Source organism: Amblyomma americanum, chromosome 1 (assembly GCF_052857255.1).
Source record: "Amblyomma americanum isolate KBUSLIRL-KWMA chromosome 1, ASM5285725v1, whole genome shotgun sequence".
NCBI classification, from domain to species: Eukaryota; Metazoa; Arthropoda; class Arachnida; order Ixodida; family Ixodidae; genus Amblyomma; species Amblyomma americanum.
In genome coordinates, this window is record NC_135497.1 from 14,074,978 (window position 1) to 14,200,332 (window position 125,355).

Here is a 125,355-nt window from a genome sequence, read left to right on the forward strand (position 1 = left end):
GGCCAAGCATGGCGATATTAAACAGGGTCGGGGACAACACCGATCCCTGCGGTGTGCCCTTGTTGCCCAGTCGAATACCCGTCAGTGTGTTACCCCCCATGCTTATAGATGGCGTTCTGTTTGTAAGGAAATCGCGTATGCAGTTGTAGGTACGAACACCCACGTCTAACGCAGCCAGACCCTCCAGAATGGCCGAGTGCTTTACGTTGTCGAAAGCTTTCGACACGTCTAGACCAACGATCACCCTGGTGTCTAGCGTTGAATTTTCTATTTGTTCTTTTAGCTGCAGCTTGACATCACATGCCGACAAATGCGGTCTAAATCCAATCATGGTATTTGGATATAAACTCTTGTCCTCAAAAAATCGGTTCAGCCGGGTCTGAATCACATGTTCCATCAGTTTACCCACGCACGACGTGAGCGAAATGGGACGCAGGTGCTCGAAACCCGGCTGTTTTCCCGACTTCGGGAGGAACACAAGGTTCGCGTCCTTCCATGCTGTCGGCAGTCGACCGGCTTCCCAACACTCCTGCATGAAGGCAGCGAGATGTCGGATCGACATGTCGTCCAAATTTCATAGAATTCAGTTGCTGACCTTGTCCGGACCCTCGGCAGTCCTGGTTCTCAATCTGTTTATTTCTGCCCGGACTTCGGCAACCGTTATCGGTTTATCTAAGTCCGGGTTTTCCTGCCCCCCGTAATCTGGTAGCGGTTCGGCTGTACCCGTCGCGCAGCTCAAGAACCGGTCCCGGACTTGGGATATGAGCGCATCCGTGGTCCCGTCAAATGTATGTACTAGCCGGTGAAGTTGTTGCCTGGCCTCCAGATTGGACCTGTCCGGATCTAGAAGATGCCGAAGCAAGTGCCACGTACCTGCCTTCCCTATGTTCCGGTCCAGTTTGTCGCAAATGTTCCAGTTTTGCCTTGTTAAAACGAGCGCGTACTCTTCGATTTCCTTGTTGAGCACGGCCAAATGTCTTCGCAAGTTCCTGTTTCCACTCTTGTGCGCGATTCGAGTTTCAAGATCCTTCTTCTTGCGCCAGACACGGACCATGTGACGATCTACTCCCTCGACTTCTTCATCAACCTCTACCTCCTCTGTTGCCTCGAGGACCGACTGAAGGACATTTTTACTCCATTCATAAATGCTGCTTATGCCTTCCTCCTGCCCCGTGCGGCCATTTCGGAAAGCCTCCCAGTTCACCGAAGCCACCTTCTTGGTGCGGGAAACCGGTGGTCCGTTGTCGACTACAATTTCGATAATTTTATGGTCGCTACCCAAGTTTTCGTCCGTGTTGCACCAGGTGGCAGAGATGCCGCCTCCGGTTAGAGTTAAGTCCGGGGACGTCTCTGTCGAAACACTGTTGCCCTGCCGGGTAGGTCTTAGGGGATCCGTCAGAAGCACTAGGCCATTCTGCTGAATACTAGTCCATAGTTCGCGTCCTTTTATTTGCGAGTACTTATACCCCCATGCCGGGTGATGCGCGTTAAAGTCCCCGACAATCAAAAGGGGCCCTCCCTTCGAGATCACGCGCGCTTCCGCGAAGAGCTCATCGAAGCCGCAAGGACTTTGTTGGCGTGGCGGGCTATACACATTTAGAATGAACAGATTATTGAGTTTCCTCTTTTGCGGGATTATCTCAATCAGAATATGGTCTAGATTTGTAGTCCCGGTATCATGCTGCAACACCGTTATATTCTTTTTGACGAGAGTGACTACTCGCGTGTTGTCACCTCGTCCTACGTACGATTTGTAACTCGCCAGCTTGGCGTGCTTACCGCACTCCTGCAACGCGATTACTTCGGGTTTGTCACTGCTCATCAAAAAAGTCTGGAGTACCGGGCGTTTGCGACCGAAGCCCCTACAGTTCCACTGCCAAACGGTATGTCTACGGTGGCGCAGAGCCATTTTGAAGGTTAATAACTTCCTGATATACCCATTGAATTCTCTAGTCTCTGCTTGCCATATCGGCGCGCATCTGTTCCATAGCAGCCCTCAGGTGCCCCAAAGCGCCCATAACTTGCTGTTGAAAAATCTGATCAACCTGTTCCTTTTTATTGAGTCGTCTTTCTAATCCTTGTATACCGGTTTCAAGATCCTCCTCTGAACCTCTCTTCTTTTTTGTTGCTAGAGGACTTTGCCGAGGGAGCTCTGCCTGCTCCTTCCGCGGCAGCTCCACCGGCTTCGTTACATCATTCATCGGCTGCGAAGTCCTGCCTATCGCCATAACCTGTTCCTGCAGCGCCTTAACTTGCGCTTGTAATAATCGGTTCTGGTCTTTGAGAGCCTTGACTTCATCTGAGTCCTGAGAGCCTTGACTTCATCTGAGTCCTGAGAGACGCTACTTACACAATCCACTTTTGACGCTTGCTGCTGCTGCTGCTGCTGCTGCTGCTGCTGCTGCTGCTGCCGCCGCCGCTGCCGCCGCCGCCGCCGCCCCGCTGCTGCCGCCGCCACCCCGCTGCCGCCGCCGCCGCCGCTGCTGCCGCTGCTGCCGCCGCCACCACCGCCGCCCCGCTGCCGCTGCCGCTGCTGCTGCCGCCGCTGCTGCCGCTGCCGCCGCTGCTGCCGCCGCTGCCGCCGCCGCCGCCGGTGCCGCTGCTGCTGCCGCTGCTGCCGCCGCTGCCGCCGCCGCCGCCGCCGCCGCTGCTGGTGCTGCTGCTGGTGCTGCTGCTTCCGCTGCTGCTGTTGTTGCTGCTGCCGCTGCTGCTGTTGTTCCTGCTGCGCTTGCTGCTGTTGCTTCAATCGAGAGCCCTCCGTCGTGGTCTTCGACGAAGGCGGCTGCAGGCGAGGAAACGAAGCGGAACAGTACCTCGGATTGCTCGAGGGTCGCTCATGGGGCGCACTGCGGCTATCTCTGCGACTGAAACAGACTTGCTGCTGCTTCTTGGCCTCCTCCTCGGCAGCTAACTTTGCTTCCCACTGTTTCTTATTGATTACGTATGGCGTACGGAAGAGTTCCTTGCAATTCTTGTCACCCCTCAGATGGCACTTTCCACATAGGCGACACTTGGGAACGCACTGATGATCTTCGGGCGGCGACACCGCCGCACAGCCACGACACTGGGTTTTCACTATCGCACACATCGGAAGAAAAATTTTAGAAAGGGCTGGTAGTAGAAGCTCTAAAGGTCGGGTAACCACCGAGGCTCCTAACTCCGATAAAGGCCTCAACCTTCTTCTCAGGAGTGAGAAAGTGGCTGAAGTGTATCACTGCAGTATGTAGCGAAGCACAGGGTCAGAAAACTGCCTTCTCTTAAAAAGCGAAAAACATGTGACATATCAACAACTGTATCTTCACCTAAAATCAAAGCTGAATGAAAATGAACGTGTTCTTTGTAAAATGCAGCAAAATATTTTTTTCTCACTGATTAAAGTTTCGCGCTTGAGAATAAATTTGTCTCCGCATTTTCTCACAAAAAGATTTTTTTCTTCTTTTGCGAGTAGGAAATGATGCTTAAGGTGTGTGAGTGTCCAATACGGAGATGGCGTAAAATAACTTCTCTGAAACGTTCTTGGTGTGAGCGTGACTTTCAATCTTCTATTATGGGTTTTACTAGGTGTAGCTTATTTCCTTCAATATTCCATTCAGACTTCCATTTATCTTCGAGCGCCCACTGTAATAACTTCATGTCATCTTTGAAGGGAATGTTCACTTAATTTCTTTGTTCCGATCTTTTGCAGCACATGCATCCACCTTCTCATTGCCAGTGATTCCGATGTGGCTTGCATCCCAGCAAAATTTTTATCTTGTCACTGTGCTGTGTATGATGTCGCGAATCAGTGGTGTAACTGCATTTCTATGGTGAACCGAGGTGAGTATGCTCAGAGAATCAGTGTAAATGATACTGTTCTTAATGTCCTCACTTAATACTTTCTACAGCCACAGAGACTGCGTAACACTCGGTAGAGAAAATGGATCCGCACTCAGGTAGCCACACTGCTTTCCCCAATTATTTTGAACCACAGCCCTTCCGACGCTGCGTGCTGATTTTGATCCATTGGTATAAAATGCTGTGTATTCTCCGTACTTTTCGTTTTGTGCTAAATATTCTTGTAATATATGTTTGTCTCGAGTTCGTTTTTTCTGAAATTGTGTTAATGTGTAGTCGCACAGAGACGACCGACACTACTAAGGCGGGATTGGATCAGGCTTGTGGCAATATTAGACAATCTGCCCATTAGGTCTAGTTCTTGGTATTTTACTTCAAAGCGGAGAAGTGGTCTGATTGCCTGAGGTTTGTCGGTAAACAGTGTTCGAGATTAGGGCATTGGTATTATAAGGTGAAGTGGTCTGATAGCCTCAGGCCTGTTGGTTAACAATGTTCGACATGAGCACTTTGGTATTATAAGGTAGGCGCCCGTTTGCTGTGCGATGTCAGTGCGCGTTAAAGATCCCCAGGTGGTTGAAATTATTCCGGAGCCCTTTACTACGGCACGTCTTTCTTCCTTTCTTCTTTCACTCCCTCCTTTATACCTTCCCTTACGGCGCGGTTTAGGTGTCCGCTGATATGTGAGACAGATACTATGTCATTTCCTTTCCCCAAAAACCAATTTTGAAACTTTTTTTATAAGGTAATAGAGGTTTTTGGCGGGCAACGAATTTATGCAATGTATGAGCATGTGAGCATAGTACTTCTGTTTGCAAGTGGTGGTTCTTTGGTTCCCACGTACAGACTGTAATGGGTGACGTCGTGGAAGCACCAGTTTAAAACCGCGAACATAAATTGTCTACTGTGTCCTGCCCTTTCAAATATGGCGGCCTTGCTGAACCATACACTATACAACTATAGTCTGAAATTGAAAGTGCTACAGAACAATGATTTGCAGAAGGCATGCCTGCATATTTAAAGACTGGGACGCTTTATTTTCCAGCATATCTATGTGAGGCAGGAAAGTGAGTTTTTTTCTCAAAATGTATGCCTAGAAATATGTGTTCATGTTTTAAAGGTAGCTCGGCTTCGTCTAGGTGCAATGTGAGCTCTGTCTGTAAAACTCGTTTGACTGAAAAAGTAAGGCCGCTCTTTTCCGTGGAGGGAACCGGAAACCGTTTCTGTCTGGCAATGTTGAAAATTTATTTATTGTTAGCTGTACTTGTTATTCGCGTTAGATATATTGAAGGGCATGCAAGCTATCTGAAGATCGTCAACATAGACTGAATAAATAATCAACATTGGAATTATTTTCTAATAGGATTAATTTTTGCAACAAATAGTGTTGTGCTTAAAATGCATCCTTGATGTACTCTATTCTCCTGAGTAAAATTCCTCGAAAGGTTTCAGCCTAGATGTACATGGAACAAACGGTTAGACAAGGAGCCTTTTAGGCAGTTTAACATCCTGCCGCGGATGCTAAGCCCGACAAAGTCCTGAAAAATCCCGGAGCTCCAGGTTGTGTCATATGCCTTCACTAAGTCGAAAAAGGCAGGGAGACAGTGTGGTTTGCGTAGAAAAGTTTATCGCGCTGTGTTTTCAAGACGGACCAGATGGTCATTTGAGGAGTACGCCTTTTTGAAGCCATATTGATGGATGTCACGGAAGTCGCGGGCTTCAAGTACAAACCATTGTGGAGCATGCTTTTTTCGAAACAACGTTGATGGATGTCAAGGAGCTCGCGGGTTTGAAGTGCAGAAGTTAGTCCTAATTTCAAGACACTTTCAAAAAATTTGGCGAGGAAGCTGGTAAGGCCTATGGGACTAAAGCTACTCGGTGAGGATGGTGGCTTCCCGGATCTATGAAATGGTTCGATATTTTTTTCAGGCCTCGGGTATTTTCCCCGATACCCAAACTTTGTTAAACAACCTTGAAAAAGGTGGGCTAGCATTTGGCAATGTATTTCCTCTGCACCGGGTGCAGTTTGTTTACCGGCGGAAAGTACTGTTTGGATTTCTTCAAGTGCACTAAATTACTGTAGGGCTCATTTGAACAACAACTTGTTCGCAGTCTTTGCTTCTTTAAAGTGTTTGTTTTTTGTATGATAGAAAAGATTCTGTGTACTGGGATGAAGGTGCGGACTCGGTGAAGGTTAGGAATTGGGTCTTTAGAAATTTTGACCCAAAATAAGGAAAGAGGGCCCTAGGCCCTTCGAATATACAGACTGGCTCCCCGAGCAGCTGCTCTCTTCCGCTGCCGGAGGAAGACTCCCGTTGTCCGTTGACGGTTGCGTTTTCGAACAGCGTGGTCACGTGACCAGATGCGGGTTCTAGGAAGGAAGCGTCCTTGGTGACCGAATCCAGAACACCCCGAGTTCCGACGCGAGAGGCGTGAGGAGCAGCCACGCTTCGCGACCCTCATAAACACGTCAATTCCTAGAGGGGTGCGTATTCAGCTGAACATGAACCCCGCGTCTGCGACGAGGCCGGCAACCTGCGGCGCCAAGGGTACGCCGGAGCGTTCGCGGCCCAAGCAGTTTCCGGAGCTCGCGGGCCCACAGGCCAGCAGTGTCTTGCAACGCACCAGACTCCTCCCCCTGGTGAAGTCCTTCGCCGAGGCTGCATCCCTAGATGCAGGGTTGAGAGAAGGCGCTCCGGACGGCCACAGGGCAAGCGCTCACTTTGCACACACACACATCCACACACACACAAATTTTGGAAACCCCTGGCCGAGGGTGCCCCAGCGACGAAGACTGCCAGACGCCTTTTTCCAGAAAACCTCTCTCTGTCTGTTTTCGCTGACCAAGTATTCAGCTCCCGTCAACACAGGGAAAAACCCACTACAACGCGACGCAGAGAGCTATGGCGGTGATTTAACGGCGTCGCATATTCCCATATCTTAGAACCCTCTACTCGGACCGTCTGCGTTTGTTGTTCTCGCTTCCCTTTTTGTACTTCACGTCGAAGTTGTACTCTTGCAATATGAGGCTCCATCTCAGGAGCCTGCCATTCCTGCCCGACATGTGCTTATGCCATGACCGAGGGCAAAGGTCGGTCTCGACCATGAATTTTGTACCTTGGATGTAGAAAGACATCTTTTGAATGGCCCATACTATGCACAGACATGTACTCTTTCTCAGGGGCGCTGTATGATTCCTCTCGCGGCGTCAATTTTCGAATGAAGTACAGCACGGGGTGTTCTTTCTTTTCGTTTATCTGAGAAAGCACGACACCTAGGCCACGGTTATTAGCAACGCACTGGAGAATAAACTCTCGAGGAAAATCTGGTGAAGCCAGCACTGGTTGCGATGACAGAGCTTCTTTCAAATTTTGAAAGGCTTTGTTTAGCGCGTGTCCAGTTGACCACATCAGCCTCGTGCTTTCGTAGGCTCTCAGTGTGCGGACTCGCCCCTTTCTGTGCTCTCTCCAAATTTGACCTGACAATTTATTTCGTCTCCCTTAACATCTGCAGTAGTTCGCGCACATACTCGATCACACTTCTGTCCACACAATTGTCCCCCAGAACTCATGAACTAGTCTTACCTGACCGCGAAGATTTCTCCCGCATACCAGCTCTGCGGGAGCAAATCCAGTCCCTTCATGCGGCACTGTGCGTAGGGCGAAAGGCGCTCCCTGAATACAGCAGTCCTAGTCCAATTTCCGCTGTGAGCACATCGCTCTCAACACTTTCTTGAGCACTGCATGCCATCTTTGCACGCTATTACTCTGTGGATGATAAACAGAGCTGTGTAGGATTCTTATCCCACATTTTTCTTGAAAAGTGGTGGTTCGCGCACTAGTTAAAGTCGTTACTTGGGCAGTTTGTATTTCCGCAGAGAATCCGGCACGCGAAAGTACAGCTAACAGACAAGCCACTACCTCAACACAAGTTGCTTCCTTTAGTGGTATGGCATCAGGGAATTTAGACTTGGGACACAACAACGTCCACATATACTTGTGCCCTGATTTTGTTTGGAGTAACGGCCCCATAATGTCAACAACAACTCGGTGGAAAGGCTCGGAAATTATAGGTACGCTTACCATGAGATCTTTCCACTTGTCGGTGGATTTGCCGACTTTCTGGAAAATCTCATAGGCTCGGTCAAAATCCTGAACATCCCTGAAACATCTCGGTCAGTAAAAATCATGAAGCAGCCTTGCTTTCGTTTTGTTTACGCCAAGGTGCCCAGCTCATGAATTGTCATGACAGAGCTGTTGCGATTCATTTCGATATGGAGCAGGCGCTAATAGCTAATCAAATTTCCTTTCCCGTTTATCCTCGTAGTGGCGGTACAAAATAACGTTTTCCTCCCGGAAGGAAATCTATGCACGGTGACACGCCTTCTGTTACGTCATTTCTAAACACCTTAAGAGTCGGGTCGCTTTTCTGTTCAGACCTCAGCTTCTCTTTGTTAACCTCAAGCAGCTGATCAAGGCTGCGCGCAGTAGGAGAGACAAACGAAGACTTAGCTCACTTCCATACCTTTCGAGCGCTGACTTCTCTGAGCCTTGTGCGCTACGCTAGCCTCGTCTTCCCTAGGTACATCCATTTCAACAGGGCACATTTCCTCCTCCTCCCCGACTACCCTGGCTTTAATTAGTTCACTGGCATCAGTTGCTGTCTCCTGATCTTGGTAAATAAGCTTCTGCGAAAGTTGCCGCGCTTCCTGAGTTAGAGCTATTACTTGTGCTTCGGCGTCAGCGAAAGTTCGAAAAGAGATAAGGGTAGCCTTGGGCAGACCCTTCGATACAGCCGCTACTGGGCTTAGGATGCCAAATGGCCCCTCAATTTCAACCTTAGCCATCGGCAAACACACTGAGTCTTCACTGACTGCCTGACGAACTCATGCGCACTCCGATACATAGTTTTCTTTGCGGATATATTTCGGATGGACTACATCCATGGTGGCTTCCGAATCCCTGAGTACCCTGCATTTCTGTCAATTTATGATGAAATCTCTAGCGTACTATTTCATAATATCATTGTTTCTTGGGTGATCACTCAACGAGGCCAACACTGGCCTTTCTTTCGTGCAGTTACGGGCACAATGACCTGGCTCTTTACAAATATAGCACGCTAAGAGCCTTATTTTTGCCATCTCTGAGCAATGAGCACCACTTTCTTTACTCCGACACACTTGACGCAATGTCTTATGACCTCGACTGTACCAGAAGCTTGGAAGAATGCAAACATTATCTTAATTCTTAAGAAGGGAGACGCCAAGGACTTGAAATATTACAGGCCGATCAGCTTACTATCCGTTGCCTACAAAGTATTTACTAAAGTAATCGCTAATAGAGTCAGGGCAACGTTAGACTTTCATCAACCAAATGATCAGGCAGGCTTTCGTAAAGGATATTCCACAATAGATCATATTCACACTATCAATCAGGTGATAGAGAAATGCGCAGAATATAACCAACCTCTATATATAGCTTTCATTGATTACGAGAAAGCATTCGACTCAGTGGAAACCTCAGCAGTCATACAGGCATTGCGTAATCAGGGGGTAGAAGAGCCTTATGTCAAAATACTGGAAGATATATATAGCAACTGCACAGCTACTATAGTCCTCCATAAAGTCAGCAATAAAATTTCAATAAGGAAGGGCGTCAGGCAAGGAGACACGATCTCGCCAATGCTGTTCACCGCATGTTTACAGGAGGTATTTCGAGGCCTGAATTGGGAACAGTTGGGAATAAGAATAAATGGAGAATACCTAAATAATCTGCGATTTGCTGATGACATTGCCTTGCTGAGTCACTCAGGAGGTTAAATGCAAATCATGATCAATGAGTTAGACAGGCAGAGCAGATCGATGGGTCTAAAAATTAACATGCAGAAAACCAAGGTAATGTTCAACAGCCTAGCAAGGGAACAACAGTTCACAATTGGCAGCGAGAGCCTAGAAATTGTGACGGAATACGTCTACTTAGGGCAGGTAGTGACAGCTGATCAGGATCATGAGAGGGAGATAACTAGAAGGATAAGAATAGGGTGAAGTGCATTTGGCAGCGAGGTGCTCGAAATCGTAAAGGAGTACGTCTACTTGGAGCAGGCAGTGACAGCTGATCCGGATCATCAATGGGAGATAACTAGAAGGATAAGAATAGGGTGGAGCGCATATGGCAAATTCTCGCAGATCATGAGTGGCAGTTAACCAATTTCCCTCAAGAGGAAAGTGTACAACAGCATAATCTTACCGGTACTCACCTACGGGGCAGAAACGTGGAGGCTAACGAAAAGAGTTCAGCTTAAGTTAGGGACAACGCAGCGAGCTATGGAAAGAAAAATGAAAGGTGTAACGTTAAGAGATCGGAAGCGGGCAGAGTGGGTGAGGGAATAAACACGGGTTAATGACATCCTAGTCGAAATCAAGAGAAAGAAATGGGCTTGGGCAGGGCATGTAATGCGAAGGCAAAATAACCGCTGGTCCTTAAGGGTAACGGAGTGGATTCCAAGAGAAAGTAAGCGTAGCAGGGGGCGGCAGAAGGTTAGGTGGGCGGATGAGATTAAGAAGTTTGCAGGCAAAGGGTGTATGCAGCTGGCAAAGGATAGGGTTAATTGGAGAGACATGGGAGAGACATTTGCCCTGCAGTGGGTGTAGTAAGGCTGATGATGATGATGATGATGATGATGATGACTTGAGCCTTACGTGAGGTATCAGGGCGCAGCGAACCACGTTCTTTGTCAGTTTCTCCACGAGCCCTCTGCTGCTCTCTGGAATACTATTTCTGGCCCTGGTACCCGTTCCTGAAGTCTTGACCCGCCTTAGGCTGCTTAAAGCTGCGGCTTGCCACGTACTCCTCCGCAAGCTGCGCCGCTTTTTCCATGGACAGTCCGTCTTGCCGGTCCCTGACCCACAACCGGATGTTTTCCGGAAAGGTCTCATAGAACTGCTCCAGGCCAACTAAACCCTTTAGTTTTTTTTAAATTGTCCCCTGCCTCTGAGCCTTTCATCCACTGCATCAGGTTGTCGTTCAATGTACAGGCAAACTTTCGTTTTGTTTTTTCTTGATGTCCGAAATCTCCTCCTGAACTCTTCAGTGGAAATCCTGTAATTCGCCAGCAGGCTTTATCTCACCAGATCATAGTTACCCGCTTCACTAGAACTCAAGCGAGCCACAACCTGTTAACGTTCTTCTGGGAGCAACGCCAGCAACTTTCCTGGACATATGTCGCGACTAATTGACTGTCTCTCGCATATCCTTTCGAAATTGACGAGGTAGAGAGCGATGTCAGCGCCTTCTTTCAACGGCTGAAGCAAGTTCGTTATCTTAACATTACCTCCCTGAGGTGTGACGGCACTTTCACTCCGTTCTAACCTAGCCCGCTCGATCCTTGCCTTCTCGATTTCGAGCTCAAATTCTTTGTTCTCTCTCTCAGCTTCCAACTGAGCTTCTTTTTTCTTTTTCGTTCTGCTTTTCTCGCTCGTCTGCCTTCTCTTTCTCCACTCGGCGTACCTTTTTCCAAGCGTCCGTTATCTCGTCCTCTTCAAACTTCACTTCTTCAATTGCGTGGCGAATTTCTGGTTTCCTCATACTTTGGTTTACCTCTAAACCAAGTTCAGCTGCCAACAGCAGCAATTCGCCTTTACTTAATTTCTTTGTATCCATGGTTGGCGAGAGCCGACTGCAAAGTCTCCAAACTAGTCACACACCCAGTGGCGATTAAGCGAAGTCTACTCCTCAGCTAGAACCTAGTTCTAGATCACCTGGCAATACGTAGTCGCTTCAGCACTCATGCACACCAGGAGCTCGCGATGGCCATTGTGGCTTCCGAAGTGACGAACTTCCAAGTCCGGCGATCCCAGATCGTCGAGCTTGCCTCTGAGCGGTTGTCTTCACGCCTAGCCTTCACGCTGCCCTGCGACGCTGAGCCACGTTGCGGAGCACAGTTGATCCCGGATCCTCGAAGGCGCTCCCTCGTCAGCAGTTGTCCGCCAGCCTTGTCCTTATTCTGCAGCTGCCAAATAGTTTGTTGCGAGGTACGGGATGCGGATTCGGTGAAGGTAAGGAATTGGGTCTTTATTTGGAGATTTTGACCCAAAAGAAGAAAAGAGGGCCCCAGGCCCTTGAAGGTACAGACTGGCTCCCCGAGCAGCTGCTCTTTTTCGTTGCCGGAGGAAGACTCCCGCTGTCCGTTGACGGTTGCGTTTTCGAACGGCGTGGTCACGTGACCAGCTGTGGGTTCTAGGAAGGAAGCGTCCTTGGTGGCCGAATCCAGACCAACCCGAGTTCCGACGCGAGAGGAGTGGGGGACAGCCGCGCTTCGCGACCCTCATAAACATGTCAACTCCGAGAGGGGTGCGTCTTCGGCAGAACATGAGCCCCGCCTCTGCGACGAGGCCGGCACCCTGCGGCGCCGAGCGTAGGCCGGAGCGTTCGCGGCACAAGCAGTTTCCGGAGCTCGCGGGCCCACAGGCCAGCATTGTCTTGCAACGCAACAGGAGACACATTGAGGATACATGGGTATGTTGACAAGAGAGAGGACCGTGCTCTCGGAGCGCGCGCGGCTGCTCGGATCTCTGGCGGTGGGTCTTGCATTGCCGAAACCGAAACCCGCGCACCACACTGGAAAACGAAACTCACGAACACCACACATCCCTCCCAACTCAGAGTGAGTTACCACCGATCTTCGTAACGGTCCGGCCGCCTCTGTGGTGGCCTTGCGCCTGATATACTATCCGTGGCTGAAGGATAGAGCGCACAAGCTGGCGGGCCGTATGAGCACGTGCGCCAACAGAGCGCGTAGCTATGCGACGGATCAGACCTAGAGTAGCGTGAGCCGATTTACGGGTGGCTGCCAGCCACGGCGTGCCAGTCCCAGATGTATGGAGGAGAAGACCAAGAATACGAACAGTTTCTACCTGAGGAATCAGAGAATTATGTACCGTAAAATTTAAAGGGGGAGCTTTCCGTAAGCCGGCTTTCTTTCCAATTCGAATGAAACCTGATTTAGTAGGAGAGAGTGTTAGACCCAGAGGTGGGAGGCGAGATGTCAATACATCCAGCGCGTGTTGAAGGACCGACTGATGAACAGACGCATCTGGATGACAGCACCACAAGGTTATATCATCGGCATACGCAAGCACGCGGATAGAAGGAATGGGCTCTAAGGCTCAAACAAGAGGAATTAAAGCCACATTGAATAATGTGGTGGCGAGAACGGAGCCCTGCGGCACTCCTCTATTGGAAGAGAAGTAACCAAAGGGCTTTCCGTGGACACGCACGCTGAAGGTTCGATTTGCTAAAAAGGCGTGAATAGAGAGGAGGAACCGATGAGGGAGACCAAGAGTTTGAAGGGAGGCAAGAATGGCAGAGTGAAGGATGTTATCATATGCCTTTGTTATGTCTGTAGCGATTACGGTTCGTACAAGGTGACTCTGCGAAGAGTGGTCAAGCACGTCCGAAGCCAAAGTAGCAAGGCCGTCCTCCGTTCCAATTTGTGGGCGGAAACCAATTTGGGAATCTGGGTAACAATCATGAGATTCCAGCCACCACGACAAGTGTGCGGCTAGAATGTTTTAATAAAGCTTGCAGATGGTAGGCGTAAGGGAAATTGGACGAAGGGCCGAGAGAGATACTGGAGGCTGACCTGACTTGGGCATTGGAACCACAATAGAATGCTTCCAGTCTCCCGGCATGACGCCAGAAAGCCACACTTCGCTAAAAGTATCAAGTAGGGTTTGCAAAGCCCTCCCTTCCAAGTTACGGAATAAGGAGTTAGGTATGCCGTCGTGCCCGGGAGTAGTAGTAGTTTTTAAACGTTCAATGGAGGCCAGCAGCTCTGCCATGGTGAGGTCAGAAGTAATCCCATCGGAGGGCTCTGTAACCGATAATACAGGTGGAGACGTAGAGGTGCAGTCATGGTTTGGAAAAAATTGACGGGCCGCTTGTTGTGCAAATGTGTCCTCATCCACATTTAGCGCGTGGCCAATGCTCTCTGTGTAATCTGCAACCTGAGAAGGGCGCTCCATGGCGTGAAACACTCTCCAAAGATGTCGATTGCCCTGCGTAGAAGAGGACAGGCGGGCACACCATGCAGCCCAGCGTTGCCTGCCTAGCCGCTTTGCATAGCGCCGCGCCCATGCAGTTGCGCGGTGAAGAGTAGGAAGAGCCGATGGGTCATCGGGGTGACGAGTAGCGTAAAGATCCGCCTGGCGACGAAGAGCCCACAGATTCAAGAGATGTATGTCCGGGTTGGGTCGTCTTCATTTACAGTAGTGGTAATAGTGTGAGTAGCGAGAACAGCAGAGAGAGTAGACAGTGCTGACGAGGGGCTGAATGTAGATAAATGATTGTCTGCGCGTACAGAGTCCCATGCCGTTATTCATACAGTGCGGCGTATTTTCCGTAGACGCGTAGGCGTGAGGGAGATAAAAATAGGGCTGTGATCGCTACCTTAAGTATCAGAATCAACAGCCTAACCAGGATTACCGGGGCCTAACCACCAAGTCAAATCAGGTGAATACGGGCCACCTCGTGGGCGGGTAGAAGTATTCGGGTGGTTTAAAAGTTGAAAGAAATGATCCGAAAAGCTCCCTTGGATGTGTGAACCCCTTGAGGAATCCGATGGGTAACCCCACGCAGTGTGTGCGCCGTTGAAGTCACCACCAACTAGAATAGATATACCCGAGTTGGTAGAACGTAGAAAACGAACCCATCCCAGATTGGGAGATGCGGAGCCAGGACGACTATAAAAAGAAACTAGGACAAGCGGTGTGCGTGCAGGTTTTACGAGAAGGGCGACAACCTCTTGACGTGTGTTGCACCACCGTGAAAGGTCGAGCGGTGTGTGCGGAACTGAACTGTGAATATAAATTGCCGATTTACCTGGGCTGAGGGAAGAGGCGGTGCAACGGCGATCAGGGATAGAGGGTGAATGATATGCGCAGAAACCTGAAAGGCGTGGGAGTGCATTATGCTCTTGCAGTAGGAACGCCCATGCCCTCAGCTTTCCGTCGCGAAGGCGGATGTTCACTTCAGAGGCCTTATTAGCGAATCCTCGACAGTTACACTGCACCACCACCGATGATGATGCGCTATCCATGACGAGGCCGAAGAGCTTCCACGATGAGGGATGTCATCTGCTTCATCAGCGCTAATATCTTATCCACTGTCGGGGTAGTCACGGCTAACAGGTGGTCGGCACCTGATTGTGGTCCAGTGCTTACCCTAGGTGATTCCTCTGATGATTGCTCCCGAGTTATCAGAATTCTTCGAGAGGATTGAGAACGACGCTGTTCCCGGCGCTGGGTGAGTTCGTCTAGTCGGCGGCGAGCCTCCGCGATTGCATTGTCTAAAGCTGTGTCTTCATCTGTGGTATCCACATGTGATGGATGCACTGGACGTTTTGGCGTACCATTTGATCCGGGAAGGTGAGCCGCTTGTGCATATGTACGCTGGTGAGGAGACGTATGGTGAGCAGCGGGATCAGATAAAGGAAGTTCAAGGTAGTCGTTGTCGTCACATGCTATAGCTGCAGAGCGATTACTTGTAGAAACATCCATTTTTGGAGGCGACTTGTGAAACTTCTTCGCTTGCTTCTTTGGACAAGCGGGGGAGCGAATGTCATGGTCCGGCGATTTGCACAGGGCACAAAGAACTGTTGGTTCATTCATGTCGGCCACAGCTGCTGGATTAGGGCAGGTACTTTGCATATGTCCTTCTTTGTGGCAGTGATAACAAAAAATACGACGAGGTCGGCAGGGCTGTGGTTTGACGATCGCACCGTAGTAGGTAAGGTACTTCGGGAGAGTCAACGGGCCTTGCAGGATGAGCAGGCATGAGCCACGGCGACCCATAGGCCGTGCTTGCAGTACAACGTGAGTTGAGCAGCGAATATTTGCGCGCACCTCCTCGGGAGGGCTCGTGCTGTCGGCATGATAAACCATGCAGCGGAGTGTATCAGGACCAGATGCAAAATATATTTGCACCGGGGCATGCTTGCTGTCATCCAGGGGGATCCGCGTAATTGCGCAAAGTTTCTGGGCGTCCATCAAGGATGACAAGTTTACCGTGATGATGTTCGATGGGCGATGGACGACAAACCCGCAGTAGTTCGAAGAGCGAAGAGCGTGGTCAATTGGGCTTGAACATTCCGGGCAGGGATGGAAGTCATATCAAAGCGCAATGTAGGCTTGATGGTAACGCGGAACGAGTTCGCAGCAGGCGGAAGAGAGCCTTGACTCACGGGAGGCATCTGTGGAGGAGGCTCAGACGCTGGTGACGGCCCTTGGTGGGAATACTGAACTGGCGCGACGGGCACAGTTTCTTGAGGGAGTGCCACGGGCACGGAGGCGGTGGAGCAGTCCATGTCACAGGCCAAACTCGTAGCATCGGAAGACGGCGCAGGCTGGAGGCCCAGAGGCGCTGACGATTGCGTGGACGTGGAGGCTGCGTCAGGTGGCAACACAGCGGGCATCCGCGTAGCTGTCGTCTACAACGCAGAATCCATGCAGACACGTAGCGCGGCCTCGCTCGGCAGCGCCGAGCTAAGCCTAGCTTGCCCCTGAGGGTTCCGGTTGGGTTTTCTCACTTGAGAATGCGCCCACCTTGCCGGGAATTTCTCCGCAGGGGCGTCGTCAGCATTCGGTCTCACGGAGGGCACTGTCCAGCCCACTTGTGCCACTTGGTGACCCACTTGGTGACACTTGTGCCAATGCGAGTGGTTACGGTGGGATTTGTGATCAGGCCAAGGTTTTAATTAGCCATTACGGTATAAATGAGGTTACCTTTGGGGGTATCCGAGTTGTATACTCAGTGCGTGTGACGTGTATTAAAATCACCCACAAGGAGCTTTGAGCAACGAAAGGAGCCCAGGATGCCCGGAATAACTCTGCCTTTATCTTTGGGATTGCTGTATATGTTAAGAATAGTGAGGCCATACGTGTGCCCGGGTGAGCTGAGCTCTATCGCGGTATATTGAGTGATCTTGCTGTCGGCAGTGTTTGTCGGTGTGCGCTCTAGCACCGAAAGGAAATGGCGCAGTATCTGTCTCATATATCGTTGGACACCTGAACCGCACCGTAAGAGAAGAGATAAAGGAGGGACTGAAAGAACAAAGGAAGAGAGAGGTGCCCATAGTGTAGGACTCCGGAATAATTTCGACCACCTGGGGATCTTTAACGTGCACTGACATCGCACAGCACACGGGCGCCCGCGCGCTTTCTCACCGGGCATTCCCCTCCCACCCCGACGATCAGGAGCTCGAATTCACTCCGGCTTACTCTTTCCAAGACATTGTTTTACTATATCAATCTGGCAACAGCCTTTATCCGCGCCCGTGTAAAGGCCTCTCAAAGGCGGAAGAGCGGCTTCTGCTCCGCCTTTATACTAATACTTTGCTGTGCCCGGCAGCTCTCAAACATTTTGACCCTTCTTTCTCGGGCAGCTGCCCGCACTGTGCGGAGAAGTCTTCGGACATCTACCACATGGTGTGGGCCTGTCCCTCCAACCCTGCTATCCCCCCTCATCCCAACCCCACCCGGGAGGACTGGGAGGCGACCCTGCTCGGCTGCTCTGACCTACAGGCGCAAAAGGCCTTGGTTGAGCGTGATCGGGCAGCGTCTGACGTCACTGGGGTCCCGTACTAGGGACCCCACCTAGTGTTTGTGAGGGCCGGCCCCTTAAGGGTCGGTCCAATCATACCTCCCTATAAATACTCTTTTCTAGCCAATAAAAGTCTTTCACCACCACCACCACCTATGCATTTCGCCTCCACCGAAACGCTGCCGCCGCGGTCGGGTTCGGCGTCGTTCTGATTCTGTTTCCTTTTTTCTTGTGCAGCTTTTGTATTCTGAATCCTAGCTCATTTCCACGATTTCTTCTAATTTTGTGTCATTTTGGTGTTGTCCGAACTTTGATCTTATTTGCGATATTGGTGTCCACGTATTTTGTCATGTTTTCTTTTTTTCTTCCATTCTCACATATTGTTACTACAGTGTGTTTTGTGTGCCCCCCCCCCCATATAATACCCTCCGCCAGAGGGCGTTTAGGGGTGCTCGATAAAAAATAATATAAGCACGATCAACAGCAATCATAGATTTCCTATATAAATGTTTAAGCATCCCCTAGAAATGTATTTCGACTTATTCGGAACTAAAGTTGGCAAAAACGGTAGTGCACCTAAGTTCGGGACTCCGCCTGTTCGTGATGAATTGTGTTGTGCTTCGAAATATTTTTTCTCGTATACAATAATTGCAGGTACCTTCAAGGCAGTGACATATGAAGTATTGCGTAAATCCGAGATGTCCACAATTCACCCACTGCATTATCTTAGATAACCCTGTGCAGGTGCGTATTCCCAACGACTGCACACCTCCTGTTTGCACATTATGCCGCATGCAGTGCAATGGTGTAGACGTTGCACCGCTGCCAAGCGCTGCAAAGGGTTATCCACAGATACTCATGCATTGAGATTTGGTTTTATTTTTTGCAACTGAGTTCCAAGAAAGAAAAGTGACTCTGCTGAAACTACGTCGACGATATCCATCGGCGCACTGGAAACACAAATACAAATAGGTATACAAAATATGGCAACCGAACAATCAAGCTTACATTAATTAAATAACAAGTTATCATATTTATCCTTTTCAGTGCATCATAAAATTACAACTTCTAGCGATCATGTCTCGCTTGGTCGAGCATTAGTGCACGCTGACCTGTAACTTCTTTGAGGCGGTGCAGTTTTTCCGCAAACTCGTGCGGAATTATTCGGCGTGGTCGCGGAAGCGGTGCTGTTACTGTCCACAGCTGGCAAGACTCATTCAACGCACTTGAGAGCGATTTGAGCTTATCACCGCCCTCGATAAATTGTATACTCTGTCTCAAGCATCGCGGTAGTGCCTCGTCTGTCACCTCCATCGATTTATTGTCCTTCGTTGATGAGCTCTGCAGTGCAGACGTAGAAGAATTGTCGGGCACGTCCCTCATAAAAATGAGCCTTGAGTTTCTGGTGTCATGTTCATGCATTCCTTGTGACACATTAGAGAGTCATTAGGAAATCAGGTATGATGTCTTTCAACAATAAAAACTCAGCACAGCCTCTTTTGCAATGATGTAGAAGACTTCCTTATGTCATTGACGATCAGCCACTCAAGCGACTCTTCTCGCCGATAACATGGTGCCCCGAAAACCTGGCGCGCAACACCCAGAAATGATTCTGCGCCAAAAACTCCTCCATGCCATAGCCCAGAGAGGCATTCGAAATAGCGCCGGCGTTTCTCAGACCCCTCAGTCATTGCCACAGCTTCTCTTTTCTTTTCAGCATTACTTTGTTGAAATGACATATGCACAACTCTGAGGGTAAACCAGGACACATACCAGAACACAATGGCAAGGCTCAGCAGGCAGTCAAAATGGGACACAGGTCTCGTTTCTAATTAGTTTATCATTGACATCTCTGACGTGCGAAATCTTCTATCAAAAGCGTAATTTTTATCAGCCAACAGACTCACAAAGACGCTCCAGCGTGCAAATTTCCCATGGGCTGTAGAGTCCAGGAAGAAAAAAACATGTCTAGGGGTGCATCAGTAAAGTGTAGTGCAGTAAGGTAGCGCACCATATGCGAATTCAAACTGAACCGTTTGTGCAAATTTCTCTATACGATTATGGTGGATTTTCATAACGCGAAGGCAGCTTTAGCCTAATAGCGCCATAGCACACGGTACTCAAGGAGGAAATAGAGACCCACAAAGTCTTATAGAGAACGGTTTGGTTTTTCACAACGACTAGATAATGTTATCAGATTACTAATAGCCTTCCGCCGCAATATTCCAGCTTTTGTTAGTTTCCCGCCTGAGAGTGACAACGAATACGCGTGCGTCGTAACAGTGACTGACAGGCAAGAGTGCACTCTCAATGGAGTATATCTGGAGCCGGGCAGGCCATTCGACAGTTGAAGGCTTGAGAACTTGATAGTCACGACGCCTTCGCCGCATATAATTTGTGGAGACTTCAATGCTCGTAATGAACTTTGGGGAAGCTCGCACACATGTGCGCGAGGAGCAAAACTTGCAGACCTTCTTTCAAAACATTCAACTGAACCGCTGAATGACGGAAGCATTACCTACCTCCTAAGCCCGACGACTGCGAACTGCATCAACGTCACCCTTGTAACAAGTTCATTTGCGCATTATTACTTTGCATGGTGTACTGACTTCGAATCACTTGGAAGTGACCATTACCCAGATCTTGTATCTGCTATCCGTGCGCAGATGTCCCAAAGGAATTCCTTATAAAATCTACGGATTGGGGCGCATACAAGGAGGCAGCGAGCAGGGGAATCACTGCGGCGGCCCAGAACGAGTAATTAGTCCCGACAATAGCTCACTGCCCGGAAACAAGTACACGAATGTCAGCTAAAAAATGGTAGTTTACCACCAAATGACGAGACATTTGAGATGCTGTGTGCTAGTCGCAGGCGAGCAGAAAGGAAAGCTTTGCGCGCACAGCCTTAAAGACCTTCGCGCTTGCCGGCGGGAGCAGCGACACATTCGGCGATACCTGGATAAACTAAGTTGACGAAGGTGGCGGGACTTTTGTTCTACGTTGAATGTGCGCCAACCAGTAGCCAAAATTTGGCGAACCTTTCCAGGCATGCGGAAACCGCCCCAACAGCTGCACCCCTTCACCGCACTGTCTCGACATGAAAGAAAATCTTTAAGAACAGTTTCCGATGAATAATGCAGACTACTGTCAGCGGGATCGAGGCCATCAACAATCGCTAGAGATGGCCAACCGGGGTCCCACGGGCGGCGACGCTCGCATTGGACCTACCCTTCACGATATAAGAACTGACTACCGTTATCGAACAAGCGCACATCTCCAGGCCATGACAAAGTGAGTTATGAAGCTTTCTCAACACTCGCCTACGCACCCTCGAATATTACCATGCTTCTGAGATGACTGGTGAGGTCCCTACGGAATGGAACCTGGCGAAAATTCTGCCCATCTTGAAACCTGAAAAGCAGCCAACAAGCTACGCATCTTTCCGGCCCATCACCCTACTGAGTTGCGAAGGTAAGCTTATGGAAAAAATGATCTACAAGGGCACTAAATGGTATCTTGAAAGCCAACAACTATATCACCAAAAACGAACGGCTTCCGCCAAAGCACGTCAGCGACTTATAATGTCGATCATCGCCCACATTTCGTCATTTCAAGAGGACCGGCACGCTGGGCGCATCGCGACAGCTGTCCGTGTTGACATCAAGGCTGCTTTTCACTGTTTTTCATCATGCTATACTGCAGGCTTGGCCAGTAATAATCTCGGAGGGAAATTCCACAAGTGTATTGAAAACTGTTCAACAGAACGGCAAATTTTTATCAGTACTCCAAACTGTCCAACGTAGTTTCATACAGTAGAGAAAAGCGTACCTCAGGGGGCCGTATTCAAGCCTCTCCTGTTCAACATCACCCCGATACACATAACAACAAACGATTATGCCGATTCAATTCGCGCCACGGCGCCCAGCAGTGCCGTTATCGAACATCTACATGTATTTAGCTCACCGAGGTCTGCAACTCTCGCCTAAAAAAGTGTTGTCATGGTTTCACAAGAAAAAAAAATGACGAGGTACCCGCTTCTCTTAGGTGGACGGGAATTAAATCACGTGCGATACCAACGTTTCCTTGGCATTGTTATAGACAGGAACCACTCTTGGACTCATCGAATTAAAATGCTCCGTGAGAAGGTTGCTACAGCATCTCAAATTTTCAGATTCATGGCGGGAACACGATTAGGCTGCAACTGCCGCTCCATGGTTATTCTTCAAAGAGCCTATGTTGAAGGAATATTCCGTTAATTCTTGCCAGTGTTTGCAGACTATCGCCATAAAGTAAAAGGTCACTAGACGCCGCGTGGAACTGCCTGCGAATCGTTCTTGGCCTCCCATCGGCTTCGGGAACAGGAGCGGAACAGGATGCCTTCCGCTTGACGTCGCCGCCTCTCAGTAAACTCTGCCGGTCCCATTTTAAGCATTTGCTGCAAGAAAAAATACACATCCTGCACCAAGTACACATGACCCACAGTAACGCTGGCTTCGGCCAAGCTGCGCAACTGCTCAACATCCCTAATATTACAAAGCCAAAGAAATTCCTGTCTCCAACCTTTCCACCCTGGACACGCCTCTCAAGTACATACCAGGTGCAAATACGAAGAGACACATGCCACCAGCTGCACTACTGAAAGCTGCTCTGACTTTCTTCGCTGAGAAATACTCTGCGCACATTTACATCTTCACAGATGGCTCGACTTCCCAGGAGTCTTATTCTTGTGTTTTTATGTGTCCTCGACACATCAAGCGTTCTCCCATCTCCTGCCGCGGAAGACATCATCGACGGCAGCAGAGCTCCACAGGGTTAAAGAAGCTGTCTCCTATATCTAGCGCGAATCCCTGGCCGTTGAGTTGTATTACATTTAGTGGTTTCCAGCTCACTGCGGAAACAGCCAACGAAAAAGCGGTTGAAGCACCCCACAGTGGTCATCAACTCCAGAATTACGAGCTTTTTTAGTTGACGACGTCTGAGGCATCCCAACTATCTAAAAAAAGCGATTACGAAGAAAAAAACCGGCTGTAGAGTTTGCCGAAAAATCATCACCAATTTCTGCACTCCATCGACACACACCTCAGATCAAGACTGTCACTCAGACTTCCTCGCCCTCTGGAAGCTCTTTATCAGCGAATTCGTCTAAACACATGCATTTACAAACGTCTTACAGCTCCGTTTAGGTAAAGCAAACAATCCGTGTTGCGATAACTGCGGCTTAGTAAAAATAGTGGAGCATATTTTGTTAGAATGCCCAGCGTATGCTGAGAACCATGCACATTACTGAAATCTTATGGAATCACTCACTCAAGCGGGTCTAACACTCGACTGTATATTAGGACCCCTAGCCTGCCATAAGCAGCAGAGACGCGCTACGAACTTTTATTTGATGATTTAGATTACATTGATTCTAGGATAACCGTATTGCCTCTGTTCAGCACTCTCACTGCGCATTCTCAATGTAGTGATCTTTATTACCCCATTTCCTACACCTCTCTCATCCCACCTTTATCTCCCCGAATCTCTTCGCCACGCAGAGTAGCAAGTCAGCGAATTTTAACGCCAGCCAAATTCTGTTTTTCAATTAAACAGCTTCTCTTTCTCTCTCTCTATTTGGTTATATGGGGTTTAACACCACAAAATGACTGAGGCTATTAGGGACGCCGCCGTGGATAAATTCGACCAGCTGTGACTCTTCAACATCCATTGAAATCGCACAGGACACGGGCTTAAACATCTCGTCCCCATCGAAATGCGACCGCCGCACCCGGGATATAATCGGCGTCATTCGGGTCAGCAACCGAACACCATGCGTAAGGACTGAGCCACTGCGTCGGCCGGATTGATGCAGAGGACCACAAACTTGTAAGCCCGAGCTATATTTCTAGAGATCCGTCAAAAGTGGTCTAGTCGAGCGGAAGATTTCATAATCGTTGAAAAATAAGAAACAGAGAGAGAGAAAAAAGTTTAATGCATAGAATGTTTTCGTGGGCTCTCATTACAGGAGCCCATTGGCTTTTGCCGCCGCACTTGCCAGGTTCACCAGCTAAAGCTAGTCGTCCGAATTAATGTGATGTGGACAGCGCCGCCTCCCGGTCCTCAGTTGTTGGGATATCGATTCTTGTTATAGATGGGTTTTTCTGGCAAGCCCATACCATACGGTATAAAGTCAGCCACTTCCCCGCAGAAGGCGCAGTGCGGATCGTACGAATTTGGAAACATATACCTGAATTCGACAAGATTTATATAAGTATTCGATTGCACTTTCCTTAAAATGACCCCCTGCTCCCTAGCTGTTTAGATTTTTGTGCGGTCCGGCATATGCTTTCCTCGTTCATCTCAAATGTTGTAATAAATGCCTGTAGCTTAATAGTGGTTCAGAATAATTATGTTCCAGCGAATATTGGGGGGACGAGGGGTAAAAGCGCGCGTTAAGCGGCGTGAGCGCCTTCGTTTTCAACATTCCAAGAATGTCCTGGAGTCCATATTACTGCGTATTTAAAGTCTGTATCTTCTTTAGTTCTGAGCATTCTGTTTCCATGTTTACCAATCCTTCCTCTTCTAAGCGGTTGGGTTCCCAAAGTAACAAGGAGCACATCGATATCAGCGGCTCAGCTGTAAGTCTATTTTTCTATTAATGAGAAGAGTTTGAAGATTTCAGAACTGCTGCGAAAAGGCGTAAGATATATTGTAAGCACAGTGTGCCACCTTCGTCTCCATCTCTACATATTCATAATCATCATGCGTCCTTCGTCTTCATCTGTACGTATTGATCATCATCGCTCATCTTCGTCTTCGGAGAAGTGTCTGCCATGCTTGCGAGTGGGACTAAACCTCGCTCCGTCCTCAGTCTCAAAATATCAGACTTTTAGGCGAAACGCACGGTCAGTCTCAACGTAGGCAAAACCAAAGCAGAACCCATAAAAATGGGCGACAGGGGGACCCCACAAGGTGCAGCATTATCTCCAATGCTGTTTAATATACCCATGCTGGAGCTCCCGCACAAACTCCAAGCTATACAGGGCATAACACATGCCTTCTGGGGCATACAATAAATATGGACGACCAGCGGCAACTAAGCATAAATAACACAACTGCAGGAGGCTGCAAAAACAGTATAAGCGCAGACAGAGGAATGCGGCCTTAAATAAGCATCGAGCAAATTAGAACTCGTAATATTCAAGAAACAGAAACGGCAACCCAACCCCGTCGATGGGGGGGGGGGGGGGGGGGGGAGGGGGGGGGGATAACGGTACCAGAATTTAGAATAGCACATGAATACTCAGAAATCCTACAACACTATAGGCCAGACAGAAGGGAACACGCCCCATCGGATGAGAAACTAGAGAAGGAACAGGAAATAACAATGAGAAGAATACAAGCACATACTAAAGCCCAAAAGGATTTCATGCAATCTACCCAGAACACTATACGCCACAATGCACACATTGTGCATAGAGACTGGCCTATAAAATAATGTATGGACCTTCCAAAACAACACAATAATTGAAATGATATAAGAACCCACGATTGAGCAGTGGGAGGAAATGCTGTCCAGTTCCGACCCTAAAGTTTAGCAGGAGCTAACCGAAAGGACGAGAGCGGCTCCTGGGTCCAATTGACTACGGCATCCCACATAGCCTCGAGTCGCTTTGGGACGTTAAATCCCCATAAACCAAACCAAAATATTTTCGTCAGCAACCTCTAGAGATCGTGTTTTAAACCCTCGACATCGTCACCTTTCATCCTTTAGCTCCGTGCATCCAAAACACCCTGATGCCGTAGTGCTCCCGCAGTCAAGCCAGATAAGTTAGGATATGAAAAAAAATCCCGTATAAATCGCAATTTCACCGATAGCGGGCGTGGCGCAAAATTCGGATGCTAGTCGGAGAGACTCCGCATAGGAGTATAGGATGTTGCGTTTACGCCGCTAGATGGACTTCATTAGAGCACAAGTTTCGTTGGAATTGCAGTTACGTTTCACTGAGATAATCACAAACTTGAGGATCAGCGCTGTCTGTCCCTTTAGTGCCCCATATTTACGCACCCTTGTCGAGCCAATTGAACCATCTTTCGTCACTTTCACAACAAACTGTTCCTAATAAAAAATACCAAATGTGATTTCAGCAACGGTGTGTTCTCAAGCCAGCTCATTACCGAAGGGCAGGCGTTCCACAGCAGGCCAGCTGTGCCCGCATATCGACTCTTACTGGATCGATAAGCCGACGGAACAAGGAAGGCAGCAGTTGGGCACGACGGCCAGCGTCGACTGGCGGGGTCCGCGGAAGCCAGAGCAGCAGCTGCGAGGAATCCCGAGTGAAAAAATCTTGGGAGGGAGCGTCCTCCGGCCGGCCTCCCTTCCTCTTTCTCCGCGAGCACCACAGTCAGCTTCACGTGCCAGCCGAAGCTCAACTCAGACGTGAAATCGACTTTCTAATTTTCGCGACTACATTTCAAAAACGTCCCGTGGCTCTCCCTCCTCCGCTCCAATTCCCCGATTCTAAACGGCGGTCATTATGCGATCTTGCTCACATTGTGACGCACTCGCAGAACATCGTCGTGGCGCGATGTCATGTAGACAGAAACTCGGATTAAGAAGTATGAAAAAAAACTAAATTGCTATCGTCTCCTGCAATCTGTGCCAAGGGCGAAAAATGTTGCCGCTCAGCGAGTACCTTGGTGATCACAAATGAAATTGGTGCACTGCAATCGTCAGGTGGAAACAAGGCACGAAGACGAACGACAAAGCTGGCTTCTCACTCAGTTTAATCGCAGCACGCAAGCAACATTTTTGGGTAAACACTCTTGCTGATAGCTTCTACGTACTGGGCAGAAACAGCCTTTTTCCTATGACTCAAAACCATCGACGACGCCCTGACGCATGACGGTGGTCCACTATCGGCAAAGGCCACTGACTACAAGTTTTTGCGCACAAGTCCCCGTCGCTGCACGTCTTTATCGCAGTGACAGATTTCACGTCGCACTATAACCGCTATGCGGATGGTGGGCGCATAAAATCGACAGTAAGCCGCTGCCACCGAAGAGTACACCCGAGTCTAAATTGGTGGCCAAATCATCGCCTGCTTAGACCTCGAGCCTCCGGACGGACGACACATAGCGCCATCATTAGCACGATGTCTGAGCTCGATCTGCTAAATTTGTTGTGCTGCAGTCATTCACAGAGGCGCATTTTCAGCTGCATAAAACCACGACACCATCCACTTCGATCATCACTTGGCAGTAGCAGCTGCGGCTAGCAACTTCCGCCGCTAAACACCTTTCCGCCCTTCACAGATATACTTGCTCACGCCGGGCCCAGCAATCTGCTGTCTGGTGGCCAAATCATCGCCTGCCTAGACCTCGTGCCTCCGGACGGACGACCCATAGCGCCATCATTAGCACGATGTCTCTCTCCATCTGCTTTGTTGCTCTGCAGTCATTTATAGAAGGCGCTTTTCTCGCTACATAAAGCCAGGACAGCATCCACCTCGAGCATCTCTTGGCAGTACCAGCTGCGGCACGCGACTTCCGGAGCTAAACACCTGCCTGCCCTTCTTCGCAGGTCTACCTGCTGCCGCCGGGTGCAGTAATCTGATGCCTGGTGGAAAAATCATCGCCTACTTAGACCTCGAGCCACCGGATGGACAACACATCGCGCCATCATCAGCACGATGTCTCATCTCGACCTGCTTTGTTGCGCTGCCGTCATTTACAGGGGGCGCTTTTCCCGCTGCATAAAACCAGGACAGCATCCACCTCGAGCATCTCTTGGCAGTAGCAGGTGAGGCTAGCCAGTTCCGCTTCTAAACACATTTCTGCCCACTTGCGCAGATCTACCTGCTGCAGCCGGGAGCAGTAATCTGCTACCTGGTGGCGAAATTATCGCCTGTTTAGACCTCGAGCGTCCGGACGGAAAAAGCATACCGCCATCATCCCAACAAACACAAAACCTCCTCAAAATTTCCCAAAAATAGGCCATCGGGACATATGGAATCTCCCCATGAGGTGCGAATTTAACCCGAACACATCTAAAAAACGGCTCCACAACTAGCACTATCCAAAAAGTTGTGCGTCCCAGGGAAAGCCCCAAAAGGTTAATGCTCGATTTCTCGGCTCTGGCTCAATAAAATTATTGCTCCTTTTTTCATGCAACCTTCAAGCATCTAAACGCACATATGTCCCAAATTTCAGGCACTTGCTTACGTTACAGGTGGTGTAATACAACTCTCCACTCGTGTGAATGCATGCTGGCTAAGCAGTCCTGGAGTTATCTGTTTACATGAAATGTGCTAGAACTTTACACACAAAGGAAATATGAATTCAAAAAGTCGCCCGATCCCGCCCATATAACAGGAAATAGCAGCGCAATACAGATGTAATTTCAGTTTAATAGATGTGTTTTTTGTATTCAAATGAATACAAACAGCAGACGCATATGTATGCACCATTTAACACACAATGTACATAGCACTACGGCACCAGCATATAATAATGGCCACTTTTTTCTCTAGCTCTATAAATCTGAAAAAACGAAGCAAGAAAAAAACACAGGTTGAGTTGCACCTTAAGCAAACATTCTAAGGAGTGCAAAAGCATATATGCACACGCAAAAGTAAACGCATGTAAAGAGCAACCTGGGTGCCAAAAGAAAAGGCGATATGGGCGTACGCTGCAGATACGCGGTTTAAGGTCACGGATTTTCTGCAGGTTGAAACCTCCCTCTCGCTTTGCTTCTCGCACGAGCTTCGGAGTAATCATGAGCGTGTTATCAAAACCGGAAAAAAAATAATTATACGAGGCGAAAATAAAAAACGAGCATAAACCACATACCTTGACGACGTTGCAAACGGAAACCCAAGGACGAAATAAAAGGCAGCAACAGCTGCAGCTATGATTTCAACGTAGGCTTCTGCCCTGCGGCTTCTCACAGCACAGCGAATGCTCAAACATACGCGTTACATCCTCGATACACCCCCGTTTTGTTTTCTTGTGACTAAGTGTGGAGACAAGACTGCTTGGAGCCAGACGGTAAGGGGAGACGTCTTGAGGTAGGAACCCTGGCGCGCCGCACCCATGGTACAGCAGACCGCGCGAGCGGCACAATATGGATTGTGAGTCGAGATCTAGGTGACCACGGCACAAGTAATCCGGTGGGGGTGAGTGGGGGGTCACTAGCGACGCGAACATAACCCAAACTATACCGCTACAACAAAAAGGCAATATAGGTAGAGCAGGTTAATCCATGGGCACTCGCAGCAAGAGTCTGGTGGACCTCCAAAGATCTCTCCTGCCTACGACCGCAGTGGACGGCCACGCTGCCGCCAACAACACGCCGCAGTCGTCGGATGTGCTGAGGAATGCAGAGTGCGTGCTTGGAGTCACCCATTGCTTCGAACTCCACCGGCGCGAACGCCGCCAGGAAGAGCGCCATCATGGAGCAGGGCCGTGAAGCTGCGCAAAGGACTTGCGATGCGCCGCCGCTGCATCAGTTCCAAAAGAAATTAAAGGGGCACGCCGAGGTGCGCCGGAAAGCTGCCCTAAGTCCGTAGTTGCGAAGTCCACGACAGCCCAGTGATGAGAGCAACAGCTGCTGCGCGCTGGGGCTTGCACGCGAACGGCTAGGGGCTGCGCCAATACGTGTGCGCAAGATGGCTTCCGTCCAGCGAGGAAGCCGGTCGAGCGACGGGACACCATTACTGCGCCTCTGCTAGACAGCGGCACAACGAGGACCGCTGGTAGTTGGAGATGCCTGCATGGACCATCGTGTTGAATCTGGAAACACTATAGAAGACGGACACGTTGCTGACCGCCGCTTCCGGTGGCGCGAAAAGGCAGGCCGCCGTCGCCTGCCTGCAGAATGGAGGCGGCCCACGTGCGAGAGAAACGCATGCGCCGGGAGAGATGCGGGGTTAACTGCTTCCTTCGGCAGTTCGAGCGAAACTGCCTCATCTCCCAAAACGGCGAGTGCAAGAACAAAACCTTCTCTCCCCGCAGCTTGTGGCGCGAGGAAAAGAGGAAAAAAGAAAGGAGTCGTTTTTTTTTTTAAAGCATTGGTCCCGAAACGTAGCCGGATACCTTTATGGGGCCCAAATGATATCATTCGTTTTTGTTTCTGCTTAACACTCTCCTAAAAACGTTTATTGACCTTTAGTGGGATAACTGCCCTTTTGCTTGTGTTTCTATGACCTGCCTCTACAGTCTGGAAATCTTTGATAAATGTTGTACTGGGACTGGGACACTCAATCCTTTCTGAGCACACATAAAACCAGGAAAGCATCATTCTCGAGCATCTCTTGGCAGTACCAACTGTGGATAGCAACTTCCGCCGCTAAAAACTTTTCTGCCGTTCTTCGCAGTTAAACCGTCTGCCGCCGGTTACAGCCATCTGCTGCCTGGTGGCCAAATCATCGGCTGCCTAGACCTCGTTCCTACGCACAGACGACCCATAGTACCCTCATTAGCGCGACGTCTCGTCTCTATCTGCTTTGCTGTGCTGCAGTCATTCACAGAAGGCGCTTTTCCAGCTGCACAAAAGGACGGAGTCGACCTCGAGCATCACTTGGCCGTAGCAGCTGTGGCTAGCAACTTCCGCCGCTAAACAGTCTTCTGCCGTTCATCGCAGATCTTCCAGCTTCTGCCGGGTGCAGAATTCTGCTACCTGGTTGTCAAATCATCGCCCGCTTAGACTTCGAAGGTCCGGACGGACAACGCATAGCGCCATCATTAGCACGATATCTAAGCTCGATCTGCTTTGTTGTACTGCAGTCAGTCACAGAAGGCACTTTTTCAGCTGCATAAAACCAGGACAGCATCCGCCTCAATCATAACTTGTCAGTAGCAGCTGTGGCTAGCAACTTCCACCGCCAAACACTTCTCTGCCCTTCTTCGCAGGTCTACCTGCTGCCGCCGGGTGCAGTAATCTGTTACCTGGTGGCCAAGTTATCTCCTGCTTAGACCTCAATCCTCCAGACAGACGAAGCATAGCGCCATAATTAGCACAATGTTTGAGCTCTATCTCCTTTTTTTGGGCTGCAGTCATTAACAGAAGGCGCTTTTTCAGCTGCATAAAACCAGGACAGCATCCACCTCGAGCATCTCGTGGCAGTAGCAGCCGTGCCTCCGGATGGACGACGTATAGCGTCATCATTGGCACGATGTATCAGCTCGATCTCCTTTGTTGTGCTGCAGTCAATCACAGAAGGCGCTTTTCCAGCTGCATAAGACCAGGACAGCATCCATCTCGAGCATCTCGTGGCAGTAGCAGCCGTGCCTCCGGATGTACTGCGCATAGCGTCATCATTGGAACAATGTTTCAGCTCGATCTGCTTTGTTGTGCTGCAGTCACTCACAGAAGGCGCTTTTTCAGCTGCATAAAACCAGTACAGCATCCACCTCGAGCATCTCTTGGCAGTAGCAGGTGAGGCTAGCCACTTCCGCCTCCAAACACGTTTCTGTCCTTCTTTGCAGGTTTACCTGCTGCCGCCCGGTGCAGTAATCTGCTGCCTGGTGGCCAAGTTATCTCCTGCTTAGACCTCAATCCTCCAGACAGACGAAGCATAGCGCCATAATTAGCACAATGTTCGAGCTCTATCTCCTTTTTTTGGGCTGCAGTCATTAACAGAAGGCGCTTTTTCAGCTGCATAAAACCAGGACAGCATCCACCTCGAGCATCTCGTGGCAGTAGCAGCCGTGCCTCCGGATGGACGACGTATAGCGTCATCATTGGCACGATGTATCAGCTCGATCTCCTTTGTTGTGCTGCAGTCATTCACAGAAGGCGCTTTTCCAGCTGCATAAGACCAGGACAGCATCCATCTCGAGCATCTCGTGGCAGTAGCAGCCGTGCCTCCGGATGTACTGCGCATAGCGTCATCATTGGAACAATGTTTCAGCTCGATCTGCTTTGTTGTGCTGCAGTCACTCACAGAAGGCGCTTTTTCAGCTGCATAAAACCAGTACAGCATCCACCTCGAGCATCTCTTGGCAGTAGCAGGTGAGGCTAGCCACTTCCGCCTCCAAACACGTTTCTGCCCTTCTTTGCAGGTTTACCTGCTGCCGCCCGGTGCAGTAATCTGCTGCCTGGTGGCCAAGTTATCTCCTGCTTAGACCTCAATCCTCCAGACAGACGAAGCATAGCGCCATAATTAGCACAATGTTTCAGCTCGATCTGCTTTGTTGTGCTGCAGTCATTCACAGAAGGCGCTTTTTCAGCTGCATAAATCCAGGACAGCATCCACCTCGAGCATCTCTTGGCAGTAGCAGCCATGCCTCCGGATGAACGACGCATAGCGTCATCATTGGAACAATGTTTCAGCTCGATCTGCTTTGTTGTGCTGCAGTCACTCACAGAAGGCGCTTTTTCAGCTGCATAAAACCAGTACAGCATTCACCTCGAGCATCTCTTGGCAGTAGCAGGTGAGGCTAGCCACTTCCGCCTCCAAACACGTTTCTGCCCTTCTTTGCAGGTCTACCTGCTGCCGCCCGGTGCAGTAATCTGCTGCCTGGTGGCCAAGTTATCTCCTGCTTAGACCTCAATCCTCCAGACAGACGAAGTATAGCGCCATAATTAGCACAATGTTTCAGCTCGATCTGCTTTGTTGTGCTGCAGTCATTCACAGAAGGCGCTTTTTCAGCTGCATAAAACCAGTACAGCATCCACCTCGAGCATCTCTTGGCAGTAGCAGGTGAGGCTAGCCACTTCCGCCTCCAAACACGTTTCTGCCCTTCTTTGCAGGTCTACCTGCTGCCGCCCGGTGCAGTAATCTGCTGCCTGGTGGCCAAGTTATCTCCTGCTTAGACCTCAATCCTCCAGACAGACGAAGCATAGCGCCATAATTAGCACAATGTTTCAGCTCGATCTGCTTTGTTGTGCTGCAGTCATTCACAGAAGGCGCTTTTTCAGCTGCATAAAACCAGTACAGCATCCACCTCGAGCATCTCTTGGCAGTAGCAGGTGAGGCTAGCCACTTCCGCCTCCAAACACGTTTCTGCCCTTCTTTGCAGGTCTACCTGCTGCCGCCCGGTGCAGTAATCTGCTGCCTGGTGGCCAAGTTATCTCCTGCTTAGACCTCAATCCTCCAGACAGACGAAGCATAGCGCCATAATTAGCACAATGTTTCAGCTCGATCTGCTTTGTTGTGCTGCAGTCATTCACAGAAGGCGCTTTTTCAGCTGCATAAAACCAGTACAGCATCCACCTCGAGCATCTCTTGGCAGTAGCAGGTGAGGCTAGCCACTTCCGCCTCCAAACACGTTTCTGCCCTTCTTTGCAGGTCTACCTGCTGCCGCCCGGTGCAGTAATCTGCTGCCTGGTGGCCAAGTTATCTCCTGCTTAGACCTCAATCCTCCAGACAGACGAAGTATAGCGAAATAATTAGCACAATGTTTCAGCTCGATCTGCTTTGTTGTGCTGCAGTCATTCACAGAAGGCGCTTTTTCAACTGCATAAATCCAGGACAGCATCCACCTCCCACCTCAAGCATCTCGTGGCAATAGCAGCCGTGCCTCCGGATGGACGACGCATAGCGTCATCATTGGCACGACATATCAGCTCGATCTGTTTGTTGTGCTGCAGTCAATTACAGAAGGCGCTTTTCCAGCTGCATCAAACCAAGGCAGCATCCACCTCGAGCATCTCGTGGCAGTAGCAGCCGTGCCTCCGGATGGACGACGCATGGCGTCATCATTGGCACGATGTATCAGCTCGATCTGCTTTGTTGTGCTGCAGTCAATCACAGAAGGCGCTTTTCCAGCTGCATAAACCAGTACAGCATCCATCTCGAGCATCTCTTGGAAGTAGCAGGTGAGGCTAGCCACTTCCGCCTCTAAACACGTTTCTGCCCTTCTTTGCAGGTCTACCTGCTGCCGCCGGGTGCAGTAATCTGCTGCCTGGTGGCCAAGTTATCTCCTGCTTAGACCTCAATCCTCCAAACAGACGAAGCATAGCGCCATAATTAGCACAATGTTTGAGCTCTATCTCCTTTTTTGGGCTGCAGTCATGAACAGAAGGCGCTTTTTCAGCTGCATAAAAACAGGACAGTATCCACTTCGAGCATCTCTTGGCCGTAGCAGCCGTTTCTCCGGACGAACGATGCATAGCATCATCATTGGCACGATGTTTCAGCTCGATCTGCTTTGTTGTGCTGCAGTCATTCACAGAAGGCGCTTTTTCAGCTGCATAAAACCAGGACAGCATCCACCTCTAGCATCCCTTGGCAGTAGCAGCCGTTTTTCCGGACGGACGATGCATAGCGTCATCACTGGCACGATGTCTCAGCTCGATCTGCTTAGTTGTGCTGCAGTCATTCACAGAAAGCGCTTTTTCAGCTGCAAAAGACCAGGACAGCATCCACCTCGACCATCTCTTGGCAGTAGCAGCTGTGGCTAGCAACTTCCGTCGATAAACACGTTTCCACCCTCCGCAGATCTACCTGCTGCCGCCGGGTGCAGTAACCTGCTATCTTGTTGCCAAATCATCGCCTGCTTAGACCTCATGCCCCCGGGCGGACGACGCATAGCGCCATCATTAGCACGTCTCATTCTCATTGCTTTGCTGCGCTGCAGTCAATTACAGAAGGCGCTTTTCCCACTCCATAAAACCAGGACAGCATCCACCTCTAGCATCTCTTGGCAGTAGCAGCTGTGGCTAGCAACTCATGCCGCTCAACACCTGCCTGCTCTTCAATCGCAGGTCTACCTGCTGCCGCCGGGTGCAGCAATCTGCTGCCTGGTGGCCAAACCATCGCCTGCCTAGACCTAGTGCCTATGGATGGACGACCCATCACGATGTCTCAGCTCGATCTGCTTTGTTCGGCTGCAGTCATTGACAGAGGGCGCTTTTTCAGCTCCATAAAACCAGGACAGCATCCACCGCGAGCATCATTTGGCCGTAGCAGCGTTGTAGATAGCAGCTTCCGCCGCTAAACACCTTTCTACCCTTCCTCGCAGATCTACCTGCTGCCGCCGGGTGCAGTAACCTGCTACTTGGTTGCCAAATCAACGCCTGCTTAGACCTCGTGCCTCCGGACGGACGACGCATAGCGCCATCATTAGCACGACGTCTCATCACCATCTGCTTTGCTGCGCTGCAGTCAATTAAAAAAGGCGCTTTTCCCACTACATAAAACCAGGACAGCATCCATCTCTAGCATCTCTTGGCAGTAGCAGCTGTGGCAAGCGACTTCCGGCGCTAAACACCTGCCTGATATTCGCAGCTCTACCTGCTGCCGAAGGGTGCAGCAATCTGCTGCCTGGCGCCCAAATCCTCGCCTGTCTAGACCTAGTGCCTACGGATGGACGACCCATCACGATGTATCTGCTCGACCTGCTTTGTTGCGCTGCAGTCATTGACAGAAGGCGCTTTTCCCACTGCATAAAACCAAGACAGCATCCACCTCTAGCATCTCTTGGCAGTAGCAGCTGTGGCAAGTGACTTCCGCCGCTAAACACCTTTCTACCCTTCCTCGCAGATCTACCTGCTGCCGCCGGGTGCAGTAACCTGCTACTTGGTTGCCAAATCAACGCCTGCTTAGACCTCGTGCCTCCGGACGGACGACGCATAGCGCCATCATTAGCACGACGTCTCATCACCATCTGCTTTACTGCGCTGCAGTCAATTAAAAAAGGCGCTTTTCCCACTGCATAAAACCAGGACAGCATCGATCTCTAGCATCTCTTGGCAGTAGCAGCTGTGGCAAGCGACTTCCGGCGCTAAACACCTTTCTACCCTTCCTCGCAGATCTACCTGCTGCCGCCGGGTGCAGTAACCTGCTACTTGGTTGCCAAATCAACGCCTGCTTAGACCTCGTGCCTCCGGACGGACGACGCATAGCGCCATCATTAGCACGACGTCTCATCACCATCTGCTTTACTGCGCTGCAGTCAATTAAAAAAGGCGCTTTTCCCACTGCATAAAACCAGGACAGCATCGATCTCTAGCATCTCTTGGCAGTAGCAGCTGTGGCAAGCGACTTCCGGCGCTAAACACCTGCCTGATATTCGCAGCTCTACCTGCTGCCGAAGGGTGCAGCAATCTGCTGCCTGGCGCCCAAATCCTCGCCTGTCTAGACCTAGTGCCTACGGATGGACGACCCATCACGATGTATCTGCTCGACCTGCTTTGTTGCGCTGCAGTCATTGACAGAAGGCGCTTTTCCCACTGCATAAAACCAAGACAGCATCCACCTCTAGCATCTCTTGGCAGTAGCAGCTGTGGCAAGTGACTTCCGCCGCTAAACACCTTTCTACCCTTCCTCGCAGATCTACCTGCTGCCGCCGGGTGCAGTAACCTGCTACTTGGTTGCCAAATCAACGCCTGCTTAGACCTCGTGCCTCCGGACGGACGACGCATAGCGCCATCATTAGCACGACGTCTCATCACCATCTGCTTTACTGCGCTGCAGTCAATTAAAAAAGGCGCTTTTCCCACTGCATAAAACCAGGACAGCATCGATCTCTAGCATCTCTTGGCAGTAGCAGCTGTGGCAAGCGACTTCCGGCGCTAAACACCTTTCTACCCTTCCTCGCAGATCTACCTGCTGCCGCCGGGTGCAGTAACCTGCTACTTGGTTGCCAAATCAACGCCTGCTTAGACCTCGTGCCTCCGGACGGACGACGCATAGCGCCATCATTAGCACGACGTCTCATCACCATCTGCTTTGCTGCGCTGCAGTCAATTAAAAAAGGCGCTTTTCCCACTGCATAAAACCAGGACAGCATCGATCTCTAGCATCTCTTGGCAGTAGCAGCTGTGGCAAGCGACTTCCGGCGCTAAACACCTGCCTGATCTTCGCAGCTCTACCTGCTGCCGAAGGGTGCAGCAATCTGCTGCCTGGCGCCCAAATCCTCGCCTGTCTAGACCTAGTGCCTACGGATGGACGACCCATCACGATGTATCTGCTCGACCTGCTTTGTTGCGCTGCAGTCATTGACAGAAGGCGCTTTTCCCACTGCATAAAACCAAGACAGCATCCACCTCTAGCATCTCTTGGCAGTAGCAGCTGTGGCAAGTGACTTCCGCCGCTAAACACCTTTCTACCCTTCCTCGCAGATCTACCTGCTGCCGCCGGGTGCAGTAACCTGCTACTTGGTTGCCAAATCAACGCCTGCTTAGACCTCGTGCCTCCGGACGGACGACGCATAGCGCCATCATTAGCACGACGTCTCATCACCATCTGCTTTGCTGCGCTGCAGTCAATTAAAAAAGGCGCTTTTCCCACTGCATAAAACCAGGACAGCATCGATCTCTAGCATCTCTTGGCAGTAGCAGCTGTGGCAAGCGACTTCCGGCGCTAAACACCTGCCTGATCTTCGCAGCTCTACCTGCTGCCGAAGGGTGCAGCAATCTGCTGCCTGGCGCCCAAATCCTCGCCTGTCTAGACCTAGTGCATACGGATGGAGGACCCATCACGATGTATCTGCTCGACCTGCTTTGTTGCGCTGCAGTCATTGACATAAGGCGCTTTTCCCACTGCATAAAACCAAGACAGCATCCACCTCTAGCATCTCTTAGCAGTAGCAGCTGTGGCAAGTGACTTCCGCCGCTAAACACCTTTCTACCCTTCTTCGCAGATCTACCTGCTGCCGCCGGGTGCAGTAACCTGCTACCTGGTTGCCAAATCATCGCCTGCCTAGACCTAGAGCCTACGGATGGACGACCCATCACGATGTCTCAGCTCCATCTGTCTTGTTGCATTGCAATCACTAACAGAAGGCGATTTTCCAGCTGCATTAAACCAGGACAGCATCCACCTCGAGTATCTCTTGGCAGTACCAGCTGCGGCAAGCGACTTCCACCGCTAAACACCTTTCTACCCTTCTTCGCAGGTCTACCTGCTGCCGCCGGGAGCAGTAATCTGCTACCTGGTTGCCAAATCATCGCCTGCTTAGACCTCGTGCCTCCGGACGGACGACGCATAGCGCCATCATTAGCACGATGTCTCAGATCGACCTGCTTTGTTGTGCTGTAGTCATTCATAGAAGGCGCTTTTTAAGCTGCATAAAACCAGGACAGCATCCACCTCGAGTATCTCTTGGCAGTACCAGCTGCGGCAAGCGACTTCCACAGCTAAACACCTTTCTACCCTTCTTCGCAGGTCTACCTGCTGCCGCCGGGAGCAGTAATCTGCTACCTGGTTGCCAAATCATCGCCTGCTTAGACCTCGTGCCTCTGGACGGACGACGCATAGCGCCATCATTACCACGATGTCTCAGCTCGACCTGCTTTGTTGTGCTGCAGTCATTCACAGAAGGCGCTTTTTAAGCTGCATAAAACCAGGACAGCATCCACATCGAACATCTCTTGGCAGTACCTGCTGTGGCAAGCGACTCCCGGCGCTAAACGCCTGCCTGCTCCTCTTCGCAGGTTTACCTGCTGCCGCCGGGTGCAGTAACCTGCTGTCTGGCGGCCAAATCATCGCCTGCCTAGACCTAGTGCCTACGGATGGACGACCCATCACGATGTCTCAGCTCCATCTTTCGTGTTGCGTTGCAATCATTCACCCTTTTATAAAAGGGTGTGCGCTAGAGGACAGTTTACTCCCTTTTTACTCCCATATAGGTGTATTTATGTTTATAGTGTGGGAAGGTCTGAACAATTGCCGCAGAAGCTATGAACCTGCAGACGACCAATGGGCGCGCTTTGCCCGCTAGCGGCAAGGTGGCGCTGCGTGCAAACACCCACGGGGTAGTTTGTCCCAGTGTTGACCCTCCTCAGTGCGCCACCACAGCGGTGCAAAAGCGAACCACTCTGGTTTTGGGGCAACCACGGTGCGAGGTGATCGAGGACGCTATAACTGGCCGCGCCTCGCGACGGCGTCGGATCACCTCTCCTCGCTCTTCCACCGTGGTCAGGATTTCCGCGCCACCGTTGACCTTTTCTTTGCTACGCGAACATTCGGTTTTCAGATGGCCTAGCCTCTTCGTCATTCCACTACTGCTCCTTTACGCTCGGAAGACAAGGACCAGATAAAAACGTAGTGTTTTATTCACTTACCCCTCCCCTTTGCCGTGGCACGGTGAGACCCGCATGCCTGTTTTATTCCGTTTCACTGAAACTGCAGCGTATTCCAACAATGCTCACATTTCTCGCGTTGAGCTTGCTTATTCCTTTATATTACAGCAGACGTTACACGATAACAACGCAAGAAAACTTGAGAACGAAACAGCGGAAGACGCGACTTTTTTCCCGGACTCGCCAGGCTACAAATTTCCTTCAAAAACAAGAACCACATCAAGGCTCGCCAGGCTTCTGGGACATGCTGTCCAACTTCCGGTGGCTTCAGTAGCGCTCAATCCGGAAAGCGGGAATGAGGCACCCAGGCACCAGTGGTTAATGTGTTAATTCGCGTTAAAAGGCCGTGACACGGGAAAGGAATGCCTAGCTGCAGCGTGTGCAGCGTGCATTTCATCGACGATGTTTTCTTCTGGTGCTTTACAGATAAGAAACTGAGTATTCGTTAGAGTCTTCCCACGAATGTAAATATTCCTGCTTGAGCGACTCGAATTTTTGTGAAAGGTACACGCTATTTGTACAGTAAACCTATGTCAAGTGCGCCCATGTAAAAACAATGCAGCTTCGCTGTATGTGCATCCGGCAGATGGCGCATGAGTATATTTTGGACGATAACAGGTCGTTAGCTAAGGTATTTAAACACTTATAGAGAAACAGCGTTCACTTACAATGGCGGAAAAGAACTAGGAAGCTAACTAGTAAGTATGCCGGACACGCGAACGGAGAAAGAAAGAGCAATAAACTACAGGTTAAAAACGCGGAAGGTAAAAATTGGATAAAAGGGGCTGCGAAACACCGCTTCAACGGATGCCGGTTACAATTCAGATGGATTATTTATGTCACACAGATGCTGGCTCAGAAAGAATTACGAGAATCGATGCATAGGAACGGGAGTTATTCAATGAAGAAATTCCAAAATACAAGCAAACAAAATGCTGCCCTCATCTCGATTTTCGCGCAGCTTCCAATTCCCATTTCACTCTGTCAATGACGACACTTAGTGCGACCAATCAAAACAGTCTATCTGAGCACGTGGCGGAAGTTTGCACTCCATGGTTGTCTGTTCTCTGTAACTCGTTCATGCCAAGGCTGGCAGCGTCGTTTGCATGGTTACAACCATGTGAAAGCCCAGCTGACCCAGCAATGCTTCATCGTCACGTCGACGGCGCAGAAGGGAACACTGATCAGCGACGTTCCCTTACTTATGGATCCGAACTCCATCGTGATATACTGCGACGATGTGACAGCCTGCGCAAGATATCAGACACCTTTAGCATACCGCTACTGCTTACCGCCAACCCAAGCCCGTCGCTCCTTGCGCGCTGGTTGGTCACGGCGAGCAAGGAGCGCGCGCTGTTGACGTGAACGTGGCGCCATCTGGCGCCGCCGCCCAGTGATCCTCCACAAGCTGACGATGTGCACCGCCTGCTAAATGTGAAACGAACGCATCTCGGACCGAAACGAACGCTTATAGAGTGCAATGTCTCGATCGGATCGATTCCGCAAAGCCGCTCTCAGATACATAGAGAGTAGCCATAAGTGTTGAGTGCTAGGTCGTAGGATGTTTACAGAGAGGCGCAAAGTCCTTCGATGCCAAAAAGTAGCCAGAGCCTCTGGTGGTGTATTTTTGTTTTACATGCTTTACAGTGTTTTTATATAGGGCAAAAAGTTGGTTTTGTTAATGTAATATAAAACACAAAAACTTGACAAGACGTATCTCGTTATTACCACAATTTGCGGTATATTCACTCTTTGTCCAATCATCAAGCTCCCACTGTGATGTCATATATCTGCTGCTAAAACCGCCAATGTATGATGACACCATCAGCGCCACGAATTTGTTTTTGCGAGCGAATTAAAATATTAAAAACTGCAGTGTACGAGGTATGACCGATGCTAATAGCATCACTATAACTCCTTCTATGCAACCAACAGGCAAACCAATGCACTGAAAATGTGCGTCGGGGCCCCTTTAACTCAATGGACAAGAAGCATAGTGTTGAACTATAGCGATACTGGAAAAGGCAGATCAGGAAGGAAGCGTTCTATAACTCAAGAGGCAGTGCCCTACTCATTGAAGCTAGGTCAGGGTGTCTTAGAACGCGCAGCCACAAGAAATTTAACAAAGATGATGACACATGTGCTGTGTGTGGTAAATCTGTAGAAACAATAGAACACCTCATACTAATGCTTGTAGTCACGGGTCTGACGGAATCCCGTCTGGTCGGGATGGTACGTCATTTCATCTTAATTTTTGGTCGGTGCGACTCACTAGTATCACCTCGTACTAATATGTGATAGTATCCATCCGGATGTCGATGCAGGCACAGTCACCCTTCCTGGGGCCCTAGGGTTTAGAGATAACAATGGTCATGTAAATAAATCTGTGGTGGAAGTTAGCAAAAAGCGATTGGAAGATTAGTGGCTCAAAAGCAGAGGTGTAGGAAAACCTATTTAAAGAAATTGGCGAACCTTAATAACAATTTACAATACAATTAAACAAAAATAAAGAAAAACGCCGAGCATGGTGGCAACTGCCACCACCCTGTTTCAAAGGGAATGCTCCCATCTTCCATCCATCCACCCGTCATACCCTGAAACAGTTTCTTACTAAGAAACTATGCCCTGCAACGAATGTTAAAAGGTTAAAACTAAGACCTGCTGAACCATAGAGTTTCTTGGCGAAAATAACGAAGCGCCGACCAAAAGGTGTTGTCAAGATGGAAGGACGTTTCGACTTCCACACGGAAGTCTTGTTTACTGATGGAAAAATTTCGCACACAAAGCTTAAGTACGTTGTGCTAATCGTCGCAGGCATATAGCGTACGAGGGCGGTAGATTGCCGATGTTACGGTAGAGCGTCTGATCTGTTGTCTGGATAAACAAAGACTCCAGATATTGGCGTGACATCCAGTTTTTCTCACGGCCGATAATTGCCGCTTCTTCCCAAGCGATATCATGCTTCGTGTTTTCAACGTGTTCAGCCAGTGCGTTGGAACAAGCCTTCTTTTTCTTGACATCATTCTTGTGCTCATTCAGCCGTCTTTCAAAGTTTCCGCTTTCACCTATGTAGGAGTGATCGCAGTCTGAGCAGGGGATTTTATAAATTACTCCGGGAAACTTTTCCTTTTTTAGCTTGTCCTTTACGGACACCAACTCGTGACGAAGCTTGCACGCAGGCACGTGAGCTATATGAACATCGTAGGTGCGAAAAACGCGGGCCAATGACTCGCTCACGCCTGGCACATAAGGTATTGCAGCTCGGGCACGGCAAGGTAGGCGAACGGGCTGAGCTGGTCTCGTTGTCTGCTGTATTACAGCGTTCACGAAGTGCTGTGGGTAGCCACAATTGTTGAGCTCGCGTCGCACTTGGCGTATGTCAGAGGCTTTTTCTTCGGGTTTCGAGCATATTCTTTCCACAACGACGGAGCGCTTATGGCACGTAGGATGGACTGAATTAAAGTGAAGGTATTGGCCTGTGTGCGTGTCCTTTCTGTACACCTTGAATGATAGGCGCTTCGTTATTTTCGCCAATGTATTCACCCGACCAGACGTGATTTCGTCGAACCTTAGATTTCATAGAGTTTCTTACTGTGCACTAGAGGGAAAGCTGGCGGCTTTCCACTTCATCCACCATGGACGCCCGAGCCATGCTGGGAAGGCAGAAAACAGGACTGACTACTCGCTTCTTGACTGTGCTTACAGATTGGATTTTTCTGGTTGTTCAGTGTTGTTTTCACATTGTAGTTTTTACTGGTGTTTCGAGCACTTTGTGGTTGTGTAATGCAACTACGCCCGCAGTTCTGATCCGAAGCATCCGAAGGTGCTTGACTCGAAGCCAGCTGAGCGCAGCGCGTCTGGTGCCTGCTAGGCCTAAATTCCGTTTGCCCCCTTATTGGGAGCCATTTACACAGCAAGCTGGGTTTTGCTCAGCGGGAACCTGTGCTACCTGTGCATTGAAATGCGAAAGTAGGGAACAAGTTTTTTTTTTTGTCAGCTGAGAACTGAACAGTCTGCTACAGTGCGACCACTCTGCAAACTTCTCGTAGGAGTCGCGGAGACACTTATCTTTTAAAAGCGGGAAGTACTTCGACAAGCACAACTAGTATATACACCGTACTCGCCGAGGATTGCATTTGCTTCATTTTGAAGACTGGCGGTGGCTGCGCATTGCATATGCAGGAACGACTTTCACTTCATGGATTAATTCAAGCAAATACCTGCATGTTGCACTCGTTAGTATGAATACAGCCGTCAATTATTTGTGGGACAGGTTATCGCTTCGTAATGCATCTTTTTCTTGGCAGAATCTGCAAGCGCAGCGCATGGACATGCCGAGAGCCGGCACTTAGTGTGCGCAAACCAGTCTCTCATAGAAAAGTGGGCTCTCGAGCAAGTTTCTCACGGCGCGAACATTGCCTATGCACTGACATAGGGCGCGTCCCGCAACAGCAGACGGCACCAATGAAACGTGTATATTTTTCACAATGCGGTAACAAAAGCTTCTATAGTCTACCATTTTAAGCGGTAACAATTTTAGAAAAGAATATTTCCTCGAAAAAGCATGTCTGTTAAACGCAAAAAATTATTTTGCGTGGTTAGCTGTTTGTTAGCATGAAAAGAAAGCCCTCTCTCGCCATGAGCAAATTCGGTGCTTGTCAGCTTTTCAGCTCATTTATTGTGATGCAGTTACTATATTTTATTACTGGACATACTGATTGCAAAACAACGCTTCCTTGCAACATATAATTTGCGAAAATTTATTTCTGCAGTCGTATAGTCATGTTTTAGGGCCAAGCCAAGTGCGTCTTGCTGCCTTCCAGGCATTCCCACGGTGGATGACGTGCTCTTTCATGGCTTTTTCAAACTCGCATAGACGGTGGCACCAGCTTTCCCTTTAGGTAATATTTAGAAACTCTATGTGCTGAACCTATTGAACTTGTTAAAACGAAGGCAGCCTCTGTTCTGGCGGTAGCCAGCAGAATAACTTCCGGCAGAGAAAATTGTTTTTTTCCCCCTGCCAGTGATACACTTTATAGTACTGTAAGACAAGACTAAAAGTGATGAGTGGCTGAGCCCAGGGGCCGTCCTTTATTTAGGACTTGCAGCACATCAGCCACAGCTGGTGTCATATGAGAGTAATTCCTTCATCACTTTTCCAAACTATGGAGGAGTCTGAATTACTCGCGCATGTCGACACATCCGAAAGCGCAAGCAGTGAACGGTAGTTAACTACTTTCAAAGTACGCTCAAGATCCGCAGCGGCCTGCAGCCCACTTGCGAGTCTTCAACGCAGGGAAGCTGAGCTACTCAGTTTCAAATTACATGTATTTGGTGTTTGATGTCTCGAAAATGCAGTAAAGCCATAAGAAAGACTGCAATGGAGGACTGCAGGATATTTAGCGAAGGATATTTAATGCACACTAAAATCTCAGTATTTTCGGCGCTTTTGCATCTCACTCCTCTCGAAATGCGGCCAGTGATCGCATTTAACCCAGATGCGAATTTTTTTTTTTTTAGCATGGCGCGGAATTTCATGATCATCAGCCTGACTATGCCCACTGCAGGGCAAAGGACAAACTTTCTAATCTCATCCGCCCAACTAACTTTCTGCCGTCCCCTGCTATGTTTGCCTTCTCTTGGAATCCACTCCGTTATCCTTAAGGGCCAGCGGTTATCATGCAATCGCATTACATGCCCTGTCCAAAACATCTTCCTCTTAACTTCGACTAGGATGTCATTAACCCGCGTTTGTTCCTTCGCCCACACTGCCCGCTTCTGGTCTCAACGTTATACCTATCATTTTTCTTTCCATGGCTCGCTGCGTTGCTCTTAAGCTAAACCCTTTTCGTTACCCTCCACGTTTCTGCCCCACAGGTGAGTACCAGTAAGATACAGCAGTTGTATACTTTTCCTCTTGAGGGAAACTGGTAAACTGCCATTCATGATTTGATCACCCCATTCTTATTTCCCTCTCATGATCTGGATCAGCGGTCACTACCTGCCCTAAGTAGACGTATTCCTTTATCACTTCCGGTACCTCGCTATCAATTGTGAACTGCTGTTCCCTTGCTAGACTGTTGAACATTACTTTGGTTTTTATGCATTTAATTTTTAGACCCACCGTTGTGCTCTGCCTGTCTAACTCATCGATCATGATTTGCAGCTCACCTCCTGAGTGACTCAGCATGGCAATGTCATCAGTGAATCGCAGATTATTTAGGTATTCTCCATTAACTCTTATCCCCAGCTGTTCCCAACCAAGGCCTTGGAATACCTCCTGTAAACAGGTGGTGAATGGAATTGGCGAGACTTTGTCTCCCTGCCCGACACCCTTCCTTATTGAAATTTTATTGCCAAGTTTATGGGGGACTATTGCCGCTTTGAAGCTGTTATAGATATCTTCCCGTATTTTTATTTAACGCTCTTTTATACCCTGATTCTGCAATGCATGCATGACTGCTGGTTTTGACTCAGTCAAACGCTTTCTCTTAATCAATGAAAGCTATATACAGGGCTTTTTTATATTCTGCACATTTATCTATCCCGAGTGATAGTGTGGATATGGTTTCTTATCCAGTATCCTTTACAAAAGCCTTTCTTATTAAGATTATGTTAGCATTGTTCAAAGCTTCTGGTACACTCCAGAACATGACATTGCTTATACTTTATGCATTTCGGTCATTCCACGCCAAAAGTCCCAGACGTTGCGCTCGACCATCTCCAATTTGTTCAAAAAAATTCATGGAAACTTATCCTAATGTGCGTAATCAAAGCCTGAAGTATTTTTCCCAAAAAAAGTTTATCCATGAGGAGAAGGCAGTTTGATTATTTATAAATGGCAAGAAACCAGGCACTGCTCAATAACCAATAAAAAATTCAAATTTTTACAAAACACTTCACAACTTTTTTCATTGCCATTTGCACAGATTCTGGCTTTCGATATAATTCGAAGCATGCAGCTTTATATGGCACAATTACATTTAAAAAACAGAAAAAAGTATGAAAATGTATTTTTGTCGTTTTTTGGTTTAAATATCAAGTTGCTCTCGGAAATTCGGAAATAGCCGCTTTGTTTCTCTAGATGTATCTATAACAATTGTTACAGGTGATGAAACTGCATACATCGAAGTAAAAAATAGTAAAGTTGCAAAAAGTGCGTTTTCAGCAAAAACACGTTAGTTTCACCCTGAGATGGTCCAAGTAAAAATTCAAACAATAGCAGGTTACGTAGAACAATTTATTGTCTTTAATTTCAGAAATTTTGATGGAGGTAATTTTTGTCTAAAGCGAGAAAATAATTTCTGAAGTTGAGCTCTTGCGTTGCAAGTTGCGTCGTCTTTTAACGCCTCTTCACCGCAGAACATGGCACCTGGCACGGCATGGCACGACACTTATGCCAGATAACAACTTCAGTTTGCTGTCGTTCTTTGTCGTGCATTTTTAAGACTGGAGCTAAAGCAGATATTGCGTGACATTCGGCGGATGGTATGCAATAAACGAGATCGTGTTCGCTTTCGAAGTTCGAACAGACCCGCTTTGGTGCGGGGCAACCAAGAGAAGAAAAAAAAGGGCATTCAGCGTGCTGTCTCACATGGACCACGAGGAGGGAAGACCAGCTGGTGTGACAGGCGTATCACAAGTGCTTTATTTATATCCAAATAAGAGCCAGTGTCGGCAGTGCCGTGCTCTGCGGTGAAGAGGCGTTAAGAGACGACACAACCTGCGGCGCGAGAGATCAATTTCCAAAAATTCTTTTCTCGCTTTCAACAAAAATTGCCTCGATACAACTTTCAGCAATGAAAGGCAACAAACTGTTCTACGTAACCCTGTATCGTCTGTATTTTTACTTGGACCACCTCAGGGTGAAATTAATGCAACTTAGTATTTTTGCTTACTCCAATAAACGCAGTTTCATCACCTGTAACATTTGTTATAGCTACTAGACATCTCGAGAAACAAAACCATTATCTTCAAATTTCTGTGAGCAAGTTTATATTTAAAAGAAAAAATGACAAAAATGGTACATTTTCAAACTCTTCGATTTTTTTAAATAAATATATACTGTATAAAGCGGCATGCTCCGAATTATATCGAAAAGCCAGAATCTGTGTAAATTCAATGAAAAATATTGTGAAGTGTTTTCTAAGAATTTCAATTTTTTATGAGTTATTGAGCAGTGCCTGGTTTCTCGCCTTTTCTAAATATTCAAACTGCCCTCACCTCACGAATAAATTTTTTTAGGGAAAGATATTTGAGGCTTTGATAATGCACACATTAGGACAAGTTTCCGTGAATTTTTTTGAACAAATTGGACATGGTCGAGCGCAACGTCTGGGACGTTCGGCATGGAATGACCCATTTTTAAACAAAATACACAAGCAATACTGACGCTCGCACCACAGCCCTGGACATTGCTAGAATATAATTTTAAGTCCCATAGAAGGGGGTCAAACAAGCGTGGGTACCACCTACACTTGTGCGCTACACGTAGAACTGTCCATATGTGCACACACATATATTTTGCTTTGACTTGAAACAGCCTCATAATATGTAGAAAAGTATTCTATATTTCCTTAGAACAGTGTATGTATTCTGTAAAAGCTCACAATTGCTCTGAAAACAGTTCATTTTTTCTTCAGGCAAATGACAGCGACCTGCACTTTCGTCCAATTTACAGGACAAAAACAAAGCTCAAAACAGGCCTGCATTCCTTGAAAGAGCGATTGTAAGCATAACTAAATTCCAGTTCATGCTGATTCCTTCTCTCACGGGAAATTCGCAGGCATAGTACTAGTACAGTTAAAGATGCAGATGTGCAGCTTTATATGCTGGCATGCTCTTGCAAGCCATCTCTAGAAGTTAATAGAGTACTTCCAGTGGTCACATGGCATTTTCAGCGCACGATCGGTCATGTTTTCAGAGCGATTCATTCGGGAGGATAATAAAGCAATTTAAGTGCTTGCTTGTCACCCAACAATGCATGGGTGCACGAGTAAGAGTAAATCTGCTTACAATCAAGTGCCCGCCGCAGATCCTACCATGCGCTTGACATCTGTCACTTTGCTATTTGTACAGCTCCAAAACCCATTTTTCGCCGGATTTTGCTATTCACAAAGCGGAACGAATATAAGCAGCTAGTCTTCTTCGATCAATTAGCGCATTCCAATGTATAACTCAATGGCACTGAGCCAAACTCGCCGCACAAGACCAAATCAACTGCACCACGCCGCCTGAAGCAGAAAGTTTTGCCAACCACACCAAGCCACTCCTTTTGACCCTCCTTTGAATTGTCATCCGAGAGTAAGCTGGGAGAGGGCTATTGGTTAGAGATGTCACTCAGCTACCATGGCCGGCTAGGTCACGATGCACCCCCTGGGGAATTCCCACGCACGACCCAGCGGTGGGGCCAAGTAGGTGGCATGCAAAGTTATGAGAGCAGAAGGCAAGGTGTGAAAATTCTGCAATTCAAATTCTGACCCCAGATAACCCTGCAACTAACAAACTCATTAAAAAATTCTTGCACAAAGATATTCGTGACAGTGTCCTTTCACATCCCAGGCATACTGCAACTTTATTGAAAGCCCCTATTGAAAGAAATTTATAGGGAATTCCCTCTGGTCTGTCACATTTCTTGTCATCAATGTTTAGTACCTCGGAAAGCAATCCTGCTTTAGTAATTGTTGGAGTACCTAGACAACTCGTCTGCTGTGAAGCTCCATCCACATTCAGGACCACCGAAGAAAATTCCTACACAACAAAAAAGTAGCCCATTGTTAAAACTTTTTTATCTAAATCAAGAAGCTAATCTTAAGAAAAAATTATAAGCTCTATAATTTTGATGCCTGGCTTGTTTATTAAAGTCAAACGTGAAAAAGATGATTTCGTTTACTGTTGATTGGCTAGCGGAATAACAGAGGGTGCCACAGACCGTGGCCCAGTGCAAACTGCAATTTTTTTTTGTAGTTGCATCCAACTATAGAAATGTTTAGGAAATTCAACAAGGTACCTCCCACACGAGATCAGTGCCAGATACACGCTGTTCAGTTCGAAAAACCAAATTTTGGACCACTTTTGAAAAACTGGTCCGGTCCCAAACATGCAATAGCCCCATATAAAAGCTGGCGGCTTATCACAGAAGTATGAGAGCCAAATTTTTGAAGCGCGAAAAGTTTTCTGGCAGCTGTAGTAACTGAGGTTGTACTGGTTTCGGTCGATAACCAGCATGTGTTAGCGATTAACATGGTAAAATTACGGTTCACCCACATATCATTCAGCATATCTTGTTTTTAAGAAAATAACTATGAACACAAAGTCAGGGACCATTTTCAGGAGAAACAAGGTCATGTTTGTACAACTGGAACGGTCGGTTTAAATTCAAGAAAGTTGTCAAGTATACATACGACGTTTCATTTAATTAAACTTTCCAGCTTTTATTAAACAGAGTTCCTGTTCCTTTTCAACACAGCATGGGCTGCACCATAACCTTACTATGACAAGCTCACAATATTGCTCAGTTTCATCACTTTCAAAATAATTTGCCATTATGAGAGCCTAGAAATTGTTATGCAAATTATATTCAATCCATACTGAAATTCCCCACCTAAGACAAAATAAATGCACACAGATGAATGCAGAATTAAAATTTTTTATTACTAGTAGCATCGATGGATGAAGTGCATGTCACGTCACATTGGCTTGAAGCTTGTGATTGTGTCACCAATGATATCAATGCACTGGCACAGTTCCTTTTCGGTGATCACTAAAGGAGGTGCCAGGCGAATCTTGTCTCCATGTGTTGGTTTTGCAAGCACGCCATTCTCCTTGAGCCTCAGGCAGACCTCCCAGGCATCAATTCCTATGCAAGAATGTCACAAATGCTCATTGAAAGCTTGCATACAGTAACATGCTTCCAAACAAGAATAATTGCAGACTAAAATGCAACCCACTGAATCCATATGGCTCCAAAGAAAAGCTACAAAGCTTCCTGCAACCTTTGCAGTTTTTAAGCTTTCCTTCAACTGCAAAGATGTATGAAAGCTGCCTAGCTTTTCTTTGCAGCTGTATAGCTATGCTTGTGTGAATGTTAGTAAGTACTACTTCGCCCCTTCGAAATGTCTGCTAAATACACTGGACAAACAACATATTTGGTCTCTCAACAAACCAAATCGGTTTCTGCTAGTTTGATCTAGACAGAACATTCACATCTGTTTTCATAATTTCAAGTTCAAAAAAGATGTGCTCAGGCCCAGCTGGTCAAAAGATTACTCGAGCTTGCCTTGACAGCACCCTGTAGCATACGATGGGCATGAACAGCGTATGTGTAAAAAGTTTAGAGCTGAAGAGGTTTTTTTCTTGGCCGTCCATATGGTACATATGGCCGTACGTATGGTGCATTTCGCATCATTGCAAATCCCTTGAAAGTGAAAGCAACTTAGTGCTCACCTTTCCGAATGTGACGAACACTACACAGACCCACATTACGGCCTAGAAACAAACCACTGGGGCTCTAAACTTTTGCTTTCTCTCTGAATACAGAGCATAAAAATGGCACGCCATCCTGTGTGTCCTCTGCTGAAACACTGCCGCACCCTCTCTTGCCCTGTGGCCACCAAAAGACAAAGCACAACAGGGAGCCTGCCTGCCATAGCTAGGGCATTCCCAGGAGGATGAACATCTTCTTCATGGCCTGTGAGACTCTCCCGAGGCACATGCAGTGACGGTTAGCAACCCTTTGCACAACGGAGAAATCGTACAACATGACCCTTCATTCCTATACACATCGTTTCCGTCCAGCACCGGGGCAATAAGCCACAGATAAACAGAAAGCCATATCGATGTCACTGTCAGTTGCCTTAAATTAAATTGCATTCTAAAGCAAAAGTAACCAAAGCAGTAAAGTTGTAACAGAAACAATCAGCACAGCACAAAACATTGATTTTTCCACTCAGGAGCAAAAACTTCTATCAAAACCTAAGGAAATATAAAAATATGCTGAAAAGAAAAATGCCCAAGGAATTATCCCTGATGTCATAGCTGGGATAAATCACAGACATGAACGCCTATGCTGGGAGTTTAAATGCATATTTTCTATTTCTCTTTCATAGCAGTGCAAAGCACTAGCCTGACACCTTGTTCTTTTTAGGTCCTCTTCCTGCAACCTGCCTATGCAGTCACTACACCAGAAAGAGTTGAGAGACCAGATACATTTACCCTTGCCGCAAATGAAGGTAGCCACGCTACTGTGGGCACATCCCGACGCCGATGTTCATGATGCTATTTCCTTTGAAGCAGCCAGTCATGTAGGATGCACTCTCACTCACTGCCATATTCTACAAATGTAGCGAGTTTTTTTTTTTTACCGAAAACAGAAGAAAAAATCACCCTTCGCATTATAATCAAATATTCGTGTTATCACAAAGTATTATGTGGAGACAAAGCCACACTATACCTCATTTACTCGCATATTGGTAGATGCATCGTGCAGGCTGGCCACTAACTTTGGAAAACAGAAAAATAAACAAGCTAACATATTACAGAAGGCACTTAAAAAGGTGCACTAAAGAGTTATCCGGAATACTTCGTTTTTCTTTTATTTTGTTTGTGTTTCCGTGAATAAACACCTTCAGTCGCAGACAACATAGCTGCAAATTCAACCCACGAAAATAAAAATGGACGTGGACTCCGCCTTCATGAGACTCAACCTTATCACCTTGCGATTGGCAAGAAACAACCGTGAAGACAGGCAAAGCCAAAATATCTTTATTACTCTTTTTGGGCACTGCACGGATAATAGTTTGATAAAACCAATACATATCTATGATCCAGAGAACATACCACTGGAAAAACAAATTCAAAGCAATCAGACTTCGTTTTTTCGTCTGCTGTCACGGGGTGATGCACCCGACCGTCTGCTCCAGCAGAAGCGCATGTCTCGCTTCCTTCCATGTGATGCATCGGTGGTCATGGTTCCCCTTTCTTGAAGGTCCCGTGTCTGCACCACTCCCCAGTTGTTGCAATCAGACACATTAACTTTGCCAAGGAGTTTTTTCGCCACTCCGACGTATATATCAGGCTTTAGCTTTTGTCTTTTTGAAAATTATGGGATTCTCGTTAGTCGGATACCTACGAAAAACAACCCAAGCTTTATTTTGTTGTTTTTTCACTTCCCTATGTTCTTGTGTCCATCATACCTTGTGGTTCTGGCACACCACTCCTATGGACTGGGGAATTGCTAGGCGTGCAACATCGATGATACACTTCGTGAGAATTTCATTGAGTTCATCTATGCTAAGTGTTTGAGAAAATGTTTTCTAAACTTGCTTTTTCTCTGAACAATGGCCAGTCAGCTTAATGGAGCTTCCATCGACGTGGTTCAGTTGGGATGACTGTAGGTGAGGATGATAAGCTGATAAAAGCAGTCAGGTGATCACTTCCATACCTATACGGGTTGTCTAAAACATCCCATTTAAACTTGCTAAAAACAGACGGTGAACTAAAAGACAGGTCTAAACAGCTGTTTCCCACAGGTTGGGGAATAGTACCGTATTTACTCGCATAATGATCGCACTCGCGTAATGATCGCACCCCTGAATTTTGAGGTCAAAATTACATTTTTTAAATTCCCCGCGTAATGATCGCACCCCGAACATGGAGCCGCCTGGTGGTTGATCTGCAGTCATCCCGCAGCGAATGCATTCCGACGAGTTCCCAACCTAGTCTAGTAACGTTGGAGTTCCCATGATTCCATGCTTTGCGGCGTTCGCCATTTTGCAATTCGGCAGCGTCCTAGCGTGCTTTGTGTTTTTGTGCCAGTTTACGCCATTTCACCATGGGGCGGTATGCCAGTTACAACGCCGCGTTCAAGCTCAAGGCTGTCGACTATGCACTGGAGCATGGCAACCGCGCTGCTGGTAGGCATTTCGGCGTGGACGAAATGAGGATACGCTATTGGAAGAAGCAGCGCGAGAAGCTGATGGCTACGAACAAGACACGGCGGGCTTTCCGTGGACCCAAAACGGGCAAGTTCCCTCGTGTTGAGGAGGCGGTCCTAGAATACGTGAGGGACCTGCGCAAGGATGGTTGTGCAGTGTCATTAGAAATGATACAGACGCAGGCGCGCACAACTGCCAGGAAGCTGGGAATCGCCGCAAAGGATTTCCGCGCTAGCTCCGGTTGGACGACTCGCTTTATGCGACGGAATGGACTTTCCCTGAGGCGGCGGACGTCGTTGTGCCAGCGGCTCCCAGCCGCGTATGAAAGCAAAGTGATAGACTTCCATCACTTCGTCACTAGGCTTCGCGAAAAATGCGGTTACCTCATGTCGCAAATTGGAAACGCCGATCAAACTCCACTGACGTTCGACATGCCCCGGAATACAACTGTGAACGAGAAGGGTGCTCGGAGCGTCCTCGTGAAGACGTCTGGCGCAGAAAAACAGCGATGCACAGTCATGCTTGCTGTGACGGCCGACGGGCGGAAGCTGCCACCATACGTGATCTTCAAACGGAAGACTATTCCGAAGGGAAACTTTCCCCGTGGCATCCATATACGTGCACAGATGAAAGGGTGGATGACTGCAGACCTGATGGTCGACTGGATCAAGACTGTTTGGGGAAGAAGACCAGGAGCATTTCTGCTTCCCTCGCTTCTGGTTTTGGACAGTTTTAGGGGTCACCTTGTGGACAGCGTGCGTGCCAAGCTGAAAGAGCTGCGCACGGACATTGCAGTCATTCCTGGCGGCCTGACTTCGCTGCTGCAGCCTCTCGACGTGTCCCTGAACAAACCGTTCAAGGACAACGTTCGACGACTTTATGCTGAGTGGATGGCGATGGGCCAGCATGATTTGACGCCGAGCGGAAAGATTAGAAGGCCATCCGTGGAGATGCTGTGCTCGTGGATCACAGAAGCGTGGAGCAGTATCCCCGACGAGGTAGTGGCTAAGAGTTTTAAGAAGACAGGCATATCTAACGCATTGGATGGAACAGAAGATGACTTCCTGTGGGATTGTGAAGATGCTCCCAGCGACGACACTGCCGTTTCCGATGAGTCGTGCAGCAGTGAAAGCGAGGATGGCGAGGATTCAGACTTTGATTAGAGTACTGACGAAAAAAAATAAATGGGCATTGTGCACTCCATGTGATGCTTAATGTGCGTGTTTATTGCGAAGGTAAGCCTTACTCAGCTTTTATTTATGGTTGTAATCGAGATATATGTTCTAAGACGTCTGACCTGCAACTTGTTTGCGTTTTCGGTGCTCAAAAATTTTTTGTAGAAAATTTACCCCGCGTAATGATCGCACCCCGAAATTTGCGTCAGTATTTTAAAAAAAAAAGTGCGATCATTATGCGAGTAAATACGGTATGTGGCCTTATCCATATTTAAAAGACATACATTATTTGTGAGGTTAAAATCTTCGATTATTTGACCCCTAGAGCCATCATAGCATTCGCTTCCCCAAAAAGGGGAGCGAGCGTTAAAACCCCCAAATACCAGATATGGCTCTAAAGTTCATCCATCAGTTCCTGTAGATAATGGACTATTAATGTTAAATGGGAAGGAAAATATACGGAACAGATTGTTATTGTTTTGCAGCTAAGGATGCTGACCGCAACCGCCTCAAGTTTTGTTTTGAGTTCGATTTTTTTAGCAGGGTCGCCGCTTTGCACGAAAATTGCGACGCCTCCCGAGAGTCTATTTGCCTGCTCGTGACCGTATCTAAAAGTTTTATAATGTTTCAGGATATTCACATGTTATGGACTAAGATTGGCTTCCTGATGACAGGCAATGCCCGGAACATCAACACTTGATCATCAAGCTAGCAGCACGATTGGCAAGGTTCAGACAATGCGATTCGCGGTTTTCATAGCCCACGAGCGAACGAATCCAACTACAAACGCGCCGAACCTAATTTACTGCGAAGAAAAACTGCAGTCGCTTAGGCTTGGTGTCAAATCTTCCGAAGAAAAAAAAAACAAATGAGTAGTGAAGAACGATTACTTAGCTCACAGAGGCACAGATCCAGCGCATTACTGAAGTTTGCACGCCACATTCTTTTTCCCGGATGTAATAATGAGAAGTATTTTGCCATTGTCTCCTTGGCTGCTCCACTCATAAGCACAACACAAGCTCGGCATCGTCACAACACGTAAACGCCGTCACCGCTGGTGACACCCTTCCCGCCAAAACTCTGTCGCACAAAAACAAAACATATCACCTCCGGGAATGGCACTGGCATCTGCTGTGGAGCAAAAAAGTGCGCATAAACACATGACCCCGGAGCTTCGACCAAAGCAAGCATCAGCTCTCCCGAGGCACGGCAGGGGAGTGGGAAAGCGGCAAAGCTTGTCATTACTTTTGGTATATTCAGGGGACTTAATCGGCATTAGGGTGCCTCGATACGCACGCCCCCTCTCAGGGTGGAGAAATTCTTTGAAGGGATCAGGACTGCCTTTCCGAGCCCGCACTTCACTGCTGCGGGTTGGGGAAGACACACCTGCAGCTTTTTTTGTGCTAGTGTCTGGACGTTGTGTGTCCCAATGCACGAACCACTCACGAAATTACTGAAAGATGTTTCGATTTCCGAAAGAAACCAGAATATTCCTCTGGCTGGTAAAGATCAAGCGCGACAAGCGGCAGCCAACAGACTGGTTCTGTGTGCGCAGTGTAATACCATTCCTGTATTTGCCAAGTTGGCCGCTCACAGGTGTGGTGTTGGCCGCGGCATTTATCCTTCATGCATTCTTAATCGCTTGCATATATGTGTGTGCACAACTGGTATAATTTCTGGATCAAATTAATGCTTTGCTCTATGTTATATACAGGCTGCAGCATGTTTAAGGATGTACATGCTGTGCCATTTGAGTCACCAATGCTTTGTACACATCTGTTTTGCTTACGGTGAAAACTCGATGCAGTGGCATACAGAGAGAGAGCTTGAAGCTTGCTTTGTTTCGTCCGCTCGATGCAGTGCAATTCCAGGAAACTCGAATGGTTTTGTCCTAATTGATAACATGATGGGCAACGATAAATTGATGGTTACTTAGTCGTTGAACAGCAGAAATATGGGGCGGGCAGTGGCCGGGCTAGGTAAAATAGAAAAATCTTGTTTGCACGCCCCTACAACTTTCTGCACAACATAAGACAAAGAACGAAAGCTTGTGAAAAAAAAAAGAGATGCGATCTAGAGCATGGTCGTTGTCGTTGCTGCTCTGCACACATGTGGTGTAAAAGAGTGCCGCTTACTATTTAAAATCACTGCTTAGTCTACTGCCCATAGTCAGTAGACTCAGAAATTCTGTTTTTCAGTCGTTTTGTGCTCAATCAGCGAGTCACTCATGAACCAAGCTTAAGATATTATACTGAGCCGCATATTTTGCAAAAGCCTGAATTATAGCGAAAGTTTGAGAGGCTTATTTCCTAATCCTGTTCCTTCTTCCAATCCTAGCTGCTTACCGCTACTCATATCGAGAGCAGGGCTTAAGGCAAAAGTCGTACTAACTTAGCACTGTTTTGATGGGCCGTCTTCGGAACCACGTGGAGCAACTGTATAAGTGTTTCTTCAGAGACAGAAAAGTCACATATCACAGCAAGACGTTCCGCATACCAAATAATTGCATCTGGTCAAAGAACTGGGTAGTTTCCTCCCTTCTGCAATGATCACGGCACATTGCTTCTGCTGGAACGGATAGAGCCGGGAGGTGGCTCAGCCACACCAGTCTTCCAAAAAAAGTCAGGCACTGAGAGCAACTTTGAAAGATCGTGGCGACAAAGGACTTCCACAAAACTAATAGTGGTGGCCAGTTTCTTCCACTTCTCTTTGTTTGCTGGGGCCAGCTGTTTCTTGGAACTAAGACCTCCTCATGAGGGCAGAAAAAAGTTGAGCTGTGTATGATCTGCCTCACATCAAAGCCCACTGGTGAGCTAAATCATTTTTCGCACTTAAAAAAAGCGGTATACAAGTCGGGTAATGTACCATCAAATGAAAAAGTGCAACCTTCGCTGCAGTTCACATCACCGCTGAAATAACTATTTAACATTCGTAGAACGTCACTTAGGCACAGCAGACTTGCAGCCACAGAGCAATACGTAACATCACTGCTTTCCATACGGCGCAGCAGCACACAGCCTGTAACTGGGGTAGTCAGTGATGGCGAACACAACTTGGAAGCAAGGTGTGCCATGCCAGCTCTTCTTGTGTCCCGTGACTACGAGCTGTTTTCTAATCAAATTTTTCCTTCAGCTCGCAGCCAAAACGTCTTGACACAGCTGGCGAGGATGTGGTTTTCTGCTGCCAATAAATGTAGTCATCAATTTCATACTGACATGAAAGATTATACAGCATCAACCAGTGGCCATTTTCACCGCTAATGCTTATTTCGGTGGTTTCTTCACATTTTTAATGCAGCAAAACTTTTTTTAAACAAACTCTACATCCAGCTGCGCGATGCCCATTGGCTGCCTATGGAGTGGGCCACAAGATGGCGGACGCCATAGCACACGACACGGGGGAATCATGCGCATTGCAGTACCCCAATCGACATTGCTCTGTGGCGCCACGGCGCAGCTCCAAGGAACCATCGCTTCAACGGTTTGAGGCAAAATTGGGACTGGCCATTCCTGAGTAGTATCCCAGATCTTCGAATTAACTGGGCTTGAGCAGGCCGCCACTTAGAATTACTTGGTCAATTTTGCATTAGAAATTATGGGACCGCAGAGACTCTTCGAATTATGCGGAATATTTAATTAAGAGAGTCGGAACTAATGAGGCTTTACTGTATGGGAAGAGGTAGCAGCGAAGTGCGTGGGAGGCATACGGCTTTACGGAGATGGCAAGCAGAAGAAAATACTGCTTTTTAAAGCAGGACAAGCGGACCTGCGGCAAAACGCACCGCAGCCCCAAATATTCTACCACAAAACTGCCAATAGTTGGTGTCTTGAAGACAGGCAAGATGCCTTTCATTATACGCTAGCCACCACAGAGTGCATATCGCTGGTTACGATGCCGATTTCAGGTTTAGTCGCTAAGTCTAATTACAAAGGCCAACGCTGACGGAGAGTTTGCTTCCCTTTCGCCATCTTTGCCTTCTTGTTCCCAGCCCTTCGTACTGCGGGCGCAGTGCAGTTCTCACAGCGGCGCGCTTGCTTTCAATTCTAGACTTCATCCCACCTGATGCATTCGTTGGCAACATGCCAATGGCAGTACAGCCAACATAACCCGCCCGTCACTTGTGTACAGGCGATGAGCTTCAGCATGAGCACAAAACTGCTGACCCCTTCCTTCGGCATACTGGCAATAAGTTGGCGATTTTTCCGGTAAAATTTGATTTTCCTGACATTGACAATCCACACTTCCAAATTAGCAGGGTTCAAATTAATGAGGTTCGACTGTATCACACAAGCCTTCTGCTCACATGCTCTGCATGAATGCACACACTTTTCTCATGCTGGCTATTTGAGGACACAAACTAAACAAAACACTGGTACCAAAACCTTATTCTTTTGATTCCCTCCTTTATCTCTTCTGTTACGTTGCGGTTTGGGTGTCCAACAAGACGTGAGACAGTTACTGTGCCATTTCCTTTTCTCAAAAACCAATTTTTTCCAGAATGGCTCAACTCTACTTCTGCAGGTTCACAAATGCAGGCTGGAGACTTACCAGGTGCCACAATGATGGCATTCAGCAGGCCTTTGCCTCGGACTTGGATCACCAGATCTTTTGGTAGCCGGTTCAGCTTGGCACGAAGAATTTCACCAAGGTACTGTGCATTTTCAGCAAGTTTTTCTTCTTCCAGCACCTGAACAAAATGATGACCAGTGTAAATTTACACCACAGTAGACTGCCAAGCCCACACCCTAATATATATATATATATATATATAGGCAAACCAAACAAATAATGTGGACGGCCACAATATTTGCTAGAACGGCGCTGTTCAGTAGACCAGCGCTTGTGAGCGCAAGCCCGAGCTTCGTCAGGTTTGTTTTCGGCCCGCGGTGCCTCCTTCGTCGGCTTATGCAAGCGTCTGAATTCATCCATGAGCAGGGCTGACAAAATCAAGCACATTATTATGGCTCCTATGATCCTATGAAAAAACTCGGTAAAGCTGGAGAATTAACTCTCCTTGGGCTCTTTACAAACACCCTGCTGTGCCCGGTGGTTCTCAAGCACTTCGATCCTTCTTTTGACGACCACTGCTTATTCTGTGGGGAGGTGGCCGACACCTTCCACATGGTTTGGGCATGCAGGCAGAATCCTTTTGCCCCCCCCCCATCACCCCTTCCCCTACCCGAGAGGAAATGGATTGAGGGCGACGCGTTTCAAATGCTGGTGTCCAAAAATCCCCAAACTGTCTCCAACGTTGTCTCTTTGAGTCAGAGCTATGACGAGCTCCAAAAACAGCATCTTGTCACCCACCGTACCAGCTACCAGGACTAAGCCCTTTCTAGCCTGGCTCTGGGTGGTACTGATCACTATCACCCGACCCTTCTTCAGCACATCCAGCAGTTTGTGCGAGAGGAGGTCGCTCGCCAGTTATCGTTGGTTACCTACCAATGCGGTCTCTGTCCCTTTCTCTTCAGCATGTCATCCTGGAGCAGGTTGCAGAGGTCCTGCCCCCTGCCAATCCACCCCCTCTGGTAACTGCTCCACTCACATATGCCGAAGTTGTGGTCCTGTTGTTTCTGCCTATGCGCCACCCAGCACCGTCTTCCCTCGGCTGCAGCTCGTGCCTACAATGCCCCTCGCTCATCATTCTCAGCTTGGCACGGGTCCGCACCTTATGAATCCATGGTGCACGCAAGATAACCGCCCAATTTTCTATGCCTGCGGTGTCGCTGGCCACGTGGCCCGATCGTGCCGCAGATGCTGATCTCGTCATCACGAATATAGGCATGCACGTGTCTCTTCTCCTCTGCTTCAGAATCCCTCTTAGTCTCGTTCCAACATCTACAACCCCCAGTCGCCGCCTTCTCGACGCCATTCACGCTCTACTATGCTCCGCAGGTCACCACCCTTCCAAGCGGAAAACTAGGCACCGCAGTTCCGGAGGCAAGAACTGCACCATCAACGATAATCTCAAGCTTTTCTTACAACATAAACAACTGCAAACTCCCTTAAGAATGAATTGTAAGAATGAAATAAGAATGAAAAAAAAAAAACACGCTGCCGGTGGGACCCCAATGGCAGCATGTGTTTGTTTTTCTTCTGCTTTCTAATCAATTATCTTCACATAACTACCCCATTAATCTCCCACTGAGAACATCCCCAAAGCTCTTTAGTTTCGGCAACTGTTGGCTTCTGTCTTGAAAGAAGAAAAAAAATATTAAAATCCCACCAGCAGCATGTGTTTGTTTTTCTTCTGCTTTCTAATTAATTATATTTAAATAATTACTCCATTAATCACCCACTGATGAACACCACAAATTAAGTAAAAACAAAACATCCCCTACACTCCTAGGTTTCGGTGACAGTTGGCTTCCGTCATGTACGTCATTACGAGCCTGTTTCCCTTTCCTTCTTCTAAGATGTTTGAAGCCATCTCAACAGACAGGCTGCACAAAGAAGGCAACTTTTCCACAACCTGCGGCTGCAGAAGCACTAAAGACAGTATGGCTACGAGCGTAGAAAGAAAAGGGGTAAGAGAGAACTGGAAAGCGGCACACAGGTGTAGCAGAGATGAAACTCGAAGCAGCAACATGGCGGTGAAGGCTACCACTGCGCACAAAGCTGACTGCATTATCATGTGGGAGCCTTTGCCATGCACATTTCTAAAGTACAGAGTCCCACAAAATGTTTTCCCAAATGGTTTGAATTCACAAACTCCCTCCTCATGTTATATTCATGCAAATATGGTAATTTCCATCGAAAGCAAGAGAATTCCTGTTTACCATCTTTAGTTGCAAAGCCAGCAGAAGACAACTATTACTCTATTACATGACGGAAGCCAACAGCCACCAAAACCAGGGAGCACAGGGGATTTTTTTTTAATTTGCAGTTTCCCACTACACATTAAAAAATAACATCCCCTATGCTCCTGTTGGCTTCCGTCATGTATGTCATAATGAGCACCTCTTTTCCCTACACTTGTATGCTTATCACTCTATTAGTGCACTTATCCAGTCACAGGCGCTTTGTCCTGGCAATCTTGCGGCAGTTTGCATGTTCTACCAACGTTCAGAGATATAGTACTTGGGTTTCAGAACTCTCCCACTGGAGGAAGGCACAACTTGCTTCAAGGGGGTGGGGTGCACTGCAGTTGCCAGCTTTATTGCTGAGGCCTCCAGTTTTTATACCTCCATCCGACCTCTAGCTTCTCGAAAACTAGAAAGCGCCATTCCCTGTGCAGACAAGCTGCTTGAAGAAGCCTACAAAGTATGTGTCATTTCAAGCCATAAGATGTACGAACAAACAAACATACAATCAAAGGCAATGTCATGGATATCAGCCAGGCTACATAAACATTAAAAAACAGTGTTGCTCTGACAAGATTTCCAATCATGCCCAGCTATCTGTCGTCCAAATCCAAGAAACGATAAATGCTGAAGAAAGACAGAATTCTTAGGAGCCCCTCAGGAAGATATGCAAAGGGCACCAAATCCTGAGGAGAAGGCTGATCTTGCAGCCACGGCCAAAATGATGCTTCCCTATTTATTTATTTATTTACAATACTGCTAGCCCCAAGGAGGGGTCGTGGCAGGGTGGGAAATACGTCAGTAAACATTGAGATGGTACACAGTTGACAAAAGAAAAAAAAAACTGCAATGTTTGAAAAAGATACTATACACGAAATATTAAGCACCTGAATGGAAGTACAAACCATTCAAACACATTAAACGATAGGGGACAGACTTCCCATACTAGGTTCAATCAACACCTGAAATTCATCCATGCCATCCACTTCAACCCATCCCACTCAACTACCGAGCGTGGAACTGGCGGATGTCATCTCCTGGCAATCCTTGGCACGTGGTCTTGTACGAAGCAGGAATGAGGGAAGGTTTTGGCTGTCAATAATAACTTAATGAATTTACAGCCTGGCTTATTCTTGTAAGGAAATCTGCATCTTTCCTGCACAAGCAAAGTGCCAAGAAAATGACGGCGCAGTGAAACTACACAGAAAAAATGAGGCTGTTTTAACCAAATGCGATCCCTCAACAGGTCCACAGCGTAAATTAGTAATAAAGCGCTTTTTTTGTATTTTAACACCTTAACCAAGTGCTCGGTAGCAACTTATTTTTTGTCACCGCATTTGCGCACCAGCTACATCCCTAATGCTGCCTTATTAGGATTTCTCATGTTTAAGCCAATGGATCTCGTGCAATGCTAGGATAATGAGCACAGCATGAAGCAGCGTGTTGGAGAGTATTTCAGTATCGCCAATGTAAACAAAAAAAAATGAAGCAGTGAGGATATTTTAAAGTGTCACAGACTATCAATGAGGCAATGCATGCGTTAGTCCACCTGATGTTTGCATCTTCTGTTCTCAGCTTCGACACTGCACTTACCTCCCTCCCCACCACTCCCCCTCTGCACTTCTGTGGTTGGTCGCCACATTTCCTCCTCTTCCTCACCTGCTCCACTTCTCTGATTGGTTGCTATGTTTCCTCCTCTCCACATGACTCCCCCCAACGAGACTGATTGGCCATTCTTCTCTTTACTTTCCCACTTCCTTGCAACATTCCCCCTCAGCAGCATCACAAAAAATTGGGAGGACACTTAAGCTCCGCCTTTAAGGGTATAACGTGACAGCAGTTCCTCTTGCCCACACAGCAGACACGGACACTGCTTCCTCCTTCGCAAAGACCACGAAATACTTATAAGGCCCTGCTTTAACCAAGACAGGAGTGGTTACAAGGAATACAGCGATAGGTCTGCTGAGCAGCAGCTTGAGAAACGACGCTTGTAGCATGAGCCGTCGTCTGCTGCGTGTTTATTATATGAGGGTGAGGCCCGTGCACTTGGTGTTTGCTCGCAGTTGCTCCGATTGCTGGTATGGCTGGCACCATCTATGGGAGGCTCTTGTAACAGCCTCCTTTTCGACCAATACAGATTGTTTCGCCACAACCGCAACTCCGACAACAATGGAAACACCGGCTTTTCTGCAACAAGGGGCTGTTGCATTAAAATACCAAACGGACAGGTTTTGCAAATATGGGGGTGGTAATGCATTTTTAAAAATTACGAACGGTACTTGAGACTACTCACGTGTTTTGCAAGCGAAAGCATGAATTTTTTAATTCATATTTTTTCCTTCCTTTCTGACGGACAGGTTTTGCAAATATGGGTGTGGTAACGCATTTTTAAAAATTACGAACGGTACTTGAGACTACTCACGTGTTTTGCAAGCGAAAGCATGAATTTTTTAATTCATATTTTTTCCTTCCTTTCTGACGACACATATCCTCATTAGCATACATGAAGTAGAATGGACCATAAAAAAAATAAAAAATAATAGTGCCCAGCCACACCTTCATTGAATCATTAGCATACAGTTCGAAGGCAACGCATACACTAGATTCACCTTTATTCGCCAACAAGCAGCGCATTTTGTGGCCTATGGGTTGCGTGCTTGCCTTGCGATCTGAAGGTCCTTGGTTCAACTCCCCATACCTTCGGAAGAAATTTTTTCTTTGCTGATTATGTCATTTGGGGCCTTGGGGACCACTTTTCCTGGATGCCGAAAACAACACTGGGTTTCACTGCTAATGGGCTATGTCTTAAAAAGAGGAAAGGACATTGCAGGGACATGTCTGCATGTGCCAGCCTGACACACTATGCAACAAAAATTGATGTTGTATAAGTGCATCTGTAATAGAGGGTGCACATCCCTGCTGTGATGAGAGCTACTGTTACCAAAAAAAGGTGATCATCATCACTGCACTACACTGCAGGAGACAAAGCTCTCACTAGCCTCCAATTAACCCTGTCCAGAGCCGGCTGCAACCACCCTTTCGAACCTCATCTGCCGCACCCTGCTCCCTTTGCCTTCCCTGAAAATGAAAATACGCCTAATAAATACTTAATGAAATACCTAATGAAAATAATGCCTAGTTGCCCAAGAGGGTCACAAACAATGTGTTGTAAGAGTGATTTCTCAGCTCTGTGAGCAAGCGCAACGTTGGGAACCAGCAGGCAACATAATAAAACATGTTGCAAGGCTAGTTAGTTGGCGATGCATTGTTTCTAAAGAATGCTACTTATTTCAGACCAGCATACAGGCCAATCTTGCCATGTATGTCTGTGTGCTCGTATGAAATGAGTAGCACTGAATTACTTTTTTAGAAACAACAGACAACCCTCCCTCCAACAGTGCCACCGTTGACTGCAGTGGTGGGAACTGCAGCAGGACCCACCGCTCCCAGTGGGTGCAACGAGGAGTTCCAAACTGAAGTAAATGTATGAACATTGGGCCTCTGTAGTATGTACTGTCCAATTTTTCACTATAGCGAAACAACTTCTGCAACAGAATCATTCTGCATCACCACCCTGCATATCTGACTCTGCAGGAGTCAGTTGTAGAGAGTTCTGAAATGTAGAAACTACATCAATTTATGAAGCATCATCGAAAAAAAGTTCTCTGCCCAACCCAGAAAAAACGCACCCTGCAAAGGTAGCATGTATTGTGGCTACATCATTACAATCTGCATGCATTAGCTGGCAGCCTCTTGAGTCCAACGGCCTTTGGGCAACAGCATAAGAGGCATTTAAAACTCGGGGGGCACTTTGTTGACCTAAAGTGCGGTGAGGCGAAAACCTTTAGCACGGTGTTGCTGCCTGTATCGCTGATATGTGGTTAAGATGATAATTAAGTGCACAATTGTTCGTGAATCGTAAATGCTGGAGACACTGGAGGGCGTTTGGGAGGCATCCGTCTGATTCGACGCCTTTCTGCAAACACTCTCACGCATCCTAGACAAGGAGAACTACACATGCGTTGGCAGGAAGTAGCGTAGTCGTTAGCACACTCGGCTGCAGAACTGAAGGATGGTGGTTTGAATCCCATCGCGCACAAAAATTTTTTTCTTATCGAGTTCAAGAGAGTAACGGACAGACGAACAGATGCAAGCATGAGGCATTAAAAGGTTTTCGCCTTAAAAAGCAGCCTAGGAGCCTTTAGTCCTCCAATGGCGAAGTTTCACATGCGCTGCCTGCCCTGAGGAAGCAACCAGGGCATTTCCCTGTCAAGGACAACAGTTGTGCCACAGTTCACATAATTTATCCACTATCTTTTCTGCGGTCACCATAAACTTAGTCTTTTTCCCTGGTGGAAACATGACTTTGCACCACCACTGCTCTTTTCACAGCAGCTCTACATCAAAGATGGCAATAGGAAAAAAATTTGCGCTCAGCAGCAGAATGACCCAGAAACGAATCTAGGGTGGTCCTAGCAATAGTTTTGCATAGACAGTGCATACCTCAAGTGCAGCAAGTGCAACACGTGCCCCAAGTGGGTTGCCACCGTAAGTGGATCCATGTTCACCAGGCTTTATCACCAGCATCACCTCATCATTTGCTAAGGCAGCTGAAACCTGCACAGAAGAAAGGAAGCACTTGACCCCATGTGGGCAGCTAGAGGCCTTCGTCAAAAACATGGCTCGTGCTGCCCAGCAGGGGCGCATTTAACTGGCAAGAAATTTCACACAGGAAAATTATGCTGAAGGCCATTTTTTTCATCCAAAAAAGAAATGCAAGGTTCAGTGCCCCCCCCCCAAAAGCGAACCATAAATCCAACCCTGTTGCCCAATGGAAAAGAACAGAGAGCCTGTGAAAACCAACCAAGCACCAGTGAAAGCCGTTCTGCTAGCATGGCCCCCCCTTTTTTTTTGCACTGAAAGCATGCATAGCATAAACACCATGAGACAAAACTAACATTTCTTGGCAAGGAGAAACAACCATGTAGGAGCACTTTGCTCGCAATACTTCGGTAGATAAGGTGCACAAGGGAGTGCAATTTTAGTAAGGTGAACACTGCTGGCTTCATATCCTGCCTTAATATATTTTTTAAGGGTGTGCAAATATTCTAATAGTTTGAAAGCAGTATTTACTACCCGATTCAATTAGTACCGCAGTTTTACTATTCGAACCCCCTAAATGTTCAGAAGTTACAAGTTTCCTGTACACCTGAACTTCTGGCCTAGAATCGCGACATTTCTAACAGGCATTTCTAACATACGTAATTTTTTTTCATGCAAAATATGTGAGGTGTAAAGTGAAATTTACATGAAAATGATGATAATAGAGTGTGCTTTCTGAAACATTTATTTCAACACAATCACTTTGCATAAATATTGCAAAAAAAATTGCCAAACACAAAAAAAGTTGAAAATGTAGAAAAAATTGTATTGACAAGAGAATATGGCTTGGAGAAAAAATATTCAAACGTTCTGGAACATAGAAAATGTTTTCAGTACAATTACGTATTCGTGCCGGTGTCAAGCTGAGAGCAGCTTACCGGGTAGAGTCCTCCTGAAAGGGCTTTGCCCAGGGTAACAATGTCTGGTCGCACATTGTCATGGTCCACACAGAGCATCCTGTTCATGCATGAGAAGAAAAGCAAGTATGCACAGGGTGCCCAGTATGGCAAGTAATAACCTTTGCTTATTGACTGCTGCACTTTTTGGAATCAGGTCTGCTTTCTCAAAATGAGAAAAAAAAAAAGATGCCCAGGAACTTTTCATTTGTATCAGTAGTGAAACCAAAGTTTGAAATCAAAGCAAAAACTGGGGCTTAAAGTTTTTCCTTGAGCAACTTTGCAACTAAACAGGTTTCACATATGGCAGCTCACACAGCAAAAACCAAGGGCCAAAAGCATTCGGTAGCGTCCTATCTGGAAGCTGATTCCTGCATTCCCTTTTGCTCCAGAGTGACACTATGGCCATCAATCTATTCACTCTGCCAGTGCCATTCCCATGTCAACCATAGCCCCCCCCCCCCCCCCCCTTGACAGTGCAGCACGTCTGACAACATAACGTGCTCCTGACATAATGTATGATCAGGTTTTCGTCAAACCACCAAGTATACTGAATAAGCGTCATATCAAATTATATTTACTCAGAGGAGCCACTACTACTGTACAACCAACTACGCATCAACGACATCTTGCCACAGCTCTGCATACATCAGATCATGGGTGTATTTGACAACGTCGTCCATTGTCTCTTTCCCATGGAGCGACAAAAGTAATGCAGCGCACGTGCATACAGAAAGTATCAGCTGCACTTGTGCTGTATGATAGCAGCAAAAAGTGGAGTTGACTGTGCAGGCAGAGCACGCCATGTGACCACCTTGGCCAGCAAGGAATTCAAGCGTCTCAAATCGCTGCTGTTAGTTGATCCACAACTATGCGCAGTAACTTCGCTTTCGACGCTGGCACCGTATCACACCCACTGGGATTCTGCTTCCAGTTGGGATGCTACATCCAGCCAGCACACATGCAGGCAATGACCGACGTTGCAGGCCATCGGCATGTGCTTGGCTAGCGGTTACCTACAGCTTCAATGCTGCTTTTTTACTGCTCTTTTACGTCTCGATGTTCTTTCTGGGGTGGTGTCACGGGAGCTGAGAGGCACTCTTTAGCCTCCGCATTAAGCTAAAACCGTGAGTTTTTCAACTTCGAGAGCGAGTTTATGATGCCTCCTCGTTCGCTATAACCAAACGAATGGTGCAGTCACAGTTGTTTGTTGTAGCTGAGACAAATTTCCATCGCCCTAATGCACATTTTGATGGTAGCATCGCACTCGTTCATAATAACCGAGCATTTGTTATATCTGCGGCAGTAGTAAATGGGCTCGACTATAATGTAAAGAGGAGCAAAGGTGTTAAATCCTAAATATTGCATCTTCAGTAATAAAAAAAAAACTGACAGGACGCTCACATCCCATGCAAACTGCTTCAACATTTCGTCTTCCACCGCCATTGTGCTGTCCCGATGGAGTTATGCTCCTCCGTATGGAATCCATACCAAGTCATGCAAAGACAGGCCACGAGCAACTTGTGCACTCCGCTCAGCCAAGAGCATGACCCCCAGATACATTACGCGACCAGGCTGAAGCAACTTGGGTGGCGGACCCTCGAGCACTGGCGCCGAGTGGCCGACCTTGGCCGCCTCTAGAGGTTCAGCACTGGATGGCTCGCTTGACAGATCCTATCACTACTTAGCCATCACGCGTAATAAGCGCTCCGGACAGCCTGAGCCCATGCATGCCCGTACTGTCAGCCATGAACACGCTGTTGTTCCGGCAGCAATAACCAACTTTTCGGCAGTCCCCCGGGCCAGAACCTATGCCGCGTGCATGCGTTACTTGTCCTTTTTTCCTTTGCATGTGAAACAAACGTTATTAGTATTATTAAAAGTTCAGAACATACATACACAAAGATAAACACAATGCTTGACAAATGACAGACTGTCAGTGTCATGCCGTAGAGGTTGTGAAAGAACAAATGGCGAAAGCACCAGACAGCAGTGCAGTTTATGTTCATGAGTCTGCTGGCATGTATTCCAGTGGCCAGCAAGACACACATTCTGCGCAGCTTCAAGCAACAGAACAGGCGAGAACTATTTTGCAGCCCTTCAGGCACAGACTGAGGCTAGCAAACACATCAGACTCCTTCTTGGCACCGCCGTCATTCCAGAAGATGCATTACCTGAACTATCACTAGATGACTTTGTGTCGAGCTCCTTCATTTATTTTTCTTGTTCTATTTTAAAGTATTTTCAGTTTTAGCTGGACCACCACTCTGCTGCAAAGTGCCTTTATTTGCGCACGAATCGTGCGAGAGCTCATGAGTGCACCTGTAGATTCGTTGCTTCCCTCAGCTTTTTTCTCTTCTCATTAAAGTTACGTTTCAACTCACTTTTTCAAGCACTGAGTAACTCCTCCTCTGGTGGAAACAGTGCTCGCTCCTTCTCATAAAATAGGTGGGCTGATTCATTAAACTCTACCTGAAGTCAAGAAGGTTTGGTTTCGTTTAAGGGGGTTTAACGTCCCAAAGCAACTCAGGCTATGAGGGACGCCGCATTGAAGGGCTCCGGAAATTTCTACCACCTGGGGTTCCTTTAACGTGCACTGATATTGTGGGATACACTGGCATCCGCCCTCATCCCCCGCGCCAGCGGCGATCGTGACTTCCACGTGCGCGCTGGCTGCCAGGAATGTGGAGAGAAGGCACCCCTACGACTCTGCTCATTTCCGGCCCAGCACTGACATGACGTCACGGCAGCGCACTGCCTACTGCGGAGAGGGTTGCATGCCCGAGTATGACAGCAACGATTTGCTGCTAGGGAGGCAATGCCTGAGGGGATAAAAGGAGGAACTCACGGCATGAAACGCTCTCTCGCTGCCGGTCCTGACCTGAGTGTCCCGAGGAACCCCCCCTTTCACTTCCCGCCGGCCCCCGAACCCAACGCCTGTCGACATCATCGACTTGGTGAGCTACTGAACATCTATTTTACGGATAGAACATTCTTCCGCAGTGTGCTTTGCCTCGCATTAGGATAATCAACTATTTCTTAGCGTACCCTGCCGTTCCCTATTTCGTCCGGACCTGCTGTGGCTACGACTCTGCCCCACGGGTTGAGGAAACTTGTTGCATACTTGAATAACGCCTGCGTGTAGCTGGCACGGAAGGCCGGTTGGAAGCAGAGGGACCCCTTATCTTGTTGCACGAATGTGGGGCGAACTAGGCAATTGAGCAGTGACCTTTGTTCGAGCGAACGGTCGCCGTCACCCTAACAAAGGATGACAGCCAGTAGACCTGACCTTCAGTCTTTGTTCATGATGTCAGAGCTAGCGGCCCAGAGCCAGGGCTCCCTACTTGACACGCCTTTGGAAGGGTTTCAAATTGCGAATCTTGGGCATTCCACGCAGAATAGCCAAGGAATATCCTGTGACGCATTGGCAGGACTTAGGCCTGGTATGGGGGAGGCTCCACATCGGCAACTCGCCGCTCCGCGGCGCGAACAATGAGGCACTTAGGCCTCATCATTCGATGCCATCAGCGGATGCGCCCAACTCCGAGGGCGTTAGTCTGCAATCATCCGAACTGCTCCTGCAGAATGCAATGCAGGTTATGCAGAGTCTAGTGGGTATTTTGCAAAACAATTTGCAAGCCCGGCCCTGTCAGCACGTGTTGGGATAGACTTGCCTACCTACCCGGGGTACCAAGACAGTACGGGAGCAAATGAGTACCATGACCGTCTGGTGCATTATCAGCAAGTGACAGGAATCGCAGATGCCGAAATGCTCGCAAGTGTTCTGCCTGCTTCTTTGACAAAGCAAGCGGCTCGCTGGTACCGACTAGCCGGCAACCAGGCGAGGACAATGGAGGAGTTTTGCGAAAGCTTCCGCGACAAATTCCGTCCCGCAAACTATGAGTGGCGTTTGAGAAGAGAGCTGGAGCTCCGAACCCAGCACCCCGACGAGTCTCTGTTAGAGTACGTCCGAGCGATGGACGAACTTTATCGCCTCGCTGACCCTCGCGCCTCGAACACAGAGAAAGTTGAGCGTGTCACGAGACAAGCGCACCCGACTTCATGGCCTACCTGAGAGGAGTCAGGTTCAGAGATTTGGATGAGCTGGCTGCTGAGGCGAAGTGCATTCAGGGAGACATCCTCTCTGCGTGTGAGTATCGGCCGCCACCGCCCGCATCGCTGTCACTTGAGCCGCGCTGCGCGTGGAATGGCAGCTCAGCGCACAGTCCATCCAGAGCTGAAGCGTCAGCATAGTTTGCTGACGAGCATGTCCCAAGGGGTTGGGAGTTGTCCAACCGCGCTTTGGACCTATTCTGCTACGCGTTGCGAACAGCACACAGAGCGGAACTAACCGCAGAGCGGAACGAACCGGACGAAATCTCGAGGCCGACACGCGGCCGCACGAGCGGCCTCCACCGTCCGCACCACGAGTTCGAGACGACCGACCAGAATGTGGCGACCAGCGTCTAGCCCGTCGGGGCCCGGGCAACTGTTGCTACTGGTGCGACCAGCCGGGGCACTTCGCCCGCGGCTGTGGCCGCCCTCCTGCCCGTAACCAAACAAGGTGGGGAAACAGCTAAAGCCGCCGGTGATCGACCTTCGATCCCGCGCAGCTTACACAAAGAACCCCTGTTTGCTAGCGCCTTTGGCATGTTGCGTAGGAAGTTCTGTTGACTTGTCAGCGCCGTTCATTGAGCTAACGATAGCTCGAAAGAAATTCAACGCATTACTCGATACAGGAGCAAGTGCTTCTTTGTTCGGTGACAAGGTTTTTAAACCATCTCCTCGAAAGCAAAATCCGGTTGAGAGAGTGCGATACCACTTTTCGCCTCGCGAGCGGCACAGTGCAATCAAGCGGTGCAGCTAGGATAGTGGTTCACTGGGAAAGACGCATGCGGCGACGCCTCGTTCACCCTCCCTGTTTATCCGTTCCTGTAGTTCTTGGACGAGTCTTGCTAGCCAAACAGGTGTAGTGTTATAAGACATTAGCAGTGGTGGCTACAGGGAGCGCGCGTCAGGCGCCTTGAAGCTTTTCGCGAAAGCGCCCCACACACAATTCAAACTCCGAATGCGGCGCGAGCGGGGGGAGATCATGACAAATAAATCAAATCCACCCCGCCAGCCCGAGAACCAGGAGGCAAGCGGACAATCGCCGCTGAGAGAGAGGGCAGAGAGAAGGTTGCCACAGTAGAAAACTGCTCTGCGGGGCAGGGATGGTCAGCGCACCCCTTGTTGTCGGAAGTGAACAGCGTGTCGGAGAGGGAGAAGGCACGGTTGTCATCACTCCTCTATGAATACAACGAGACATTAACTGACCGCCCTGGCCTTAGACGAACTTATCGACACTGGCATTGTTGAGCGGTCTAACAGGCCTTGGGGCTTACCTGTAGTCTTGGTTCCAAAGAAAGACGATACGTATCGACTTTGCGTGGATTACCGCAGACTAATACCCCTGTCACACGGGCATTTCGAAGGCCCTCGAACCGATAGCCTATCGATTCAAAGGCGATTGAGCGCTGCTACATGGGCAGTTTCAATGGCCATCTAGTCAATAGTCTATCGAGTCAATGGAGCAGCGCGGAACTCCATCGAGATTTCAAGGGCCTTCGAACGCTGCCGAAAGTTGCTAGCGTTGCTTCGAGCGGCGCCAAGCGCACTTTTGTATACGACACATTCACGGTATACAAAAGCATTAACAAACATTATTCGCATAAAATTTAATGCAAGCAGTCTGTACAATAATTTTAAAATTGTATCAGACTGGTTTTAAGCGCATTAATTCTGCGTTGCGGTATTTACGTCGCTTGCGTACTTAGCGTTGACAACATGACGGCGCCCTGCCCGCCCGCTTCACAGCTTCGTCGCTAATCCCTTAAAGCAAAATCTTGTTCTAAGCTGTTGCATTCGCCTTAGATTTGCCCATTCTTACCCTCGCATAAAGTTTCAAGAGACAAATAGCTCTTGGTTTTCAGATATCAAGGCGATTTCCCAGGTCTTAAGCCTCACGAAGCAGCGCTCCGATGCAGCTGGACTGGCTTGGTTTTGGCTCGTCTTGTATTAGAGTGGCTACAGCAGTGTCTGCATCTGTCCATCGCGTTCGTGCAGTTAAAAGGGTTTTAAACGACATGCACGTGTGCGTGTATTTCAACATTTAGTATACATTTATCAAATATTTTCGTTATTTTTGCAAAATACAAAGCAATTGTGGCGCCACGCAAGCTTGGCGTAAGGCACAAGATCCATTTCAATGGCCATTGAGATTTGCCGTGTAGCAGCGACACAATTCCTTTGAGTTCGATGGCGATTGAGAATTTCGAAGACCCTCGACTCGATGGCCATTAAAACTCGCCGTGTGACAGGGGTATAAATGAGGCTACGAGAAAAGACGCGTACCCTCTACCAACCATTTCTTCCCTAGTGTCCAACCTAGGTAGGGTGAAGTTCTTTATTACGCTCGATGCTAGCCGCAGATACTTTCAGGTTGAAATGAATGAGCGGGACAAGGAGAAAACCGCTTTCACTTGTCAAAAAGGCCTTTTCCAATTCAAAAGAATGTCTTGGCTTGGTAGGAGCACCCGCTAATTATCAGCGCCTAATGGACCGTGTTCTGGAAGATGCAAAGCGGCAACATGCGCTCGCGTACCTAGACGACATTGTGGTGTACTCAAAACGTTCGAGGAACACCTGCGCCACTTGCGGGACGTCCTAGGGAGGCTAAGGTCCACGGGAATCACTTTGAACCCGAAGAAGGCACAGATCGCCGCGACCCGAATAACACTGTTGGGGTTCACGATCGACAGAGGCCGCATTCTGCCATGCGATGATAAGCTTGAGGCTTTGCTTAAGTTTCCGTCACCCACAGACCTAGCCTGTCTCAGACGCTTCCTAGGAATGGCAAACTTTTATCACCAGTTCATCCCAGATTGCGCTGCGCTGCAGGCACCTTTGACAAAGCTTTTGAAGAAAGGCAAGCACTGGAGTTGGGGTCACGAGCAAGAGGATGCACTGCGCAACCTCACCAAAGTGCTCGCTGACACGGCTGAATTGCAGCCATCCAACCTAAACAGGGAGCTTGTGATTCAAACCGAAGCAAGCGACCTGGGCTTAGGAGCAGTGTTGATTCAGGAGCATAAAGGCGTTCTCCGTCCGGTAGCATTCGCGAGCCGTTCGTTGACAACGGCAGAGAGAAACTACTCGGTGACAGAGAAGGAATGTCTCGCGATAGTTTTTGCTCTGCGAAAGTTCGACTACAACGTCGGTGGGGTGGCATTTGTGATCGAGACGGATCACATGGCGCTCACCTGGCTGAGACGACTCAGCGAGCCGAGCAGCCGCCTAGCGCGTTGGTCCCTGTTGCTGCAGCGTTACAACTTCACCGTGCACTACCGCAAAGAGAAAAACAACGCTGTGGCTGACGCACTCTCGCGAGCGCCTGTCCAGTGCAAGGAAGGTCACGTGACGAACCGTCCGACAGCCAGAGAGTGAGGGACAGACCCGAGCCGTAGCCCATGTAAGGAACGCGGACCAACCGTTGATCCAGGGCGAGAGCGTGAACCACATGGACTATGCGAGTTCCGTGGGGATCGTGTTCAGCAGAAAGGAGCTGATCGAAGCTCAGCAGAAGGATCCGTTTTGTTGAAAGATGTTCGAGGGGTTCCGGGAGCCGGGCGGCAGGGGCGCCGCACACACCGAGACACAGTTTTGCTGTCAGTGCGGAGCGCTTGCAAACAGCTGATAGTGCTGTGAGCGCGATGAATTCGTATCTGCTGGATTCCGACGGCGTCCTGCTGAGGTATATCCCCTTCGAGAACGACACAAACAAGGCGTTCAAGGTGGTAATACCGCGAGCATTGAGAGCAGCACTGTTAAGCTACTTTCACGACTCGTGCATCGCTGGGCATGCAAGCGGCCCCAAGACTTAGACTAAGTTGTGTCGCTTTGCTACCTGGCTTGGCATGAAAAGGGACGTAATACGCTACGCCCGCTCGTGCCATGTGTGCTGCCAAAGTGTGAAGCCCTGAGGTGGATGACCACCCGGCCTCATACACCCAATTAACAGCCAGGCTACCTGGCAGATTGCGGCGTGTGACATCATGGGACCGCATCCTATGACACCGAGTAGGAACAAGTTCTTGCTGGTGGTCATGGGTCACTTCAGCAAGTGGGTTGAACTTTTCCCCTTAGAAAGCTGACAGCACGAGTGATCATGGAGAAGCTGATGGACATATTCACCAGGTTCAGTTTCCCAGAGCAGCTGATAACGGAGAACACGTCCTACTTCACTGCGAAGGTGTTCGTTGATTTGTGCGCTGCACTTGGCATTAAGCACAAGAAAACGACCACCTATCATGCTCAGTCGAACTCCACGAAACAAGTCAATCGCAACGTTAAGCACATGATTATCGCATACTCTGAGAGGCACAAAGATTGGGACTCCTATCTGCCGGAGATCGCGTTTGCTTTGCGTTCGACCGTTAACCGCTCGACTGGGTATGCACCGTCTTCTATCAATCTGGGTAGAGAGCTGCTAAATCCAATAGACCAGATTCTATCGGACGCCAGTGGCTTCGTCAGCACGAGCTGAATACGCGACGCAGCTGTGCACTAAGATGACGGAAGCCTTACGCAAGGCTCGCCGCAACCTGGGCACTGCTAGGGCGCAGCAGAAAGCACAGTACGACAGCTCGCATCGGGATGTTCACTACGAAGTGGGCGATCTGGTGCTTCGATGCCAGCACGTTCACAGCGACGCTAACAAACAGTTTGCAGCCTCGTTGGCGCTGAAATAGATCGGGCCGTTCCTCGTGCGAGAGCAACTTTCCTCGCTCGTTTACAGGCTCGACGACTTGTGGTCGAAACCGACAGGCAGACCGGTGCACGCATGCGACCTGAAACGTTACGTGCAGCGAGATGAGTGGGTTTAGGACACAGCCCGACCAGCACCACAGTCGGATAACAAGCGCTGCGATCAGCCGGCAAATCCCTCATCCCGCTATAACTTGCGCGCTAGGCAGAAATAGAATCTGCCTGCACAGTCTAGAGCGAGGGCGCGAGCCGGCAGGCAGTCTCGTGAGATGCATGAGCATACGGGGCGCTCACGCCGATCGGTGTCACGCAAGACTGACTTGCGTTAACCCTCATGACTCTCGTGAGGGTCGAACAGCTACGTGGCACGCGCTGCGGGAGCTGGCTACATCTGTGTTTACCTTTTTCAGTGCCAATGGAAAAGAAGCAGGGCACATCAGAACGACACCGTTTCACTACCAAATACCAGCCACCATCCAGCTTCGGCAACGCGCCGCGCCCAAGGCTCGACGCTACGCCCCACCCACGACCTGCAGTCGCCACCCTGCTGTAACCAGGCCACCCCGGCCACCTGCCACATCGCATCGGAGCTGCCCACCCGCCGACTGTGAGCCACCGCCTGCCGGGGCCTCATTACCACCGCAACCCTGGGCCCTCGCCTGCTGACCAGGTATGCCAGGGCAGTGCAACCGCGGCCTCAACTATAGAAGCGTCGCAGCCCTGGCCCCTGAAGCCACCTGACCCAGTACCTCAGGGTGGCACAGCCATGGGTGTGGCCTCCAAGCCATCGCAGCCGGCGCCAAGCAGGCGGTCGTCGAAATTCACAGGAACGGCGCAGCAGCACACACTCGGAAGACCGAGACGGGGAGCAAGATGCCTCTCGACAGCGTCATCGCAAGGGAAGCCAAGCCTACGGAGTGAAGCAGCTGATCGGCGGGGGCGTGGCGCGGCCGTCAGCTGATGGACCTGTGGAAACCGAAGAACATTGAACCTCATCCCTGGATGGCAGAGAGGATCAAGTAATGCTGTCCCTGGTTCTGTGTTCGGGAGGCCTTTTAAGGAGAGGAGGATGTGGGATACACAGGTATCCCCCCTTGCCCCCGTGCCAGCGGCGATCGTGACTTCCATGTGCGCGCTGGCCACCAGAAATGGGAGAGAAGGCACCCCTGCGACTCTGCTCATTTCTGCCCCAGCACTGACGTGAGATCACAACAGCGCGCTGCCTACTACGGAGAGGGTTGAATTCATGAGCATGACGGCAACGATTTGCTGCTAGGGAGGCAATGCCCGACGGGATAAAAGGAGGAACTCGCGGCGGGAAAAGCTCTCTCGCTGCCGGTCCTGACCTGAGTGCCCCGAGGAACCCCTTGCGCTGACCGCCGGCCCCCAAACCCAACGCCGGTCGACGTCAACGACTTGGTGAGCTACTGAACATCTGTTTTACAGATAGAACATTCTTCCGCAGTATGCTTTGCCTCGCGTTAGGATAATAAACTATTTCCTAGCATGCCCTGCCGTTGCCTATTTCGTCCGGACCTGCCGTGGCTGCGACTTTGCACCACGGGTTGGGGAAACGTGTTGCGTACTTGAATAATGCCTGCGTGTAGCTGGCACAGAAGGCCGGCTGGACGCAGAGGGACCCCATAACATCAAACAGTACACGGACCTCAAGAATTTCATCTCCATCGAAATTCAACCACCACAGCCAGGATCAAACCCGCTTATTTCAGGAGAGCAGGCGAGTGCTGTAACCACTGAGCCACCACAGCAGCTCTGAAATCAAGGAGAAATGGGCAGGGCATGTAATACAAACGGAAGTTATCTGATGGTCCCTTAAGGCTTGGCATGGGCTGGGACAAGTTATTTTTCTTTCTTTTATGTATCCAAATATTAAGTGGGGTAACGGAGTAGCTCCAAAAATGGTGGTCACAACTGGCGCAGCGCAGGGTTAATCTGAACGAGAGGCCTTCGTCCTGCAGCGGACACAGGCAGATGATAATTACTCAGCAAACTACACACTGAAGTTCTTGCCCTGTGTTCCGCACTCTGTTCTGGGCTTATCTGATGATAACATGAATGCAAGCAAAGCCCCTCTTTTCAAAGGAGCACATCACTTATGATTCCCTGCTCTGAATGTTGTGAGGCACTGCTATGCTACCTTTTAACACATTCCTTGGCCTGTGCTGCATGAATGCACCAACACTGCATTCAAACTTTACCTTCCAAAATGTAGCAATGTTAACCTTTGAAAAGGCAGCCAAAGCCCAACACAAGCTCTTCAAAAGCGCATTGAATGAGCTTGAAAAATCAGGCAATGACAATACAGTGGAGAGAGTGGTCAGCATGAAACTACCTGGTGGCCAGTTCTGAATGCAGTGCCACGAATATGTTCAGCTCATCTACCAGCACACTGTGAAAATTCAACTGAGCAGGCAGTTCTACTAAACCAGCCAACCACGCTACCAATTCAAAGGTGGCCACTCACTTGCCCGTGCGGCCCAGACCGGTCTGAATCTCGTCTGCTATCCAGAGCACCCGATGTTTGGTGCAAATGTCACGCACACCACGCAGGTAGCCAGGCGACGGCACCACTACACCAGCCTCGCCTTGTATGGGTTCCACCATGAATGCACACACATGCGGATCTTGCACAGCACGCTGTAAAGTGAGAGGCAACACACTTTAATGAACGTACAACTGAAGCATAAGTTTTTGCTTCAGCTGCACCCCACCTGCCAGCAACAACAAATGTTGCCACACTACTTCATGCTATGAAGGCCAATCAGAGAGGTGGGAGCATCACATGAAGGCCATGAACACATGGAAAATCATTTGGAAATTTTCTGTAAGAACTATTCAAAGCTGAACCTCTCCATTATTATTGTGAAAACTGCTGCCATCTCTTGTGAAATTTGCATGTGCAAGAGGGAAAGCTAAGGGCTTAAATCTCATGAGTTGGAAGATAAAAATTTCTGCCTCAGCAACTCTTGAAATGCATCAGCAGCAGCCGCAGCATCTATGGGCCAATGGCGAGGCTAACAGTGTGGTAAAACTGCAACATGAGGGCTCGGCATACTACAGTTTGTCGAATGCCACACTTGGGTGGCATTCCAGAGGCCACGCTTTATCTCCAAGTGGCACTGTAGAACACACAGCTCACACTGCCGCTATCACTGTTTCACAAACCACCTTGGGTGCAATGCCGCACCCCTTCGATAGCAATCACAGATGTCACTCGACGACCAGCCACTGGCATGCCAGCACCTTTCTAAGTCTCAGAAGTGGTGCCTGCAGAATGTATCTTCATGACAACTGTCAGTAAGCTCACTTGTCACGTATACATTAGGTCAAATTGTCATGTATTATTTTTTTCACTTGGTGCTATTATGTAAGCATGAGTAAAATGTGTCCCTGCACTATATCAGTTCCCCTTCGTGGCCATGTTTAAAAAAAAAGGCATTTAATTTTTAATTCCTACTACTAAAATCCATAATCAAACTTTAAAAAATTCAACTTTTAGTGAATTGTCATCACATCTATTGCAACCAAAAATTTGATATTTGTACACCTCCAATCCCCCTTTTTCTATAGCCTATCTTTTCTCTAGGTAAGGGCTTATGATGGTCACTGCAGACAAGATCACAACATCAGAGCAACCCTAGAAGCAAAAACATGAGCAAGTTTTTCTGGGATGGAAAATACCGAGCACAACACAATATTTTTTTATGCAACACAAGCAAAAAAAGCAAAGAGCTATCAAATAGCTGTACATAAAACAAGTTGCTGTGAGTATGACCCGACCTGCAATTCGTGACATCTGTTATCTAACGCAAGAGCAGTAGCCGACAAAAACAGCGATAACGAAAGCCTACAACACCACGTAGAGAGAAGATAAGGAAAAAATGTGTCCTTGTGAGTGCACTTGAATGCCACCGAAGAGCCCAGGTAAAATTATGCTATGTGACAAACAAAAATGATGTCCTGGATAAATACTGGCCACAATTTGCAATGCATAAAAGATGGTGAAGCATCAAGCTTACTTCACGCTCGAACATGGCTGCTGACGTTTTCAGTGTGAGACATCTTTGCAGAGTGAAACATTCACGAATGTTGAACATAATGGTTTGCTATCTATTTCAACGTTGGAAGAAGCCTTGTTTTGCTTGTGTTGAGTTTCATGACAAAAAATGTGTTAAGATTACGGTGAAAATGAAAAGGTCCTGCTGCATATTGGCAGAATTGAATGCTGTAATACAGAAAAAACTCATTAATTCTAACTCAGTTAATTTGAACTGATGCCTGGGTCCTGGTACAGCACTGTGTATTTAAATTGAAGAAAATTCCCAATAATTCGAACATGTCTGCATCCACAATGGTCAATTCGAACTCAGAGCCCCTGGCTTACATCACTCCTCAAAGTTAGAGGCCAGCACTACCAGCATGAAAACCAGTCTATGCTATGGATTGTGGACCGCCTAAACGTGTGCATGCACTTGTCTCGCAACGCTGCCGTTCTTGTTCAATGCTCACAACGGGTTGACTACATGCTATGCTAGCCTTTATGCGTGCAACACCAGATATCTAATTCAGTACCATGGCTTACAAGTAACCTTTCTTCAGAAAAGTGACAATTAAAAATTGGAGGGCCGGCTTTCGCAGAGCATAATGTAGTTTTGGACAAGCGGCGGGTAGTATGTGCCTCGTGTCGGTGACCGTTCCTGGCTGGACAGAAAAGAATCCAGGCGTAAAAAAAAAAAGAAGTCCTTAATTCATCCACAGATCGATTACACTAAATAAAATTAGAAGTGTGCGCCATTTACACAGCTCGTTCACGCTGGCGGCCGCTTCCTATGACAACGGTAGGCGGCACGAGAGCAAACCTCTGATAATTTTGAGGCCTGCGTTGTGCCAGAATGCAAAACTACAGGTCCGCTAGCAGTTCGGCTTGCCGCCAGTCGAGTGTGGAAGGCAGGGTGGAGTGGTAGAGCATCTTTTTCGCTTTTGATCTGCACTGAGACTGCCGTCCTTGTGTTCGCATTGTTAAGTGTTTGTTGCTTTGAGTTGCATGCATGCCGCAAAGCCATCCTGCAGGAAACTAGAAAGCAAAAGTGATGTGACGGGACGAAGCAAGGGGGGGAGGGGATGCATGCGTCGACTTGTAGTTGCAGACAACTCTCTTCTGACCAGCAAGAGCAACAAGCTGGGGAGCAGGCTTTTAGGCGGCAGCATGCAGTAATTGCAAAGTTCGTAAACTGCACGTTTCTGCAAAAAATTTTTTCCTGCATCGGACATTGGATTTTTTTTTTTTTGCTATGTCAGTAAATTTGAAAACCCAGTTAATTCAAATAATTTGTGCATTCCCAGAGACTTCAAAGTAACAAGGTTTTACTTATTCCATATCACTGTGTATAAATGTTGGTTTCATATGCATCTGTATTATTCACAGGATTCTGCGCACTATAAATTGTTTGTATGACATGAATCGCTGCTCTGAGGTCCACCCGCTTGTTCTGTACAACAGTTATTCACAGCACTTCACAACTGCGTGTGTACTATATAACTGCTGCTATTGTGCTTTTTCATTTTCATTTTCTTATTTTCAAAAAGGTGATCCTGTTAGAATCACTTTCCTTTTTATCTGTGTCACAAGTTGCTGGGGGCAACAGAACATTCTGAATGAAAAACAGCACAAGAACACAACACAGGGAAAAGAAATAAATGTTCTTGACTGACTTATCCATGAATCAAATTCGTATTCTTCTTAAGTGACCTTGAAGCAAAGCGAACAGATGCACTATGAGAACCAGCTAGTGAGAGAGTGGAGTAGAATCAAGTGCGGGACCACGAAAAATACTCAAGTTCATTTACCTCCAGGGCTGACAAGTCATCATATGGTATGATTTCAAAGCCAGGTATGAACGGGCCAAATCCAGCATAGCTTGAAGGATCTGTTGATGCTGAGACCGCAGCAAGACTCCGCCCCCAAAAGTTGTTCTCAGCGAACACAATCTTGGCTTTGTTGGCAGGAATACCTTTAACATCGTAACCCCATCGGCGAGCAAGTTTGCAGGCAGTCTCTGCAGCTTCCACTCCTGCAAGGAAGTGGCACACGCTGCTAAATGGACGAGCTTCCAGTACAGCAAAAACCATGGAAGGTAAGCCTTGATAACTGATGAATCCAATACAAATCCTCTTTCCTCTTGCTGTAAACAGTTTCACAAGTGGTAGCCCTTCGTCTAACCAATTCTGCAATTCAGGCGAATGGTGGTATGGGATGACGATTAAAATCTTCTGTCGATTAAAATCTGGCATCAAAGATCAACTTTTACTATATAACACTTTTCTAACTTCCACTCCTCATAAAGAGGCCTCCATTTAAAACAGAAGTAAAAAAAATTAACCAGTTCATAGCAAACAGGTCACAATTATCTAGTTTTCATTCATTTTTTAACAATGAAAGTCCTACTCAAATTGGTGCCATAATAAACATGAATTAACAACCACTCACCAGTGTTCATAGGAAGTACCTTGTCATAGCCAAACATTTTTGTCAGCCGCTCTTCTAATTCCCCTAGAGCAGTGTTATAGAAGGCACGAGAGGTCAGAGTCAACACCTCTGCCTGGTCCTTCAAAGCCTTCACAATTTTGGGGTGGCAGTGGCCTTGGTTGACTGCACTGTATGCACTCAAGAAATCAAAGTAAATGCGTCCTTCCACATCCCACACATGGACACCTGCAACAAAGACATCTGCACTACAATATGCACAACCCAGCACAACGCTTCCAACACTGTACTTTTTTCTGTACCAAATAATTCTGTCTAGCGATCCCACTTTGCTACGGAAGACAGGTGTTTTGTGGAGTTCACTATAATGTTCATTTTTAAACACATGAAATGACAGGAAAGACTCAAACGGACATGCACACCCAAGTGCATTCCATAGACTGAAAGTTTAATGGAAGGAACAGGGGACATATATAAATGCTCACATGCACACACCCTAATGGAACACATGTTGGTTTTCAGTAGTACAGTACTGTGCGTCTTCACCGTTAAGACTTAAAGGTGCACTAAAGAGGAAAGTGCACTTGTCTTTTTACCACGGGAACTCGATCTACACGTTCCGAGCATTCTTAGAAACAAATTACTGTCCTGTGCGGCTGATTTCACTAATTTAGATCGGGTTAAACGTCCCGGCTCCTGCCTTTTTTTCTAACTCAACGCGGTATATAGGTAGGATGAGTCAACCAACGCGTGGAGTGCCTTTCAGCCAGTCCCGTGGCAGCTTGCCGCTCTGCCATCGGCGGAGTGGCGCGTAAATCAGAGTCCACGCGTATTTTTATTTCCGTGGGCTTAATTTGCAGCTATGTTGTCTACAACTGAAACTATTTATTCACAGAAACATAGAAAACAAAATAAAAGCGAAAGCAAAGCACTCCACGCTGAAAGGCACTCCACCTGTTGGTAGACTCCTACCTTCAGCGTTGAGTTCAAAAAAAGGCGGGAGCTGGGACGTTTCATCCGATTTAAATTATGAAAATCGGCTACACAGGACAATAATTCGAAGTTTTTAAGGAAGCTCGGAACGTGTAGATCGAGTTCCCGCATGGGGCAGAAGACACACCAGCACATCATAACGCTTCATCACATTTTTCAAGTGGGTGCTACGATGTGCCGGTAATGTTTTCTGCTCCGTGCAAGTTGGCCTCATTGCGCCCTCGGGTCATGTCCGAAAGGAAGAGTGCGCCAGACTGCATGAAACGACATGCCACCCCTTACGTCAGGTGCCAGAATGGGTTGTTTATGAGATTCCCCTAACCTGTGGAAGGGTGAGTATACATCGGTCAGACGGGCCAATGTTTAAATGATCGTTTAAGGGAGCACCAGCTTTCTATCAGGTCTTAAACATGGTCGAATTTAGCCCTGCACTGCAGCGCATGCCCCGAGAATACACGCGACAAGCCGTGCCTACCTTTGCTGAAAAAAACTAAAATTTTGAGGAGAAGTAATGATCAGGTCACACATGAACGTGCCGAGGCATTTTTTCATAAGAAAAGGTGGGGATGACCGTGTCAGTGACTCGTCGTTTAACTTATACGAAAATGAAGGCAGATTTTTTAACTGCGCGTGGTCGTAGATATGGCATTTTTGAGAGTATAAAACATGTTTTTTCTGTCGAATAAATCAGTTGCAAGTTTGCGCTTCTTGTGTTATCTTCTGGTCCTTGTCTGTGTGTGCACAGTACCCTTTGTCTAAATGTCTGACCGACTCGCTCAACAACGCTCTCTCTCTTAACCAATCTCAGATATAGGTCGTCTACGTACACTGGATACATAACGGACCTGGGGATTATTTTACTAAGAGAGTTCATTTTTAAAACAACAAGTGTTGTGCTTAAAATACACCCTTGAGGTACTCCATTTTCCTGGATGAAATTCTTCGAAAGGGTTGAACCTAGGCATACATGGAAAGAACAGTTAGATAAGAAGTCTTTTAGGCAGTTCCACATTCTGCCGCGGATGCCAAGCTCAGCTAAGTCCTGAAGAATCCCGAACCTCCAGGTTGTGTCATATGCCTTCTCTAAATAGAAAAATACATCAAGACAGTGTTGTTTATGAACAAAAGCTTCACGGACAGCATTTTCAAGACAAACTAGGTGATCTGTAGTAGAGCATCCCTTTTTAAAACCACACTGATGGCTGTCAAGAAGTTCACAAGATTGAAGGACAAAAGTTAATCTTATATTCGGGACACTTTCAAAGGATATGGTGACGCAACTGGTAAGACCTATAGGTCAATAACTGCTACGAGAGGTTGATGGTTTACCGGCTTTAAGAAACGATACAATATTAGCTTTCTTTCAGGCTTTGGGTATTTTCTCTGATACCGTACTTTGTTTAAGAATCTTAAAAGTGCCTCTACTGCAAGCTGGGAAAGATGGACCAGCATTTCATAGTGTATTTGGTCGCGTCCTGGAACAGTTTTTTTTTGCCGCCAGACAGTACTCTATTGATTTCCTGGAGGGTAATTAATCTACTGTATTGTTCGTTAGCACCTCCACTTGTTGGGAGTCTGTTTTTTTGGCTATGTTTTTGTATCAGAAATGACTAGGTAAAATGTGACAAACTAGAAACTGCAGCGAAGTGCTCCCCTAATATGTCTGCCTGTTTCCTTATACTTGTTTGTGTACTAGGTGTTGTCAAAAGAGGAATTGTGAATGAGAAGCTGCTCCCACATATTTTTTATGTGATAAGACTGTTTATGGATAAGACATAGCTCTGCTATGATGCTGTCTCGTCACTACAACAGGCGTACCGAGCTTTAGCTCTTGCCTTTTTAAACTTTACGAGGTTCTCTTGTGTGGGGTACCTGCGAAAAATACCCCACGCTTTATTTTGTCGTTTCTTCTTGCATCCTTGCAATCTTGCGTCTACCACACTTTGTGATTTTGCCGCATCATTCCAGAAGACTTAGGAATACCAAAGGGTGCGGCAGCTATAAAACAACTTGTGAACTTTTCAGTTATCTCATTGATGTCAAGATTTTCTAAAGCTATTTTTTCCGAAGTGGCTTCTGCTCCAAAATGTTGCCAGTCTGCTAAAGGAAGCTTCCAACGTCGCAGTTTTGCTGAGATGACTTTCGGCGCAGATGTTAAACTGATTATTACGGGGAAGTGATGGCTGCCATATGGGTTGTCAATTATATCCCATTTAAAATCTCTAAAAACAAAAAACAGATGGCTAACTAAAAGACAAATCTAAACAGCTCATTTTCCGAGGTTGGGGAGCAGTATGTGGACATTACTGCTCAGAATAAGATCCTCTATAACTTGACCTCGGATGTCAGTTTTTTTACTCCCCCAGAAAGAGGAATGTGCATTAAAATTGCCAACTACAGATAAGGCTCTGGTAGCTGCTTTAAAAGCTCTTCTAATTTATGCATTGTTACTGTAAGGTGAGGGTCAAAATATATACACCACACTGTTACTGTTTCGTGTGTACGCAGAGTGGCTGCTACAGCTTCAAATCTTTAGTATAATTAAGCTGACGAGCTGGAATGTGGCTAAGATCCCTTACAATTCCAGTGTATTAGGAATGGCATAATGACTTTTTGGCGATGTATTTCCAAAACTTAGGCCCCTGTTTCTTAAGGGCCAGTTATTGGGATTTTTCCCTTTTTTCGGTCAAGAGAGCTCCGCCGCCGCTGCAGTGGAGGTGAGCTCGGTGTTACTTCCATCACCTCACTAGAGGCTCTGGAGTGCTGCAGAGAACCCACGGGTGTACTGTTTGTAGGCCTCTCCCAACTGGGGGAAGCCTTGCGGGTGGCCAACCCAGAGACCGGCGGGCCCTTTTTCGAGGGTGGCAGGGCAACCTCTGCTGCGTCTGTCCGGGGCACAGATGGCCCTGCCTCAGGCTCACTGTGTGTGGCCTGGGCAGGTGCCGAAGCCTGGTGTGGTGCCCCGCCCAGTCGCATCACAACGGCGAACTTTGTTTTTGCGGTGAACAAGAATGTTCTCTGGGTTTGTGCAAATCATTTCCGTGCCTCCCGGAATGTCATGTTTTCTTTAGTTTTAATAGTTATTTGCTTTTCTTTCATCCAAGATGGGCATGACCTAGAATACGCGGGGCGGTCCCCTTCCCAATTAGCACACTTTGGCGCTGTGTTGCAGACATCGGATCCGTGTTCATTAGATACACACTTGGCACAGGTCTGGAGGCCACGACAACTCTGGGATCCATGGCCAAACCTCTGCACTTGAAACACCAGCAGGGATTGGGGAAGTATGGTCGGACTGCTATCTTCATATCAGAACCAAGTGCGTTGTTGGTATTTCCATGTCATCTTTCCTAATTTTTAATTTCTGCTCCAATAAGGGTAAGAAAATCTTGTTCTGAAATCATGCCTTTGACAGTGTTCAGGGATCTATGGGTACTAATAGAAATAGGTATTTCTCCTAAGGTTACTACGTTTGAGAGCTTGAAATACTGTGCTTTGTCTCTGATAGGAGTAGGCCGCCATTGGCCAGCTTCGTCACCTTGTAGCCAAGGACCAATGATTCTGCGAGAGATTTAGAAACTACGAAATGAGAGATGATTCTTGCTTGCTTTTCTGCTATGTCACTAAGTATGACGTGGTATCTGGGGAAGATCTTTTTTTTTTTTTTTGCAGGAACTGCGCAGTGACATCGGTCCGCCCTCATTTACGAGTGTGATCATTCGTAGAAGAAAAGAAATCCATAAAAAAAAAATAATTTTATTCAGCTACAGTGGCAGCCGCTCACCGCGCAGCCTAACACGGAGACGGGACAGGAAGTTGCAAGCAACTCCTACTCACGCCAGCTGTACACTACAATTATAACCAAATATAGTGAACTCAGGTTGTTTCGCCACACAAGGTTAGCCCTAGTCGCCCATGAAAAAAGAAAAAAATCGAGAAAGATATTGAGAAAGATAGGGAAGTGCAAGATGGAGGGGAGGACTGGAAAAGGCGATTACCCCCGGTCGGGTCAGGTCGGAGGTGCCGTCTAGATAAAGCTGGAGCCAAAGTGGTGTGTTGCCTCCGGCGAGGGGCCTTAAAGGTCCAAATGCTTGGCATCGGCTCAACCGCTAGGATCCCTTTTTCCCCAGACATGGCGATGCTACGCACGGCTAAGCGTGGGTGCTCGGGTCCGTGGCACCGCACTGCTTACCATGATCCCCCTGCGAGATGTCCCTGCGGATTCTCAGGAACCCGTGGTGTCAGAACTCACCAATATCTGCACGCTGCAGATGCCCCTGTGGGGGCCTGATATACAAGACATTATGACCAAATGTCTTCAGTACTTAGATAATTATATCCTTTTCGTTCGCGAGATGCACAGCTGATGTGATAAAGGTGTTTATGGAGAAGGAAAAGGGCTTGGCATTGGCGTATGGAGATACCCAAAGGTGATCAATTTGCCTTGCTGAGTCACTCAGGAGGTGAACTGCAAATCATGATCAACGAGTTAGACAGGCAGAGCAGATCGATGGGTCTAAAAATTAACATGCAGAAAAGCAAGGTAATGTTCAACCGCCTAGCAAGGGAACAACAGTTCACAATTGGCAGCGAGAGCCTAGAAATGGTGCCGGAATACGTCTACTTAGGGCAGGTAGTGACAGCTGATCCGGATCATGAGAGGGAGATAACTAGAAGGATAAGAATGGGGTGGAGCGCATATGGCAAATTCTCGCAGATCATGAGTGGCAGTTTACCAATTTCCCTCAAGAGGAAAGTGTACAACAGCATAATCTTACCGGTACTCACCTACGGGGCAGAAACGTGGAGGCTAACGAAAAGAGTTCAGCTTAAGTTAAGGACAACGCAGCGAGCCATGGAAAGAAAAATGATAGGTGTAACGTTAAGAGATCGGAAGCGGGCAGAGTGGGTGAGGGAACAAACACGGGTTAATGACATCCTAGTCGAAATCAAGAGAAAGAAATGGGCTTGGGCAGGGCATGTAATGCGAAGGCAAGATAACCGCTGGTCTTTAAGGGTAACGGAGTGGGTTCCAAGAGAAAGTAAGCATAGCAGGGGGCGGCAGAAGGTTAGATGGGCGGATGAGATTAAGAAGTTTGCAGGCAAAGGGTGGATGCAGCTGGCAAAGGATAGGGTTAATTGGAGAGACATGGGAGAGGCCTTTGCCCTGCAGTGGGTGTAGTAGGGCTGATGATGATGATGATGATGATGATGATGATCAATTTTCCAGTTCTATCTTGCACGTATAAGCGATTCCTAGTGCTTGTCTTTTTTCCAAGGCTTGATCAGCACTTGATGAATTTTTTTTGGTGCACTCAGAACTGGTTAAGAACAGCATCACTGTCATGTACCTAATTCAGCCTTCTCTCGAGATCAGGCAAACACTGCACACATGAAAACTGCAAAATAGACAGCACATTTCTTAGACTGCCATGCACAGAGACCCTAAAGGAAGCGAAAAGAGTGGAGGAACAGTTGCACCATGAAATAAAAAGGAGAAAAAAAATGAGGCACAGCCTTATTTTTTTTCCCAGTTGCAGTTGTTCCTCACATGCACGGCCTGGCTCGCCACTTGAAAAAAAAGGGACACAGTGGGTTTGTGGTGGAAGTCATGTTCTCTGCCCTTGAAAAATTAGAACCTCTGCAGCGGTGCAGGAAAAGCCCAACAAAAGCAAATATAGATGCTGGGGAGAGCATTTTGTCTGGAACAATAAACAGTTTCACTACCGTGACATGCCTGCCCCTTTGCATGTAAAAAAATGTGTACGATGTCGCCAGCCAGTGCAATGTATCAAAGTGCCTCAGAGAGACAACATTCAATATCTTTGGAAAGAGCCATATGCTTGCATTTATTTATGCATTGCAGAGCCTGAAGATTCATTTCACAAAGAGATGGTGAGACAATGAAACAGTACTTATAGACCTTTTCAGAAAGACGCTAAAGGGCACCGTGGGAGCCACCTGCCAACACCTACTCGCTGAACAGGGAACAGTTGAGATATGTAGCTAGCACACACCGAGCCTTAAAGCCAGATACCTCAAGCGTCATGAAATAAAAGAGAGACACATGTTAGTATGTCTTCAGTAACTTTTACAAACCGCGAGCTCTCTTTGCCTGTGCCAGTCTTGAGTGTCTATGGTGAACACCAACATGCTATTAAAGTATGTGCATGCAACTAATGCACGCGTGAGAGTGCATACAAATTTACCCTGTTCTTTCAACTAAATTTTCACTCAGCAGAGTGTATATGTGAGCATGTGTCAGCCTGAGCGCCAATGTTGCGCACACATAAAAAGGTCCAAGTGGGAATTCCAAAAAGCAGCGACATCTCGCAGCGGCACACGACATTCACCTTCTGCAGAACTTAAGGCGTACACAGTCAGAACCATAGTCTACTGACCATCCCATTTCAATAACTTTAACGCCACACTGTACATCCCATCCTATCATAAATGTCACTGAAAATACTCCAAGCTCAAAAATTAGTCTACAGTGCCCTTCAACCACGAAGCTGGAGCAGTCAAATTCCAAAAACTCCCATCACAAATGGCATTAAACATAAGATTGCAACCATAGCCTGGTAGTCAACATGGGTACACTAGCTATCGTGTGCCGAAACAAAAAGCTAAAACACCATGAAAATGCACTGAGTACCTTTTGCTTTGTGGATTGCCACAGGAAGTGGATGATAGTTGTGGGCACCATATTTATCTTCTCGTTCAAAGACCTGCTCAGAGCTCAATGGATACAGCTTCGTCTGTGTCCTTTTCTGCAGCCAGCTCAGCTGCTGACGCAAAATCTTGGAAGCCTTGGCCGCTAGCATGCTTTTCTGCAAATTAAGTGCGCATGCCAAAGCAAGGCTTAAGTTATAAGTGATATGAAGAACACCAATGTAAGGTTCACGGTCTGGGAAGAGAAACAGTTAACGAAAGGTAATCAGCTGTAAGTACTTCAGGCCAAACAATTACTAGGTCCAGACCAGGCACATATCCAAGGGGGGGGGGGGCCCAAGGGGGGCCCAGTCTTCCGTCCCCCCCCCAGCAGTGTTCTCTTTTTTGTTAGGCATAAGCCCTATCCTCCACCTCCCCCTAGGCTTCGCCTTAATGCAACTGCCTCGGGCACCTCCCGAAAAACGATTTCTGGCCATGTGCCTGGTCCACACCATGACAGAAATAATGCTAAGGATGGTAAAAAATGCATTTGGCGGAAGTGCAGGCTAATAAAGAAAGCTTAAACATAGTCTAGGTCTACACTACACTATGTATACAGTACATACACGTCACAAGCAGCACCATGATGAAGCTTGCACACAGAGCAAGCATATTAGACAAGCACGCAGATTTTTCACTCTGCTCCATCATCTCCGGCCCGCTGCGGTGGATCAGTGGTTAGGGCACTTGGCTACTGATCCGGAGTACCCGGGTTCGAACCCGAACGCGGCAGCCACGTTTCGATGGAGGCGAAAACGCTAAGGCACCCATGTGCTATGCGATGTCAGTGCATGTTATAAGATCCCCAGGTGGTCGAAATTATTCCCGAGCCCTCCACTACACCCTCCAGGTCGCCCAGTTCAGGTGTCCCCCAATATGTGAGACAGATACTGCGCCATTTCCTTTCCCCAAAAGAACAATTTTCATTTTTCTCCTTCCTCACCAAAACGGCTGCCACCATGATGTCAACTGAAGCTCAGACATGAAACTGAAAAATAAATTCAAAGTGGTGTACTGCTTACATATACATGCAATACTTTCCAAATGCAAAAACTTGATAAAGTGCCCCCCAAAAATACAGGAACTTCCAGATCAACATCAGTTCAAATGCTCACAAACTGACAATGCATAAGCGAAAAAAACCATAGGCTGCTTGTCTCACATGCTTGTACTGTAGCTGCACAAGAGGAAATAGTTGGCTACTGATACCATGTACACTGCAACCACTATGAAAGCAAAATAAACAAGGGTAGCAACTTTACTTAGTGCACACCTAACTGTATATGTTCAGAAAAGGAGTCGCACGACCAGTTTTTCCTTTTTCCTTTCAATCAAGAAATTTTCGCATGTAAAAGAAAAATGTGTCACCACAAAGAAAGGACTTCAGTTTTGCAAGGAATGCCATAGTTTTGCAGGAGAAAACAATATAAAGGGTGTTTCACATAAGATTTTCACAATTTTTAAAAATAAACTTTTTGAGTAAGAAGAGCACTTTTTTCGGCATAGCATTGTCAGCCATGAAGTACATCAGAATACCACTAAAACGTGCCAACTAGCAGGCTGGTTAACTAATATTGAACAGTTAACTTCTGAACTACTGCTGTTAGGCTCCTTAATTATTGAGAGACGTGTAGCCCACTGTAACTGATATCCATATCAGTTTCTAGAATTTCGAAAACGCAGTTACCCTGGGCACTGCGGCCCAACAAATTTTGGTTAATTCGACGAGTCATGTGCACTGCAGAGGTTGCTTTGCCTGCAAGCTTCTTGAAAGCAGCACAATGTAGCCGAAATTTGTTGGGCCAAAGCACCGTGAGTAAATGCGTTTTCAAAAATCTAAAAACTGATATGGATGTTACTTACAGTGGGCTACATGCCTCTCGATAACTAAGGAGCCTCATAGTAATAGTTAAAAAGTTAACCATTCAATATTAATTAACAGGCCTGCTAGTTAGCACGTCTTAGCTGTATTCTGACGTACTACACAATTGGCAATGTTCTGCTGGAAAAAGTGCTCTTCTAACTCAAAAACCATTTTTTTAAATTGTGTAAAGTCTTACGTGAAACGTCCTGTATAACAACAGATGAAAAATGTCACATTTTCGCAAACCTACATTTGGAGCCCTGTCGAACCAAACACAAATGTTTGCCAGACCCACCGTGGCCAGACACTACAGTTTCTTTTTCCAGTAAATATATGCCAACTTTTCTACTTGAATAAATAAAAAAGAACATCTGCAGTTGTATTTCACAGAAAAAAAATTACAATGTTCCTGAACCTGTGCACTTATAAAAGGCCCCTTTTCAGCACTATTGGAGAAGATATAGCGAGAACTTAATGCTGACACTTTTTCTTTGCATTTGTCGGTCCTCTTTTGTTCAGAAAAAAATTTCAACTTCTAAACATTTTAAGCTTTTTTCGTTTAGCTGCAACCCAACATTTTCCCGAATTCAAGGATTTTATAAATGGTGAACTTTCATTTGCATTAAAAAATTAATTTTTAACTATCATATTCGACTTTCTCCAAAATTTTTCTGAGTAGACCCTCAGTAGTTGATAAATTATAAGGCAACAATAAAGTGTTCCATTATTTTGCATTCACAGATAAAATTGAATGCATAATGGAGTTCATACTTCATTATGTTACCTTTAGTGGACATGGCACTGACTGCATGTTATTGTGCTTAAGTTTATACAATGGCAGAATTTAGGAAATTGCTTATTACCCTCTTACATAATACATCCAAATTTCAGTCTTATTTCGCATACTTTCTCTTAGCTTATTTTGCATATTTTCTCTTGGCCAGCAGAAAAATTTTTCATCCGTCCTTTATTTCTTGAATATTTTTGTATGTTATTGAATGCTTCATTGCTTATGTTAAAGTAAATTACAGTTTTATATAAAATTTGTCATCACTGACTCCCTCCAGAAAATAATGTTCATGAATTTTTGGGTGCCAAGTTTTTAAAATGTGAATCTGAGTGCCTCACTATGAAAAGGCACCACAAATTTATACAGATGCAAGCTGGAGCAGAGTGAGGTACAACTAGCCAAAATATTTTTTTTTTACACACGACATTGTTTCATGGCACTCATACTTAAACCACTGCAATTATCAGGTCTTATGTCACTATCAATGGGTCTACCACTGGGTTCGAGACCATGCTAGGGCTGCTGCTGCAGGGCGCCTGCCATTATTAGCCGTCACAAGCATGGCATCAGACCCAGCGGCACTAGTGTTGGGCCACGCCTTGAGCTCGAACATTTCTGTTAAGTTTGCGAGTGGTGGTACAGCGTTCCAGGGTAGTCATGGTCCTCCACAGCAAAGTCAGCAAACAAAATGTCTATTCCATTGAGAATTTCCAAAATTTTAAACAAGGGAAGGTAAAGCATGAAAGCAATTATGAATAAAACGGTGGTCAGAATGAAGGATCCAGTTCCATATTCTTTATTACGAAATAAAGGGGAATTGATCATGGAATTGATCATTCACAAAGTGAATGCTTCCATTCAAGGCATGAACTCATCCAAAAAAACTTGCACTTTGAAACCCTGGTGTAAGCTGCACTGCCTTTATCTGATTGAACAGAAAACTGACATTAACTCCACAGTAAAAATTAATTTTACGGCTCTTTCTGGACATGTTGGTGTCTGTCCGGCAGCAAAAGACTGCTGAGAAAATTGCAAGAAACAAAATATCGGTGTCGTAAGTAAACAGCGGTGGGTCGACAGTTTTCCCAGTTCAAAGCGATGATCATGGCGTATACTTGAGAGCCTGGAATCTAGCGACAGGAGAATTTAAAACTGGTGTTTTCTAACTTATACACACTCTGTTTTTGGTGAGAGCGGTCCCTTGGTGATTACACTCCCCCATCTCACAAGTCATTTGCAGCACTGTGAAGGCTGCGAGCCAATGAGAATGGCACACGCTGCAAGACGTGTTCCTCCAAGCCCCTCATCCTGCAACTGGTAGCTCCATCCCTAGCAAGGAAAGAGCACCAATGTCCAGATGCTGCACACAGCAAACACAGCCGACTCAGTGCACCATGTTTACTAATGGCAGCACGCCACTTCCTAGCAGGCCTCTGCAGTGTTGTGTTCGCGCAGACCTTCTCTGCTAATTTAACCAGTGAATGAAACATTCACTGTGCTTTCAAAATACCGCCCTCAACTACCTTTTCACTTACAGCAATAATTGTTTGAAAAATAGTCGCAACTATTTGTTGTCTTCCTTGGTCTTCCTTGGAGCATAAAACTCGGTGTAATGCACTTCTACATGTGAAGCCATCAGGCACTCCTTGCACTCTTCCTGAGAAGCTTGAGAATGGCAAGCTTTCTCTCAAGTGCACCTGAAGGTGAGTACCAATCGTGCAATGTTGTGTGACATTTCACCAGCCCACCAACACTGTTGCACACAATTTTGTTACTTGACGTTTTGGGATCACAAAAGCGAAACTTAATTTCAAAGTGAGTGGCAGCCCCACTGCCAGTATACACGATTTTAGTTTCGATATTTGGGCGCCGCCATGTTTGTTTTACCCGAGCACTGCCTACCGCCGAAGCCGTCATGGGCTGATAATCTGCAGCCCGTGGGCTGCAGACGAAACAGCATGTGGTTTCTAGCAGTGTCATGCGCCCGTTTTATTCCTGCCAAGCCTAAAAATGGTGCGTGGGGGTTCACCTCGTGTTAATCGTCGTGTGTGCTGTGCCATTAGTGCTTTGGACAACCAGCAGGAGCAAGCGACTATGCTTCGACGGAGCGAACGATCAGCATCGGTGAGTGCCATGCTCGCAGTTCACGCGTGTAGTTTTTGTTGCCGGTTGCCTGTACGGCAAACGTTGCACCGTGTTGCATGTAGGAAAAACGAAAGCAAAATGTGCTGAAACTGAAGATCGCATAGATCAATCGATTATCTCGTTTTTCGTGGAGCACAGTTTCTAATTAATGCTTGCGCTGCCTGCTTGCACATGGCGAGTGTGACGATTTAGATGCAGAGCTTATGACAGAGTACTCTGTTCCCAAACTGAACATTCGGGAGACAACAGCGAGCTCTGTGACCGAAACGAATCAACGTCCGATATCATTGCAGTGCTTGTTTGCGGCGATACGCGCGATAAAATTGAAATTCGCTCCCTCCTGCCACTCGCGTAGGGCTGTTCATACTACAAGCGTTACAAGCCAGTTCACTGAAAGCAACACACATTCTTGCCTACTCTGCTCCCGCCAGTACTCACTGGCCCACAAATACCAGAAAATGTGTAATTACACGGACTGAAAGGTTGATTAAAACAGATCTTTCTCTACAATCATTAAGCACGCGCCGTGACATCGCTCTCCTCACACTATTTCACAAATATGCGCACTTCAATAGAACTACCTCATTTCAACTCGATGTCTCATCCCGCACGTCGAAAAGATTATATAATCAGTTTAGTTTCGCAAGAATATATGGTGACACATTGGCTTTTAACTCATCTGCATTACCACGAGCCATCAGATTATGGAATGATCTGCCAGACAACATCGCTTCCGCGTCTAATCTAGAATCTTTCCATTATAAACTCATCACATATTTCACTGAAACCGTCATTTAGCACACCTACGTTCAAGTCTATTATTGTTCTTTGCTTTGCTGCTACACTCGTGCCATTCGGATGTTTTCTTACTTATGTTTGCTTGCCATGTTTCCGTGTTTGCCTTAATCGCGCTTTGTTTCCACGTTCGGTGAGCACATTATCCTGTATTGTAGTGAAGTATTTTGCGTCGCGTACGTTTCCTTTTGTTTCCTTTGGTTATTAATGCACTGTATTATATCTTTTTTTCGCCCCCCTTACACAATGCCCAATGGGCCTGTAAGGAATTTCAAATAAATAAATAAATAAATACAGTAATGGAACGCTATTACCGCTTATTGACAGGCCGAATAGCCGCACCTGTGTTGAGAATTCCAATCACAGTCGGGTAGGGGCACTGCTCAAGTCGTTGTGTTTATCTCTGGCACAGTCATGCAGAGAGGATTTTCTTACAGTGCATTCGATGTGATTTCCCGCGCATGCCGTACGTATGTTCTTTCTTCTTACGTTGCCGTGGCTGCATTTTTTAATGCTCACTTTGCAGTTGGGTAAAAGTTTGTGTCGCCGCTATCATGCCATTGTGGAAATGAAGCTAGTATTTTGGTACTAACAGCATGTTTTTTTTTTTTTTCAGGTGGCGATGCCCACACGCTCCCGATATTCGTGAACATGTGGGTGGCGAAATAAAGTTGTGGCCACATTTGCGAAGCCCTTACATCATGTACTGCTGAATTAAAACAGCTTTGGCAAGACGATCCAAAAGGTTGATCTCTTAAAATTATGTACAGGGTATAGTTTGGCATAGACATAGACATTTGGCTGGCATTACCCAGCCAGAAAAAAGTATGCAAGAAACATATTTACGAATTATATAATGGAGCTAACAAAGCGGAAACAAGCTTCCAGAGAACTTGCAGAAATGTGGTCAGTATGCAAAATCGAATTCCTGACTTTTACCCTTAGAAGGAAAAATCCAGTAAGAGAAAAATGAAACATGGCCTCCATAATATATTTACATTCATAATTTATGACAACATAATACATGATTTAGTAATGCCCTAAGAATAACCAGCTACAATAGAGGTCGTTCAGAAAAAACATGAAGATTGTAAGACAGTTCTTTTTAAATACACACGAGCGTTGGCAATTGTTTTATATTTTTTAATTACAGAAGATGTCAGTGTGAGGAATACTTCTCTAGAGCTATCACTTTCACTTAAAGCAGAATGAACTGAAGAATACTAGAAAAAAAGCTTTTTTTTTGTTCTTAAGGTAAAAATTAAAAAAAACGTTATTTCAGTCATAGACACACAAATGTTTGCATCCATTTGATCGAGGTTCGAAGAAATTTGATATATTGATCTGCAGGGCCCCGAACTTTCGACTTTGCAAAAATTCAAAAGTGGTGTCGTGTACATTTCTCCCACAAAACTACTGGGTAAAATTTTAAGCAAAACCAAGGACCATTTTTTTGTGTGGCTACATTTGTCCACCACATGAAAAATTTCCTGCAAAATGGGGGTAGCACGATTGCCCCAAGTGCAAAACATAAAAACCCCAGCAGCATTTGCCTCATGCCATAATCCCCATGTGCCAACCCCCCCAGAAACCCCGTGCCAGAAGTCCCATACTAGAATCTCCATGCCAAAAGCCCTGAATGCTATTGCTGCTCTCAGCATTCCTAACAGTCCAGCAACAAGGACGCTCTTTGTGTACATAAAATAATGCAATACAATTTTATTCTGCAAGACGTACAGGTATTAGCTAAGCCCACAGAAGCAGGGCATACATTTGTTCAGTGCCAATGTTGGCAGCGTAAGTTGAGGTGGAGAACTGAGACAGACAGTGACACGTTCTCCTTAAATGCAGAGGAGGAATGTGAAAAAACATTCAGGAAAAACGCCATTAAGAACCAGAGGGATACATAACAGAAAACTATAAACATTCGTGAGAGTAGGCACAAGAAAACAGAATACAGAGGTTGAGCACAATGCAAACACACACAGACACGAAAACAGGAGAACAAAGAGGCTGTACAAGGGCAAAGCAGAGCCCCACAAACAACCAGTAACCATCAGGGGAAGTGCAACGTCAATTCAGGGATTGAAGTAAAAGGTAAGGACATGATAAATGCCCAAGTGGAAACACAGGAGAACTGAATGGAGTTCGTTAGCTTTATTTTTATTTTACTTCAAAAGGAGTAGGTAAGAATGTGATGCGAGCATTTAGGAGCATAATGAGCAGCACACTTGAGTCCCAGTCGAAAGATTCAATTAACTGATCAATCCTCTTGTCGTCTAAGATGGTAAATACATGTGCTCTGGGCTGAGGAGGCTCCACACTGGTGTTAAGGACACATGAGGTAATGGTCGGCCACTTTTACTCGCATAACTGCACCAATTGGATCTAACTTGGGGCACCTGTAGGCAATGTGGCCAGTGCAGTACTGGGTAAACTTTGGCTCTGCAAATTCTTCACACGTATGTTCTTTTAGAATACTTCCCAGATCCTAGCCGCTGAGGCGATCCAAATAGTCACATACACGCGGCTTTTTTAGTTTGCTAATATCCATATTCGTGCCTCCTGATAAAATAAGATTGTGGGAGCCGCATTTACCCAAGAACACTGAATGTTCTCCGAAATATTGCCTTCCATCGAAGCGTGGCGGTCTGTAGACCGCAACCACAACAAAGGATACTTTTTGATTGCATATGGAGAAAGCCAAGACCTCAGCTGCAGTGAAATGACAAGGTATTTGTTCTGTCACCCATGCATCCTTCACAAATGCTAGAAGTCAATGACAATATGAATGAAAACCCTGCAGGCTGTAGGGGTCAGATTCCGGTCTTTTCTTTCACACACGCACTCACATACACACAGTAGAGAGTGAGAGAAGGCACACAATGGTAGGGTTTCATATGTATATATGAAAGAAACTTAATCTCATTTTTATCATGGTGTGCTGATCTTATTGAATTTATTTCTGCGCATATAAACCATTTTTACGTGTTCATGTCTTCAATTATTGCTATATCTACCATCGCAGTACACTGTTCATTTATTTGCGGTTTTTTTGCGGTGACATTCTACTGCTGATCGTTTTAAAATATATGACACATCTTAGTTATTTCGGCAGCATGGGGACATTTTGTGCTGTTATACTAGTTTGTCTGTGTCTGTGTGGGGGAGGGCAGTCCTAGTGCTCTTTCTTAGCAATGGCTACACAGAAGTGAGGGACACGGGATGAGTGCCCTCTTTCGCACAAAGCCACCAGCAAATTGCAGCACGTGCCTGAGCAGCCTGCCGGAATACCCATGCTGCACCAGAAATGCCAACAAATGCTTAATGCATGAGGTTTGCTAATTCCATTGTTTTTGGAGTTCGCACTACACGTCTAGATTTAATGTCATTATATGTGCATCGTGATGACGTAACGCCTGCAAGCCAATCAAAAATTTTACTCGATTATAAATAGTGCTAACGAGCACAAAATTTCAAAAAAGTTGACCAAATGTGATAATATAAAAATTATTTTGCACAAGATGCCCCTGTTCCTGGTCGACAAGTCTGAAAAGTAGCCTCGCATGTCACTCAGTGAACTTGCACACAAGCCGAGAGAATCTGTCAGAAGTGCCGCTCAAAACGGCGCTATTCACACCGAAAATGCAGTAGAGGTACCTCCTAAAAGTTACCAATAAACCATTTGCTACTTGATAGAAAGTCGTTACTAACAAATCTGCATGCTTTTCTGCATGTGGCATGAGGCCAAGAGTACATTCTCGGGCGAATATGCTTACTGCCTAAGTTCTACTGGCAGTCTCACAATGTCGCGCACGAGAATTTAATGGCAATTAGCCTTACTGCCATTCGCAACCTACTGACTTCGCCACAACTCATTCGCCTGAGAAATGCCTACTCCTGAGCCCATTCACACGCACAGAAAAGCATGCAACCAGGTAGCGACTTTCTCGCAAGTAGAAATTGTTTATTCATAACTTTTAGTGGGATGAGGCACCTTTGCTGCATTTTCAATGTGAATAGAGCCATTTTTACCAGAACTTCTGACAGATACTTTCAGCTAGTGTGGTGACACACGAGTCAATGGATACTTTTTCGACTTGGCAACCAAGAACAGCGATATTTTGTGCAAAATCATTTTTACATTGCATTTGGACAACTTTGCCAAGATTTTGTGCACATTGGCACTGTTTTAACCAAGAAAAATTTCTGACTGACTCGCATTAACGTCACCACCATGCATGTATAACGTATACATAGCTTGCACCGACGTCACATCCGGTGGCTGTGGGGATGCCAATCGGCCATGTTGCTGAACCACCGCCAGACCGCCTCTAGCCTACCGCCGCCTCTGTTAGCTTGCATCGTGTTGATTGTCATCCCTCCGTAGCTTCAATATGGTTTTGTGTGCCATCCTTGGCTGCTCTAACCGTAGCGACAGCTCCAGGTAAAAGAAGCCAATTAACACCAACTTCTTCGGCATTCGTAAGATGATCTTAGGCATGCAAGTGCAAGCACTACAAGACTCTCAGTACGAATCTGCGTGGGCTGTGGCTGGCTTGCATTAAGCGCGGCAATTTGGACCCCGATAACCTTAATTCACTTTTGAGTAGAGCGCACTTTGTGACAGGTAAGAGGCTTGTGCAGTGAACAAAATATCGGTGAAAACGTGGTAAGCAAGGTCGACACCCTGAAGTGAATGTTGCTGGTTTGATTGATGCCGTCCGATTTGTTTGACAACACAAATGCATACTGGGTCCCGCAACACTGCATCTTGGCAACAGCACTTCGCAAGCCATTTCGGATTGCCACGACCGCAGCAAGCAACAACGGCAGAGAAAGCAGCGTGCTGAGGCCCAGCTTTTCATCTCGCAGGCGCATTGCAGAGAGGCTTTTCACCCACCTGCTCAAGAAATCCTTGTCTGCCTCCAATGATTTGAAGGCTTTCATTTCTTGCAACGTCACAAAGCTGGAAGAGCACACGATATCCCTGTGAGTCACTTCAGGGAACACATCAACGCCCATTGTCGTATCGACTCTCGGTCGCAGCGTTTATGGACCAATATTGTCGCAAATTTTCACTTTGCCGATCGAATAAATTCAGAGTAGTAGCCTACACTGAATGGCTCATTTCTCAGTGGAGTAGGCATCGCACCTGACAGGATAAGAAAATAATCTAAAGCGTTCCAGGAGCGGTCAGGCATCAGAGATCTATGGTGGCAGAAGAGCCGCCATTGCTTGATGGGGGCGAAAGTGACGTCACATGCAACCCACATATACTGACATTAAATCTGGACATGTAGAACCAACTTAAGGCATTAAGCTTTACTGCAATACCTTGTGCATGTGGCATGGGCAAGCAGACATAGCAGAACCACCTCTACGTGGGGTTCAATTTAGGCACACGCAAAAAAAACACCTGCAGAGGCAGGTGGCAAAGAATGTGGGCAAAGCTGCAAAAAAATTAAATGCAGGTGGATTTTTTTAAAGAAAAAACCATTCGAAAGCGCATTTTTTTCGACGCAGAAAGTCACTGAAATGAGCCCTCCAGCCTCCCGCTGCTCCCTACAAGAGTTGCTCCTTAGCGTACCCTGGAGGGAAAGCTGGCAGCTTTTCACTCTATCCACCATGGATGCCCGAGGTATGCTGGGAATACAGCAAACTGGATTGACATCTAGTGGCTTATTGACTGTGCTACAGATTGGATTTTTTCAATTGTTCGGTTTCGCTCTCACTACTGTAGTTTTCACTGATGTTTTGTGAGCTTTGTGGTTGTATACTGCTGCTACTCATGCAGTTCATTTAAGATCTGAAACATCCGAAGGTACTAGACTAGAAGTGAGCTGAGCACAGTGCCTGGTGCCTGCTAGGCCTAAATTGTGTTTGCCCCCTCACTGGGAGCCATTTATGCAGCAAGCTGGGTTTTGCTCAGCACGGGAACCTGTGCTATCTGTGCATTTAAATGTGAAAGAAGGGAACAAGTTTTTTTTTATGTGAACTGACAACGCAACAGTTCACTGACGTGACCACTCTGCACACTTCTCGTAGAAGTCTCGGAGACAATTTAAAAGCGCAAAATTAAGCACTTCGACAAGCGCAATTTCTGATAACCGTACTCGCCGAGGATTGCGTTAGATTCATTTCGAAGACTGGCAGTGGTCGCACATTGCATATGCAGGAACGACTTCCACTTCATGAATCAATTCCCGCAAATACCCGCATCTTGCACTTGACAGCACGACCACAGCCGTCAGTTATTTGTGGTAGGAGAAATCTCGCTTCCTAATTCATGTTTTTCTTGGCAAAATCGGTAAGCGCAGTGCCAGGACATGCCGAGAGCCGTCAGCTAGTGCGCGCAAACTAGTTTATCATAGAAAACGGGGCCTCGGGCAAGTTTCTCACGGCGCGAACGTTGCCTATGCACGGACCAACGGTGGCACAGACATAGGGCACGTCCCGCAAAAGCAGACTACACCAATGAAACGCTTCTATTTTTCACAATTCGAAAACAAAAGCTTCTAAAGCGTAGTATTTTAAGTACTAACAATTTTTTTTAAAAGAAAACTGTGTCTCTTAAACGCAAAAATTATTTTCCACGGTTAGCTACATTTGGCGGCATGAATAGAAAGCCTACTCTAGCCTTGATCAAATTCGGTTATCGTTTGGTTTTTGCTCATTTATTGCAATGTACAATAAGCATATTTTATTACAGCACATACATACTGATTGCAAAACAACGCTCCATGCAGCATATAATTTACGAAAACTTGTATTTCTGCAGTCGTAGTCATGTTTTAGGGCCATGCCAAGTGCGCCTTGCTGTCTTCCTGTCATTCCCACGGCGGATGAAGTGCTCTTTCGTGGCTCCTTCAGAAACTCACATAGACGGTGGCGCCAGCTTTCTCTCTAGGTAATATTTAGAGATTTCCCTGCCATACTGCCGCAATATATTCTGGGGGCAATCGCGTTAGGAGCTTTCGAACTCTGGGATTTTAAAACTGGGGTAAAACGCAGCGGGAAAAATATATCGTGGCATTTGGTGCGGGCCATTTGAAACGGCCGGCAATCGCATCGAAGGCTTCTGAACTCGGGGCTTTCAAAATGAAGCAAACGCAGCGAGACTTCTGACATCGGGTGCTTTCGTGCCGTCCAAAACACGCCTCGGCTACCGGCAGAAGGGAGAAGCACTGGGGCTGAAATTCACCCTGCACTCGCCTCTGATCTGAGAAAACTTTTTCTTGCGGCCCCAAATTCTCTGGCCAGCGCCAAGTGCAGCCGGAAAAAGCGTCAGCGCGTGCCTATGAATGATCATTGAGCATCGTGACTCTTATCGGCTACGTCGGATTTCATTTCACGAGGTGAGGCACTTCCCAAGTCGAAAGCGAAGTGGTTCGCTGCACATGGGCGCGCGGGTGCTCTCGCGTTCGACCCGCCTATCCTCGTTTAACCTTATGCGCATTTTTCTTTGCTAGAACTGGACTAAATTTCATCGACGTTTAATATCCTAGAATCCATCGCGACGATTTTTATATGTGGCAGCGAAGTGCGCACACCCCATTTTCAGTTCAGCGTGTGCACGCCAAAGAGGTACCGGCTGCGTGCGTGTTACTTGGATGTCTTTCAAAACCTGAACACACTAAAGCATCGCCTCAATTTGTTCCTGCTTGTCGTCTGCAACACAAGCAGCGGCCACATTTTCCGCGCACCACTGTAATAGGGCGCGATCGGACAATCTTATCACGGCGTCCAGCAAAATTGCATGGCCTTTCGTAGCCAATTTGTAGTCAATGACATCTAGGCCAGTGCCGACAGAATTTCAGCCAGGTTATCATGCCGGTGATCCTCCTGGCTGCCAGCAGAAAAGCAAAAAAAAAATGCCATGGAACCGCTGTGACTGTCATTATCTGCGCAGCGAAGTGCGTGCGCTCATATCCGTGCGTGCGCGTGATGTGTGTTCGCACGCGCAGCTCGTAGATCAGGCCAAGAATATCAGGGAAGATTATGAAATGATCGTATCAAAGCGACAAGCACCGTGGCATGGCTGAACGATAACACCCGACTCGCGGCAATGGCCAGTGAATTATGACCACGAGGAAACCAACGGATTGCGTATCACGTGCCCACGTCGCAGAGCTTAGGCGCGGCCGTTGTAGACATATAATAGGTTGGGGCAACCTAAAAAGAATGAAAAATAATGAGCCCCTGCCTGCAACCGTAGGAGACGGTCGGAACGGCCAAACGAAATAAACAGGCGCACCGTAACCGGCGTGACAGCATAACTGCGACTGAATTAAGAAGAAGATGCTCACCGTGAAGAAGTGTGCGGCGCAAACGAGATAACGAATTCCTGAGCTCACAAGTAAATTGCACGGCCCGACTCCCACCGCGCGCGCGCTTTGCAGTAGATGTAGTAGATGTAATGGATGTAGCCGTACTGTAGCCAAAGACCTGTCGTCTCCGTGCTCCTCCCCATTATAGTACCTTCCCTATGGAGAGGGGTGTCCGCGCTCCTAATACATGCGGCGGTGGGGCGGTGGCGCTGCACACAGTTTTGAGCGCGGTTAAGAATAAGGTTAAAGAAACGGAGAGACATCTGTGAAAAAAGGGATGCTGACGAAATTGACACTGGGAACATACAGGATCTTAAGCAGGAAATTGGCAAAGAAAATATCTATGATAATTGTAGGGGAAGCTCTTTGTTGTTTGGGAGTTTTGCGGACCACGAGCTATTCACGTTGTGCGGTGCTTGTGGAGAGCAGGAGGAAACGACTAACACTTGATACTTTTCTGTAAAGGGCTTCACCCTTCAGTGGAAAGCAGCAGGGCTGATTTGTTCAAAGCCTTGGGGTTTAAGACAGTGAAGAAAAAGTAGGTTTTAAGCAGGTAGAAGCAACCGAGCGAAGGTTATTTGATTGGTGGCTAAAATCAAGACAATTGGAGTGAAATTTCACAAGTCATGGCTAGGTGGCTTGAACAACCACCCGATTTAAACGGTTCAGCCTTACCGATCCATCCATCCATCCAACAACGGTTTGGTAGCGAGAGCTACGCTGGGCTGCCAGTCGAGCATTTTTGTACCAGAGGAGGTGACTCAAGGGATGGATAAGGTTATCTGCTTAAAGTGTTCAAAAAAAAAACCCCCGCAGTTGGCCTTTAAAATTAGCAGGCGCCTACACGATGCGTAGGCTTGGGGTCTTTCCTCCCTCTATATATTGTGATTCTCGATTGGAGGAGGCACGTCAGGATGGGGATTGAGGAAATATGGGGAAGCTCAGTCCGGTAATTGCCTCCTTGGAAGGGGTCACCTCAACTGGGCTTCGCTGGGTAGGAGGAATGAGAGGATAGAGAAAGAGAGGAGGCGGGTCTGGAGTGGAGTAATAATAATAATAATTGGTTTTGGGGGGAAAAGGAAATGGTGCAGTATCTGTCTCATATATCGTTAGACACCTGAACCGCGCCGTAAGGGAAGGGATAAAGGAGGGAGTGAAAGAAGAAAGGAAGAGATAGGTGCCGTAGTGGAGGGCTCCGGAATAATTTCGACCACCTGGGGATCATTAACGTGCACTGACATCGCACAGCACACGGGCGCCTTAGCGTTTTTCCTCCATAAAAACGCAGCCGCCGCGGTCGGGTTCGAACCCGGGAACTCCGGATCAGTAGTCGAGCGCCCTAACCACTGAGCCACCACGGCGGGTTGAAGTGGAGTGGAGAAGAGGCACTGTGGGGGGGGGGGGGGGGGATCCTCTATGTTTGGGGCCCTATTCTCGATATTCACATTCGCCTATCGCCGCCGTGTTCCCTCTCTGATTGGCTGTCAGACATAGAGTTCCTTACTATTAACTATACTATATTTTTTCATTATTTTTTGGCCAAAAGTTGTGGTTCTGCAGTCGGTAGCTCTCCGCCCCATGATGCTTAGAGCGCCCATGGTGGCTAAGGTGATCACGATGAAGCTCCACGCAAACTCCCATAGACGGAGCACCAGCTTTCCCTCTACGTAACAGATGGCACACTCTACAGAATAGTTCCCAACATGCCATTCTATGAAGCCTTCGTTAGCGGTTCATAGTTTACGTACAGCGTTGACATAGTTGCCGAAACTAGCATCGATTACAGCAATGCTAAAGCCCTTATCGACGGCGAACGATCGAATCAAGAGAGGCTCTTTACCAACCTAGAAAAAAATGTTGTGAACTACCACCCTACTAACTGTTACATTGGACAAATCACCTACTGCCATAAAACACAGCATCGGGGTTGCCGCCTGTTATAGTGCAGCACTTACAAAATTCACTTCAACGCATACGTGCTGCACTTTCACCACATCTACAAAACTTTCGAAGAGCTGTCTGCTATTGAGGCTAATAAAATGAGTGTTAAAATGAAGTCATTAACACAAGATTTTAATATTTTCAATGCACAATGCAAGAACCATATAAAATTATCGGTCAATGAGCTCTAGGATAGAGGATAAGATAAACTTTGTTTGCTCTAATTACAGGGTCATTCAGCGGTCCGACAAAGTTCTTCCATCTTCGTGATGGTGATATCTTCTGTCTGGCAGGGTTGGTGCCCCTACTCCAGGGCTCCGCTGAGGGTGGCTGCTCGTCGGGCATGCTGTATGAGCACCCGTTGTATACACGGGTCGCCGCTGGCGAGCACCCTCTCCCACTGTTCCGCACTCGGGTTTTCTACTCTATGGAATGCTTTGTTTTTGCTACATTCCCATGTAATGTGATAAAGGGTGGGCTTTGCGCCACACCATGGGCATGTGTGCCTTTATTTCCCAGGGAACATTTTGCTTAGTGTGTTTAAGTTTGGGAAAGTTCCGGTTTGCAGTTTCCGCCAGTGTACTGGGTCATGTTGGTTTTGTATGTTGTGGGGTGGGGAGTATCTTATCCTCGTTCCTCTATGATAATTTAGTAGATCTGAATACGTCGAGGTCACCGAAATGAAGTCTTCGGGGTCTCCGTCCAAGCCAGCTCAGTTTGTATGCTCTCGAGCGATCTTGTCGACCCTTTGGTTGCCTTCAAAGTCGGTATGTCCCGGTATCTAAAACAGGGTGTGTCTGACTCGATTTTTGTTCTGGCCAGCGCGGAGGAAGATCTGGAGCGCTTTGCGGTCAATTCTGCCATTTGTATAATTACGGCATGCTTCCTTAGAATCTGTTAGTATTACAAGGGATGTATCTGTGCGGTAGCCCTCCGCGGCCGCTAGAGCAACAGCCATCTCTTCCCCCTCGGCTACCGTACAATCCCGTGCCGACGCTCGAGTGATTTCCTTAAAATCCGAGCCTATCACGGCCCCTACGACCTTTTGCTATTTCGTTCCTCGTTTCCAAGGGTAAACCGCGGCATCCGTGTAGACCGTGTTCGCCTTGGTTGCTAGGTGTTACTCTACATAATTTGCCCTGGCGCTTCGCCTGCCCGTATGTAAATTTGGATCCATGTTTCTTTGGAAAGCGGTCCTACTTTGATAGAGCTGCGGAACTCATCCGGTAGGTTCGCCGTTCTTTGTTCCTCTCTGATTGATTCTTGATAGCCCAGTCCGGCCAGGAATTTTCTGCCGGTGGCAGTCTGCTGGAGCCTGAGTAGCTGTGATCCCAGTTGCGGCTCCTTCAACTCCTCGTACGTATTGCGTAGCCCGAGGGCCAGCAGCTTCTCCGTTGAGGTATTGTTTGGGAGGTGTAGAGCCGTCTTGTATGCTTTGCGTATGAGCTCTAACTATTAGCGTGCGGGAATTACGCATTTCCCTGCTTCAACGAAAGTACCTGGAAGTTTCATTGCTTCGCACTGTTAATGAATGCGCACGCAATTCCACTATCACATATACCCGTGTGGTCACTCTACGCGCTTAATAAATATGTACCTGTCAAGCAAAAGAGACTCCTTAACATTTACTTTATATACCTCAGAGAAGGCACGCGCTTTCTTGTAAGACTATGTAGCAGCCCATGGTCATAGCCTCACTCCGATGGAGGCACTTTTGATAAAAGAGCGCACTCGTACGGCACGGCTCAACCTTCCAAAGCAACCTACCAAAGCAGGGACACTGTAGCAGGGACACTGCAGCAGGGACGTGTGCCTTGTCAACACACCGAGAGAGGGCGCCATACGTCTCTTGTCAATGCTGAATATGCATGATCAATAGGAAAACAGCGCAGGTAAACTTTTGTTCCATTCAAATGTAAAATACTTAATATTTCTTTAAAGGTATGACATTACGCTACCAGAAGCTCCCGAAAGTTTGTCGATACTTTGTAAATTATGGCTGTGGTGAGCGATAAAGTGAAGTCAAGTGGGATATTTAACAGGACTTCGCCATATAGGCCCCATGCTATCGTAGCTCATTGCGCATGGTAAACGCAGGGTGTAAGCTACATTGATGAAACTCTACCAAAAGAAACTTTACGAAGCATTTAACATCTAGGCTAGGGAGCTAATTTCTAACTTTTATGCGCGACGAGGTATTAATTTTTGTTTTTGATCGCCTTTGAGTTACGCGCCGCCACGCCACCGGCTGTCGCGAGATGGGGCGACCGGTTTTTCGAGACGCATGGGCCAGTATCATGGGGATTTACTCGAAAGCATTTTTTTATTTGCTGGAGCGTCGGCACAGGGCCGGCGTATATCACCGTCACCACAGTCTATGGCCTCATCGAAAGAGTCCTGTCAGTCTGGTGCGCAGCTTAAGCCCGCAGGCTAAGATGACGAAGTGCTGCTGTAGCTTGTCAGGGCTATCATCTCTTTTTTAATGGCCGGCGGCAAATGGCTGACATGCACGCCTGCGTCTATGACAGCCATAAGGCACATCGTCCTCAACGTCGGACATAAGTTTAGTACGTGCATATCCGTCAGCCCCACTTCGAGCACTGCAGAAGTCTCATCTATAGCAGACTCCACCTGCTGCTCGACCCTTGCGTTGGATTCCAGGCCTCTACCACCGAAAATAAACACCCTGTCCTCAATGACGCAGCAGCCCGGGAACCTCCTGGCCGACGGGCCTGACCGCTTAGGCGTCAGTACGCTCCAGCAGGACTTCTCAGGGCTGTACTTGTGGATGGTACGAAAGTATCGGCCCTGGTCGACGTCTACACCTCCAAATATATACAGCTCTCCATTGTAGACGAATGTCGAGTGATCTTCGCGCCCTTGAGGGGGACGGCCATGTACGCGGGGGAGCACCCATGTCAGGGTGGACGTGTCCAGGAACACCAGAGATCTGGCGTAGACACCTCCGGCAGAGACTTGATTGCATCCGCCCCACACGTACATACGTTCCCCAATGGCTGTCGCCGAATGGTACGAACGGCTCTCCGGCAACTCTCCATTTGTTGGCACACTGTGCCACTGCATGGTCTCAAGGTCGAGGAAATGTATCTGAGGCAAGGAAGGGCCGTATAGAGGCCAACCGCCATAGAGGTAGACTCGACTACCAACCAAGCAAGCCGACTGGCCGCATCGTATTCTTGGCAATTGGCCAGACGCATTCAGGCTACTCCACGCCATTGTTCTAGTGTCGAAGCGGTAAACTACGCTACCTGCTTCAAAGAAGGCCCGGCTGCTCCAGAGGTAGGCGCTCTCTCTGTAGGCGACGACTGTGCGGCCATCGTCGCTATGCCAGGGGCTCCCGTCCGGGAGCGTCTGCGTCTGCAGCTGGTTCCACTGGTAGGTCGCAGGGTCGAAGACGTAAACGTCGATGGATTTCCGCACTGTGCAGTCCATGTCCTTGCAGTAGGGGTCGAAAAAGTAGATCTTGCCGTTTATGGGGACAGCCGTGTGGCTTGCGACTTCTGGCACGCCTTCCAGCCGCACTGTCCACATCTTCGGTACTGGAAATTCTTCCCGGGAAAGAAGCGTGCGTAGCTTTCTTTACCGCCGTAGAACGCTGGTGCACGTGCGGGATTCTTCTTTTTCTTCGTCCTCTTAAGACTTGCGGGATTTTTTCTTCTTCTTCTTCTACCTCTCAAAACATTCAACCCTTTCTTCGTTCTCATTGATGGCCGTATACCTGTGTCAGGGATGTTCCAGTGCATCTATTGGCGAAGGAACTCGCATACTTTGGGTCCATTGGCAAAAATTATACATAATGATAAGATAATAATATATAAGATACAAATTGATTGTACATTCATTGTTTTGTGTTCAGTTGCGTGTTGCGCTTCAGGATTTTCTGTGTCCTTCGCTTGGCCGTAGTCACTTATTCTGCGCGAAAGGAAATTAGCTGCCGGGTGCTTGCGCGCCGGTGTGTTTGTCTTCCGTGCTTTTTTCATTTCTTCTGGTCCCCTTCATGATCCCCCTTTGTAAAATTGTGTTCACCCACGTTGTCAAACAGTACCCATAAGCCAATTACACTTTGCCACGTGGTGAAGACCAGGATGAGATGTGGTATTGAAATGCGGGCAGAGAGGCAAGGCGTTTTTGGAGGCCGCGTCACCCACCAAAAGGATGGCGATGACTCTGAGGTGCTCGCAACAATTTTCTGCGGCTCACTCCCCTAAAGACCACCGTGTCTCGCAGAAACGTCGACTTCTGCCGAAACTCCACATGTCCCTGGGATGCCGAGTGTTTACAAACGCACGAGGTATTCAGGAAACAACTTTCGTTTCGTCTCGGAATTCTCGTAAGCAGCAGGCTTGAACGTACTGAGAGAGAGAGAGCGATTCGGTATGTACCGGTTAAGACCTGCGCGAGCTGTCTGGATGCCAACTCTGTCACCGAGGCGCGCCTTCATTCGGCCGCTCTAAACAAGACATAAAAATGACTGTTTACGCTTCTGAACACTGCTAAATTAAGCAAGAGGTAATATGAAATTTTTCATTTTTTCTTTTCTAATTTCTCCGGCAACACAAATGTGCGTCTCGCAGTCTATTCAGACTTAGGCTGCCACAGTTGAGTACGCAAAACTGAAGGAAAATTGCTCTCCTAAGCTAATGCTCAACACAATTCCATGACAGCTGTCCCTGCGGTGGAGTCCCCGCTGTAGTCTGACTTGAAAGGGCCATGACAGCCTATCTTCACGCATACCCTGCTTATCGCCTTTAATATCAAAAAGTTTAAATTACAATTCCCTGAATTTTCAGTTGATTCTGTAGGATAAATATTTTTAAAACGAATTTTTTTCGTTTCTTCTGCGAACTGCTTGCTGGTCTGGCAACCTCTGATCGCTGACGCCAGAGGGCATACACATCCCGCGTCGTCTACTGCGAGCTGTTGAGTTGTTGCATGCACACCGTAGACATCGGTCGCTCGAAAAGGTTTTTTCTTTAATTTTAGCGAAATAAAATGCATTTTCCGTGTTCTCTTTTGGGAAGCCTTCAACTTAGTACGCGAGCTGAGTGGTCCTTGGGAAAGCGTACTTCTTCGTGGCGCCCGTTTTCCGATTATTGAGGAAACAGAAATCGATGCATCCCTGCTTTATTATTTACGCGTAGAAGCATCCTATTCGTAAATTATGAGTGTGGTCTCTTTTGAGCAGTCAAGTGCCCCCGTATGTGAAAAGCGGCACGTGCCTTGCATGCCTTCGCCGACGTGCGCCGTGAAAGCCGCAGTGTTTTGCAGCTAGCTACCAAATTCTTGTCCGCTATTCATCGGCTCGATAATTAAACTCAAATTATGAAAAGGTGGCGCTAGAATAACCTTGAGGCACGAAAGGAGCAGAGAAAAATGCCGATTGCGACGACTTCCCCGCTGCATGTCGCGTTTGTAAGTCGAACATACATTTCCTTCGACTCGTAGAACCCTTTTGCAGGAACCAAGCCGCTTGAAAAACCCTATGCGACTCGAATGCTTTTACTGCCCGCACCGATGAATAGTCGCCGCCGTCTAAATGAGTGCTTCAAAATAATAGTACAGCAGTTAGCATTTTGCTGTGCGTGCGCATTGTGCCCCAGGAGTGCAACGGTTACGACAACTGCAGCCCCGCGCTGAGGTTGTTTACATGGCTGTGCGCAAACAGTACTGCTCGTTTGCGTGGCATAAAATGCTAGGTGGGTTCTCCTTATTTTAAATATTACGTACTCTTGCTCACAAATCGCACTTTTACTCATTTACACACCATGATAACACTGCAATAAGCGCCGATGATGCTATATATCGCACGTGCTTGGGAAACGCTTCGCGTAGGATACCGGCGCCTCCTGCTAATTGTATCTGCTTCCTCTTATGTCATCAGTATTTGATTTTAAAGCACTTTAGCTATAAATACGTTCGGACATTACTTGAATTAATGAAACAACCAGATTTGTTGTCCACAGTCGACGCCGACGGCTGCTGCCGGCTGCCTTATGCACATGCTATGCAGACCGGGTCACATATCTGCACTTCCCCCTAACTGCACTCGCGTCCTGCGATGTAGGCAGTCGTCGCTTTGAGGGCACTGTGGCCAAGCCTACGCTCAACAGCTATTTGCAGACGCTAAGACTTGCGAATTAGCTCTCCGCAGTCGCCGAAATCTCACGCACGAATCCTGCGTACTCGCTAGGCCTTGTCACGAAAGGGGCCGGTGGCCCGTCGACCGAAATTCAAGAATAAGGCAAAAATTCCTCACTGATTAGTAAGAAAGTGTGAAGATATGATATGTAGCCGCTCCTTTCGCTTTTTCCGATACGGGCAATCTACACAAGCGCAGTTCTTCCGGCCGACCCCTCACCAGGCATAGCCTTCGCTCGGCCGCACATGGCCCAGGCGACGGCGGCGAGCGGCACCGTCATGCGACGTTTTCTGCCCGTGTCACTTGCCTCGCTTATCGGTTATATGCGGAGGCACCGATTGAAAGCACATGTTCGCTGGTGCATGCACATCGCGTATGTCGCCGTGGCTAGCATGAGGTCCAATAAGTTTTAAATTCTGGGGCCAGATTACTAACTGTCAATTAGAAAAATTGTCAAAAACTTGTCATAAAGGTGTCGATAACCCTCGCTCCTATTGGTCAGTCGTGGCCGGCGGCCATTTTGCTTTTTAGCGTCATGGGTGGCTGCAGGTGACGTCATGGATGTGGCAGAAGTGATGACGTTTCACACCTAATTATGCAGCCGCTATTTGACAGTTTTTTTGTCACAGTTTTGAGGTCATCAATTTGATCGTTGCCTCTGTGACAGAAAATTGCGGCGCTGTACGCGGCGATACGACTGAGGCGGCTGCACTGGCGCGAGCAACGGCGAAGGAGGGCGCACGAAGATGCGTTTGGTTAGTGTTGCTGTACGTTTGATTTGCCGGACGAGCTGTCTCGGCGCCTTTTTCGACTGGAGAAGCAGACTGGAGTGGTTATGTGACGAAGTCGCCGATGAACTGGGAGGTTTGCGTGCGAGTGCGCTGTTGGTGCGGCGGCAGGTGCTATGTGGACTGCGGTTCTTTGCCACGGGCGGCTTTCAGGCTGCCGTTGGTAATGAGGCGTACGTCTGCATCGCACAACTGGCGGTGAGCAAATGCGTACAGCGGGTGTTGGAGGCAATTTGTAAAGTCAGTGCGCAGAAGGGGTGGGTTCCGTCGCCACCTCTGTGACGCACAGCTACATATAACTAAGACACGCTTATGCTGGCAAATAACTTTATCTTTCCCAGCAAATGTCACTTCGTGGTCGTCTTCTGTTTCCCAAGGGGAAAGAAACAAACAACCACTCGTCACATACTGCAACGCCTCTCATTTTGGCATTTTTGTCATCGATTGAAGGAGCCGAACAACACAAACTAAAAGTTACCCACCAGGCAATTTAATAGCACAAGTTCGAGCGCTTTTTGTTTTGCTTAATATTTTCAAACTAAATACAATGTTTTGGCAAAATAAAGTATTAGTTATTTTCATCGTTGCTCATTTCTTACTTCAATTTACAAAAAATTAAGCAGACGGTCCCTCGAATGCTCTCGGGGCGCCGCCCTGCTGTAACAGGCTGATTCCTCGTTGCGTCACGTGGTGACATCTTATCGTGTCGTCATTTTTTACGTCACTGTCAAAAACTTGCGACAGAATTTGTCACAGTTGCGTAATCTGGCCCCTGAAGTTTATAGAATGTCATGCCAACTACTGTATGTCAAGCTCAATTTAATTCAAACGCCAGAATAGTTAATCTGAGTGCCATTGAATATTATCCAGGTTCCACAGAAATTAATCCAAGTGCCAAATCATTTAATCCAAACGCCAGCGAATTTAATCCTCAGGCATCCTCACACTGGACCACTCAAACTTAAAACGCGGTCTACAAATCCCAGACGCGTTATCGATGAGCTGTTACTGACGAAGCATTAGACACCCAATAAGCAAGTAATAGTAACAACTTTTTTAATCATAACATATAAGGGCCGGGTATTTATACCACCCACCACATCAACCGAAGTACTGGAGGGTGAGCGCGATGCATATTGCAGATATGCATTGGCGGTGTCCTGCAACTCGCATCATCATGTCACACCTTTGTTATCCTGATAAGATGAGCGACTCACTCTAACGTTATGACTTCGCATCAGTTGCAACCTGACGTCCCACATTCTCAATCAAAGTCATGAGGGGTATGGAACGAAACGTTATGTCAAATGTAATGACGCTATCACTTCGACACACCTTCAGCTAGCACATTCACTGTGTTCCTACATGACACTAATAAACTGCACAAAGATGTACAATTCTTCCCGCCTTATAAAGTCACGTGACTTTCAGGAAAGGGAAGGCACTTTCGCGACCCAACAACATTGGTATCGGATTTCCCTGGACAATACGGCTATCATTTGCACACAGCTATTTCGTTGAGTCCACGCTCCGGTCTCACGCGACTTGCAGTATCATGCATCACATCAAGTCGCTATTGCAATGTTATCGCTATCGCTAACTCTAAACGCTTTCGCCGCATCATTACAAGTTGTGACGTCACAAGGAACCTACTTTCATCATGACCAGACATTATGGCAACCCTGCAGTGGGTTGCAAGTGATGCGAAGTCATGTGAGTGGACTATCGGCGGACCACGGGGAGTTTCTAAAGCGAAATTTATTGCCCCAGGGCATTAATAATGGGTGAAGGTATGATGAATGATGTAGTAGAGATTAAATGAATGGAAAAAGGTTAGCTGATTTATGAAGACCAGTAGAGAACGATGATACGGTCCCTGCGTCCAGGCAATGTATGAAGCAGGGTTGCTTAGTGAAAGACCTGCTACCATCAGGTGCCGGATCCTTGTAGGCTTGAGAGCTGGGCAGTCCCACAGTAAGTGATGAATGTCGGCCTCAATGTCCTCGTGTTTACATTGTGGGGACCTGCCCTGCAGCCCCTGTGTTTGCTTTCCCGCGAGGCACCGTGCAGCAGCAGTCTCACCTCGAGGAGGAACGCATTTCCTTGTCAGTTACATTAACTGGCAAGAGAGGGCACCAGCGTCGCTGCGCGGGAGACTGCTAAAAGCCCGCGCGTGGGAAAGGGGGCAGGTCTCTTCGGCTGGGATCGTCGGCGCGAGCGGACGTGTCGCTCGCGGCTCCGCTCTTCGCCAGCGGGGCGAGGAAGCGACGGGGAGATACGCTCCCGTATACTCGTCCCGTCCGGCCTTCGGAGTATCCCTTGCCCTAGCGTGGGCGAACATTCGCTCGGAAACTTGCTGGTGAGTAGGACGACCTTGATTCATTAGCGTACCTTGTTGCTAGCTGGCGTTATTGTTGCTGCAGCAATAAATGCCTGTTTGTGTCAGCCAATGTGTCGTTCCTTTGTTCCGTTAGAGCAAGGCCCGCCGTGGTCGGCGTGCGCTCAGTAGCGTACGCGATCACGAGGTGGGGTCCAGGCGGCTTTGAACCGTGTCAGCCGCGATTGAGTGGGGAGAACGTACTTATCTCCCCTCAACCCCACAACATATCGGACACCCTCTTCGTGATAACCTTAGAGTGAGTCGCTCATCTTATAAGGATAACAAAGGTGTGACATGATGATGCGAGTTGCAAGACACCTGCGATGCATATCTGCAATATGCTTCGCGCTCACCCTGTACTTCGGTTGATGTGGTGGGTGATATAAATACCTGGCCCTTATTTGTTTATGATTAAAAAGTTATTATTACTCGCTCATTGGGTGTCTAATGCTTCGTCAGTAACAACTCATCAATAACGCGTCTGGGATTTGTAGACCGCGTTTTAAGTTTGAGGGGTCCAGTGTGAGAATGCATGACGATTAAATTCGCTGGCGTTTGGATTAATTTCTGTTGCACCTGAATTAAATTGAATGGCACTCAGATTAAATATTCTGGCGTTTGGATTAAATTGAGTGGGAAATACTGTAGTCCCCCACCACATTCTGCCAGTTCCCACTAAGCTTATTCTTAACATTACTACGATACGCAGTCGTTGATCGTGCTGGCATCTCTAGCGTGACAGACCAGTGCGTCAGCGACGGCATTTGCATACCGATCAGCCCACCGACCGTTGATCACCGTCGCATGACCCTACCTATACCGAAGAAAAACTGTATTACTGTTATTATCGCTTCTGCGGCACCAGTCACTCATATATGAGGGACGACTGCTACTTCGATCACCCGCGAAAATACAGGGGGAATGAGACCTCGCTGCGCATATTATAGCAACGAGAGCAGACGACGTTGCTCCGCGCACGCCCTGGTGACGACACGACAGCATTCAATATGGCGGTCGCTGCCAGTGGAAGGAGTCTTCCGGTCTCAATTTCGATCACATTTTTTGGAATATACAGCGCGTCTAGGGCAACCAAATTTCGTAAATTGAATCATAAGCTCCTGTATTAGTTACTGAAGCATAGAACTGCAATATGAAGAACGACCATGCTCTTCCTTCAGCATACGTGTGTTCAATACATGAATTTCACGTGCGTATACTCACGGCGATGCGAGTGCCATCCAATGTGTGTGTGTGTGTGGGCATCGCCCATGAAACTCATTGTATTAAGGCGAAAGCATTTAATGGCACATACTCCCGGTCGAGATCCTGTACGTCCGGAAGTTACGTCATACAGTCCGTCCCTCCGTTACACTCTTCAACTCGATAAGAAAAATTTGAGAGGGGCACTTTGTTGACCTAAAGTGCGATGAGGCGAACGCCTTTAGCGCGGTGTTGCTGCTTGTGTCACTGATGTGTGGTTAAGATGTTGAGTACACAATTGTCTGTGAATCTGAAAGGCTGGAGACACTGGAGGGCGTTTGGCAGGCATGCGTCTCATTCGACGCCTTTCCGCACTTTCCAGCGTCCTAGACAAGGGGAACTCTAGTTGCGCTTGCAGGAAGTAGCGTAGTCGTTAGCATGCTCGACTGTGGAGCGGAAGGACGGTGCTACGAATCCAGTCGTGCACAACGATTTTTTCCTTATCGAGTTGAAGAGCGTAACGGACAGACGGTATAACGTCACTTCTGTTGCCGTGACTTCTGGTTGGTGATGTAACGGACGGACAGAATCTCGACCGAGAGTATGAGCCATTAAAGGCTCTCGCCTTAAAACATCTTTCTGCGTGGTGGGATCCTAATTACCATCATTCCGTTCCGCAGCGCGGCTGATGAAAATCTAATTAAAAATGAAAGAAAGGGGCATAGTGCGAAGGCAATAAAAGAAAGCAATTTTGATAAAGTTTAAAAGAGAAACTGTTCAGAAGATGAAAGCAGGAAAGACGTGTTAAAGTTAGCCTTTCTACTTGACGCCCCATGCGCGTCCAATGTCATGTTTTCTTCTTCTTTCTTCCTTCTTGTTATTCCTCTTCCGTTGTCGAAGTCATCGTTCATGCGGAGAATGTCTTTTCCGTACGTAAATTTACTAAATGTTAGGTAGATCCCGGTTAATTGTCAATGTTTGCTGCCTACACTATGGTTTGGTTTGTAGGGGTTTAACGTCCCAAAGCGACTCAGGCTATGAGAGACGCCGTAGTGAAGGGCTCCGGAAATTTCGACCACGTGAGGTTCTTTAACGTGCACTGACATCGTACAGTACACGGGCCTGTAGAATTTCGCCTCCATCGAAATTCGACCGCCGCGGCCGGGATCGAACCCGCGTCTTTCGGGCCGGCAGCCGAGCGCCATAACCACTCAGCCACCGCGGCGGCTGCCTACACTATGGGAAATCCTGGAAGCTGCGAAGCTTCTTGATTGGTTTTCTTGATTTGTAGATTTTTCGCCGCTCCCTCTGTGCCATAATACGCTTTCTTCGGCTTGCCTTCGAATGTGATATGCCAATGACGCGTGTGGTGGCTGGAAGATGCCCGTCGATTGTGCTTTGTCGACTGATTGTGTTTTTTTTTGCTATGTTGGCCCCGTGGAAGAATGCAAGCACTCTGCCTTGCAGTCACAGGAGTGACAGTGGAGGTCAGCGCAGGTATTGTTATTCGTATGATTTCCCCAGTATATTCTTCACCACGTCCTGTAATATTATAACTCGCTTTTGATCTTTTATTCTCACAGGTTTTCTTTTTCTGTGTTTTTTCCAGCTTTCCTGTCAATATGTTTCTTTCGTGTTCCGTTAAGGCACAATTCTGCATGCCACGGTCGAAGTCTTGTACTTCAGCATCACAGCGGCAATTTGCACTCTCCACTAATGTTGACTCGCTGGAATAAAAATGGAAATCGTCTGTGTGCAGTGACGGTTTGTGATAGGTAGTGATTTGTAGGAAATTTTCCTGGTATTTGCTTAGCGCTCGTATCCCACTTGAATGCAAATGTATTCTTTCCTTCGTTTTGCCAGATGTTATTTCATTTATGTGCAAGTTCCATCTTCAGTTGCTTTCTTATAAATTGCTTAGTTATTGGCAGCTTTTCTTTCTGTCCAGTATCTTGCGCTTCCTTCGCCAGGTGATCTTCTGTTCCAGTGCCGGTATTTCCACTTCATCCCTTGACATAAGTTAAAATATTTGGTATCGCTGATTTCCTTGCAGTTTTTCCTTGACTATGTGAAAAATAGGGTTAGTGTTGCTCAGATTCTTTCTGGCTTTAGCTGCCAACAAGCTACCGGTAAGGATTTCAAGCTTTTAACGTTCACTTTTAGATTGAATAAAATGTATTGCTTAATTTATGACTAGTGTTTCTGCTACAAAGTTAGTGGAATATTTTGGCAATTTTTATTGTTTTCGCGCAGAAAAATCTTCCTTCTAAAGTTGGGGTATCGCTCGCACTGAGTAGTTAAGACTGTCATAGATAATCAATTGAGAATGTCTCTGACGATAGGGAAGAAAAAAAAAACTCAGGCCTGCCGGTGGGATATCTGAGGATAAATTGATGGCTGCAGTGCTATTTCACGATATATGAAAAAATTGCATCCCGTTCATAAACAATTTCCCGTTGAATATGCGTTATTCCGGAGTTTCTGGGTATGTCACAACCTTCCTTTCGAAAGCGTAACATTGCATTCGCCGTATGCGATACCAGCCAGATTAAGCGCATATAGATCAGGTGCCCGGTAGGGATGTCTATTTCACTATGGCTATGATAATTAAGGGGTATCCAAAGAGGTTTCAAATCGGCTTTCGTTATTCTTGCACTCTCGACAGCCTCTACAAGAAACCAAATATCCGATTTGTGCGAATTCATGATGAAAAGGAGAATACGGTATTGATGAATACGGCTGGTGAAAGTACACAGTGGCAATGCTTGTTCTGGTGTATCCTAGATGATCTCAGCTTTATAGGATTCTTTAAAGGGGGCTAGATAAGTTTAAATGTCGTGGAAGCCTAGCAGAAGTAGTCACTGACTGCAAGAACGATACTCAAGACGCCCTTTCTGTGATAGAAAATTTTAGATTGGCCTTTCGTGCCCGATACTACACTTGCGTTGTGTCGTCTGCATTCACTTTAGACGGAAATAAAAATGTAAGTTTGGTTTATGGTTTATGGGGTTTAACGTCCCAAAACTACCCAGGCTATGAGCGACGCTGTAGTGAAGGGCTTCGGAAATTTCGACCACCTGGGCTTCTTTAACCTGCACTGACATCACACAGTACACGGGCCTCTAAAAATGGAAGTGTACGCGTGCCTACATATTGGCCTCAGCTAAGTTTCTATAACTGCCTAGTTTAGTTAGGGGGGCAGAAAGATAAATCAACTTAAAAGACAAGCGGAGATTATGGTATCGGATCTCTTCTTCGCGTGAAGAAAAAAGAAAGAAGAACCGAGTAATCACCGATCTCCAAAAAAAAAATGGGTACCCCAATTCATTCATCAGACGCGTCAGCGAAAAACAAAAAAGGAAAAACAAAAACAGCTCTATTCCTTCCCCACGCACGCGCCAGAACCGGAAACGTGTTTGCATACCATGCGTGAAAGGCGTGAGCGAGACGCTGGCTCGAATTCTCGGTAAAGGGGTGCTAACAACGCACAAACCGGCTACCACCATCGGACGCTTCCTCCCCCACCCGAAAGACCGTCACCAAAAAAAAAAGCGCCCAAGGGATTGTATACAAGATTCCCTGCTCAGTCTGCCCGGCCTCGTACGTGGGGAAACGAATAACTTCGCCGAAAGAATGAGGCAACACAAAGCGGACGTCCGACAAATGAACCGTCAGCGCAGCGCGGTGGCCGAACACTGCGAGGAATGTGACCACCGAATTGACTTTGACGGCACTATTGTCCTGGAGACCGAAGCTAACCAGCGCAGGAGGCTTCTGCTGGAGTCGTGGCACATACAACAGACACGAAGGAATGTTAATCGCTCCCTAAGGACACTTCCTTCGTCTTACATCCATGGTTTGCGGCCATTGACCCGGAGGTATTCAACACGAGGGCTTAAAGAGCCAAGCTGCGCCTCGCCCGTAGTCACACCGTGAAGAAGAGACCGAGCCGGTCCAGAAACGTCGTGTTTTTCAAAAATTAACTTGCTTGGCGTCAGTCATCTTTCTACTAAATTAATTTTCCCAACCAGACAGACTTCTGTCAAATGTTTTCTTTTGAGATTAATTGGAGTTACTTTTAATGATGCGAAAAAAAGGTTGAGTGTGAGCAATAAACGGGGCATTTGCAATGATACGAATGACCTTTTTCTGTAGCCTATATGTATTTGACCATGTTGTTGTACCCCATACCAGATGACAATACGAAAGGTTAGATAAAAATAGTGCATTATAAACTAAAGGTCTAACACTCAGAGGTAGTTATGAGCGTACTTTGTATAACATGCCTACGCATTTTGCAAGTTTTTAACCACATTGTCGATGTGTATGTCCCAGGAAAGATTGCACTGCAGCGTCACACCTAGACACTTTACTGACGCCGCTATTTCAATGCTTTGAGAACCAAGCGTTAGTGTAGGTAAATGTTCTAGTGGTTTGTTCTTAGGTCTAAAAAGTACAGCTTTAGTTTTGGTAGCGTTAATTTTCAATAAAGATTCAGCGCTTCATTCGACCAATTTGCGCAGAGTTTCATTAGCGTTTAATGTCAAGTCATTTACTCTTTTAGCCCTAAAAAATATACTGACGTCATCTGCGTACATTATACATTTAGCGCTGTTGTCAATTGTTCACAATGTCGTTAATATAGATGTTAAACAGTGTAGGTCCAAGAATACTGCCTTGCGACACGCCGGAATGAATGGATTTTAAGTGCGATGAAGAATTGTTAATTACAACCCGTTGCTGGCGGTGCTCTAAGTATGCTATTAAAAGCTGAAGGAATGTGCCACGAAATCGTGCTCAAGTTTAAGGAATAATATTTTGTGATTTATGGAGTCGAATGCTTCGAAGAAATCCACGAAAACCCCGAGAGTTAGTTCTTTTTCTTCAAATGACTCTAATATAATTTCCTTCATAGTTAATAACGCTGTTTCTGTTGATGTTCCTGCGACAAAACCAAACTGGGAAGCTGATATGACTGTGTTTGTTAATTAATAAAGCTTGTAATGCGCACTTGTAGAAGCCTTTCAAAACAGTTCGTAAAAACTGGCAAGATCGATATAGGTCGGTAGTTGGAGAAATTATTTTCGTCTCCTCCTTTAAAATTTATGGTAATCTTGGCAATCTGTAGCTTTTTGGGGAAAGTTCCTGAGGAAAATGCCAAGTTTATTATGTATTCTAATATCGGTGCAAGTATGTGGGATGTGTACTTTGCTGGCAGTATTTGGAGGTCGTCAATGCCCTTACTTTTACTATTTTTCAGCGACTGTAGGACCGACAGAACTTCGTTAGTTGTAACAGGGGTTAAAAACGCGATTTCGCTAACCCTTTGACTCATGCTGTTGAGGTATTGGTTGGGCTACGTGCCGTCTGCAATGGACACGAAGAAATCATTGAAAGCATCTGTTAGTTGAGAACCGGACAAGTGAGTGCCATGTGTGACTATTTCATCTACTACAGTCTTCTCTTTTAGGTTCAGAAAATTATAGGTTCAGCAAGCAATCGGGTGCTGGAAAGATGCGCACAAAAGAAAAATACTAGAAAAGGTAGAAAGAAATAAAGAGAAAAAGAAAACCGCGCTGTAGCCCCCTGTCCACCGAGCAGCCGCGGGGAGCGCGCAGAAAAAAAAAGAGAAATAAAAGGAAAACGAGGATGGGAGGGGAGAATTAATAGTCACCCATCAAGGCAGAGCGGCGGCGAGTACAGAAACAGACGGTGGCGGATTCGCGGAAGAGATAAGAATTATAGACGCATGTACTCGCGTGCCGCTGGCCAAAACGAGTAAACAAATAAACAACAGATACTGTTCAAGACACCCTAGCGGTGCCCCGACTGGACAGTCAACTAGCCAATCTCCTGAGAAAGAAAGCGGAGCTAGAAAGGGCACTGAAAAGCCAACGATGGAATCGCAATATTAGGAGAGAAATTGCGAAGCTAACCAAAAGCATAGAAAAGCATGCCGCTGATCTGTGCGAAAAGAACTGGATGGAGATGTGTGATGAATTTCGATCTAATATGAGTCTATCCAAAACCAGGGCCATTCTCAGGTATATGATTAGTCCAACAAAATCCAAGAGGGAGACCAGGCTAAATCAAACCAAAATCAAGCATAATTTTAAAGGAAGTAATGAGGAACTGCTAGATAAAATTCGCGAAACCTATGTTTGTCAAGTCCCGGGCTCTCCACTACCGGAATATGAAGGCGGGGAAAATAGAAGCATTGATTCTTCGTTCGAGGTTGCAGAGGTGCGGGCGGCGTTACAGGACCTGAAAAAGAAATCGGCTCCAGGTCCTGATGGAGTCACCAACACCACTCTGAAGAACTTGGCTGATAATTCTATCTCTTTTCTAACTGAGCTAAGGAACAAGATTTGAGACGGGGAGGACTTACCGGAGCAATGGAAAGTCTCTAAATTAGTACTTATTCCGAAGCCAGGCAAAAGTCTTGATCTGGGCAATATGCGACCCATCTCGCTGACATCTTGCGTGGGCAAGCTCATGGAGAAGGTGGTGCAGACAAGAGTCTCGCGCTACATTAAGAGCGAGGGACTGTGGCCTGTTGAAATGGTAGGTTATAGACCGCGTCTTAGCGCACAGGACGTCCTGCTAAGGCTTAAACGTGATATACTTGATGATCCCGACGGAACTAAAGGGGGCAGGGCAATCTTGGGGCTGGATCTTACAAAAGCCTTCGATAATGTTGAGCATAGAGCGGTCCTTGAAGGCCTCAGTGAGGCCGGAGTAGGCGTCAAGTGCTTTAATTATGTCAAAAGATTCTTAAGAAATCGAAAAACCACTATAAGCTTTGTAGGGCTCTCCTCAAAGCATATTGGGCTCGGCAATAAGGGGACCCCTCAAGGTTCAGTCCTGTCTCCAATGCTCTTCAATTTTGCCATGAGAGCACTGTCCCACAGGCTAAATAGAATTGAAGGGCTAAAACACAGCATTTATGCCGATGATATAACCATTTGGCCAGCAGGGGGAACGAACGCTGACATCTCATACCGACTGCAGGCAGCGGCTGAGGTAGTTGAAAACTATGCTCTGGAGAGAGGACTTTCCTGCTCCCCTCAAAAATCTGAGATCTTCTCGCTTAATACCAAAGACCACCAGATGAAGAAAGAGACTCGCTTCCCTCACCTATACGGCCCGATAGAAGTTGTCGTTAGAGGTAGGTTAGTACCTAGGGTTGACACTATAAGAGTCCTAGGATACTTTCTCCAGACGAACGGACGTAACACAACCACTATAAAGAAGCTTAGCACCTATGTCGCACAAGTTATAGGTATCTTTAGGCGGATCTCCCACAGAAACAAAGGCCTGCGAGAGCACTGTCTCCTCAGATTAGTACAAGCATTCATAGTGAGTAGGACTGCATACGCGACTCCATTTCTGAATCTTAGTCAGCAAGAGGAGGACAAACTAGACAAGCTGATACGAAATGCATACAAAAGAGCTCTCGGCATCCCACCGAACTCCTCAACGGAGAAATTGCTTAGTATGGGAGTCCACAATACCTGTGCGGAGATCACCGGGGCAGTAAGAGAAGCGCAAATTTGGAGGCTTAGCTCCTCAATAGCAGGCAGGCAGATCCTCAATGACCTAGGGGAGAGCGAGAGGAAACCCCCGTATACTGCAGAGCTAATCCCCTTAGACATACGGAAGCATCTCAAAATTGCCCATATACCTAAGAACATGCACCCGGAGCATGATAAAGAGAGGAGAAAACATAGAGCCTGAACAATAATGAACAATCTTGCCCGGGACCCGCCGGGAAACATAGTCTTCTGCAACGCAGCCTGTGGTTCCGATGGCGCCTCCGTGATTGCCGCCGTTGATGGGAATGGGGATAAAGTGACTGTAGCATCAATTAACACTCGGAATGCGTTAGTGGCAGAGGAGGCTGCTATTGCCCTAGCGTCCGTCAGTACCGAAGCCAAGATCATCTTGTCTGACAGCAAGGTAGCTGTTCACAACTTTTGTAAGGGGGTGGTCTCCAGTCAAGCCTCCAAATTACTAAGATACCCCTCAAGCATAGAGGTCTCCCTCATATGGGTTCCTGCTCATGAGGGCATTCCGGGGAATGAGGCTGCTCACAGTCTCGCTCGAGAACTATACATCCGAGCTGCTCTGTAAGTGCCCCTGAGTGGGAATAAAGACCCTCTCATAACGTATAAAAAAATAACAGAAGCACCCAGACTGGATAGGAGAAAACTCTCATTTCCGGGTCGGTCACTCAATCCAAAGGAGTGCAGGGCCTGGAGGAGGCTTCAGGTCAACAGATTCTTTCCTTACTCCATGCTACATGATGAAGACACTGGGGAGCCTGAGCTCTGCAGTAGCTGCCGCAGAAGGGCTTCGCAAAATCACTTAATTTGGGAATGTCAGGATTCTCCTGGAGCTAAATCATAAAGCATCCCAGACCTTGCCACCTGGGAAGAGCTGATCCAGAGCCACCACCAGGATCAGCAAAGACTGATCATCCGACAAGCGGAGACAGCTTACTGCAAGACTCTCTCCGCGGTCTCCGGTGCTGAGAGTTGGCTGGAAGGCACCCCCTCCTAATTGCTGCGCCCCGACCGCGAGACCCCACGATGTCGGAAATAAAGTTCATTCATTCATTCTTCAATTGCACCCCGCTCGGCAAGGTGGTCGAACTGGGAAGATAGGGCTGGGGGGGGGGGGGGGGTAATGATGCGCTTTATTTATCCCGCGCGCGCTGTCAAAAACGTGGGGAATTCCGAGAAAAATATAGTAAAAATATGTCTGTCCCCAAGCGGACATGACGTCATTAAAAGTCACATGACCATGACGTTGCAGGCGTGTCGTCAAATTTTTTTGACGAATCAGCGTTTCCAGCCTACCTACCCGCAAACGCTTGTGTCTACCTCGTGGTTCCCGACGACTCTGGTGCCCTAGTGTTTTATATGCTCCCTGCGGGAGCATATACAGGAACACTATGGTGCCCGCCAAGACAGGGCCATCTATGTTGTAGAGATGAAAGTAAATTCGAATATCCACGGCCGGTCTCGAAGTGAGCGCGCGCGCGGCCTCCTCGAGACCGGCCGTGGAATAGCTTGAACTGAGGTATGATAGGTGGTTATGACCGTGTTCGGTTTGAGTTTATGAAGTTCTGCGTTCCAAAGTGACTAGGGCTACGAGGGACAGGGGCGTTGTAGTGGAGGGCTTCGGTAATTTCGGCGACTTGGGGTTCTTTAACGAGCTCTGACACAGCATAGGGGTTGTGGATTTTAATCTGGAGGCCCGGCAGACGAAACGTTTGAAGGCGTCAGCTGGTCCGAACTCGGAGCCCGGTGATAAAAGTACAGACGGTTTCGCCCCCTGCGGGCGGCAGCGTGGGTGAAACCCTTCGCGACTTCTTCGGGCTTCAGACGGACAGACAGCGGTGACCGGACCTGTGTGCGTCATGTTTTGTGCGGGTGTCAACCATTGGGATGTCATGGAACCCGTACCGCCCGGGCGCCTGTGATGTCCCAGTCTGTGTGCTGTTGTAGTCAACGAATGCAACGCCAACGGAGACTTCCATTACGACCTCTGTCTTTTCTTTCACTCCAAACTTCTTCCCTTCCCTCACGGCGTGGTTGAGGTGTCCACCGATATGAGACATTTATAGCACCCTTCCTTTCCTCTAAAATCACAGTCACAATGGAGACGCATAACGGCCAATTCAGGGAGCAACGTCACTGCAGCCGTTTGTGATCTCTTCCGACGGCCTCTCCTCTGATCAACTCGATGCACACATCCTAGGCGTACGGCGGAGCGCCTACGCGCCCAGCGCCGCGCCGTGCCAAGCGTCGAGAAAAGTCATAGCCCCAACTCGATGCACACATCCTAGGCGTACGGCAGAGCGCCTACGCGCCCAGCGCCGCGCCGTGCCAAGCGTCGAAAAAAGTCATACACCTCCATGCTCCCTGTGCTGGGGCGTTCTCCCTCTCGAGCCGACCGAAGGAATTTCAAGCGTGAAGAAAGGGGATTTGGGGGGCGCTGAAAGGACAACTTAAACCGCGAAGAAACGTTCCAGGAA

At 47.5% G+C, this 125,355-nt stretch overlaps 2 protein-coding genes across 3 annotated transcripts; both read right to left on the bottom strand.

The window, feature by feature from the left end:
- Positions 1-49,068: 49,068 nt before the first annotated feature.
- Oat (Ornithine aminotransferase precursor) lies at positions 49,069-102,991 on the bottom strand. Of its 2 annotated transcripts, XM_077643071.1 has the most exons (10): positions 102,824-102,991; positions 99,418-99,483; positions 88,865-89,039; positions 81,220-81,444; positions 80,580-80,803; positions 77,197-77,369; positions 65,889-65,967; positions 64,852-64,965; positions 58,094-58,232; positions 49,069-49,294 (listed from the first exon to the last, which is right to left on the bottom strand). In XM_077643071.1, exons 3-10 carry the CDS (start codon positions 89,031-89,033, stop codon positions 49,125-49,127), a joined length of 1,293 nt encoding a protein of 430 aa, XP_077499197.1. In that variant the 5' UTR covers positions 89,034-89,039; positions 99,418-99,483; positions 102,824-102,991; the 3' UTR covers positions 49,069-49,124. The 2 variants fall into 2 exon arrangements, with proteins under 2 accessions (XP_077499197.1, XP_077499202.1); XM_077643076.1 differs by lacking the exon at positions 99,418-99,483.
- A 4,224-nt stretch (positions 102,992-107,215) lies between these two features.
- LOC144116575 (kelch domain-containing protein 3-like) lies at positions 107,216-108,337 on the bottom strand. Its single transcript, XM_077651213.1, has one exon. It carries the CDS (start codon positions 108,335-108,337, stop codon positions 107,216-107,218), a length of 1,122 nt encoding a protein of 373 aa, XP_077507339.1.
- Positions 108,338-125,355: the final 17,018 nt, after the last annotated feature.

Bases quoted from the DNA above. Each gene is read 5' to 3' on its own strand.
- Oat (XM_077643076.1), bottom strand. From the start codon at position 89,033: ATGCTAGCGGCCAAGGCTTCCAAGATTTTGCGTCAGCAGCTGAGCTGG. The intron at 81,445-88,864 runs GTACTCAGTGCA...TCTTTGTTGCAG, and splicing joins GGCAATCCACAAAGCAAAAG to GTGTCCATGTGTGGGATGTG. The intron at 49,295-58,093 runs GTAAGTCTCCAG...ATTCTTGCATAG, and splicing joins TGCCATCATTGTGGCACCTG to GAATTGATGCCTGGGAGGTC.
- LOC144116575 (XM_077651213.1), bottom strand. From the start codon at position 108,337: ATGTGGACAGTGCGGCTGGAAGGCGTGCCAGAAGTCGCAAGCCACACG.